The sequence below is a fragment of the Orcinus orca genome, chromosome 3, assembly GCF_937001465.1.
Source record: "Orcinus orca chromosome 3, mOrcOrc1.1, whole genome shotgun sequence".
NCBI classification, from domain to species: Eukaryota; Metazoa; Chordata; class Mammalia; order Artiodactyla; family Delphinidae; genus Orcinus; species Orcinus orca.
The window spans coordinates 98,888,425-99,032,603 of NC_064561.1; the positions used below are offsets into that span (position 1 = coordinate 98,888,425).

Genomic DNA, 144,179 nt, shown 5'->3' on the forward strand with positions numbered 1-144,179 from the left:
ATCGTATCTTGGGTCACAAATCAAGCCTTGGTAAATTTATGAAAATTGAAATCATATCAAGTACCTTTTCCGACCACAGTGCTACGAGACAAGGTATCAATTACAGGAAAAAAATCTATAAAAAATACAGACACATGGAGGCTAAACAATATGCTACTAAATAACCAAGAGAGCACTGAAGAAATCAAAGAAGAAATCAAAAAATACCTAGAAACAAATGACAATGAAAACACAATGACCCAAAACCTATGGGATGCAGCAAAAGCAGTTCTAAGAGGGAAGTTTATAGCAATAAAATCCTACCTCAGGAAACAAGAAACACCTCAAAAAAACAACCTAACATTACACCTAAAGCAATTAGAGAAAGAAGAACAAAAAAATCCCCAAAGTTAGCAGAAGGAAAGAAATAAAGATCAGGTCACAAATAAATGAAAAAGAAATGAAGGAAATGATAGCAAAGATCAATAAAACTAAAAGCTGGTTCTTTAAGAAAAACAAAACTGACAAACCATTAGCCAGATTAATCAAAAAAAAGAAAGAAGACTCAAATCAACAGAATTAGAAATGAAAAAGGAGAAGTAACAACTAACACTGAAGAAATGCAAAGGGTCATGAGAGATTACCAGAAGTAACTATATGCCAATAACATGGACAACCTGGAAGAAATGGACAAATTGTTAGAAAAGCACAACCTTCCGAGAATGAAGCAGGAAGAAATAGAAAATATAAACAGACCAATCAAAAGCACTGAAATTGAAACTGTGATTTAAAATTTCTAACAAACAAAACCCCAGGACCACACGGCTTCACAGGCTAATTCTATCAAACATTTAGACAACAGCTAACATCTATCCTTCTCAAACTCTTCCAAAATATAGCAGAGGGAGGAACATTCCCAAACTAATTCTACGAGGCCACCATCACCCTGATACCAAAACCAGACAAAGATGTCACCAAAAAATAAAACTACAGGCCAATATCTCTGATGAACATAAATGCAAAAATCCTCAATAAAATATTAGCAGACAGAATCCAACAACACATTAAAAGGATCATACACCATGATCAAGTAGGGTTTATCACAGGAATGCAAGGATTCTTCAATATATGCAAATCAATCAATGTAATACACCATATTAACAAGCTGAAAGATATAAACCATATTATCATCTCAGTAGATGCAGAGAAAGCTTTCAACAAAATTCACCACCCATTTATGATAAAAACTCTCCAGAAAGTAGGCATAGAGGGAACTTACCTCAACATAATAAAGGCCATATATGACAAACTCACAGCCAACGTCGTTCTCAATGGTGAAAAATTGAAACCATTTCCACTAAGATCAGGAAAAAGACACGGTTGCCCATTGTCACCACTATTATTCAACATAATTTTGGAAGTTTTAGCCACAGCAATCAGAGAAGAAAAAGAAATAAAGGGAATCCAAATCAGAAAAGAAGAAGTAAAACTGTCACTGTTTGCAGATGACATGATACTATACATAGAGAATCCTAAAGGTGCTACCAGAAAACTCCTAGAGCTAATTAATGAATTTGGTAAAGAAGCAGGATACAAAATTAATGCACAGAAATCCCCTGCATTCCTATACACTAATGATGAAAAATCTGAAAGAGAAATTAAGGAAACACTCCCATTTACCACTGCAACAAAAAGAATAAAATACCTAGGAATAAACCTACCTAAGGAGACAAAAGACCTGTATGCAGAAAACTATAAGACACTGATGAAAGAAATTAAAGATGATACAAACAGATGGAGAGATATACCATGTTCTTGGATTGGAAGAATCAACATTGTGAAAATGACTGTACTACCCAAAGCAATCTACAGATTCAATGTGATCCCTATCAAACTACCAATGACATTTTTCACAAAACTGGAACAAAAAATTTCACAATTTGTATGGAAACACAAAAGACCATGAGTAGCCAAAGCAATCTAGAGAAAGAAAAATGGAGCTGGAGGAATCAGGCTCCCTGTCTTCAGACTATAGTACAAAGATACAGCCATCAAAACAGTACGGTACTGGCACAAAAACAGAATAATAGATCAATGGAACAGCACAGAAAGCCCACAGATAAACCCACACACATATGGTCACCTTATCTTTGATAAATGATGCAAAAATATACAATGGAGAAAAGACAGCCTTTTCCATAAGTGGTGCTGGGAAAACTGGACAGCTACATGTAAAAGAATGAAATTAGAATAGTCCCTAACACCATACACAAAAATAAAATTAAATTGGATTAAAGACCTAAATGTAAGGCCAGACACTAGAAGACTTCTAGAGGAAAACATAGGCATAACACTCTATGGCATAAATCAAAGCAAGATCCTTTCTGACTCACCTCCTAGAGAAATGGAAATAAAAATAAACAAATGGGACCTAATGAAACTTAAAATCTTTTGCACAACAAAGGAAAACCTAAGCAAGACGAAAAGACAAACCTCAGAATGGGAGGAAATATTTGCAAACTAAGCAACTGACAAAGGATTAGTCTCCAAAATGTACAAGCAGCTCATGCAGCTCAATATCAAAAAAACAACCCAATCCAAACATAGGAAGAAGACCTAAATAGACATTTCTCCAAAGAAGATATACAGATTGCCAACAAACACAGGAAAAATGCTCAACATCACTAATTATCAGAGAAATGCTAATCAAAACTACAGTGAGGTATCACCTCACACCAGTCTGAATGGCCATCATCATAAAATCTACAAACAATAAATGCTAGAGAGGGTGTGCAGAAAAGAGAACCCTCTTGCACTGTTGGTGGGAATGTAAACTGATACAGCCACTGTGGAGAACAGTATGGAGGTTCCTTAAAAAACTAAAAATAGAACTACCATACGACCCAGCAATCACACTACTGGGCATATACCCTGAGAAAACCATAATTCAGAAAGAGTCATGTACCACAATGTTCATTGCAGGTCTATTTACAATAGCCAGGACGTGGAAGCAACCTAGGTGTCCATCGACAGTTAAATGGATAAAGAAGATGTGGCACATATATACAATGGAATATTACTCAGCCATAAAAAGAAACGAAAATGAGTTATTTGTAGTGAGGTGGATGGACCTAGTGTCTGTCATACAGAGTGAAGTCAGAAAGAGATAAATACCACATGCTAACACATATATGTGGAATCAAAAAAAAAAAAAAACTGGTTCTGAAGAACCTAGGGGCAGGACAGGAATAAAGACACAGACATAGAAAATGGACTTGAGGACATGGGGAGGGGGAAGAGTAAGTTGGGACGAAGTGAGAGAGTGGCATTGACATATATACTCTACCAAATGTAAAATAGATAGTAGTGTGAAGCAACCACATAGTACAGGGAGATCATCTCAGTGACCACCTAGAGGGGCAGGATAGGTAGGCTGGGAGGGAGATGCAAGAGAGAGGGGCTATGGGGATGTATGTATACGTATAGCTGATTCACTTTGTTATACAGCAGAAACTAACACAACATTGCAAAGCAATTAAACAATAAAGAGGTTAAAAAAAAAAGAAAAACAAATTTTTTACTTTTCCAATTATTTTTGCATCCCCAGTACCTCGACAAGTAAGAGTGAATAGCACATGAATGCCCTGTACCTAATTATGATGAAAATATATATTTTACTATGGGTCATACTAAAAATGTTTAAGAGACAAGCTTTCTGTCACCGTGCATGATGAAAACACTAGAGCACTGGCCCACCTGAAAGCTTTGTAAGGTATATTCATACACTATGGAGGCTCCAGATGAAGTTTACCAGGATGGAGCTGTCTGGTTTTAAAACCATACCATCTTATAAACTATGGAAGTAGTGATGTTTAACCCCCAAATATTCTGGGACAATGAGAGATATCTTTACAAAAATGAAGAGCTTTCAAGTGAAAGAACAAATATTTCAACAGTACTTGTACAAGAAGGCAAACTTTAAAGAATGTATATGTATTCTTCATATGAAAATAACAAAAATAGTAATGTTTACAAAAAATATTTCCAGTAGGGAAATAGCGTTCAGCACTTTCATTAGTGGATGGTGTCTTGATACCAACATTTTTAATTTTTATTTTATTTTATTTTTTGCGGTACACGGGCCTCTCACTGTTGTGGCCTCTCCCGTTGCGGATCACAGGCTCCGGACGCGCAGGCTCATCGGTCATGGCTCACGGGCCCTGCCGCTCCGCGGCATGTGGGATCTTCCCGGACTGGGGCACGAACCCATGTCCCCTGAATCGGCAGGAGGACTCTCAACCACTGTGCCACCAGGGAAGCCCGATATCGACATTTTTAAAGCAGATAAATTCCTCCATTTTCAAGGAAAGGACTCTAAGTTCTTTCCTGAGTCTATTTAATCTTTAGTTCAAATTTACTTTGTATAAAGATTATTTCCACATTAAAAAATAACCAAACAATTAGTAGGTTAGTGACTTGGTTGTGCTAGGAATTGTGTAGCTGGTACAGCAAGGGAATCCAGAAAACAACTGCATTATGGTATACCATATTACTGACATTAACCACTTTTGTTGTTTCTGAGAGATATGAAAATGGTCCAAATATCGCTTGTAATGACCATCTTTATAATGGAATATTACCTATTTTCTTTTAGAAAGAATCAATTACTCATCATGTGATAGCTAAAATTGAATTAGGTGTTCTTTTTAAATCCAATGCAAATTCTAACTGTATGGTCTGTGAAATAGCTGATTGTGAAATATTTTACAACTAAATACAAAGAATTTTGGGGGAAGGAGTCAGATTTATATTTTGTCATCACCATTTTTATATGGTCTACATTTTATTATTATCACTTTTTTCAAAAACAAACTTTTTTTAAAATTTTGAGAATTTACATTTTCTTTTCTTATAAAGGCAATATACAGTTCTGATAATTTAAAAATGGAAAACTAAAAAGGATAAAAATAAATTATTTACAATTTCAGTTCTTAAAGCACACCCATTGTTTACTTTCCAGTGTATATTCCTCAGTTATTTTTCATAAATGGATTTTATAAATTTGGGATTATATTATGATCAGTTTCTTATATTCTTTCCATTAATCTGGAAGATGATACTTACACAATATTTTTTAAATACTATTTTTGTACATTTATGAAATATGTACTATTATTTTTTGGTAGGGAAAGTCCCACATTATTTCTATTTGTTCCTAAATAGTCTTAGCTAATCTATCTCTTCCTTTTATCAGATGTAATCCTGCATATTTTTGACAAGTTACAAAAACAATCTAATTGGTAGTTTCTTGGAATGTCATGTCTGTAAACTGTGGAAGGAAAAAAGGCATCTTTATATTTTGCCACCTTTATATTTTGCCATATATATATTCTCATATATAGTATACATGAGAACATATATTATCATATATAAAACATGTTTTATAAAACATATAAAAATTAATCTCCTCCTGAAAATGACCTATATGTCCAATAGAATCCCTCTTATTGCACTCCTTGATCAGTTAATATGTCCATAAAATATGACAAGATTATATGTTATTTAAATTTTATTTTCCCTGAAGAGGAAAAGTAGAAGGAAGAAAAATAAAAGTGCTGTCCTAAGGGAAATACTTATATTTCCTAAATATTTTGAGGAATATGCTGCAACTTTTGGCTAAATCTAAATAAAACCCTTCAGGAATTTATCAATCTGTAAAATGGAAATGGTAAAAAGAGGATATAAAATTCATCATAGTCTGAAAATCAAATTGAGACAGATAGCTTTTATTTACAACTTTTACTGCTGTATAGTCCTCTAAATTCTATTTTATTATTATTATGATTTTTTTCCTAGTTAAAGTCATCTTTAGTGTGATGTAACATTCTTTAGGTTGGACATTATTGTACATGAAACACAAATGAATAATAGCAATATTATATTGTTCAACAAAAGGTGGCATTGGTAGTCTTGTGGTTTTCAAATATCAAGTTATAATGTCAGGAATACACAGAAGAGGACACTATTAAAAAGAAAAAGCTCATTACAGATGTGAAAAAAAAAAGCTGTTAAAACTATCCATAAATTAATTCTAGTACAGTCCAGGATTCTGAAAATGAGTAGCAATGTACCTTACTGAATTTAAATAGAACTGAAAAATCAAATAGTGTTCATGATAAGCAGAATTGCTTCAAAATGAAATTAGGATAAGGAATCTTGCTGGTTTAAAAAATTATCCATGAATTTTTAGATTTATATGCCATAAATGCTATCTATTGTGAGTTTAATCGAACTATGTATTAGTTGTCAACATCTCAAAATAGTTTTAGATAGACTCAACAAGGAAAATGAAGGACTGAGCAAGGGAGGACATTCAATTTCTCATTTTAACTTAGTTTACACCAGCAATTTCAAGAGAACAAATGATCAGGCATGCCTGGCATTTTTAGCAGGACAACATGTTACAGTAGAGGTGAGAAAGAGCTCAGAAGATGGTCTTGACTGACTAATGTGCTCAGAAACTTCTGTCTGCTTGAACAAACAGAAAAATACAGAAATCAATAATGCCAGCTGGACGATAACTCAATAGTGAGAAGAACCAGATACACTACATCTAAAAGAATGCATGCAACACTAATGAAAAGGAAAAAATTAAATACGCATAATTCTCAAAGACTAAGCTATGAGTAAATGTTTACTTAGTATGTCTCCTGTGCCAAGCACTGTTTTCAGAGCTGGAGGATATGGTAATAAATGAGGTAGACAAAATCCCTGTTCTCACAGAAATATTTTTGGGCAGGAATGGGGTTGTTGAAGTGTGGAGGGATTTGGGAGTAGAGACTATAGCTAATAAACTCCTAAATTATTACTTCAAAAGAACAACAACTGAAAAAGAACACGGTGATTTTACATAGTGGTAATTGGAGAAAGAAAACAAAATTGGATGGGAGCAAGAATAATTTGTTCTCAGGCTCAATGTTTTAGGAAATAAGAAAATTATAAATGATTTTGCAAGCATAGTCAATCTTGGCTTTAAGTACATGCAAATAATTAGGGGCTATATTGTGAGAGTAATGTAAGGTGGTAAAAGTGAATAGTGAACCGAGTCATAGAATATAAGCTGAACCTTTGCAGGTGGGTATTAAGCATATTATGAATCCTAGTTCCTACTCACTCTTTAGAATGTGTTCTCTAGAGGCAGGGGGATATGGAAAGAGAGACCCTAGAAGTTTTAATTCAGTAACAAAATTGGAATTTAATAATAAATGTTAAAATACTGGATTTAAAAAATTATTGATCAATGGCCTTTTTGGAATATTTTCAGTTTTAATACATCGACTTAAGTTTTCTTCTATATTATGATCTAGGCACTGAACCAAGATTCCTCAAAAATACAATGTTGTGAAGGCCTTTAGAGAATTTATAAATCAGTAGCAATGAATGCTAAAGATAAAACAAAGCAAATATCACAAGACAAATATATAGTATTGTAGGTATTTAAGTGAGTTGTGATATAGGGAATCTTTGTGATGTTTCACATTGATGAAGAATGGAATATGACTTCTAAAATATTTCTGATGTGTGTGATACATAGTCAAATAGGAAGCACACTAACATAGTCAAATAGGAAGCACACTAAAAGTTAAACATGAGCATTTAAACGATTAATAAAAATTAGTCATGCATGCTTAATACTGACATATGAACATGCACATGGGATAAAGTATATTTTGAATGTTTAGGATATATGATCAACTATAGGGTTTATTCTTTTCCTTATATGAAGAATTGATTATTAATGAGTGATTTACTTATCAAATAGATTTCAAAGATTTTGTTGAAAATATTTGATTACTGACCTTACATTATAGTATCTATAATTAAGAATAAGAAATAGCAATGTAAACTCTAGGGACTATTATATAACATGTTCCTGAAAATTTGCAAGATCAAATATTACACTAATGGGTTCTTGCTCAAGAGTACTCATAAAATAAAATAACAAATTTGTTCTCTTGTGAGGCAGTTTGAAAAATAGCTTTCATGACTATAAAGTCACTAACTGATTAATATGCTCATTCTTTTTATTTTTTCACCATCAGATCAGTGTCCACAATGTAAGACTTTTAAAACGCTTATATTAATAAAAATTATTTTATAAGTTATACTTGTATTTTATAAGTTATACTAAAAGTAAAGCATAAGCACAGACATTGTGGATGCCAATTAATAATACCTCTTAACTATTAATTATATGTCCTAATTATGCAATTTGCATGTACAGTACTTATACTAATTAGGTAATTAGAGTATATGCCTAGAACTGTGCTGCAATATAGTGAAAGACCTTAAAATATTTTAGATAGTAAAAAAAAAAAAAAGCACAGTCATCCAATCTTTTTCTAAATAAGGATAACGGTATCTTAAAAGAGAGATTAAATAATATGGTAACAACAAAGGTAATATTTGCAGTCAAATGCTCTACCCCTGAGCTATACCCCCAATAATATGGTAATAACAAAGGTAATATTTTTCCAAAGAATCTCTCTGGATTCAGATTCTGTGGAGATGGCCATAGAAAACAAAATATTAACTATACCTCCCATCATACACAATATAGGAATTCCAACATTCTCTGTAATATTATCAGGAATATTATCTCTGTAAAGATTATCAGTCCCTTTGCTGTATTCTCTTTGAAAACACATCATCAAAATTGTGATGGATAAGAAACTCAAAGTCAAGATGGCAGATAGTGGAGACATAATTTAAGAGCCTTACATTTCTGCAGACAAACAGTTAGTTACCAATATACCTCCTTTCTTCCACTAATTAAATCCCTGGAAAGTATACATAAGTTAATTTTCCTAGAACACTGAACAATGTTAAACATGATGACAGAGGAAGGTCCTGAAAGGTAGTCTCAAAATATCTAGGCAACTATTATCAACTGCTGCTGAAGTCATTAGGTGAACAGTTGATGGGGAACTTTATAACAGATAGACCAGGCTGAACAACTCCTGAATCTAATAATCATTTTTAAAGCACTAAAATTGAGACAACCACACCATGTATTACCTAATGTAACACAGTATAAACTACACACACTACAATAATGTATTATTGTGGGGGAGGGGGCCAGAGCAGGAACAAAAAAACACCTGAATCTAATTATCAGTTTATAGGCAATATGAAGAATAAAGGTTCACGTTAAACTATGCTATGAAGCTACAATTAGCCAAATCCAGAGTTTGGGAAATTCTAAGGAGTACACAATTAAGCAGCATCAACTATTACTTGACATGAAACAAAAAAATATAGATGGGGAACGGTTATAGAGTAAAAGAAATTCAAGACACAGAGCAACCAAATAAAACATGTGAACCTTATTTTGATCATGATTCTATCATCAATTGTAGAAAACACTTTTTTTTTTTTTTTTTTTCCCGGTACGCGGGCCTCTCACTGTTGTGGCCTCTCCCGTTGCAGAGCACAGGCTCCGGACGCGCAGGCTCAGCGGCCATGGCTCACGGGCCCAGCCGCTCGGCGGCATGTGGGATCTTCCCGGACCGGGGCACAAAACCACGTCCCCTGCATCGGCAGGCGGACTCTCAACCACTGCGCCACCAGGGAAGCCCCCAAAACACTTTATTTTTTTTGCTGTCCGCGGGCCTCTCACTGCTGCGGCGCCTCCCGCCGCGGAGCACAGGCTCCGGACGCGCAGGCCCAGCGGCCACGGGTCACGGGCCCAGCCGCTCCGCGGCACGCGAGATCCTCCCGGACCGGGGCACAAACCCGCGTCCCCTGCATCGGCAGGCGGACTCCCAACCACTGCGCCACCAGGGAAGCCCCCCCAAAACACTTGAGATAATGAGGAAACATTTGAAATTGACCAGGTACTAGCTTGTATTATACAATTATTGTTTTATAAGGTATTATTTTGTTTGGGTTATGTATAAACAACATGTCCTTACCTATTTAGATACACACAGAACTATTTATCTGTAGAGCAACGTTAAGTCTGAGATTTGCTTAAAAATAAAACTGAAGCAAACAAACATAGAAAAGTTTGGATATGTGTGCTCTGGGGGAAGGGAGATGGATATAATGGCAAAATATTGATAATTGTAATAGGTATAGGAGGCAGAAAAATGACCACCCCTATCCCCCAAAGAGGTCTAGATCTTTATCCCTGAAACCTGTGACTATCTTGTTAAATGGCAAGGGATAATCAAAGTTGCAGATGGAAGTTTGCTTATCAACTGACCTTGAGATGGGGGAACTATCCTGGAAGACCCAGCAACAGGGAGGAGTGGGGAGGAGATGGAGTGAGTCAGTGTATCATAAGGGTCCTTAGAAGTGTAAAAGGAAAGCAGAAGGGGGAGTACGAAGGAGATACCAACATGAGAAAGACTTGGCCTCATGTTGCTGGCTTTGAAGATAGAAATATGACACCCTGAAGCTTCAGTAGCCTCTTGGTACTTAAAGGACAAGAAAACAGATTCTCCCCTAGAGTCTCCAGGAAGGTAACATAGCCCTTATTTTTAATCCAATGAGATCCATTTCTGACTTCTGACCTCTAGAACTATTAAAATAATGACATATGCTGTTTTAAACCACCAGGTTTGTTATTATTATTATTATTTTTTTTTACAGCAGCAATAGAAAAATAAAGTCCTAGGTAATGGGTATGTTAGTTTCATTATTCTCCCTACTTTCGAGTTTATTTTAAACTTTCCACAGTAAAACTTTAAAAAAAAATTTTAAGATTCTGAGAATTTTCCATCACCAATTTTGTATTTAAAGTCCAATAGCTCAATAGCAAAAAGCTTAATTTATGGACATATGAAATCTAACAACACGACCAGTTATGAAGATGCCCTTTATATATAATCAGAGATGTCACAATGTAGTATAACTAGTTGAGTAACATGGCACTGTTAAAGAGTAGGGAAAAAAAGTGGGCAGTGTCTTCACGATAGATCTGTGGTCACATATTTAAAGGCAAATATACCATATGATGAGACCATCAATTCGTAGATCAGAGAAGATGGTACACTCTTTATGCCATTTTGTGTTGAATATTCATCATTAATTTTGGAATTTTTGGAAGTGAAGCATAGTTAAAACAAAAAATCCCTCTTGTAAACCCTACATTTTTAGACCAAAAAGTCAAAGGGTGATAATGTATTATTTTCTTAAACTGTAATTTATGTGCTAGCTTCGGCAGCACATATAGTAAAACTGGAACAATACAGAGATTAGCATGGCCCCTGCGCAAGGATGACATGCAAATTCGTGAAGCGTTCCATATTTTTGATAAATCTATTTGCAGGGCAGGAATAGAGACCCAGACACAGAGAATGGACACGGGAGTGGGTAGAGGGGTGTGCGATAAATTGGGAGATTGGGACTGCCCTATGTGCACTGCCATGTGTAAAGCAGATAGCTAGTGGAACCTGCTGTATAGCACAGGGAGCTCAGCTCCATGCTCTGTGATGACCTAAATGGGGGGGATGGAAGGGGGATGGGAGAGGTGGGGGGTGGAAAGAAGTTCCAAGGGGGAGGGGATATAGGTATACTTGTAGCTAATTCACTTCATTGTACAGCAGAAACTAACACAACATTGTACAGCAGCTATACCCCAATTTAAAAAAAAAGCTGTAATTTAATATTATAATTATTTGTTTAATAAAATTATATTCTCAGGAATATATATATATATATATATATTTTTTTTTTTTTTTTTTTTTTGCAGTACGCGGGCCTCTCACTGTTTTGGCCTCTCACGTTACGGAGCACAGGCTCCGGACGCGCAGGCTCAGCGGCCACGGCTCACGGGCCCAGCAGCTCCGCGGCCCGTGGGATCTTCCCGGACCAGCGAAGTCCCCTGCATTGGCAGGCGGACTGTCAACCACTGCGCCACCAGGGAAGCCCTCTCAAGAATATTTTTATGTCATTATGGTAGATTGTGACTTTTTTGAAGGGTAGTTTTTTTTCTATCGTCTGAAAAGCAATTCTCTATGTCCTCAGATACTTAATTTAATTAAAAAAAAAAGACTACTTCACAGTAGTGAAGAAAATGGAGATTCCTGAATGACATTTTCTCTTTAAAAGACATTTTACATTTTAAAGTAATAATGAAAGGTGATGTAGAAGAAAATGCTTTTCTCTAGGGTACATCAAATACGTATAAGCTTACCTAAAATGGTTCCAATTTCTCCACTGCAGCCACCGTAATTCAAGATTATCTGTGGTAAATTTAAACTGCTTGTTCAGCCTTAAAACAAATTTTAATTTACCTGAGGCTTCACACTAGACCTCGTTCACTTTAAGTCGGACCCACTTTGACCCCGACTCAGCCCAGTTTTTAAGTCGGATTCAGTCTGACTCCGGAAACGGGCGGGGTTTCTAAGTTGGACCCAGTCTGACCCCGGAAGCAGTCTGACTTTTTAGTCAGACCCGGTCAGACTCCGGTTGTTTCCGGACCCAGACCCGCCCGAAAAAGAAGCGCGCAATTAGAGTCTGAAAGCTCATAACGCAAAAGCTGCAGAGCTAAAATCTGGTATCTGAGAGTTATTTATCCACCAGCTCCGAGGCAGCGAGAAAGAGAGGAACTTAAGCGGCTTAAAGGTACCTCAGCCTGGTTGCTCATTGCTCCTGGGGACCCTCAGGGGCCTCCTTTGGTCCCTTCTTTTAAAACGAGAAGTGTTAAGAGATAAACGGAGGTATATTTTAAAATTTAAGAATTTTTTTGAACGAAAATCTATTTGACTCGGCATTGCCAAACCTGAAGTGGTTACTAGCACTCCAGCTGACAGGAGCTCCGAGAGCGACTTTTATAGAGAGAAGGTAGAAGCAAAATAAGAAAATTGTTGATTGGCTACAGCTTGTAGCCTCGTTGGCCTTTGGACTTGGTTTTTCCTTAGCGTTTTGATGTCTAACCTTGAGGCATTTACAGGCTTAATTTCGTTTTGGTTACAGTAGGCAGCCAAGGTATTAGAGCCACATCAGTGAATGGTCTCCCTGTTTAATTAATATAACAGAGCAAATTTAACATTAGTTCCCCATCACTGACTTTAAAGCAGGATTCAGATTTTGCTTTATGCAACTCTAGTCTAAATAAATTTATAGCGAACAGCAGAGGTAGAAGCCTTTTGAATTTCTGGACATAGGTGATAGTGGCTATATTTTATTTTTTGTTTTCTGAATTTGGTCATCTTTCAAGAAAGAAAAAATGAAAAAACACCAAAACACAGTACTTTTATTATAATTGTCTTATGTCATAATTGTGACTGTGAGTGAAATTGAAAAAAAATTATTTAAAATTTTACTCTTAACTAGCTCATTTTACAGGAATAGAAAATCCCACCAAATTAATAGAGGGCAAAGGATGAGATATATTTTTTAAACTGGTACTATTAATGTGTCAGTAATTCAATTTTTAATGAGAAATTCCATATATAAGCTCTGTATGGTAGCAGTCAAAATGATTCTAATGAAGTAAGCAATGATTCTTCTCAAAAAGTATAACTTACTCCTGACTCATACATATGAATCAGTTGTTATCTTTAATTTTATAATTGCTTTTACATAATAAAACAGTATCTTAATATCCATAATGAACACTCTCTGTGACTGTTGAGGGTGACTTTGATTCATATTCATATTTGAAAGTCTTTTGGAGTTATATCTACATATATGTTTCGAACAAACTGCTGTTTCACTGTTGGCCCCATGATGGAAAGGAATGAGACTCTCTTGTTCATCTTTTAAACTACAGAAAAACTAGGAATTCACAAAGTAAAATCTTGTTAACTTCTTGGTAACTTTTATAAATTGAGTGATCAGTTTAGGTATAACAGTTTTTCACCAAAATAGCTTTATAATAAAAGAAAAGGACTGATTCTCTTACGTTCATTAAAAGGAAAGAAAAAAACATGACTACAGCTGTCTAAGGAATATAATACATAAATGTAGAAACAGTTGTTAAATCACACAGTTACTATCTATATTTTTTCTTTGCTCTCTCTTTTACTTTCTATCTTATTTCTCTCGATATTGCTATATTTATGTCATAAATTTTTATTAATAGAAAAGACCACTGTTATGAATATTCTATTAATTCATTGAACACTACTTTTTTAGTAAATTATGCATTATATACATTTTACCATAGCATTAATTTTTAATTTTCTTCTTATTTTTATAAACTAAACTTTTAGTCTCTGTATGCCCAAATTGCTTCACCAAACCCTGACTGATAAAGACTAGGATATCTCCAAGTTTTCAGGAACAGGATGAATATAATGTCAAATACAAAATAATAATAACTATAATAAATATCTGTCATTATAAAATAATATGACAAATATATAAAATATATGACAGTATGTAAGTATATAAAATATTAACAGTGTATGTGCTTATTGCTTTAAGAAAAATTTAAAAATGCATCTATTCAGTCAAACATTATAAACATTTTAGGGCTTTTAAAAATACGTAGTTAACATTCTTTTATCCCATATCTTTTTACCACATTGTACAGTAGAAGAGGAATCATTTTGGAGAAGGATACAAACCTTTTTGAAATAATGAGTAAATATTCACCTAAGCCATCATAATGAGACTCCTCAGAAGAGAGGGTATATAAATGTTGGTGTCCTTAGTATATTATTTATAATCAAAACTGTTAGGGTGGATAATATCATCTAAGTAGAGAGATTAACCTGAAGAGAAATGATGATTTTGGATAAAGTTCTAAGGAATTCTCCCATGTGTGGTTAGGTAAAGGAGGAGGAGTCTTTAAGGAGACAGAGAAGGGAAACCTGTAGGGATAGGAAAAAAATTAGAAAATTGTGGTGTCATAAAAGTCAAGAAAAAAAACTCAAGAAGGTGGAAATCGAGCAGTAAGACCCAAAATTTACTCAACATTGAAGAAGTTATTGTCAACTACCTGGAAAATGGTACAAAACTGAAAACCATGAGGGTTGCAATCAAGTGGACAAAATAGGTACTAAAATAAGGAAATAATATTCTGATAAGTTGATATATTAAAATGTAGGGTGCCATTAAAATTGTCACAAGGATGAAATTTTATAAAATTTTTATGTTTAAAATTTTTAAATATTTAGAGAAGATCTAAATCTTCTCTTGAAATCATTCCTTGGGTTTGGTGACATGATGTTGATTGATTACATTCATGAAAATGGTTTCAGTAAAATGGTAGGATTTAACTTTCATAGGACAGGGATTGCAGAATGAAAGAATAAATGGGAGATAAGTGTGTAGAACTTATATAAAAAATTTGTGAAGAGAAGGAGAGAATTAAAAAATAGTATCATCAGTGGTCTGAAATTCCTAATAAGCTTGTAAAACATATAGTAAGGATAATAGATTGAGTATATTAAAAGATCATGATACTTGAGATGTCAGAATGAGTGGAGGAGGTGGTCCTCAGAGGCATAGAGATGATGGACTTGAGAATTGGTTATGAATTCTTGTGGAAAAAGAAATTATGGGAGATTGATTTAGGATCTTGGACAGAGACTATAGGCAAGTGCCAAAGTCTGAAGTGAATGTGTATGTGTGTCGAGGGGGGCGGGGGAAGGTATTGGATGGTAGTAGTGGTAATGCAAGAGATTAAAGATAAAACTTGAGCACATAAAAAACAAAAATACTTAGGGGCTTCCCTGGTGGTGCAGTGGTTGAGAGTCCGCCTGCCAATGCAGGGGACACGGGTTCGTGCCCCGGTCCGGGAAGATCCCACATGCCGCAGAGCGGCTGGGCCCGTGAGCCATGGCCGCTGAGCCTGCGCGTCCGGCCTGTGCTCCGCAATGGGAGAGGCCACAACAGTGAGAGGCCCGCATACGGCAAAAAAAAAAAACAAAAAAGAAAAAACAAAAAACTTTAGGTAAATATACTTTATTTATTCTCTTGTGATAGTAATATTTTCTAAGTCATTTGCTCTGTATGAGATTTGCCCTTCCTAAAGACAACAGGGCACAGTATTCCATTTTCTCCACAAATAAAAATAATTGCACAGAGATAACAGCCACCAGGAAGGCACATTATAGATCACACGGTGGTTAAAGATTATCTCTGATTCATTGTATGAGTAGTAGATACTTTTTGCTAAATTGGGTATTAGACAAAGCCAGAGTTAAGAGTAAATGCTTAGTTGGAAATATATTGCTTCTAAAAAATATGCTCATTTAATTTTTATCTCTATTTGAGAGGTGTTAGAAAAAGCAACAATTATTTAAAAAACCACCATGGTGTTACCTTTTTATCTCAAAATCATCCTAATTATGGTTCAGATATTGAGCAATATTCAGTGGCTGTCATCACTACACTTTGAGCACTAAGACTGCAGAAGGCAGATAAAAAGCTCATAGTCCTATTAGACACACTGTACAGTTTTATTGCAACATAAATACATTTTGTCATGTCTGATTTTTTAAAAATCTTTTTTTCTTCCCAAACTGACAACCATTAATACATTTTTAAATGAAGAAACATGTTGTACTATTTTATACTATCATTAATTTTTCAAAGAAATGCCAAAGAGTATAATATTGTACACATACATGGTTTACCAACCAGCTTAAAATATAAAGTGCACAACATATTGAAGCTCCTTTAAAACTCCCTAACTCATGTCCTTTCCTCTTCATTCCTCCTTCCGCAAAGGATGGTATTATTACATTTTCATATGTGTTCTCAAACTTTTAATACATATGTGTGTATCCACAAACATTTTACATTTTTGCATTGTAGATTTTAAAGTTAAATACTTTATAACAAATAGTTTTGTATAATTTGTTTTTTCAGTTCATTAGTTTATGACATTCATCTGTGTTGATAGTATAACTCAAGTTAATAATTTTCATTAATTATTAGTATTTTGTTATACAGTTTACCCTTGAACAATGCTAGGGTTGGGGCACTGACTCCCCACACAGTTGAAAATCTGCATATAACTTTTGACTCCCCCCCTACTGTGTTGTATTTATCGATACCCTAAGTTTACATCATCTGTTTACAAATGAATTGTCTATCAATACCTATATCAAATTGTCTTATATGATACAAAATCATATATATCTTATATGTATTATTAACAGACATCAAAAATGAAAAGATAATGTGAAAAAGAAATTCATATTTATTTACAGGTATAACGATTCATGCATTGATAACAAAGAAGAAGCAATATGCTTTCTTTATGGTCGCCTAGCCTATATGCTAATAAATAAATCATTGAACATGTTTATGCCATACAGTATTAGTCATATTCATAATACAGTCTTGGAAACATTGTTTCATTTCCTTAAAACAAAGTGCTTACTTGCGATGATAGGCTGGTATGTAGTTTCTCCAATTATGAGAGAGGAGCATATGCTACAGTAATATAATTCTTTGAAAACAAAACAAAACAGTAAGAAAACTAAGATATTATTAGTTTTATATTAAATATCACTTACTTTATGCCTGTGTAGGATAGGCTATCCTCTTCAGTACAAGTCTTGTATACAACGTTCTACACGATGAAAACTTAGGTAATGCTGTTGGTGATGATGCAGAGATGTCTGATACATTTTTTGCTGTACAGTTATTAGATCTTCATATAAAGACACACACACAACAGATAGGTTTATTAACTGTGTGGCATCATGATTATTTACTATTTATTATGTGGAAGTGGATCATCATAAAGATCTTTATTCCCATTGACTTCATGTTGAGTAGGCTAAGGAGATGGAGGAAGAAGATGGGTTGGTCTTGATGTCTCAGGGCTGGCAGAGGCAGAATTGCTGGAAAAGGTGGAAGGAGAGTCAGGAGAGGCAGACACACTCAGTGTAGCTTTATGGAAATACATTGTAATTTCTGTTTGAATTTTTTGGTTTTTTTCATTTGTCTAAAAATATTTCTATAGATACCTATTCCTCTTCCACTGTTTGCTTTACTTTTAGTGCCCATATCATAGACGGGTCCATGTTATAAAAGACGTCAAAAACAGTCTTGAAAAGTCAGAACCCTTCTGCAAGATTGTCTAATGTCAATTTGTTTCCTGGCACTGCTTCTTCTACATGTTCTTCCTCCTTGTCTGGCACTGGTTCAGAACACTCACCACCATCATGTTGTCTTCTGTTAATTTCTCTGTTGTGGTGTCTGTTAGCTTTTGAATTTCTCCAAGATCCTTCACCTCCCACCTTTTTTGCCGTGTCCACAATCTCTCATGATTTTCTTGATTGGCTTTTTCAGAATTCTGTGAAGCCTGCCCAACATCTAGACAGTTTTCTTTGATAGGAATTTATTGTTTGGGGCTTGATGGCTTCCACGGCTTTTACTATAACAACGATGGCATCTTCAATGTTGTAATCTTTCCAGACTTTCATGATGTTCTCTCTATTGGGATTTTTTTCCACAGCATTGACAGTCCTCTCCACAGAATGCTGTGTAATGAGCCTTAAATGTCCTTGTGACCCCCTGATCTAGAGGCTGAATTAGCAACGTTGTGTTTGGGGCAAGTAGACTACTTCAGTGTCCCTGGTGTTGACCTCATGGAGTTCTAGGTGGCCAGGGGCATTGTCCAATATCAAAAGAACTTTAAAAGGCAGTCCCTTACTGGCAAGGTACTTCCTGACTTCAGGGACAAAGTATCAATGGAACCAATCCAGGAAAAGTGTTCTCATTGTCCAGGCCTTCTTGTTGTACAACCAAAAGACTGGCAGCTGGTGTTTTTCTTTTCTCTTCAAGGCTCAGGGTTAGTAGCTTTATAGATAAAGGCAGTTCTGATCATAAACCCAATTGCATTTTCACAAAACAGTAGAGTTTGCCTGTTCCTTCCTGCCTTAAATCCTGGTGTTTGATTCTCCTCCTTACTAATAAATGTCCTTTGTGGCTTTTATTTTATTTTATTTTTCCAGATAGGGCACTTTTGTCTGCATTAAAAACTTGTTGAGGCAGATATTTTTTCTCCTCAATGATTTTGTTAATGTTGTCTGGAAACCTGTCTACTACCTCTTGGTTGGCAGAAACTGCTTCTCCTGTTATCTTGACATTTTTTTAAGCCAAACTTCTTTCTAAAATCATCAAACCATCCTTTGCTGGTTATCCATCTTTCGATCCCTCACCTTGCTTGTGTTTTAAGTTGCCATATAATGACTTCACTTTTTCTCGAATCATATTAGAGTCTATAGGTAGCCTGCACCCACAGAAAATCTGCACTCAATACAAGAGTAAAAGGTATTACACAAAAAAGTAGAAGGCTTTCGTGCCTGCTGGTGTACCTGCAGTGACTAGTTCACACATTTCCTTTCCTTTTACAATGGTCCTTATGCTGATTGTTTTTATCTTGAAATGGCAGGCAACTACAGCTGAAAACCTCAATCTTTAGTTCATTTCAAGCAAGTTAACTTTTTCTTGTAACATCATGACTTTTCTCCGCTTCTTAGGAGCACTTCCAGCATCACTAATGGCACTTTGTGTGGGTTCCGTGGTGTTATTCAGGATTTACTATATTGCACTAAACATGATGAAAAATACACAAGAATCTTGAGAGATCACTTTTTACTGCAATACACAGTTTACTGGAGAGGCGAACTGCTCACATGGAGATGCATCACACAGTGTTTTAAGCTGACACAGCACTTGAGTTCAGCCTAATAGCAACAGGTGATGCCTTCAAAATTATGACTGTAGTACAGTATGTACTACAGTTAATTTTATGCAGTTATGGTATAATACTGCATCTTTATATTTCTCTTGACTGTGAAAGGTGCTATGTATGGTCTGTAAGGATATGCATAAGTTTTGATAAATTTTAACTTTTATAAGGATATGCATAAGTTTTGATAAATTTTAACTTTTATAATAGATTTGTATATATTTTTTGGTAGTAAATGATAAGATAGACTAGTATCTACATATATTTTATTCATTCATGACATACCTAACTTTTTCTTAATTTTAAAAATACTTCTAGGCTACACAGTTTGTGAGTTTTTTCAAATTGTTACAAGCCTCTAAAAACTTTCCAATATATTTATTGAAAAAAATATGCATATACTTGGAACCACGAAGTTCAAACGTGTTATTCATGGATCAACTGTACTGTTCAACCATGATTCCATTATGAATTTTTCTAATGGACATTTGGGTTGTTTCCAATTTTTTCAGTTCTGTAAACAGTGTTGCCATAATATTATTATAGGTGCCTACTTCAGCACATCTGCAGATGTACCTGTTAAAAATATATAAAAGGAAAGAATTTCTGCATTGTGGAGAAGGTGCAATCATCTTTATTAAAACACCAACATGCCTATTTTTCTTTGGGCTGCTTGCTAATAATAACAATAATAATTTATTATAAATAATATAAATAGAATTTATGAATATAACATGCATTATTATAATATATATAAATATAAGATAAATATAAAATTATATAAAATATATTTTATTATATAAAAATAAGTGTCCATTGATAGATGAATAGAGAAAGATGTGTGTGTGTGTATATATGTGAATATATATGAATATTACTAAGCCATAAAAGGAATGAAATCTTGCCACTTGGAACAACATGAATGGACCTAGACGGTATAATGCTAAGTGAAATAACTCAGACAGAGAAAAATGAATACTGTGTGATTGATTTCACTGATATGTGGGATCTAAGAAAACAAAACAAATGAACAAACATAGCAAGAGAAAAAAACCAGACTCATAGATATTGAGAACAAACAGGCAGTAGCCAGAGCTGAGGGGGCTAGGGGGATTGGTGAAATAGGTGAGAAAAAATAAGAAGTACAAACTTCCAGTTACAAAACAAATGAGTCATAGGGATAAAATGTACAGCATGGGAAATAAATTGAAAGTATTACATAATAATATCATTATTAGTAGCAGCTTGTGGTTTTTTAATAAAGATATTCTGAATACCAAGCCTTTTCATGTATATAGCAAGATTCTTCTCCTAGTTTGTTGCTTGTTTCTCCTTATTTTTTTGTTTTTTATTTATAGAAACAGATTTTTTTCATTTTAACATGGTCATATTTATGTTCTTTTTGTTTTTGAGTCTTCTTTAAATATCCTTTGGAAACTAAAATTTAAAAAATTATACACAAATGTTATATTTTGCTTGATATATTTCAGCCTTGAATTTATCTGGAACTAATTTTGAATGGTCTAAAGAATTTGGTTTTTTATAGAGTAAACTAAGCACTTTTTTTTTTTTTCAAAAAGCTTGAACTACACCCCCTATCCTGATTGTCAAAACCATCTGTACTATATAGCAAATATTCTTTCCACTTTGAGCCAAATTCTAGGCTTTCTACTTTGATCATTTGGCATCTTTGTTTATCCTAGTGTAATACAACACTTTCCTAATAACTCAAATTCATTAATGTTTTGACATTGACTAAGGTAATAATTATGAACAAGACTATGGAGCTAAAATGTCCAGGTTCAAATTCAGTCTCTACCACTAGACAAATTATCTATTTTTGCCATGCCTCTGTTTGCTCAGCTACAAAATGGAAATTATATTACTTATATAATTGTCATGGTGATTAAACAATATTTTAAACATAAGCATTTAAAAATAATGTTGGCAGGTAGAAAGTACTATGTAAGTGTAAGCATTATCAATGTCTTTTTTTTTTTTTTTTTTTTTTTTTTTTTGCCATACGCGGGCCTCTCACTGATGCGGCCCCTCCCACTGCGGAGCACAGGCTCCGGACGCGCAGGCCCAGCGGCCATGGCTCACGGGCCCATCTGCTCCGCGGCGTGTGGGATCTTCCCGGACCGGGGCACGAACCCGTGACCCCTGCATCGGCAGGCGGACCCCCAACCACTGCACCACCAGGGAAGCCCAGTTCTTCTAGTATTTTAAATGATGTCAGTTTTACTTGAAGAAATAGTGGTGTTAGATAAATGTTGGTCTTTAGGGTAGGGTCTGGTAATATTATCTCTAATGTCTAAAACTATATGTCTACTTTTCATGCTTAAAATAAATGCTTTTATTTCCTTATGTGCACACCATCCATTATGAAGAAAAAAAACCTGGCAATTATTTATTTAGTTTGTTCAATGCATATAGTCAATTAAAGTAGCAAATTCTGTGGGGCTAGAATTATATGGCATTTCCTCATTTAAAAGAAAAATGACATTGTTACTGTATAAGCAAAAGTTATGGTCTGGTAACCAGAAACTCTCAATTCTCAGTCACTTGTGAGGACAAAGTAGATTGCATTTTAAATTTTTTATTTTCTAGTTGTTTCTCATGCAAAAACACATCCTGATCAGTAGAGCAACTCTATTCATAGAAACTTGAGAGTCACAAGTGGACCTAGGCTGATAGGGCAAACACAGTTTGGAATATAGTTTGTCACTTTGCCAGGTGAAAAATAAAGCTCAGGAGATTTGTACAACAAATTAAATATTTTGCCAAGAAGTGTTACAAATCATTTACACACACAATTTGTGGCCAGAACTCCTAAATTTACTCCATGCAACAATAAGGATCAAGGAAGTATACTATGTGCCTGAAAGGTTGAGCATTAGAAACAGTGAGCAACACTAAGCTTTGCCCACCTAAAATTACTACCTTTTCACTTCACATAACAGAGATAAAATCTTTAATAATGGATAAACTTTCTGGTTATTTTCTTTTATTTGTTAAAATTATATAAGCAATTGAAATTTTTCTGGTTAATTTTCCTTATTATGTGATCAAAAAAATTTTTTATTGGCTTTATCAACTTGGGATTTTTAATTTAGTATCAATACAAATAATGACCATCATCACTCACAAAAATTATGGTGCCTGTTTGAATGGCACAGTAACAGCACCACCATTAGATGTTACTGCTTCAAAGGTTAATATTTAAACTGAACAGACATCAATTTGATGATCATTTATTATTTTGCTATCAATATTTAGATGAGTTCTCCTTTTAAATACAGTTCACTGATTTTATTCCAGTTAAATATAACAACATCCAGCTCTTATCTACGCAAAATATGTAACTTGGGGGTCATGAAAAATATAAATATTAATAAGGGTATTCAACATCCTGAAGAACAATGGAGTCACACATGTACCTGCTAGAACTCATCTGAATCGTATGGAAATAAAAAATAATAATAATTTGGAGGTGATGATTCAGCATTGTTCTCAATGATAATGTGCCTCTGAGAATAAATACTATAAAATCTTAAGTAATCAATCCATATTTTAATGCCTTTGAAAGGAGAGTGGGGATTCTCCAAAGAGTTTCCAGATCACTGAGAAAGAAATGAATAACGTTGTTTGTGCAAGTGGTTGGGAGTTGGAAAATTAAATTGAAGGATTATATTTATTAGAAAGAGACCATTGAGAAACACTGACTATGAAGGATTTATAAGAATTGATATAACCCTCTACAATGTTGTATACATAAGACAATACATTCCATATTTTGTGGTAGTTTAACAGATGTAAAGCGTAATTTTGACAAAATGTCCCTCTTTACCATTTGATTACAGCTTAACGCATGAGGTGTAAATCTACTGTACAAAATATTTCATAGTATAAAATGCACGTGGAAGTCCTGTTAACAATCAGTACATTATTTGTCAGGTATACATGTGAGTCTGTTTTGCCTGTTTTCACTATTACTTTGTATTAATAATTTTGTCTTATGAAAAAAAATTAAATAAATTAAAAAAACTTTTAGAATAGTTTTAGGTTTACAGAAAATTTGCAAAGTTCCTGAATATCCCTCACCTGTCTTACATTGCCATGTTACATTTGTCAATGTAAAAAGTAAATGAAATTATTCTAAAAGACTAAAACTCATTTAAAGATTAAAGAACTACAGAGGTAACTATTTTAAAATATGAATAGAGAGATGAATTATATTACTAGAATCAAGTGTGCTTGAACAAATAAATATAAGCCAGCCAAGAATCACAATTATTTGGTGCTCCTTATAAAGCTTTTTATAATCTCTTCATCCAAGGTAATCAGAACATTTATATCTGACTTGAAAGGCAAAGACTGATGGGTATGCCAGGTTAAAGACACACAAGTCAGTTAAGGAGTGCTAGAAATTGATAAGATTTCTTTCATGAGGACTAACATTTTTCAATTCATTTATTCCTATTCTGATTAATTATGACACTATTTTGAGAGGATTCTGGCAGATTTATTGCTAATTAGTTTGGCTCATTCAAACTTGCTGCCTAGTACAGGATATAGTGACAGCCCTTATGTGGGGTTATATTTATTAGGAGAGTAAAATCAGTGGATTGGGTCCCTGTTTAAATAGATATTTTTAAGGAAAATTTCCTTCATCTAAACATGTATCCTCCTAATAATGAAAGACAATGTGAATTAAGAAAGGTAACTATTTTCATGTTGAGCTTTAACATTTTACATGAATAAAATATTTATCCATTCTTCTGATAGAAATTTTAAAAGCTGTACATTTGTATCTGTCAGTTATACTCTTAAAATTAGTTATACTCTATAAATTTTCATGTAGTATATTTTTAAGTAAAAACAACATTGAAACTTTAGTTTTGTTTTTTCAGAAAAATGGTAGAAAGAAAAATTTATATTAATATTTGCAGTTAAATCAGGAGAAAGATTTCCTTTATTGAAAGCGATTTTTGAAAAAAAAATGATCACGGTCTTTGTTCAGACCTGTGAGTGTCCTACCCCTGTAACAGCCTGGTCTCCCTGCCGTCAATACCACCCCATGCCAATCCATTTCCCCGTCCTATAAGTTTTATTGCTTTAAATCACTCATCTGATCATACCACATTCAGTAAAATAAATAAATAAATAATATTTTTAAATTAAAAAATTCATAGCATTCTAACTGCTGAAGAATGGGTTTTTACAGGGCCAAACAGTCTGGGACTCAGGTCTCTCTAGTTGAAAATTAGGGTCAGGTATGCCAATGTATTTGCAGTGCCCTTATTTTCTCATGCCTATTGCCCTTGCATTGGTGTCTTCTCAACTTGCAATATCTATCTGCTTACTCTTCATTTTTAAAGATTCTGTTAGTACCTCCTCTGTGAATTCTTCCCCAATTCCCCAGGAGCACCTTCTTGCCTCTTCACTTAGAGCTCAGTTTATTCCTGATTAATGTGCATGCTATTCTTTGGACACTGCTTGTTTAGTCATTCTTCTTTTACTTCAGAATGTGTAAGAAATTTTGCATTTTGCATTCCTCAAGTGAATAGCATAGTCCCTGCCAAAGAGTAAAACACTCAATAAATATTGATAGAGGAAAGAGTAGGAAAATGTATAGTGATTTTAATTGCAGTAAAGAAAATAAATGCCATCAAGAAATACCTAAATAATTTCATCTTGTTTATAGGGTAAGAAATATTTTTCCTCAGTTGTTAAATATGACAGATACTGATATGACATTATCCCTTAAAATTTTTTTTTTTTGCCTGCCAGAACATTGCAAGAGAAAAAGCCTTAGCTATGAGGCTTTGTTCATTTCCTCTTTTTCTCATTTTGGAGGAGTCAGTTAACAACTGGTGCCTACATGCCTAAGAACTGATGTTACCTGGACATCTAACATAATACTGTGCCTCTACGTACTAGAAAATACAAAGAAGCAAGAGGATTAACATTTATAACTTTTAAGTTATGAATTTCTAAATAACACTTTCTGAATCTAGTTATGTGAAATCCTTTTTTGAGCTTCTATTTTCTTCTCATTTCTCTATTGCTGAAAAATTCTGATTCTTCCCCCCCCCCAACCACTTTTAGAGAACAAGTAGTCTACTCTTTGAGAGTTAGAAGGATGGTTAGTGTCTCAACTTTGATAGAGAGTGTGACTTCACAAATGTAAATGTGCAGTAGAGAAAGAGATCCATCTTAAAAAGAATGTAGCTTTGACTGTTGGCATGTGGAGCTGACTGGAAGAAATTAGAAGAAAAATTAGACTCAGTCATTAAAGAGCCACAGCACCTTGGGTCAAAAGAGAAAGACTATGCAAAACTTAAAATGATATTTGAGTACCTAACATTCTACAAAGTAGAAGAAGCCTGAAGTGAGCATATTCTTCAATACTATCTTCAGATATGGCTCAAGAGAATAATGGAGAAGGAAGTAAATCCCAGAGGGCAGAACCAAGGGCCACAGAGCACAATAAGCTTTGGGGTTACCTTCAGGGAGTAAAAAAGGTGACTTAATCAAAGGATATTCTCTGTCTTCCAAATTTAGCATTGCTGTGGAATAGCAACCGTTTTCCGTCTCCAGTTCGTCTGCTATCTTGAAGGGGTTTTTTGTGTGTGTGATTAATTGGTACATACATACAATGAAATATTACTCAGAATCTAAAAGTTTGTGCTCTAAGTCTATGAATCTGTTTTGTAAATAAGTTCATTTGTATCATTTCTTTTTAGATTCTGCATGTAAGCAATATCATATGATATTCTCTTTCTGTCTGACTTACTTCACTCAGTATGACAATCTCTAGGTCTCTCCATATTTCTGCAAATGGCATTATTTCATTCTTTTTAATGGCTGAGTAATATACCATTGTATATATGTACCACAGCTTCTTTATCCATTCCTCTATTGATGGACATTTAGGTTGCTTCCATGTCTTGGCTATTGTAAACAGTGCTGGAATGAACATTGGGGTGCGTGCATCCTTTTGGATCATGTTTTTCTCCAGATATATGCCCAGGAGTGGGATTGCAGGACTATATGTTAGCTCAATTTTTAGTTTTTTTTTTTTTTTTTTTTTTTTGCGTTACGTGGGCCTCTCACTGTTGCGGCCTTTCCCGTTGCGGAGCACAGGCTCCGGACGCGCAGGCTCAGCGGCCATGGCTCACGGGCCCAGCCGCTCCGCCGCCTGTGGGATCTTCCTGGAGCGGGGCACGAATGTGTGTCCCCTACATTGGCAGGCAGACTCTCAACCACTGCACCACCAGGGAACCCCTATTTTTAGTTTTTTTAAGGAAACTTCATACTATTCTCCATAGTGGCTGTACCAATTTACATTCCCCCCAATAGTGTAGGAGGTTTCCCTTCTCTCCACACCCTCTCCAGCATTTATTGTTTGTGGATTTTTTGATTAAAAATCACATAGCTTTTAGTTCAACAATTCTAACAACTTATCATAAAGATATATATAAGCAAAATGACCTATATATAAGAATGTTCAATACAATATTTTTTGTAATAGTAAAAGAATGGAAACAATCTAAATGTCAGCAGGGAAAATAATGATGTATTTATGTAGACATTATAAAGGATTAGTCATTTTTTTCTGGAAATATACTCAAAATATATTGTTACGTTAAAAAAGAAAGTGAAGAATAGTGTGTACTTGCTGCCATACAGATCAAATTTGGAAATATATTTACCTGAATACATATGATGTATAGTTAGGGTGACCACATATTTTAGTTTGCCCCATATATTTCTGATTTTCACCTGTTGTCCTAGCATAATGAAAACTTGTACACCCTTTTACTCTCACAAAAGTCTCAGTTTGGTCGATAAACTATATGTGTGCCTTAAGTTTAGGTGGTATATGCCTAGAATATTATTTAAGTATGCACAAGAAATACAATTATGGCTGCCACCAGGATTGTTGTGGGTCTAGAATGGCAAAAACAATTTATATATAGTTTTTTGTAAGTGTATCGTAACCATGTGCATGGATTGTCAATTCATAAGAGTATAAAAATTTGAAATTGTTAAAATTTATTTCCATAAGATTTTTATAGAATGTGAAATTATTGTGAAATACAGGAAAAATGATTAAAATAGCAACACGAAATTATACTGTTCTGTGGAGAGAAAGAAGCAAATAGAATCATCATTAGAGAATATTTAAATGTACAGTGACCTAGAATTGCATTCTGCTGCTACAATGCCAAATTGTGGACCTAAGGCAGAGTATAATTTTCTCACTGACCTCTTGATGTTTTGCAAAAATAAAATGTGTGAGATAATTATAATGGCTCCCAGTAATTAAATAGACTCCTAATTTGTAAATAAATCTTGCATATTTTCAGTTCTCACCAGGATATAGTATCTATCTTAACACCATGGAAAAGCTCAGAAGACTTTTTTCCTCAAAATTCAATCTATTTTTTCTTCAGGCCAGAAGGCTATCATAAAATCAAGCATTGTAGGACAAGCTTCACTAATTATTTGTTAGAATATAAGCTTCTGGTATGGCAGCAGCTTTTTCTGGCTGGTTCACTGTGATAGTAGTGAACCATTAGCTATAATAGTGCCTGGCATATTATAAGGATACAATAACTACTTGTTGAATAAATGAATAAATGGATTAATTAAGAAAAATTACAATTTGACAGGTATTCCCATACTATAGTTTGGTATATAAATTGGCATAAACTTCTTTCAGGGTGAGGTATTTTAATAGCACAGAGTTAAAAGTATATTTTTTGAATGGGCAATTTTATTTCTAGAAATTTATCTTGGAAGATACTCATACAAAGCACTAGAATTCATACAACATATGTTATATGCTCAATGTGACATTACTGTAAATAGTAAAAATGTCATAAGTATTCATTTATTCATATTTAGGGGAATAAAGTCAATTATTTTCTATTCATAAATGGAATATAATGCAGGTATTGAAAATAAAGTAGATATATATGTACTGAGTTTGAATTGATTTATAAGAAAGAAAAGGCAGGGGAAGGAAGGAAGGGAGGAAGGAAGAAAGAAAGGGAAGGAGGGAGGAAACTACCCGCAAAGAATCCCCAGATTGGCAAGGTCAAATATGAAAACTTTTAGTCAGCAATGAAATCAATTAAATGAATATCTTTTATAAATATATTTTTTAAGTTAACTGTAAATTTTACCAAAAATTTCTATAATGTATAAATATGTATAGTATATATATATATATATATTTATTTGATCATGGTTTTATTTCCCTGTTACTAAGCTCTACAAAAGCTGGTATTCTGATTTTTGTGTTCATTTCTTTGCCACTTATTCCAATTCATTGTAGACACTCAACAATTATGTGGATTTTCTTTTTTTTTTTTTTTTTTGGTGATGTATATAAAGCTAAGCTATCAAGAGATATCTCAGAAATAAAGTCAAAGATCAGGTATGGAGTAATATCATATATTCTCTGTCATGTGAACTAGATATATTTAAAATAAGAAGGTTGGACAAGTTTCTGCTAATAAGTCTAGAGGCCCAGGGATCAATATTTTGCTGACAGTACTTTGAGCTCCTGCTGCTTTATTATGTACATATAGAAAGGCACAGGCAGGCTTCACTTCTTTTGTATTTTAATATTTCCTCTGGCAATCTAAGCAGGGTAGCCATCTCCATGCCCTTTGTGTTACATAATGCTGTTGACTAAAATCATTATGCAGATGTATGAGTCTGCAAAAATCAGTGTCTAACAGGCATCTCCTGTTCCCCGCCTCCTGCCTCATGAATGTAAAAGAACTTTGATTTGGTTGGACAATGCAACTCCTATTGTGCACACTGTGTGTAATTTTCTTTGTTTTGTCTCATTGTGTAGCCTTTGGTCAAGCAAAACTATCTTATTTAAACTGCTGATAGTCCACAGTATTTACTCTGTGGTAATGTAAGGCATGGTTTCATGCTGAATTTTCAAATTCAAATGACCATAACCCTAAACTTGGTAGAGACTGTGATTTTTATGACTGATTTTTTTTTTTTTCGGTGCGCGGGCCTCTCACTGTTGTGGCCTCTCCCGTTGCGGAGCACAGGCTCCGGATGCACAGGCTCAGCGGCCATGGCTCACGGGCCTAGCCACTCTGCGGCATGTGGGATCTTCCCGGACCGGGGCATGAACCCGTGTATCCTGCACTGGCAGGCAGACTCTCAACCACTGCGCCACCAGGGAAGCCCTATGACTGATTTTTAAAACAGTGTTTCTTCGGAAGAAAAGTAATCGCCACTATGGTTTTTGGTGATATTGATAAGTTAGTAAAGATCTTGGAGCAGTTTTAGAAATAAAATGTTATAGAGCTTTTATATGGGATTATTTGTGGAGACTCAACTTCACTTTACTGACATTTACATACAAACAGCATTTCCTGGTGTTCTGCTGTTAGAATAACACAGAAGGGAGAGTGACTCAGAGCCTGAAACCAACCAGAAAAATGAGAGCCCTGAGTCCTCATCCCACCTTCTGTGCCAGCACTGCCAGAAGGGCTTCGATGAGTTAACAAATGATAAATTTATGATTGGGTAAAAAGTGACCCACACTACATTTTTTTCTATTATTTTTGAAGCCTAAGAAAACCTATTTAATTGAACTATTCATTTAAAAAAATTTGAACTCTCTGAGTAAGAAGGAAACACAGACTATAATTTAAATATTCCTTGACCTCCTGCTTTCAAAGAGGTTAAAGCACACTAATATTAAGGTAAAAATCTATTTCCAAATAATTATAGTCCTTGGGCTTGTGAGAGGGTAATATATTGAAAGGCATTAACTATAATAGATATGTGATAACTGCCATTTGACTGACACTCAGGTACTACTTGAAGGACTTCTCCAAGGACGGAAGATTCTTTCTACCTCATAAAAACCTGGATGCCCCCAAAGGAGGAAAGAGTAAGTGTTCTTGAGAAGATATTTATTTGAATATGTTTTGAACAGGGAATTATAAGAGAAATAATTATACTATTAAAATCAAGTTCATATGATAAAAACAATAATATTTATAGGGCTTTTATAATTTGTCAGACATTTTAAACATATAAAAATTCCTTTAATTCTCCAAAGAACCATGTGATATAATTTTACAAATAAAGAGACTAGGGCCTAGAAAGGTTAAAAAATTCCCAAAGGTTCTACCTCTAGTAAATGGTAAGGCTAAGATTAAAATACAGGCAATTGGACTGAACATAGTAAGTTATAAAAACTAAAGACAAATTTCTACTGAAAGTATTTTTCTTTTAAAATTTGGAATGTCTAACTGATACGTGAGAATATTATTTGAGTTCCTATTTTACCTCTTTTTAAATAAGTTCTCTCAATTATAAGAGGTGTTTATCTTGGTGATTAGGTTTTATTAATGGCATACAGGTAAAAACAATTCCAAATTATCATATATTTTGACTCTTAAGAGTTATGCAATCATTAATAGAGAAGTACAAGAAGCCATTTGATAAACAGAGGCCTTTGTTCATAATATGTTGTACATACAATTTCTCTTAATTTGTCCTTGTGATTCATAAATAAATGAAACATTAGATGTAGGAAAGGCAGATTTTTATGTTTTATATTTAATAAAAACTATTTTAATTACTTAAGAAGAAATGTATCCTGACTGATATACTTAGCATAGTACTTACTATATAGAATTTGTTTAATGAATTTTTAAATTAATTAGTAAATCTAAGATTGCCTAGATATAAAAATCACTATATTGTGTTTAAAAGTAAAGCTATGCTTTGGGACATTATAAGCTGTGGACAACTAGTCCTGATGTATTTCATATGAGGTAAAATAAATATTTTCAAGAATTAATTTTTACTCTACATTATATTTTAAATTTAATCTATGACATTCTCATTTTGCATACTGATTTTATTTTACATTAACCAGTTATCTGTAACATGGAAATACCTTTGGACTAAGAGAAGCAAAAAGAGTTTGATTCAATCATATGCTTTATCATTTCAACAAATATGTGATAAAAAAGTACGTCTCAAAGTACAATGCTTACCTTTACTAATTCAAAGAATGTATTATTTAGAATATATATCCTAATGGAAGCTATTTGGAGAGAAATAAGTAGTATATATAGAAGGATAAATGAGACTTTTCAAAGGTTTATGGAAGGTAAAAATGATTTGTGAGATATTAATTCTGGGGAGACACAGACAAGGCAGACAGGTTTCTTGTCCTGAAGGAGTCCATTTTGTTAGAGGGTGACAATCAGTTAAAAGAAAAACAAAGTAGATTAAAATGACAAGATATTATGACAGTTATGAGAAAGGTAAGTGCCTTCTGTGGTAGGATAAAGAATGGCTCTGTGGACACGAGAAGATCTGTAAAATCAAAGCATCAAAAAGATAATGAGGTAGGATTTAATTGCTGGTACTTTCTTGTGTTTCTTTTGCATCTGCATAACATACTAAAGAATTTTTACAAGCTGCACGGTTATGAAAGAAAAAAAAAACAATGTGAATGTCTAATTGAAGGGGTTTTTAATAAGCTTTGATAATGGTGCTTAATTTCCACCTATATTTACTTGTTTCCTCCTGTAAGAGCCCATGAATTCCCAGTTAGGGCAATGTTTTAGAAACTCAATATATTATGTAATGGACTACAAAGCTATAAATAACATCATAAATAAAACCAATCTAATTATATCACAACAGAGGCTAAGAATCCATTTGTAACCTACCAAAAGATCCAGCTGAAGATACATATGTTTTCCTTAAAATAATGAAGTATAGAATGTGTGAATTTTATTTCACAAGCAAGCCTGAGGTTTTGTGTATGTCAAACTAGGGAGAGGCTATATGTTTTCTGTGAAAAAGAAAAAGGATTACTTTTAATAAAATTAGAAGCAGAAAAGTTTCAAGCTTATTTCAGTCATGAGTATGCCATAGCTAAATTAAAATCCACAGTTTTATATCTGGAATTCAAAAAGAGTGTTTCAAATTGGAGGAATTTCAGCTATTTGTTTAAACATGGATGTTAAATCACTCAGATTTTCTTGGATAACAAAACATAATGAAATATACAGATGTCAGTCTGAGAATTTGTAACTATGTCTGTCCTGTTAATAACGGGAATACTTGACCTGGATTCCACTGACATGGAAAAAGAAAAGAAGCAATGAAAACTAGATTCATTGCTTGCCTACACTTTATGTAAATATGATTCACATTACTCAGAGCTTCAAACTCCATTACAAAGGGAAACTAGGATTTGAAGCTTTCTTGTAAGCAGTAACACAGAGAGCAGGGTTATATCTGGAAGTAGTAACTTGTGTGTTTCCTGTGTATTTCTCTTCTCATCTTCCAGCATTTCATTCGAACCCTAAGCCCTTTTCATCCTCTCTTTCATCATACATAGAACTGACAAGTAAATACTTAGAGAAAGCATTGGTGTAAGTGATAAACTGAAAGATTCTACCATGTACTTAGAGAGCAAGTTTTTCTCCACCCAAAGATAATTTTAGGTCTGTGGTAAATGGGAGGGAAGGGGAACTGGTGGCATAGGGGAGATGCAGATTTAAAGGAAGGAATAGAGAAGCAAGAGCCATTGGCATGAAAAAGGACAGAAGTTCCAGAATGTTGTTGATTCCGGATCCTCATCTATTCACAGCCTCTGGACCACTTGCCAGCTAGTAGTTTGAACCATTAAGTTCATCTGAATATGAATAGGTGGTCTTGGGCATTCTGTACTGCAGTGGGACATGAGAAAAACATTTTCCCAGTCCCATTCTATGGCGGAATTGAATAAAACTAGTTTTATTTATTTATAGGATTTATTTATTTATAGGATTTCCCTATAAGTTAGCTCAGTGTTGGGCCCTCTGGAATTTAATACATACAGTTGAAATGACTTGTTAGTTCCAAATATGTGTGGCCTTTCATTTTACAAAATGTCATGTGTATTTTTTTTAATAGTTTAGTTTTCTAGATAGCCTGACGTAGTACAGTCCTCTAGATGTTCTCCTCAATCCAAAAAAAGGGGACAGTCTCTTTAAAAATAAAATTATTTTTTTCCTGTAAATAAAAATCAGCAAGGGATTCTTAGGTATTATTTTCATGGCATTCGCTATTGGTTTGTGACTTTCAGAATGTGAAGTATCAACTTTCAAAAAATCACATGAGAATACTACTTCAAAAGATGAGTTACTTGTTTTTCAGGTACTGTTACTGATATTCAAAACGGCAGTGTATTTATGTTCAGCTCTTCTCCAGAGTAATGATGCTTATACTATCCTTCAGGGAAGTTAAGTAGGAGAATTTGTAAGTTTTATAATTGACTCTAAATTTCACTTTTAGAAGAATTTTACACTCAGTCATGTTTTATTTAACATCTCAGAATGGCAAGTGGATGAGTATTCCTGTATCACCAAGGTATCAATGAAACATTAATTTATAGCAACATGCAGAGAGGTGGAAAAAAACCTTTGACAGACTTTAGGTAGTAGGAAGTGAAGAATAAATTTTACAAGAATTTAAATATCACACAGAATTTAGTTTGCAGTTATTATCCCAAGATAACTTCAGTATAGGAAAATAACTTTTCCAAGTCTTTCTCTATATAAGAAATCTGGTGTTATATATTGGTAAGATCCTCTGGAAACAATATGCTGCATGGCCCCAAATCAAAATAAATAATCACAGTCTCTGATTGGGTAATCTCACTTATGGAAATTTGATTTAAGGGAACAATTATCAACAATATAATGCTATACACTCGGAAAAGTTTGGTAAAACTTTAATTCATAAAATCATAAAATTAAAAAAGTGAAAATCTTATGTCTAAGGAGGTTTTAAAGGTTATAATACATCGGCTAAAAGGAATGTTATGTAGATATTAAAAATTATAAATATGAAGGAGAAATGAAAATTTTCATGCAAAAAGCACAGAATTAGACTTTTTAAAATTGGTATTTATAACATGTTACACAAAGTCAAAGTGATATAGAAAGAAAAAAATAGTTATTTGATTAGAGCCGGCAAAACTGTATAGAATGTGAATTGTATTGAATATATTGTACTGTGTTGAATCCATATGATTAGGGGTTGAAACAAGTTCATATCAATTTTACCCCTTGACGAAGTAAGTCTAGCGGTAGTGTTAGAATCACATTATTATTCATATCTTATTTTTTCAAAATTACTTTAATGTTTTTGTATTGTTATTGAAAATGTTATTTTATTTTTAAATAAGTAGGAATTATAAGTTAAATATAATATCAAACCATTATATAAATTAAATATTATAATATTTAACCATTACCTTTATCCTCTATCCATCTAAGAAAGAAAAATCACAATTTTATATATCTGGCTGAATTTTTTTTTTCTTAATTAGGCTAGGCATACAGTAGGAAACTGATAAAGATCTTGTTGACAAATGAAAATCGCTAGGAATTAAAATTAGCCTGCTTATGCTAATCAATACTTGGAAGACATTGAGGCATGCACATTCATTAGAAAATCATTACTGCACATAAAAGATGTATTTGAAGCCACACTAATGTAAAACTTTAAAAGATATGTTTAGTGCAAGTCTTAATAGGTGAAGAGTGATAAGGAAGGGGTCATTAGTGCAGTGTTTGTAAAGTGCGGTAAATGGACCATTGCAATTCTCTGTGTTCTCTCATGGTTTTCTGCAGATATAGCTGCTGCTGCTGTTTGTAGTGGCATGAGGAAGGGGAGAGAAGAAAAAATTTTCTTTATGTTTCCCAAATTGTAAATGTGAAATTTATATTCCATTCAGATTTTAATTCAATCTTGTTCTATTCTTAATCTCTACATTGTTAAGGTTTTCCCATGAACTACAGAATCACATTGTTGAGTTTGTCTCTATTATCAGCCTTTGAACAAGGCTCAGTGATTTTGGTCCAAGTGTTTCACATCATTTTCTTTTTATTGTTTATGTTTAATAATTTATCATATATCACCTTTTACTGCTATTACTCTAATTTAAGATATGAATCAATGGCTAAAAAATAGTTTATTTAAAGTGTGGGGATAAACAAAGTACTGTGAAAAGCACATTCAGAATGATGTATGTAGGAAGTGAGTGCACACATAGAAAGTGCAGACCATGTGCTGAGAAAACTCTAATTTCACAGAAGTGGCCATCAAAGGAAATTTTTAAAAATCGGAAGTTTAAGGCTGAATATTTTAAAACTGGATGTTACTGGACAATTTCATTGTGTCTTAAAAATGTATCTCAAAGAGTAACGTAAAACCACTAGAGATTTTTCATTATTTTCTGTGAAACACAAATGACTTCTCTGGAATGCAGTTGATATTTATACAACAAACATCAAATTTTTTTCTAGTGTATAGATTGACATATTCTATATTTGTAAGGAGGTCTTATTTTATTTATTTTTACAATTATTCCAAGTTATTGCTATTAATTGCTATCCAGGTTATTGCTATTAATTTTGTGATCATGCTTTTTATTGTACAAGTGATTGATTAGTCATTAAATATGAGGAAGAAAACAAATGTACAGAGGCTTCATGTACATTTTTATTCCTTAGAAGGAAAGGAGGTTTAAAAATCACATATTTGGCAGAAAAATATATAAAACCAATTTGAAGTTTGTTACAAATAATACACTCATAAAAATACAGAAGTAGCTATTAGAAAATATTTTTTTCATAAATGCAATATTGATAGTGTTATTAAATCAATGATATATAATGGGAAAAACATTTACTGTATATGAACCTATCATCTATTTATTTTAGATGATTATTATCAGTACACAGTATGTTTACACATGTATGTGCACACAAAGCATATCTATCATATATATACATATGCATGTTTATGTATATCTATATTTGAAGGAGAAGTGCTCTGCTTATTAATGAAATTATATGCATTATAAAGAAAAGGCTTCTCATTTTATAATCTATGCAGTAAATTGGAAGAGGATAAAAAATGAGAGAGTTGTATGAGTAGCAAGAAAGTGTTTAAGTGTATAGGTAGGAATTTTCAGTATTTTCAGTGATTTTGCCTAAGATAACTAAACCCAACCACCCATATCATCTGATAGTTATTACCCTATCAGTCAATTATTTGCCAATTCATGCTAAACTTCTCCAAAAATGGTGATATTTATTCTCCTTATTTTCTCACCTGATACTTATTTCTCCTCTACTCCAATTTGACTTCAAGCACAGTATTGCCTCTGAAATAATTCTTGATAATGGCCATGGGGGGCATGTTTAGCAAACAGGAAGAAGCTGCATTGGAATCTCTGATTAATTTAGTGATGAGTCAGAAAAACAGAGTGACTAGGAGCCCTTCAACTTATGCAACTGACTTTCATTTCCCCAAAAAATGCTTCCTAAGGAAGTCTTTTACTTTCATTTTGATGCCTTTCTGACTGCCAAGCCTGCTTTTTCTTTTTTTTTTTAACAGCTTTATTGGAGTATAATTGCTTTACAATGGTGTGTTAGTTTCTGCTTTATAACAAAGTGAATCAGTTATACATATACATATTTCCCATATCTCTTCCCTCTTGCGTCTCCCTCCCTCCCACCCTCTCTATCCCACCCCTCTAGGTGGTCACAAACCACCTAGCTGATCTCCCTGTGCTATGTGGCTGCTTCCCACTAGCTATCTATTTTATGTTTGGTAGTGTATATATGTCCATGCCACTCTCTCACTTTGTCACAGCTTACCCTTCCCTGCTTTTGATTCAGTATTTAAAGATAAAAGTATATTACCTTAATCATCAGACACAAATGAAGAATGAAAGCAAGGATTCCATTTCTTGTATTTTCCTTTCTAGAAGATCCAGGCAACTGCTAATCATTATGTTTCAAGGAAAGAAAGAAAGAAAGAAAGAAAGAGAGAGAGAGAGAAAGGGGGGGGGGAAGAAAAGAAAAGAGAGAGAGAAAGGAAAGAAAGAAAGGAGGGAGGGAAGAAAGAAAAAAGAAAGAAGAAGGAAGAAAGAAAAGAGAGAAAGAAAGAAAGAACGAAACGGGGGAAGGAAGGAAGGAAGAAAGAAAGAGGGAGGGAGGGAGGAAGAAGGAAGGAAGACGAAAAGGAAAAAAAAGGAAAAATAGGCCTAGTTTTATCTGGTTTATTATAACTATCTCTTGATTTGCATCTCATAGTTAACATAGATGTCAGGTAAAATCTGTTTGGCTTCATATATTATATTATGAACTATCCCTCCTTTATTGGTTAATTTAGAAATTCACTGAAATATCTACAAATGAGGCTGTATATCTCAGTGATAACAGTTCTAAACTGCATTTGGCACGTAATCTGCTTACTATCACTTCTTGGCATAGTAGTAATTCTTTAAAGTGACTTTAATTTCAGAAATGCTCTGTGGATTCTAAAATTTTAAAAGCACTGGCTACCACCAGCAGAATGGCTTTTGGATAAGTGCATAATTATAACCTTTCTAAGAACTAAATTAATTAGCTGCCCTGCTTTCCTAAGGAGAAAGCTTTGTACTTTGCACATAAGGATCCCTCATGTTGCCACCTTACAATCACACCCACTTCAACACCACCTTCTTCTTATCTCTAACCCTTGGCAACAACTAATATGTTCTCTCTAAAATTTTGTCTTTTTACAGTACTGTATTAAAGAATAATACAGTATGTATTATTAGAGATTGGCTATTTTCACTCAGCATAATTCCCCAGGGATTCATCTACTTTGTTGTTTATTTATTATTATTTTTGTTCAGTATTCAATGATCTGTATGAACCATGGTTTAACCATTCACATTTATTCACTATTCATTATTTGTATACAATAATTTCATCAGCAAATAATATGTCATTTTTCCTTTTTTATTATTATACTAATTATTTATTTTTGAATGCTTTAATGCATTCATTGGCCTGAACCTTCAGTATAATATTAGATAGAAGTCTTGAAAGCAAGTATTGTGTAGGTTTTTGGTAGATGCTATATATTATATCAAGGAAGTTCCTTTTTCTTCCTGATATGCAAAGAGGATTTCTTTTAAATCATGATTGCATGCTGAAATGTTTTTAATGCTTTCCTTCATCTATTGGGATGAACATATGATTTTTATCCCTTTTTTGGTTAATATCTTCAATTATGTCTTGCATTCCTGGAATAAGTGTCACTTAGTCATGATGTAATATACTTTTGATATTTCCCAGACTTGATTTTCTGTCTTGTTTTTAGAATTTTTACACTTACATTAATAAAGAGAATTTTGTCATCTTGTAAAGTTCTTATTATGATTATTATTAAGGATATGAAGTCTCATATAGTTGGAAAATATTCCCTCTTTCTTTATTCTCTGGAAAACTTTATGTGAGATTGGTGATATTTCTTCCTTGTATGTTTTGAAGAATTCATCTCCAAAATGATTTAAGCCTGCAGTTTTCTTTGTGTGAAGTTTTTAGTAATGGATTCAGTTTTAAAAGAGATGTAGTAGTATTTAGATCTTTTATTTTCTTTTGTGCCTTAAATATTATTGTTGTTATATTTGTTAATTATGCATATATTTAAAAATATAATGCATTGGTATTTCTGGTTTGTACTCTCAGTATGTGTTTATATGTATCATATTTTTACTCTTTTTAATTGTTCATCATTTCAACTTGTATATTCAAAAGGGGTCATTATTGGCCTTTGAAGTTCAATATAAATTTTAGAATTTGTTTTGCCCTCTCTTCTTCTCAAAAACACAAATTTGGCTGGAATTTTTATTGGAGCAGTGTTTACTCTAAAGATCAATTTGGGGGATAATTTACATAATATTCCATGAAATATTTATGTCTCCTTTAGTTTGCAATAGTTTTAGTTTTCCTTATACATCTTCTGTATACCATTTATATATTCCTTTCTATGTATTTGATATTATTGATGTTATTGTTCATGGAAATATTTTAAAATTTCATCTTCATTATGTTTCTGCTATTGTACAGGTATGCAAATACTGCACTTTAACCCTGTATAATCTGTTTACTCAGTAAATTCTCTTATGAATTTTAGTATTTTTTTGTATATTCTTTTGTTTTCTGCATATACACGTATGTGGTCTACAGTAGAAGCAGATAACTCACCCTTCCAGCATTGTGTTTCCTTAAGTCCCTCACCCAACTCTACAAGATTATGAACTACATTTTTTTTCTTTCAGGTTATTGCAGTTCATAGGTTTAGCAAGTATTTTACCACTACATAATGGTGGGTCACTCTGACTCTAGCGTTTTATAAGTTTATTCACTGTACAACACCCTGCCCTAAAGACACTGCTACATATTCAGGGTTCTGTTATGTGAATAACTTTCACCTATGTATCAATTTCTGTATTAGTCATCTATTGTCACCCTAATACTACATAGCACACACCATAAACATCTCAGCAGCATACCTTAATCAAGATTCCTTTAGGGCTTTTGGGTATGTGTATTGGCTGTGGAATTGGCTAGACTAATTTGAAATACTCCAAATATTCCAATCTCAGGCCCAAGGATATCGGCTACTTCGAATATGTTCTGATCTTGATTAGCGTCAAAAACTCCCCAAAAAGATAACAGAAACTTTCAAAATCTCTTAAGACATTGTCTTGAAACTGTCTCACTGTCACTTCTACCCTAATCCCACAGATCAAAGTAAGTTATATGGTCAAGAAAAACAGCAACAGGGATGTGAAGTATATATTCCCCCTGTTCCATACAGCTTCATGATTTGGAAAATGTCTTGAGGAGACTAGCTTTATGTTTGAGATTGGAAAGGTTTCCAAATTCTTTACTAAAGTCTTACAAAACCACCTAAATTTTGGCCTTTGTCTTTTTGCATATTGGCACTCCTAATGGGCAAAACACTGATTCTTAGCTTCCTGCCTATTCCTAGAATCAGTAGATACCCCCAGAGAAAAATCAGCTATAAACAGTCTGCTCCATGGTTCTCCTGGAATCTCATGTCTTCTAACTCTCATTGCTTCAGTAGCTCCCTGATGTCTTTTAACAGTTTGTATTTCTTAATCTATATTTTCTATTTTTGTTTTTTGGCAATAGCTACTCCCTCCCTTCTAGAATTGTTTTTTAAATAAATAAATATTCATGTTATAATTTAAACTCTTAGAAATCTGATATGCTTGCTTTCTAACCCTATAGATATCATCACCGTTTTGAGGTTTATTGGATCACTCCCATTCTTGTTATTAAGAGACAATTTTCCACAGCATCTCTGCATATCTTGTATAAGCTTTTGTTCCCTACTATCTTTTCAAGAAGGTTTCTATAATGAACAACCTTAGAAAATATAGATAATCCCCTTCCAGGGCATAGAACAGATTTATCTGCTGTCCAGTAATAAAAATAATGTCTCCTTCTGGGGAAAATGTTGGGTGGGTTTACTAGCTTCCCAAGATCTGAGTTTCTTAGCTGTGAGGGAGATTCATTGTGTGACTACTGTTCATCTCCATTGGAACTTTTGGGCTGGAGAAATCAAGGTGAACATGAATTTCAAGCTATCTGCTTGAGTATTGTGTCTTCTAGCATCCATGAAACTGTGACATGATAAATTGTTAACTTGTAGGAAGAGTAAAATCGCAAACCCCCTCACTGTTCTTGATATCAGTTTTACACTTTATTACATATGGATGTGTCTAATTTTTTGTGTATCTTAAAATTTAAATAAAGGATATCATTTCCAAGACAATATTGCCAGTTTGATGCATGTCTAGTTATATTTTCTTGTTGGTTAAACACACATTACCCTGATTAGAAATGGAGTGAAACAACTTTTTATATATTTAATGCTTTTATGATTAGTCATCTTTAAATTGCCTGTTTATATATATTTTGCCCATTTTCTTTCATTTTACTTTCCTTTTTTAAAGTTTATTTGTAGGAGTTAGTTTTTTGTCCATAGTATTAAAAACTACAAACTATCTTTGTCAGTAATATTTTCTACCAATATCATCTCCCAGCCAATATCTTGCAGTTAACTATTTTATGATTTCCTTTTAAAGAAATGTATGTATTGAATTTATCAATTGATTGATTTATCAAATTATAAATTATTATTTATCAGTTTTTAAAATTTATCAGCATATATCTATTTTATGGTTTGTGCCTTTTATATCTTATTTAAGCAACTTGTGCTTAATATGTTGTTTTATATTTTAATTTAAAATATTGAATATTTGATTTTTCAACTAATAATTTTTAAAAAGAAAATTTGTTTTATATAATTTCTTTTCATATTAGTAGTAATTGTGTAATTTTAATCTTTTATGTTTATATTTGGAAACAATATGAAAATTAAGGAATAAACAATTGAATAGTAAATATTTTTTAAACCACTGCTATTATGAAATAGGTCTCTATAATTATGTAGATTTCTTTCAGTGTTCTCTATTCTATTCAATCAGTCTGCCTCCACCAATATACAGCTTCTTAGCTTCTATGACTCTAAAATATGGCTTAATATCTTGTATATTTCTATGGTTAAATATTCCTCTTTTTCTGCTATACTAGCTTCTTCATAAATTTATTACCCACGCATGGCTCTATGATTTATTTTGATTTTTATGATCATCTTGCCAAGATATCAAACACTCTCAGAATCTTAATTAGAAACACATTATATATTTATACACAAAATACATATCTGTGTGTGTATATATATATATATATACACACACACATATATATGTAATAAGAGTAAGTTATTGTTAAAATAGTTCTTTCTTCCAGCTATGAACATGGCATATTGCTCTTTTATTATTTTTTAAGTGTTTAATTTCTTTTAATGAAAAAATCACTGTTATTAACTTGTATTCCTGGGGAATCATGAAGGATATTGTTAATATTTGTTTATCTCAAGTATAGCATTGGTTTTCAAATACATATATAAGTTTTTTAATACTTACATATGTCATTCATGCATTTTGTAATATGAAAGAACATACACAAATAGTTAAAGAGGCTGAGAGTGGCAGATAATTTGGTAACCATGATTTTTGTACGTACAAAATCAGTCATTTGAATCATTTGCTCTTTTATAATGGGCATGTGATGTTGCTTTCAGAAAAAAATAATAAAGATTACAGAGAGAAAAAGTTCTTGCAATAAATTCTTAGAATTTTTTCATTAATTTCTTACCCATGGAACCCTCTTGCACTGTTGGTGGGAATGTAAATTAATACAGCCATTATGGAGAACAGTATGGAGGTTCCTTATAAAACTAAAAAGAGAACTACCATATGACCCAGCAATACCACTACTGGGCATATACCCTGAGAAAACCATAATTCAAAAAGAGACATGTACCACAATGTTCATTGCAGGTGTATTTACAATAGCCCAGACATGGAAGCAGCCTAAGTGTCCATTGACAGATGAATGGATAAAGAAGATGTGGTACATACATACAATGGAATATTACTCAGCTATAAAAAGGAGCAAAATTGGGTCATTTGTAGTGAGGTGGATGGACCTAGAGTCTGTCACACAGAGTGAAGTAAGTCAGAAAGAGTAAAACAAATACCGTATGCTAACACATATATATGGAATCTAAAAAAAAAAAATGGTTCCGATGAAACTATGGGCACGACAGGAATAAAGACGCAGATGTAGAGAATGGACTTGAGGATATGGGGAGGGGGAAGGGTAAGCTGGGACGAAGTGAGAGAGTGACATGGACATATATACACTGCCAAATGTAAAATAGATAGCTCGTAGGAAGGAGCTGCATAGCACAGGGAGATCAGCTCGCTGCTTTATGACCACCTAGAGGGGTGGGAGAGGGAGGGTGGGAGAGAGGCCAAAGGGGGAGGGATATGGGGATATATGTATACATATAGCTGATTCACTTTGTTATACAGCAGAAACTAACACAACATTGTAAAGCAAGTAGACTGCAATAAAGATGTTAAAAAAAAAATTCTTACCCATGTTTTAAGTTTAGCCCAAGAACCTTATATTTTATTTGTTAATACCAAAAAATTTTTAAAATCAATTTCCTATTTGCCAATTACTAGTATACAAGTGGACTTTTAATTATGTGTACTGATTGTACATCCAAAACAATGGCTAAACTCTCTAATTTGTTCTAATACATTAAGAAAAAGTTCTGGAATTTTATATAGACAACCACATCACTGCAAATACAGAAACATGTGTTCCTTCTATTTTATCTATCTATCTATCTATCTAATCTAGTCATTGGCTAGAAGTTCAAATGTAATTTTTTCACTAAATTTGAACATCTTGTTTTCACAATGTCAAGTGAAACGCAATATCTATCTTTTTTTAAAACTGTTTATTTTTTTGGCTGCACTGGGTCTTAGTTGCTGTGTGCGGGCTTTCTCTAGTGTGGTGAACAGGGGCTACTGTTCGTTGTGGTGTGTGGGCTTCTCATTGTGGTGGCTTCTCTTGTGGAGCACGGGCTCTAGGCGCATGGGCTTCGGTAGTTTTGGCACGTGGGCTCAGTAGTTCTGGCTGGTGGGCTGTAGAGCACAGGTTCAGTAGTTGTGGCACATGGGCTTAGTTGCTCTGCAGGATGTGGTATCTTCCCAGACCAGGGCTCGAGCCCATGTCCCCTGCATTGGCAGACAGCTTTTTAACCACTGCACCACCAGGGAAGTACAATATATTTTTTAAAGAAATATATTTTCTGCAAGCTTTGTCTTGTAGATTGACTTGATTTCTCTAATGTAAGATATGGGCAATGTTTAATGTGTTTTCGTTTTGGATATATATTTAACTGAAAAAGAAATCTAGATTCTCTTGGCTTTTTCTCCCCTCCCTCAGCTTTCTCAGCATATTATCCCCCGTTTTCTGGAAATTATTATTATTGATGAAAAGTCTAGGATCATTCTCATTGCTTTTCCCTTTGTAGAAAATTTTTTGCTATTTTTTAGGTTTTGCTTTTTGTCTTTACATGTTCTGTCATTTTATCACTTAGTTGAAGGTCCATTGTGCCTCTTATCTAAAGACTCATATCTTTCTGCAACCCTGCAACTGTTTCAGCCATTATCACACTATATATTGTTTTTTCCACTTTTTTCTTTTCTTATGACCTCATTAGATGTACAATGGCCTGTCTTATTTTATATTCCATATCTTTTAACCTCTTTCATGTTTTCCATCACTTTAATTCTATGTTTACATTCTGTTTCCCTTAATTCTACCTTCCATATTTCAAACTCCAATAGCCTAATCTGTTATTTAATCTGTCATATGTTACATTGAATGATTATATTGAATTTTAGTTCTATTTGATTTTTCCCAAATATCCACATTTATTCTATGCTTATTTCCTGAGTCCCTAACTATCTTATGTGTTATTTTAAATATACATATTTCATATTTTTCAGATTATCTGAGGTTCTCTGGGTGCATTGGATTTATTTATTTTTACTGAAGTATAGTTGATTTATAATGTGTTAGTTTCAGGTGTAGAGCAAAGTGATTCAGTTATATATGTATAAATATTCTTTTATATATATATTCTTTTTCAGATTATTTTCCCTTATAGGTTATTACAAAATATTGAGTATAGTTCCTTGTTCTATACAGTATAGGTCCTTGTTGGTTATCTATTTTATATATGGTAGTGTGTATATGTTGATCCCAAACTCCTAATTTATCCCTCCCCCCCTTTCCCCTTTGGTAACCGTAAGTTTGTTTTCTATGTCTGTGGGTCTATTTCTGTTTTGTATATAAGTTCATTTGTATCTTTTTTTTTCATTTTTTCTTTACATTCCACATATAAGCAGTATCATATGACATTTGTCTTTCTTTGTCTAACTTAATTCACTTAGTATGATAATCTCTAGTTCCATCCATATTGCTGTAAATGGCATTATTTCATTCTTTTATGACTGAATATTTAATTGTATATATGTACCACATCTTCTTTATCCATTCCTCTGTCAGTGGACCTTTAGGTTGCTTCCATGTCTTGGCTATTGTAAATAGTGCTTCAATGAACATTGAGGTGTATGTATCTTTTCGAATTATGGTTTTCTCCAGATACATGCCCAGGGGTGGGATTGCAGGATCATATGGTAGCTCTATTTTTAGCTTTTTAAGGAACCTCCATACTGTTCTCCATAGTGGCTGTACCAATTTACATTTCCACCAACAGTGTAGGAGGGTTCCTCTTTCTCCACACCCTCTCCAGCATTTATTATGCGTAGACTTCTGATGATGGCCATTCTGACTGGTGTGAGTTGATACCTCATTGTAGTTTTGATTGCATTTCTCTAACAAATAGCGATGTTGAGCATTTTTCCATGTGCCTTTTAGCCATCTGTATGTCTTTGGAGAAATGCCTGTTGGGTGCATTGGATTTATAAACTCTCATGTAGAAATTTTCTCATGTAGAAAGTTTCCCCTTGTTCGTTTCATAATTTTTTATTGCAATACCATTTTCAGTGGTGGTATTTTTGTCTGTGGGATTTTGATGTGCTTCAGTTATGAAAGTGATCTTGCAGAGAAGGGTTTCTGACATTTCTTTGTTGGCCTACATGTGTCTATGAAACTGTTCAATTTTTGTGTTTATTTCTTTGTTTTTTGTTTTCTCACTTTCCAGATATTTAGAGTTCATAAACCACAACCTAGGGTGGCTCAGGCATGGGATTTAAATTTTTCAAAGATGGCTGTTTTTTCCTCCTTTCCCATAGATTTATCAGGCATCCATTTCATTTTGAGCTTTGTGCTGCATAGACACTTCCAATCTCCTTTCACCCACCCAGTGGTTGTGTTTTCTATTCTAGTGTGCTTGTCAGAATCCTAGCCTCAGCAGTTAGGACATATATCTGAGAACAGAATACCATGGACTGTCCCGATATCAATTTGAACTTAATTCTCTGCTTTAATTTCTCAAAACTTACTTGTTTATTTTCAAGTCTAGTTATATATATATATATATATATATATATATATATATTTTAATTGTGTATGGGTGCTAGTGTGATGTTGGGGTGGAAGGGGGAAAAGTACATAGCAGTTTAGTTTTTTATATTGCTAGAAGCCTCCAAAAGTGATTTTTGTATGCAAATCTCTAAATGTCTCATCTACTTGAACAATGCTTTTAAATATTTTAGTGATTATACTTGACTATTATAAATAATAGTCCACTAGAGTAAAGCATTTTGAGAGCAGAAACGAAGGCTCATTTAAATTTTACCCTAATTATATTTTAAACAAATGTATGGCTAAACAGTATTTGTTGAATTAAAATTTATATAGAATACATGTAGATTTGTTCTGAAATAAAGTGTCCTGAAGAAGGAATGTAGATAAAGAAATTTCCTAACATTCTCATAAAAACATTCTCTACGTCTGTCATAAGTTCCTACTTAATTAAAAGGACCTGAGATACTTTAAAATAAAAACATACCATAAGTGATTATTTGCAAATGTTGAATGTGCTTTTCTTCACTCTAGGTAACTGAATAAAATCTTTAAGATATTTAAGTTGGCAATGTCTCAAGTAAAACAGTGACTTTCAGTAAACCACTAAAATAGTTCTGGCTACTAGAGAAGTATATTTCCATTTATTATAAAGACAAGTTCTAACTTACCAATTTTAAATCAACTTTTTTTTTTTTTTTTTTTTTTGCGGTACGCGGGCCTCTCACTGTTGTGGCGTCTCCCATTGCGGTGCACAGGCTCCGGACGCGCAGGCTCAGCGGCCATGGCTCACGGGCCCAGGCGCTCCGCGGCATGTGGGATCTTCCCGGACCAGGGCACGAACCCGTGTCCTTTGCATCGGCAGGCGGACTCTCAACCACTGCGCCACCAGGGAAGCCCCAACAGTTTTTTTTTAAGAAAATATTTCACTCCTTCAATGGGATAGATACTGTTGAGTATATATTTTCAGGAGAGATTAAGGGAAATTTTGTTAATTGAAATGTTTTTCATTTTATTTCTTACATATGCTATCAGGTAGACTTTCCTTGCCTGAATTGCAATCAAGTAATAATTCATCAGATACCAGCAGTTTCCTTAGAGTGAGTAGCGATATAAAAAAGAAATAAGTTCTCATTTTGAAAGAGTTTGACCTTTTATTAAATATGTAAAGGCAAAGGGAGTTAAACACTCTTTAACATATTTCACAGGCCCCAGTTAAGAAAGGCTGTAATTATTATTACAGAACAAACTGAGTCAATTAGTCTTCTGGAACTTATGCTTTACCATCCTTAGCAACCTTCTCAGCCTACTGTTAAAAGCACTGAGCTGTGGATCTCTGTAACACTGTCAGCATTTGATTTAGTTTACAAAGAGAAATGAATTACAGCCATCTCCTAGAGAGTGAAATTGCATTGTAACGTGATGAAGTTGTCTGACTAGAAGGTAAATGAGAAGAAAAAAACTCAGACCTCTTAATATCTTCCACCATCTTCATAAATGTACTGATGAAAAGGAAGCAAGGGGACAAAAGACCTAATTATAAAAATATAGCTCTATTATCTGTGCTGGAAACCAAATCTCTTAAAGAAATTGCTTCCATGTATTTTATACAATTTGTACTACATACTACTTCATATCCTAAACGCATACATTTTAAAAAAGAATAAACATTTTAAGGAAGAAACCATGATTTATATATTTGAGTGAGCAGTATTAATTTTTAGCACTGGTTAAGGTGTGATTTTAAAATAATGTGGTTGTTTTTAAAGGCTTCACATGGAATCCATTCTAACTTCTCTATTATTCTCAACTAGCATAACTTAGTCAGTTATGATCAATAATTTATATCATGTTTTAATGTTTAAGCTAGTGGAGAAAATATTGCTTATTTTTATTACCACTGGAAACTAGTTAGCAACAGCTGTCTTCATTCAAAGACCAGCTATTCATTAAAGCAATAGTTCTCAGAAATTTGCATCACCTGGTGGGCTTGATAAACCAGAGATTGCTGGCCCCCAGTCCCAGAGTTTCTGATTCAGTAGATCTGAGGTAGAGAAAGAGAATTTTCATTTTTAACAAGTTCCCTGGTGATGTTCTTGCTGCTGGTCCTGGGATGACAATATGAGAACCACTGCTGTAAAGAATAATTGTTCTCATACTTACATCTGAAAAAGTTACCTTGGGAAGCCATGAAATATACAGATCCCTGTGTCTGCTGTCTAGACATTCAGATTCAATAGAATCCTAAATAGTTAGAACTACAGTTTAACTTCCTCAAAGTACTGAGGGGCCACCTAGTAGGTATATCCATTTAGTTATTTATTCAGCAAATATTTATCTAGTTTCAGCTATGTACCAAGTACCATTCCAGACCCCAGGGATGTTCATGGTAAACAGAACAAACATGATCCCTTACAGGCTGGCATGTTAGGCTGGGGTGGGCAAGGAGACAATCATGTATTGCTTGTAATAGCAAAATCTTGTAAACCCTACCTGTCCCTAAAATATTCATCTGTACACTAGAATATTAAGTAGCAGTCATTTATCTACACACACTGATGTGGAAAGATCAGGGCATATTTTTCAGTTGGAAAAAGCAAGTTCCAGATCAGCACATAAAGAATGGTACAATATGTATAAAATCAAAGTTAAAATAAAACTATGTATGTCTATGAATACATTGATATCCATTAAAAAAGTGTGAAAAACATAACAAACTAACAAGTGTAGGTATCGGTACTGAGAATACTGATTTTTTGTTTTTTATTATAAGCAAAATATTCATATGCTTTTATGAAATTAAAAAGTATTACAAAGTAGTGGGTAAGACAATAGAAAATTGGGCAAAGTGCTCTCCCTCATAAAAGAAAAACTAAAAATGACAATAAAATGATTAACTCTCAACATTAGTCATCAAGGAAATACACATTAAAATATCCCTAAATACTTATTTAGACATCGTATAGATGCAAGTAGGAAGAAAGTACAAGCTTTGCTTGCCTGATTCAAAAATGATTACATGGGCTTCCCTGGTGGCGCAGTGGTTGAGAGTCTGCCTGCCGATGCAGGGGACACGGGTTCATGCCCTAGTCCGGGAAGATCCCACATGCCGCGGAGAGCTGGGCCCGTGACCCATGGCCGGTGAGCCTGCGCATCCGGAGCTTGTGCTCCGCAACGGGAGAGGCCACAGCAGTGAGAGGCCCATGTACCACAAAAAAAAAAAAAAAGAAAAGATTACATAGGAAACGTCAGACCAGGATTTGCAACCAGATCTTAAACTGTCTGCTATACTCACTACATAGAAACAGACTCACAGAAACAGCCTCAACAAACCCATCACCTTCAGAGTCTGCATCTTGCTTCCTAAAGGATATTTCAGGGAATGCTTCTATGGAATTAGTCTCAAAACTAGTCCTTCACCTACCTTCTCCTTTCAACCATGACTTGCTCTCCTGTACTCCTACCATCTAGCTTTTGTAAAACATGACAGCTTGATGAGGAAATTTTTCCAACATGTAACTCTCACCAATGATTTCATCCCAATCCCTCTCCTCAAGTGTGCCATCTCTGATCATTTAGTAAAGAATTCTCTGTTTGACATGGCTTGTAGGAGGCAGTAAATGTAACTCATCTCTTGTTATTCCCCTTATATTGGAATCTAGTTATAATTAAGACACAGAGACAAGTATATAGAGATAGAAATACTGATAAATCTGATACAGATAATCAGAAAATTTTAGATCTGTGGCCAAAGATGCCTTGATAATATTTCATCCCAATATTAGATTTATGCTCCCAAACACTGCTGCAGCTGGAAAATTGAACTTAAAGCAACAAAGCTTGCTATAACGAATTTATTGCATGGCTAGAGAGAAGACCCTAATGCAACCTTCTGTGAATGGACCAGCCACCAGCAAGATAAGTCTCAATTAACTGAGTTGGCAGTCTCAGTGCCTTCTCTCAAATTTTCCAATCTTTAAAGATATTCTTCCCCAACTGAGGAGTTAATTAGGAAAGAAAAGCTACAAGAGATACCTTATAGCACAGCTTAGTGGTTCTCTAACTTCAGAGAGCATGAAAGTCACATGGAGAGCTTGTTAAAACACAGGCTGTTAGGTCCTCACACCAGAGTTTCTGATACGGCAGGTCTTGGGTGGAGCCTAAGTAATACTGCTGCAAGCTGGTTGGTCATCAAAGTTGAAGAACCACAGTAATAGTGCATTAGAATCATCTGGGAGATCTTTTAGAAAATACGGATGCTTCAGCTCTATCGAAACCAATTAAATCTGTCTCTGAAGGTGGGGCCCCATTCACTGGGGTTTGTAAATTCTTTCTAGGTGATTCTAATATTCAGCTTTTTCACGTCAACTTGAAGTAGTTGTGTTACATAGATACTTGAGGCCAGGAAAATTTAAGTTTTAATTTGTCTCTTAATTTTCTCTTAAATTTTAAATTCACATAACTTAGTCACTGGAGGCATATATTTCTGAATACTCAGAAGAGAAAACACAAGTTTGTAGCTATAGATTTTTTTTCTTTTTTTCATAGATATATATTTTTAAAGATTTTCCATATATAAGGATGTATATACTTTTTTGGCATTGCAAAATGCCAATAATAGTTTCCCTTATTTAAATAAGAATTGTTTCTCATTTTTATAAAGAAGATAAATTTACATTTATACTGATGTTTTGAGTATTCACTTTTTCTTTAAATATTAAAATTTTACCAGAAACCATAGAAAAGCACTGCTTTGAGGTACCTTTGTTAGGGGCATTTATATAAAATTCATGTAAACAAATTTAGCTTAAGATGATTGCTTTCATTTTGAAAAAAAGTAATTTTTCTCTTTTATTATGAAAAACATAATACACACTATATTAAGAGTAATAACAGAGAAGCAAACTCCTGAACAGCAGTCAATCAATTTAAGAATTAAGGCTTGCTTTCAAAGCTTCAAGGTGACCACCAATGAATCACATGGGAAGTAACTAATAACATAAATTTTGTATTTATCATCCCTTTGGTATTTTCATAGTACTATCACATTACTAAATAGTCTTCCAAATTGGATGTAAAAGCTGACATTCCCTACAGCAGTATATGATTATCCTCTTTGCTTGAAATCCTAACCAATCTTTGATATTGTGCAAGGAGTTGTAAGTCCTTAAACAGCCTAATTCTTATAGTGTGTGCTATAACTTAATAGAGGAATTTAACTTGATTCACAATTAAATTCATGGGACTTCCCTGGTGGCGCAGTGGTTAAGAATCCGCCTGCCAATGCAGGGGACACAGGTTTGAGCCCTGTTCCAGGAAGATCCTACATGCCATGGAGCCACTAAGCCTGTGTACCATGACTACTGAGCCTGTGCTCTAGAGCCCATGAGCCACAACTACTGAGCCCGCATTCCACAACTACTGAAGCCTACGTGCCTAGAGTGCAACAAGAGAAGCCACCGCAAAAAGAAGCCTGCGCACCGCAATGAAGAGTAGCCCCTGCTTGCCACAACTAGAGAAAGCCTGCATGCAGTAACAAAGACCCAACACAGCCATAAACAAATAAATAAATAAGTTCATATACTAAATAAAAGAACAAACCAGTAAATATAAAGAAAATTAATAACTAAAATTTCAAGGGATGGTTTATCTCAAGGGCCTTCAGAATGTGTCTGGTCTATTTGGTTTACCATGAATATCCTTCTTTATGATCCCTCCCACCCTTAGATTGCAACACAGATAGAAGTGGATCACTTGCTTGGTAACCAAATTGCAAAATCCTACCTACCCATAATTTAATACTTATATCAGTCTGAAACTGATTACAAGATGTTAAGAACATAAAGTCTATTAAACACCAATTTCTTGCAGCAGTTGGTCACTAATACCTCCTTCTTATTGATCTTATCAACATACACTGTATTATGTGGTTAGTTTCCCATGTATTTAGGGGATATTAGGATGCTGTATACCACTTGTAATAAAATCCAAATTGTGTAGTATGGCTTACACTACACCTTTATAACCACATTCTCTGTGTTTCAGCCTTGTTTTTTTCAATTTCTCAAACATACCATGTTTTTTTGCCTCTTAAATAGCACAGTATGTTCTTACTTTGTAAAGACACCCACCCTCTGAATTATAAATGGGTAAAAAAGTGCATAGTGGTGAATTTTCATTGATATTACCTGTTACATTTGTCATGCTTTGGACTTTACCCCCAGGGAACTGCATATTCCAGGTTCCTCTTATCAATGTCAAAACAGGATCCATGACATCTTTTTGGCACATCTTACATCTTCATAACCCAAAGCAGTCTCTTGCAAACTAAATGCATTTTATTTCTCTTGGTTTCCTTCTGTTTATTAAAGAATCGATGCTTTCCTTTACACAACTTTTTCCATAGTCTGGGTTTCATGTTGGAGTCCTATGCACATAATATTTTTACACCTTCTTGCCCCTTAATAATGATATTAAAAATCTTATATTTTATGCAGCTTACCAAATTTTATACCAATGCATTCATATTTTATCTTTTCAAACTTGAAAATAATAGTAGATCTTATCTTGTTATATGCTTACGTTTAATTTCTTTTCATGTTTCCATATTTCTGCTATATTATTTTCTGGCTTGTGTAAGATTAAATGATGAAATTCTCTTATAATACTAGTTACTTCTTATTAAGTGTTGGCACTGGGTTTGGTGTTCCACAGTTATGATCCCATGCATTCTTCACAACAACACTGTAAGCCAGAAATAATTATTCCCAATTAACACAGAAGGAAATTGACCTCAGAGAGGTTAAGTAATCTATTTAAGTTTGCTAATAAATAAACCTAGTGGGTCTGTTGATTCTAAACCAAGCTGCTAGCCACTAAATTCTGCATTTCAATCTTTTTAGACCATACCCACATCCACAAAATGTTATTGACACATTTTACTTATAGTTTTGCTTCTACCTGATATTTTCTAGAGTTTCTTTCTCTTTCTACCTCTCTCTCGTTATGATATATCCAACATAGAAACCAAACCACTATTCCTTTTTAAATTATATATTAATATGAGAAAAAGATACAGAGTCAGATGGGCAAATAGATGGACAGATGGAGAAGAACTCTGAGTTTGATCTGTTTGTTTTATGATACTGTAATTTTCATATTTTTTAATTGCTCAGACTTTGAAATTTTTAAAAAATAAAGTGAATAGATATAAGTGAAAGTTCATTAGGAGGTCTTTGTGTTATCCTAGGGGGCACCTACAATGTACCTACCTCTTACTGTTGGCCCAGTGGATTATCAGTTACATATTAAGTATAGATTTTGGCATTTCATACAAGGAAGTGATTGCTAGTAGTCTTTCCACTTTAGGGCTAGTGTTTGGGTCCAGCTTTAATGTCCAGCATCATAGAGTTATGATGAAGGTGTGTTCATGCTAGTCAGGCAGGGAGAATCTCAGTCTCAGTCTCTTTCTCTCTCTCTCTCTCTCTCCCCAACCTCCCTTATTCCTTTCCTCTCTCTGCCCTAGTTTTTGTTTTCTATCCTTGCAACTATATGCACTGCTAATTGGAGGGGTTATATACCTGGCTATCTAATTTAAAAGTGTATCAGTTATTTAGGAAGGTTTTTTTTTCCCCCTAAATTTGAGGGAGTTTTGTCTTGGTTTAGAGGACATTGAATAATGTAATAGAGTGTATCTTCACATTTAGTTTTACAGCAAAAACACACAAAAAATCTCTTACATTAAACTCTGGTAAAATGTGATTAGCTATTAAGGTTTATCCTTTTATCAGACTTTGCCTTATCCAAGAGAGTAAATCTGAAAGGGAAAAGATGATAGAAATTCTTGTTTAGAATCTCCTTCATACAAGAGGGATGCTTAAACTAAATTGTATGTTCTTATTATTCTTGAAACTGGTTGGCATTTGTTGTTCACATAAAATCCAATGCTTTTAAAAGCTCTCAGCAGGCTTTAAGATAACTACCATGGTCTGAGAGTTAACCAAGTTTGGCCACACCATGAGGCCATTTATATTTATAATTGGGAGATACATAGTTTATTTTTGAAGACTCTACCAGTATATACTCACCAGTAATGGTAAGTACTAAGCACCTTCACTGATCTTTATTTCCTTGTGAAATAAATCTCACGCTAGCATAGAGCCAGAAACTTAAGAGCCCTTGGGTAGATCTGTTTCCTCACTAGAGTCTCCATGTTAGGCTTAGACTTAATACAGCTTGGACTTTTAATGTTGTCTTCAGAACTGGTCTCTTTGTTACTAAATATATATGTGCAGTTAAAAAAATTAGAGAATACTATCTGGGGCAGACATCATAAGTTTGCTCACTTAGCACCCATTCCTGGTTTTACTTCAGTAGAAACCTGGTTTTGCTTCAGTAGAAACATAAAAATCCTTGTCTTCTCTGGCTGGTTTTACTTCAGTAGAAGTTTTTGCCTGGTTTTACTTCAGTAGAAACATAAAAATCCTTGTCTTCTCTGGCTCTCTTGAAGCTAGAATGACCAATGAGGTGTAATAAATTCTCATACCACAGCCTGTTCCACCTTCCTCCTGTATCTGCCCTGAATGCCAGCAAGGTGACTGGAGCTATAGAGCTATTGTGCTTACTAGTAACTTCCAGGGAAGGGCATAGGGAATAACAGATGTCTTGGCTCCACTGAAAACCAGACCAAACTCTTAACTACCTACCTTCAGACTACATATTACATATATATATATATATATATATATATATATAAAAATTAAGCATATTCTCTTAAGCCACTATAGGTGGTTTCCTGAAGTTTAAATTAATTTAAAATAAAAAAATCTAACAGCTAATATATCTAACATAATATGAACTAAGTGATACTGCTTACCTAGTTTATTAAATAATGAAAATACTAGGTCCTTAACCATGAAAGAAAATTGAAGCTAACAGTGAGAAAATTTTCTATAGTCCAGTTTTGAGGTGAGAAAGAAAATGTGGATTCTCAAACCATTTATTAAAAATAATCATTTTTTAAAAAAGTTTCTCTTTGTCAGTATTAATATGTTGGGCATTTGTTGGTTGGCTTCATATCATTTATCCCACCTCTTTTTCTTCCTAAGAGTACCTGAAATTTCCCACCTGTAATATTTGCAAAGGATGGATTATTTCACCTCCGTTTCTGGGGGTGCACTAAGATTGACTAAATCCAATTAACATGACCCATTTCCCGGACAAGGTAATTTTTCTAGATAAGTACATACGAAAATATCAGGGCAAGTAGTGTTGATACATCACAATTACCTGGCTTTGATTTGGCTGTTACGGAAACAGACTCTCTCTTACCTGCTGTATATGAACATGGGAGCATTTGGTAGAAGATGCTAGCAGCTAAATTGGGAATACAAAGACAGAGGGGCCATCACGGAATGGAGGCATGGTTAAGGAAAAAGATCTGAAAGGGAATGAACTGTGTCCTGGTTATATTGCTGGGACTCAAGATATCAGCCTATCTTGAAACTAGAACAATCCATACATTGCACAGTGAAGTGTTCAAAATTTCCTTTATTTTAAAAGTTTGAATGAGTTGAGTTTCTATTACTTGAAACAGAAAGACTCCTAAAATATACATTATCTGCTTGCTTTGTACAGTATCAAAATAAAGGGGATTATAATAGTTTTTGATATTTTGTCACTATTATAATATTGTGTCCTCTTTCTCACTCTCGCTTTCACTCTCTTTCTTTTGCTACATGTGGCTAAATGAAAGTCCATTCTGTTTTCTTGGCTAATTTTACAGTGTTGTATAGGGGGACAAGCAATAAAATGAGAACTACAATATTACTCTTTAAATTCACTGTCCTGTACATGTGTTTTTTAATCATTTGAGTCAAGAAATGTAGGGAGAGAAAACTTGATCCAGTTTATACTTGAAATTTGGATCAAGCATAGATCAAAATTACTTCAATCCTTGAACCATTCAGTAAACTCATCTAATAAATTCAGTTTACTTTAAAACTTCAAATGGGAGTTGAAGAAGATGGTTTCCAACTTTCTGACAGTAAGGCCTTGCCTTCCTCACTTCTTTGTACAGGCCTTTCATAGGCTGAGTCCTACATAGTCCCTGAGCCAAGATACAAAGTATTTGAGAACACCCCTCTGCTTTGAAGGTAAAGTGCAAAATTAGTCTTATTGTGGAAAGTCCAATATACATTGTGTGTAGGAATAGTCCAGGGCGTCTCTGTGAGCACTCTCACATAAACTCACTGGACTTGGCAGACTGGTAGTAGTTGTACATGACCAAGTTTTTGATCAGCACTGAATCTGGAGCATATGTTCTCAAAATCAGTTTACTTATCTGATCCCTGAGAATCTGTATTATTCTATGTGGTCACCCTCTCAGAGGCCAGGCTTTTGGTTCTCAAAATTTAGTGTGTGTGAGTATCACCCAGGAAGGCTTGTTGAAAATGCAGATTCATCCATGCCATCTTCCCCAGAAGTATCTGCTGAGGTGGTTGGAGAATCACAATTGAGAAATATTAGGATAGGCATCCCCAGTTTCCAGATACTAGCTATTTAAAGCTGGATAGACTACCTAAAACCTTTACACTTCAAACACACTTGATTTTAAGCTCTAATAATGCCTGAAGAATCTCATTTCTGCTGTAATATTTCCTTCAAATGAGATGTAATTGGGTAAAGATTCACAAGCAGAACACTTTCCTCTCAGAATAAAGCAAAGTGGACTGCCCTCTCTCTCATGCCATGGAAGCAACTCCTAAAGATGAGAAAAAGAAATATCCTATTTTATCTTCCTTAAGAAGCTCGAAGTCTGCTAAAGGAAGTAAGAAAAAGTTCAAGTGCCTATAATAAAATGAAGAAATTTATACACTGTAAGAAAGAAAATAGTGCTATGGCAGTTCAAAGATAATGGAAAGAATGTTCAACTTAAGGTTGTCTTACAAAATCAATGTTTTACGCAAATGCTTCTCTTTTGGTGGTCTTTTACTTGTTTTTTAATAGCTCTGCTCTAGGAGTCAGGTAATCAGCATGAGGTACCAGTGAGGTATCAATTGCCTAAGAGCAAATTTACAGAGTTTAACACTGTATACATTCTTGAGATCTGAATCTTACAGAAACTTAACATCTACTTCTTGAAAGTGTGGTTAATACTGTATGAATTCACCTTCAAAATTAGCACAACCAAGTGAAAAATATTGAAGAAAGTAATGAATTAGCCAAGGAATTTGTGAATGGTCTAATTCTTGTTTGGAGGAACAGTGGCAGAAGAAGGAAAGAAATGGAAACATTTTTGTAAAGTAAACTGAGATGGACAAATAGATAGGATGGACATGCCATATAACCACATAACTAATGGACCTTTGGACAATGATTCTAGTAATAGAGGTACCATTTAAAAATAAGATGATACAGCATTCTCAAACCGTAACAACCTCAAACTAAAATTGAATAGTCATGTTCAGAGCATTCAGAAGAGTGTATCTGTATGGAGAGAGAGACAGAGACAGAGACAGAGGGTGAGTTTGGTATAGTAATAATGGTCTTCTCAGATATACCAATATGATTGAAAACTTTTTGCCTGTAGTGTCATCTTTAAAATTGAAAAATGAAATTTTTAATTTTTCTGTATTGATCCACTTTTTACTGCTTAGCTTTTTAAATAGTTTGTCCTCTGACTCATTGCTTTATTCATTTATTAAATATTGTAATGCAGTTCACTAGACTCTGCCCTATATACAGGAGAATTTAAAATCACGGTACCAAGCTTTATAATAAATAGTGCTATATGTTATAGCAAAGCATTTGAAATACAGTATAATATTAATAGAAGTGGATATATAAATTAGAGTGGTAGCACAATAGAGGAAAAAAGACTGTAGAAAATGGGGAGATAGTAATCCAGCAAATAAAGACTTTGTAGAAGACATCTTAAGTGATTTCTAAGATTTGCCAAAATATATATGGAAATATAGTGATTCCATGTTCTTATACATTTCAAAATAATTACCATGATAAATCTAGTTATGACATGTCACCATGCAAAGGCATTACATAGTTATTGACTATATTCCCCACACTGTACATTTCATACACATGACTAATTTATTTTGCAACTGGAAATGTGTACCTCTTAATCTCCTGCACCTACTTCTTTCCTCCCCCACCCCTTCTCTTCTGGCAACCATCTGTTTGTTCTCTGTATCTATAACTCTGTTTCTGTTTTGTTATGTTTGGTTTTTTTTTATTTGTTTGCTTTTTAGATTCCACGTATAAGTGAAATCATACAGTATTTGTCATTTTCTGTCTGACTTATTTCACTTAGCATAATACCCTCTAGATCCATACATGTTGTTGGAGATAGCAAGGCTTTACTCTTTTTTATGGCTGAGTAATATTCCATTGTGTATAAATACCACATCTTCTTTATCCATTCATCCATCCAGTGGGCACTTAGGTTGCTTCTATATCTTGGCTGTTGTAAATAATGCTGCAACGAACATAGGAGTGCATATATCTTTTCTGATTAGACTTTTTATTTGCTATGGGTATATACTGGGGGTGGAATTTCTGGGTCATATGGTAGTTCTATTTTTAATTTTCTGAGGAATCTCCATTTGGTTTTTCAAAGTGGGTGTATCAATTTACATGCCCACCGACAGTGCACAGGTGTTCCCTTTTGTCCATATTCTCACCAACACTTGTTATTTGTTGTCTTTTTGATAAGTCATTCTGGCAGGTATGAGGTGATATCTCATTGTGGTTTTGATTTACCTTTCCCTGATGATTAGTGATGTTGAGCATCTTTTTATGTGCCTGTTGAGTACATTTATGCCTTTGTTCGAAAATGTCTATTCAGATCCTTTGCACATTTTTCAATCAGGTGGTTTGTTTTCTTTATTTCTTTTTCTTTCTTTCATTCTTTCTTTTTTTTTTTTTTTTTGATGTTGAATTGTATGAGTCCTTTTATATTTTGGATATTAACCCCTTATCAGTTATATCATTTGAAAATATCTTCCGCCATTCAGTAGGTGACCTTTTCATTTTGTTGATAGTTTCCTAACATAGTGTTGTCCATCAATCATACTTCAAAAACAAACAAACTTATAGAAAAAGAGATTAAATGTGTCGTTGCCAGAGGCATGGAAGTAGTGGTAATTGAATGAAAATAGTCAAAAGGAAGAAACTTCCAATTATAAGGTAAATAAGTACTAGGAACATAATGTACGACATGATAAATATAATTAAAATTGCTGTATGTTATATATGAAAATTGTTACAAAAGTAAATCCCAAGTTCTCATTTCAAGAAAAATTTTTCTATTTCTTTAGTTTTGTATCTATATGATATGATGGATGTTCACTAAACTTATGTGATAATCATTTCATGATGTATGTAAATCAAATCTTTATCCTGTACACCTTAAAAATAAATAGATTGTACATATCTTTCAAATATATATATATATAGATTGTACATATCTTTCAAATATATATATACACACACACACACACACACACACACACACACACACACACACACAAGAAGACCTAAAAGGAAAAAAATGTGTGGAAAGTAATCGTGTCATGAGAGATTGAGAGATATGTGGACTCAGTATAATAAAGGCAGAAAACCTGAAGTTAAATAAAACAGTATTTGTTCTTGAAGTTTCAAATTATTTGGTTATAATTGGTTAGGATGGTTTTATTTTCAATTATAGTAATTTTGTAGGCTTTGTTATAAATAGGAAATTTGACATATGTCAGTTTATAAATATTATATTGTGGGTCAATGTTGATTATTCTTTCAGAGGATGCTATTATTCAGAATGGATTATATAAACATTATATCTTAGTTATTAACATATGGTATAAAAATTTGATATAGCCTTTCAGTAGGAGAAATATATGACAGAGAGATAGAATGTCTAAAAAAGGGCACACAATGTCAGTTAAATCATAGTAGGTTTGTCCTTTCAAGGAAAAATATTTCTCTCATGACTCAGAGCACATTGTAGCACATTTCCTTCAAAGTCATAGAAGTCAGGGACATATTTCCATTAACAGACTTTATGTATTTTTTGACATTAGCTTTACAATTTTCTCAAAAATAATGCTAAATTTCTGTGAAATTTTAGCTGAATATCAGGTTTGAAATCAGAACTAAGTGAAGAAACTAAAGAATTGCCACAACTACTAATTACAGAATATATAAAATTTTCCTTACTTCAAATTGTAAGTTCGAGGTAAATATGATTTTATCTTTCATTGATTACATAGAGTAAATTAAAATATTGTGAAATGAATCACAAGGGCAGCTGATTTTCCTTTTGTCCAGTAGCATAAATGGTGTGATGTTTGTGAAGATGATTTCCCCAGATTCTAATGTGGGTATTGTTAAGATGTTTTCACTTGTATGTGAGAATTTTAACAACCATAATGTGACTTCCTCTTCATTGAGAGTTCAAAAATCTATCTTCTTGAACACCTTTAGATTGGAGAAAACAAAAAAAAGATTTCAAATAACAAACCTAACTTTGCACATCAAGTAAAGAGAAAAAGAAGAACAAGCAAAGCCTAGAGTTAGCAGAAGTAAGGAAATGACCAATATCAGAGCAGAAATAAATGAGACAGAGACCAGAAAACAATAGAAAAGATTAACAAAACTAAGAACTTAAAAAAAAAAAAAAGATAAAATTGATGCATCTTTAGCTAGACTAAGAAAACAAGAAAGAACTCACATAAATAAAGTCAGAAAATAAAGGGAAAATACTACAGTTTATACCACAGGAACACAAAGGATCATAAAAATTACCATGAACAATAATATGCCAACAAATTGGATAACTTAGGAGAAATTGGCAAATTCCTAGAATCATACAACTTACTAAGACTGAATCCTGAAGAAATAGAAAATCTGAAAAGACCAATAATGAGTAAGGAGATTGAATCAGTAATCAGAAACTTTCCATAAAGAAAAGCCCAACACTAGATGGCTTAATTGGTAAATTCTACAAAACATTTAAAGAAAAAACGCCAATCCTTCTCAAACTCTTCCAAAAAATACAGCAGAGAATGCTGCCAATCTAATTTTTTGAGGCCAGCATCTCCCTGATACCAAAGCCATATAAGGACACTAAGAGAAAAGAAAAGGCCAATATCCCTGAATAATGAATAATAGATTCAAAATTTCTCAGAAGACTACAATTCAGTAGAACTCTCAAAGAATCATATGCCATTATCAAGTGGTGTTTATCCTTAGTATGCAAGGATGATTCAACATATGCAAATCAATACATGTGTTATGCCATATTAGTAGAATATAATATAAAATTTATATGATCATTTCAATAGGTGCATAAAAAGCAGTTGAGAAAATTCAACATCTTTTCATATTTAAAAATCTCAACAGAGGTTTATAGAGGGAATGTACCTCAATATAATAAAGGTCATATATGACAAGCCCGCAGCTAACATCATACTCAAAGATAAAAGGTTGAAAGTTTTTCCTTTTAAATCAAAAACAAGACAAGGTTGCCCACTATCACCACCCCAACTAAGCATGTTGCTGGAAGTCCTAGCCAGAGCAGTTAAACAAAAGACATCAAAATCAGAAAGGCAGAAGTAAAGTTGTCTGTTTTCAGATGATATGATCTTATATATAAAAAACCATAAAGACGCCACTAAAACTGTTAGAGTTAATAAATGAATTCAGTATAGTTGTAGGATACAAAAATCAATATAAAGACATAAGTTGCACTTTTATACACTAACAATGAAATATCTGAAAAAGAAAACAATGCAATTTGCAATAGCATCAAAAGTAACAAAATAATTAGGAATAAATTTAACCAAAGAGGTGAAAGATCCATACACTGAAAAGTATAAGCCCTTGAAGACACAAAATAAATGGGAAGTTATTTGTGTTCTTGGATTAGAAGAATTAGTATTTTTTAAATGTCCATACTACCCAAAGTAATCTACAGATTCAGCATAAAATCTGTGAAAATTTCAATGGCATTTTTCACAGAAATAGAAAAAGCAATCCTAAAACTTGTATGGAACTATGATAGTCTCCAAACAGCCAAAGAAGTCCTGAGAGTAAAGAACAAAGCAGGAGGCATCACACTTCCTCATTTCAAATTATATTACAAAACTACATTAATCAAAAGATTATGATATTGACATAAAAATAGACACACAGACCAATGGAACAGAATCAAGAGTCCAGAAATAAATCCTCACATATACACTCAACTAACATTTGCCAAGAGAGCCAAGAATACTCAATGTGGAAAGAATAGTCTCTTCAATAAATGGTGTTGGGAAAACTGGATAATCATATGTGGAAGAAAAAAATTGGACCCCTATCTTATACCATTCACAAAAATTAACTTGGAATAGATTAAAGACTTAAACATAAGGCTCCAATCTGAAGAACTCTTGGAAGACTACCATGGGAAAAACCTTTCCATTGGTCTTGGCAACAATTTTTTTGGATATTACACCAAAAGCACAAGCACCAAAGGAAAAAATAAATGAGTGGGACTGAATCAAACTAAAAAAACTTGGCAAAGCAAAAGAACAATCAACAAAATGAAAAGGCAACCTATGGAATGAAGTAAAATACTTACAAAGCATCTATAAGGGGTTAACATCCAAAATACATAAGCAGCTCATGCAACCCAATAGCAAAAAAACAGTCTGATTAGAAAATGGGCTGAAGAGAATTTTCCAAAGAAGACATGTCAATAGCCAACAGGTACATGAAAAGATGCTTAATATCACTAATCATCAGAAACACAATGAGATATCATTTCACATCTGTTAAAATGACTATTTTTAAGAAAGACAAGTGCTCAAAAGTGAAGGTGAGGATGTGAAGAAAAGGGAGCCTTTGAGTGCTGTTGGTGGAATTGTAAATTGGTGCAGCCACTATGGAAAACAGTATGGAGGTTCCACAAAAAATTAAAAGTAGAACTACCATATAATCCACCAATCCCATTTCTGGATATATATCCAACGAAAATGAAATTAGAGTCTTGCAGAGATAGCTATACTCTCATATTCATTTCAGCATCATTCACAATAGCAAAGATATGGAAATAACCTAAGTGTTCATCAACGGGTAAATGGATAAAGATGTGTTTACGATGGAATATTATTCCTCCATGAGAAAGAAGGAAATCCTGCCATTTGTGATGACATGGATGGACCTTGAGGCCATTATGCTAAATGAAATAAGTCAGACAGAGAAGGACAAATACTGCATGATCTCACTTGTATGTGAAATCTAAAAAGCTGATTGACAGAAACAGCAAGTAGGCTGGTGGTTGCCAGGGGCTGGGAAATGGGGAAAACAGAAAGATGTTGCTAAAGGGTAAAACCTACTAGTTACAAGATGAATGAGTTCTGGAAATCTGTTGGCATGGCAACTATAGTTAAAAATACTGTATTACAAACTTGAAAGTTGCTAAGAGAAGAGACATGTTTTCACCAGACACACACACACACACATACACGTCATTATGTGAGGTGACAGAGCTGTTAAGTAACTGTATTTTGGTGATTTTTTTTGTTGTCGTTGCTTATTTATTTGTAATTGATTCTTCCTGCTTTTATAGATGTTAAGGGCATAGGTGGTGAGGATTAAACGAGATAATGTATTGTGTCAGTTTGGGACTGAGGTCAGCTTGAACATTTTACATCATATATGTATATCAAATCATCATGTTGTACACCTTAAACTTATGCAATGTTATATGTCAGTAATATCTCAATAAACGTGGAAGAAAAGAATATATTGTATATATCTTAACTTGGCATTTTATAAACATAGTTTCATGTACACATTGTAGAAGATACTTATAAAAATAAATATATTCTGTAAACATCGCCATGATATTAATATCTTTGTATGTTCTTTGAGTTCTTACAATTGTTTTTGCTCTGTCACTTTAACTTGCTTTGTCTCCCATATTCTCTATCTATGTTTACTTTGGTTAGTTGCATAGGCATTCTGTTTTGTGATGCAGTGTCCCCTATAGCCCTCTTTTTAAAGCAAATGTATCATTTTTCCTGTCTTTCAATATCCACATCAATATTTTTCAAATTTAAATGAAAATGCTTTTTACTTTAGAAACACATCTATTTAGACACTCTGATTCTAATTATGCACAAATGATTAGACATTTCTGTCAATATCGTAAAACCTTGAGCTATATTTTAATCAATAAATTAGTATTTTTACATCCATTTTCCAGAACTGATTATGTAGTCATTTTGTATATGCATGCATAACTCTTAAGATATATAAACACATGGCAAACTGGGTCATTGTTATTCATCGTATGCATTTACAAGAGACAGTTTTTTTTATCATTGACAATTATCTTAAACTTAACCTCATCATAGTCCCAAATGACTTAAAGTCATGTTAAAATAAACCTCTAAATATAATAGCAGAAAAACTTTCAAATTCTAAATAATTATTTAAAAATTATTTGGGTCTAAATCTAGCTAAATATTTGTATTTAAATAACTTAAAATTATGTAATTTAAATACTATATCACATAAAATACACTGAAATATGATTATAAAAATTATCAGATTCATTTCCTGGTATCTTTTTTTAAAAATTACTATTTTCCTACTATTTTAATAAACATCCAGAGGTTTTTCAGTTTTTATCCCAATCAAAATAGTACTTTTAAATACAACTGAAAAACAAATTAGAAATTCTACTATTCAACTAGTACAGAAATGCCAAGAATACCTAGATGAATTATTGTATTTATTTACTATGTTTAAAACTAAAACAAAAACTGATTTTTATCTTATAAAAGGATAGCAAATTTTGCTTAATAGTCAATTAGTGAAGAAATATTATTTCTTGCATTTCGAGTATTCTAGAGCTAAACATTCTATTCAACTTGTTTTCTAAAGGTAGTCCAAAAAGTTGAATATTTTAATTTTGACTAAAGCATTTCTACAGACTTCATTCTTCATGCACAGTTATTCTTCTGTTGTCCTGCAGTCATTTGAAATCACAAGGGCATAGTTCCTATAGCAAGTTAAATTCTGGTAGGACAATCAATACATTTTAGAGCTTATGCAAGATATTAATATACTATATTTTGTTATGCAAGATATTAATATACTATATTTTGAACACTGTCTGCAGCCATTCCTTAAAATGAACATAGAGGAGAATTTTGCCAGTATCTAAAGACTTATCTGTTAAAATGTCAAAAAATATATTTGAACCATCAATTTAATTGAAGATAAGTCTTAGCCTACTCTTTTCCCAAAACAGTGTGGGAGGGAGGGGGGTATAGGTTAAGAACTTATATTTAGTGCTAATGAAAGAATCCATTTTTGTTCTAAAAGCATCTTGACATCACTCTGAGATGCAGTTTCCTATCAGTTTTGCTTGAAAGAGGCTATGACTTTGCCTGAATAGAAAACCAAACCAAACCAAAGCATAATCATCTGAAACATAGGTTGTATCAAATAAATAAGTTTTAGACAAATTATAATTTTGGGGGCAGACTGCCTAGGCAAGCTAATTTCAACTTATACTTTTGACCAAACAAAACAATTATATAGGATATAAAATTACGAACATCATTTTAATTACTTTTCCAAAGTTAGAGAATTCCATACTGTTTATGAATTCAGACTATAATGGATCTTCATTTTCTTCTTTAAATTATAACCTTATATGTTGAATATGCTTCATTTTAAAAAAAAACCTCATGATCTCACCGTTCAAGATACTGGAGAAAAATAAAATTTAAGTTAATTTTACTTCTCCTACTTGTATTTACTTAGATGATATAGTTTAATTAGTAAAGGAAAGTCTGGTCAACAGGGGCAGGTAGTAAATATGTCTAATACAACTTTGAATGCATTTGGATATGAGGATGAGAATTGATGTAGCAAAGGAGGTCCTAGAAATATCTGCTGTTAATGTGACTGAAATTTACTCATATAAAGTATTATCACATTTTAGAGACAATACTGATAGAGATTGTTCCATTTTCCTCTTCATGTTTTTCTTGGATCTTGATCAGATAGTATCTCAATTCAAAGTGGAAGTATAATGACAATACAAATAAGATCCTCTTTTCCTTTTCACCATTGCATTACTTCCTTGTGATGTGTGATGTATAGTGTTGAGATTAACATAGTTAATGAGAGATGACAGAAGGCAATGAGATACCAAGTTTTGTAAATGCTAGATGTGAAAAGGAAATTCATACAAGTTGAATTCAAAAGAGGCATCTTTCATTTCAACTTTTGTTTATCCACTAGGAAAGCTACATCCACATATGTCAATAAGTATCCCTATTAGCTGTGTCTTAAAAGTGCATATAAAATATCACTGTATTTCAACAACTGTCGTCACCTGATATTTTTTTTAAGTCACCTAATTAATCTGTATGTCTATACAAGATTTTACTAACACTAATAATTTAGCATTTACATAGGTGCCTATTGGTATATATCACTTGGAGAAAATTTAGATTATTCCTTGCAATATTATTTATATGGCGCACAGTATCACTGGACCAATAAACTCATCTATTTTAATATTCTTTTTTTTTAACATCTTTATTGGCGTATAATTGCTTTACAATGGTGTGTTAGTTTCTACTGTATAACAAAGTGAATCAGCTATACATATACATATATCCCCATATCTCCTTCCTCTTGCGTCTCCCTCTAACCCTCGCTATCCCACCCCTCTAGGTGGTCACAAAGCACCGAGCTGATCTCCCTGTGCTATGTGGCTGCTTCCAACTAGCTATCTATTTTATATTTGGTAGTGTATATATGTCCATGCCACTCTCACTTCATCCCAGCTTACCCTTCCCCCTCCCCGTGTCCTCACGTCCATTCTCTACGTCTGTGTCTTTATTCCTGTTGAGCCCCTAGGTTCTTCAGAACCATTTTTTTTTAATGATTCCATATATATGTGTTAGTATATGGTATTTGTTTATTTGTTTTCTCTTTCTGACTTCATTCTGTATGACAGACTCAAAGTCCATCCACCTCACTACAAATAACTCAATTTCGTTTCTTTTTATGGCTAAGTAATATTACATTGTATATATGTGCCACATCTTCTTTATCCATTCATCTGTTGATGGACACTTAGGTGGCTTCCATGTCCTGGCTATTGTAAATAGAGCTGCAGTGAACATTGTGGTACATGAGTCTTTTTGAATTATGGTTTTCTCTGGGTATATACCCAGTAGTGGGATTGCTGGGTTATATGGTAGTTCTATTTTTAGTTTTTAAGGAACCTCCATACTGTTCTCCATAGTGGCTGTATCAATTTACTTTCCGACCAACAGTGCAAGAGGGTTCCCTTTTCTCCACACCCTCTCCAGCATTTATTGTTTGTAGACTTTTTTGATGATGGCCATTCTGACTGGTGTGAGATGATGCCTCATTGTAGTTTTGATTTGCATTTCTCTAATGATTAGTGATGTTGAGCATCCCTTCATGTGTTTGTTGACAATCTGTATATCTTCTTTGGAGAAATGTCTATTTAGGTCTTCTGCCCATTTTTGGATTGGGTTGTTTGTTTTTTTGATACTGAGCTGCATGAGCTGCTTGTAAATTTTGGAGATTAACCCTTTGTCAGTTGCTTCATTTGCAAATATTTTCCCCCATTCTGAGAGTTGTCTTTTTGTTATTATGTTTTCTTTGCTGTGCAAAAGCTTTTAAGTTTCATTATGTCCCATTAGTTTATTTTTGTTTTTACTTGCATTTCTCTAGGAGGTGGGTCAAAAAGGATCTTGCTGTGATTTATGTCAAAGAGTGGTCTTCCTATGTTTCCTCTAAGAATTTTATACTGTCTGGCCTTACATTTAGGTCTTTAATCCATTTTGAGTTTATTTATGTGTATGGTGTTAGGGAGTGTTCTAATTTCATTATTTTACATGTAGCTGTCCAGTTTTCCCAGCACCACTTATTGAAGTCTTTTCTCCATTGCATATTCTTGCCTCCTTTATCAAAAATAAGGTGAATATATATGTGTGGGTTTATCTCTGGGCTTTCTATCCTGTTCCATTGATCTATATTTCTGTTTTTGTGCCAGTACCATACTGTCTTGATGACTGTAGCTTTATAGTATAGTCTGAAGTCCGGGAGCCTGATTCCTCCATCTCAGTTTTTCTTTCTCAAGATTGCTTTGGCTACTTGGGGTCTTTTGTGTTTCCATACAAATTGCGAAATTTTTTGTTCTAGTTCAGTGACAAATGTCATTGGTAGTTTGATAGGGATTGCCTTGAATCTGTAGATTGCTTTGGGTAGTATAGTCATTTTCACAATGTTGATTCTTCCAATCCAAGAACATGGTATACCTCTCCATCTGTTTGTATCATCTTTAATTTCTTTCATCAGTGTCTTATAGTTTTATGCATACAGGTCTTTTGTCTCCTTAGGTAGGTTTATTCCTAGATATTTTATTCTTTTTTTGCAATGGTAAATGGGAGTGTTTCCTTAATTTCTCTTTCAGATTGTTCATCATTAATGTATAGGAATGCAAATGATTTCTGTACATTAATTTTGTATCCTGGTACTTTACCAAATTCATTGATTAGCTCTCGTAGTTTTCTGGTAGCATCTTTAGGATTCTCTTTGTATAGGATCTACAAACAGTGACAGCTTTACTTCTTCTCTTCCGATTTTGATTCCTTTTATTTCTTTTTCTTCTCTGATTTCTGTAGCTAGAACTTCCAAAACTAGGTTGAATAATAGTTGTGAGAGGGGACAACTTTGTCTTGTTCCTGATCTTAGAGGAAATGGTTTCAGTTTTTCACCACTGAGAATGATGTTGGCTATGGGTTTGTCATATATGACCTTTATTATGTTGAGGTAAGTTGCCTCTATGCCTACTTTCTGGAGGGTTTTTATCATAAATTGGTGTGGAATTTTGTCAAAAGCTTTTTCTGCATCTATTGAGATGATCGTATGGTTTTTCTTCTTCAGCTTGTTAATATGGTTTATCACATTGATTGATTTGCATATATTGAAGAATTCTTGCATTCCTGTGATAAACCCCCCTATTTCATGGTGTATGATCTTTCTAATGCTGTAGGATTCTGTTTGCTAGTATTTTGTTGAGGATTTTTACATCTGTGTTCATCAGTGATATTGGCCTGTAGTTTACTTTTTTTTGTGACATCTTTGTCTGGTTTTGGTATCAGGGTGATGGTGGCCTCATAGAATCAGTCTGGGAGTGTTCCTCCCCTGCTATATTTTGGAAGACTTTGAGAAGGATGGGTGTTAGCTCTTCTCTAAATGTTTGATAGAATTCACCTGTGAAGCCATCTGGTCCTGGGCTTTTGTTTGTTGGAAGGTTTTTAATCACAGTCTCAATTTCAGTGCTTGTGATTGGTCTGTTTATATTTTCTGTTTCTTCCTGGTTCAGTCTCAGAAGGTTGTACTTTTCTAAGAATTTGTCCATTTCTTCCAGGTTGTCCATTTTATTGGTGTGTAGTTGCTTTTAGTAAACGCTCATGATCCTTTGTATTCCTGTAGTGTCAGTTGTTACCTCTCCTTTTTTATTTGTAATTCTATTGATTTGAGTCTTCTCCCTTTTTTTCTTGATGAGTGTGGCTAATGGTTTATGAATTTTGTTTATCTTCCCCAAGAACCAGCTTTTAGTTTTATTGATCTTTACTATTGTTTCCTTCATTTCTTTTTCATTTATTTCTGATCTGATCTTTATGATTTCTTCCCTTCTGCTAACTTTGAGGTTTCTTTGTTCTTCTTTCTTAATTGCTTTAGGTGTAAGGTTAGGTTGTTTTTCTGAGATGTTTCTTGTTTCTTGAGGTAGGATTTTATTGCTGTAACCTTCCCTCTTAGAACTGCTTTTGCTGCATCCCATAGGTTTTGGGTTGTCGTGTTTTCATTGTCATTTGTTTCTAGGTATTTTTTTATTTCCTCTTTGATTTCTTCAGTGATCTCTTGGTTATGTAGCAGTGTATTGTTTAGCCTCTATGTGTTTGTATTTTTTACAGATTTTTTCCTGTAACTGATATCTAGTCTCATAGCATTGTGGTCAGAAAAGGTGCTTGATACGATTTCAATTTTCTTAAATTTCCCAAGGCTTGATTTTTGACCCAAGATATGATCTATCCTGGAAATATTTTAACATTTTTGGCACATTAAACAAATACTACTTTACTTGAGAGTATATTAAATTTATAAATTGGTCTAGAAAATATCTAAATAAAATGATACTTGCAATGCAGATCTGGTCTGAAAATAACTACATGTATCAGAAGATTTTAAAAAATGGTAGAAATTGGTTCAATGAAATAACCACAGTCAGTTGCCAAAGAATTAAATTAGTTTTCCCAAATATAAGTAGTGAATCAGATTGAGGCCACATTTGTTACAAGAATAGGAATTTGTGCAAGATCAGGATTTCAGAAAAAAAAAAAAAAGATATTTTAAATAGTAATTCTCTGTTCATTTTGACTCTTTGAAGGGTAGCAATGGAAAATAACTAAAACCTTAGATGAGGCGTTAGCTCTGGAGTTTCATTTGATCTAATTGATGGCTCAAGATAATATTTATAAAGCTCCCAACAAATGGTTTGGCTTACAGTAGGTCTTTAGTAAGAAATGGTTCCTTTACCTTCTGGGTTTAGGAGACAAAGTAGAAACAGAGCCATGTCAGCTGCAATTGTAAATCATAGGTCATGTTTCTACTGTTGTTTTTTTTTTTTGCGGTACGTGGGCCTCTCACTGTTGTGGTCTCTCCCGTTGCGGAGCACAGGCTCCGGACGCACAGGCTCAGCAGCCATGGCTCACGGGCCCAGCCGCTCCACGGCATGTGGGATCCTCCCGGATCCCCTGCACGAACCCGTATCCCCTGCATCAGCAGGCGGACTCCCAACCACTACGCCACCAGGGAAGCCCTCTACTGTTTTATAATAAGCTTATGAGGACAACAATAACTCTGTAAGTGTTTCCATATTATCTCATTAACTATTTGATGTGCTTTATAAAGTGAAATTTTGTGAAATAGCCAATTTTGCCTTGATTTGGTTGATAATTTACTTTGATTGAGATTGCATTGGATTTCTAGATAAATTTGAGGAAGAATTCATATCTTAATAAGGTTACATCGCTCCTCCATGATTATGGCATATCTGTTATATTCACATCATTAAAATTAATTCATTGTTCTTAATTCTAAAGATAAGCTGTATTACTTGAGTTCAATTTTTTGGTGCATTTTTACAAGTTGTGCAATTCCATGGCTCAGTTTATTTCTTCATGACAGAGACATATATTATAGTTATTGATTTTTTTAATCAAGAAAGGAAAATATTTAGATACAAAATAGATTTACATAAATAAAAATACCATTAGAGCAAAATCAATTAAAGTATGTGTTGATATTGCAATTTCAATTTCAGGAATTTATCCTAGAGAATGTAAAACTGAGGATCTTCATTTCAGTATTTTTCATATATTAGCAAAAAAAAAAAAGTACCTGGAGACCATCGATCATATTATTCAACATAAGAGAATGGTTTAATAGATTTCAATATATGTATAAACCAGAACATTATGTATTTGATAAAATGAATGATATAGATGTGAATGTACTGACAGGTCATATTGCAGGAAAAATGTAAATGTAAAATGATATCAATTCTTTGATTTCCTAAAAACTATAGGTATATGTCTACATCTATTCTCAAAATTGGTAATCTTTAACCACCTTCTGAAGTAAAGTATCTGAAGAAATATTTTACTCTTTAATTTGTACAACTATAAACTATTATTTTTCTGTTGAGAAGATATTTTGAACTTCTTTTTAAATGAAAACATGGAGAAATGAGTGGATAATTGTTAGTTGTTGGAGAACTTATAGGTGAATAAATTATATCATTGAGGTAAAAATCTCAAACAAGTGTAATTATGCCAGCTAAAAGAATGTGATTTTACTTTTGATATAATACAAATGCAAACAATGTGAATTTTCCTATTTCTTTACTAAAGGTAACTGATTTTTAAAATTGGACATAAAAATTTTTCTTTGAATATTAGCAGTCTTAAATTCTGTGACAAATAAAGTATTTGAAAATCTGTTAAGAACAATAGAAAATTTAAGGTTTTACCCTATTTACAAACTAACCGATTAGTCTGCCACATTTTGTTTTTTAAAGTATGCTCCACAGAAGGCACAAGACTCCTAGATAAGAGCAAAGGACTTAACATCACTGCAGTGTGAACATCACATTTTCATTGGTTCGCCTTGCACCTCAAGTCCTATGAGGCAATACAGAGGGGTCCTGATACATGCCTGCACTCAGGTTACATTATAGGACAGAAGCCCTGAGCTTAGGAAATCCAAATACTTTATAATAAGCAACAAGCATGGCTGTTTGCTCTGAAAGGAGACACACTTTTCCAAGTTTGTTTGCTGGATGTGCAGAAATGTGAAAGATCTGTTGAGAATGGTCTCCCAACGATAACCACCCCTTGTTTCTACATTATCCTGGGACTAAATTTTTTTCCATGACTATAACACCTTGTCAGGCAGTCTAATTAACCTGATGGATAGAGACTGGGACAAAATCCATTCAGTTGTCTCATTCAGTGGTAAGACTTCAAGCTGCAGCGGGGTACCAACATGCATTGTCTCAACCATGCCTACAAGTGTCCCATATTGAAATATTCCATAAACCATCGGGGTCTAACTTAAAATAGCTTGTGGCTTCCTCCATCTAACTGGCATTTCTGTATTGACCTATTCTCTTAGCTATGGCATTCATCCAGCTACAGCATGAGATATTAGTAATTGCACAGACTTCATTTTGTCCCCAAAGAGGGCACCTAAGGCATTTCTATCATCCACAACTACCCTTGGTTAATGAGCTGCATCTGAGTTGAATACCTCTCAGGGCTGAGGTGGCATCATTGATCTCTTTAGCTAAAATAATGGGCACATTTCATGATACCTTTTCAAATTGTACAACTTACACTGTAGAGACAACTGCCTGCACTGTATATACAGATAACAAGTCAGTCCCCTCCCAAAGGCATTCCCCTAAGTGACCAAGAGTTACCTAATTTAGGAGAGATCACCTCAGTTGTCTGAGGGCTATGTGTTCTACAGGTGGTGTTTCCTTAAGCAATTGCAGGTCTGTTACGACTACCATGAAGGGGCACATCACTGTTTCAGGGAGGGATGCAAGTTAATGCCTGGTTTCCACACAAGAAATACAGTTCTAGAGATGTACATTATGTCCCTGGAAAGTAATTGTTATTTAGAATTGTTGGAGTCTCCCAAATGGGACCTACATTGCGCAGAGGTCGCAGGATGGTGCCTCCAATACCTCCATTGTTCATGGTGCATCTCCCTTTCTGCTAGTAAGTCTTTGAATCCCCATGACTAATTGAGTCTACCCTTTGTTCTTAAGGAAATACCTAAGGGAAGTCATCCCAATCTTTTCTATGTCCCAACACCCAGGTGGTATTTTCCATGGTCTGGGGTGACATCCAATGGGATGCTTAGCCATGGTATACTACTTTTCTATTTTAGCCTAGCAAATCAGTTACAAACTTAGCATCTTAGCACAATACATGCTTATTATTTCATATGTATGTGAGAAGTCTGGGCACAGATTATCTGGGTTCTCTGACTCAGGCTCTTGATAGGCTGCAAGGCTATCTGGGTCTGTGGTCACATCAGAGGCCTAACTGGGAAAATGTCCACTTTCAGCCTGTTTCTGTTGTTAGCAGAGTTCATTTATTTGTGGCTGTACAACTGAGGTCCTCATTTTTTTATGACTATTGGCTAGGGACAGTTCCTTGCCATATGACACTCTGCATGGGCCCTCTCACATAATAGCTTACTTTGTTAAGCCAACAAAGTGATTTTCTCTCACCATGATAGCAAACCAGTCTTAATATATCAAGTAATGTAATCACAGGGGTGCTAGCCCATCACCATTGCCATATAACATAACTTAATCAAAGGAGAGACATCCCGTATTTTGCCATATATTATTGTTTAGAAGCTAGCCTCAGAACCTACTACATTCAAGGAGGAAGAAATTCACTAACATCAATGGGGAAGGATAGGAGATGCAAGAAGCCAATTTAGATTCTGCCTAACACAGGGGACTGCAGGAATGAGGGTGGGAAAAGAAAATCCAGGGTGTATTTTTATTCAAGACGAGGATTCCAGGGATGGATATGAAAACAAAAAGATCATGTTATTCTGTATTCTCCCATACTTTCAAGGGTCTAATGTGTTCCCTGTAAAAGTAGTGGGGTGATTGTTTCCCCTGCTCTGCAAAATTGTTTTGCCTTCAGGAGCTATACTGTAACTTTTATTCTAATCATATCCTCCTTGTAGCCAGAGCTTTCATCTAGAAGAGTCAGGAGCAAGAGACCTATCATGTCCTTTGCATAAGTCTCTGTGGGGGACTTGTCAAGAAATGTACTCAACTCATTACCTCTTTCATTGCCCTCTGATTGTTGCCACAAATGAGAAGATTTGAGTCCTTTCTGAGGACAACATTTGTATGACCAAAGAGGATTACTAAGGTGTTTAAACCGGGGAGAGATGATGGATGTAGAGTCAGAAAACTTTTTGAGCAATATTTGAGGAGGGAATTCCAATGTTCAACAATACCAAATGCCCATGTATCTTAGGTATTGTAAAAGGTCCATTTAAGGACCATCAACCCTTTGCTGAGTGGTTTTTGTAATAAAACTCATACCATTTTCAGACTGCAAACAATCTGGAAAGTCAAAAACATTATGCAAATTAATTTTAAGGGTGCTAGTGGTGTGGATAGCATCAGCTGATTGAGTTGGAAAATCAACACTGTAACCTGGAAAGTTGTAACATAGGGTTCCAGTCTATGATGATGGATGTATTGCTACACCTGGAATGATGATAGATCCGGACAGGCAACAATAGTTAGCAAAATCTTGTTAGTACAGTTTCAAACAACAGTTTGGTTTCAGTCATTCTCATCAGAGAGCAGGCCCTTATTGTGGGCAACAAATAGTGAATGTTTAGTTTTCTAGGGCTGTTATAACAAATTACCACAACTTGGTGGTTTCAAACAACAGAAGCGTATTCTCCCACAGATCTAGAGTCCAGAAGTCCAAAGTCAAGATGTCAACAGGACTGGCTCTTTCTGAAGTTTCAGAGGGAAACCGTTCCATACTCCAATACTAGCTTCTGGTGGCTGCCGGCAATTCTTGGTGTTTTGGGGCTTGTAAATGTATTACTTCAGTCTCTGCTGCCTGAGTCTTCACATGACCTTACTCTTTGGGTCTCTTATGTTTTGGTGTGTCTCAAATCTCTCACTCCTTTTTCTTATGAGGAAACAAATTATTAAATTTAGGGCCTACCCTAAATCCAGGATGATCTCGTCTCTAGAACCTTAACTTAATTACATCTGCAATGCAACTATTCTAAATAAAATAACATTCATAGATGCCAGGGGTTAGTATTTGGAATATCTTTATAGAGCCATATTTAACCCACTATAGTGACCCAGATGGTTCAATAAGAAGCCATGATTTGTATCTACAGTTTGTGGCCCCAAAGAGATTGCTTAACTTGCCAGTTTAGTCTTCAACTAGGGTTAGAGGGGGAAGGCGGGAACAAAGGGTACAGAAGGAGACAGTGACTGTGACTTACTAAGCAAGGCTTTGCATTTACTTTCATTTTCAAGCCACATTGTTTTTGGCTCAAAAACAAAAAAATGTTCTAATGTTTTCTTTCTACTCAAAGCTCTTGAATTGCAAGTTCCTCATCACAGACAATATTTGTTTTGGCTTTGGGACACCTTGGTTTCATTGTCATGGAGCTATTATGGCCTTTTAGGAAGGACCATGGAGCTTGCTTCCCCATTGTCATATTAATATCCTCTTCTCATTACTCCCTCTCCCTTCAGAGGAGAGTGAACAAAAAACAGGCACCATTTGGACAATTTGTTTTGATGCTGTCTTTCACTGCTCAGTCTCTAAATATTAATTCTTCTCCTGTTAAATAATGGGTAAGTCATTGGGATATACTTCCTCCTAGTTTCCCACTACTAGGGCAAGAACAGGCACTACCAGATCCCAGGGAGTCATCTTGTATTTCCTATCCCAGCCCAAGAGTCCTCATCCTTCCTCTTTCAGAAAGCCCTTTCTGTCAACATCACATTCTCATTGCCAAACTGTCAAGAACTATGAAAGGTCTGAGATCATATCCTACTTGCAAGCTAACAGGTGAGCCTGCCACGGTTTCATGGATGCTGACTGAGACTGCTAGACAGAAAGGACTTTATTTCTCACATCACAGCAAGTATTGTGAGAATTAGTACATTTTTGGCCAGCTGTACTTACCCCTAAGTTCCATGGGGTGATGCAGATGGGCTCAGACTGGTGGCCACACGTGTATAATTGTCCAAGTCACTGGGTTATAATGATAGTTTCATAACAGATACCCATCTTTTCTAGAGTGAAAAGAAGTGACTTTATTAAGACCACACATACATTATTGATCCACAGGGGGAAATAATTTTGATTTTTAATTAAATAATGTTTACGAGATATAGTATACAAATATTAACAAAAATGCTTCAGTTTTTAAGTTTATAGTCGCTATGGATTTTGCTGCATAAAGCTTAAAGTTTATAAATTTTAAAATTACCTAATTAGAAGTGAAAAACCAAACAAAACTAAAAGCACATATTTGATAATGTACCAATATACTAACTTAATGCTTCTTTCCTGAATAATGGTATTTTTAACCTCAGTAAAAATGTAAAATTGACTGAAACTCAACTGTAATGCTACCTCTTTGGCAGGTACTTATTTTGGTAGTAGGGCACATATTTCTTAAATTTTTCAATGCAAATGGATCAAGTAGGAAAACTTGCATTTAATATTTACTCATTGGATATGTGTAACGGGAGGCTGTTCAACACGAAGTCTTAAGAGAGAATGTTTGGATCAGGTAAAGATTGGACTAAATGAGCTCTTTTATATATATATATATGCATACAGTCAACTTTTTTGATTTTATGATTTTAGCAGGAACCTCTTAATGTTTATTTTATTGGTAAGGTCCTAGCTAAAAATGCAATAGTATCCAATTTTGAAAATCACCTCACATAATCTAGAACACATGGGACTCCAGTTAATGTGGGGGATATCCTTCCTAAAGTTTAAGTTTTAATAAATTAAATTTAAAGATAATAAAATTATAATACATAATCAGAGGAAACATGTATTTAATATACCAGTGATTAATTTTTTTGGAAATTTAATAGGTGAACATGAAACTCAGACCTATTTTTTTTAAACAGACTAAAATATTTCTACAGGGAATTTTTCTTGGTGTTCTCCCTCAAATTTCTTCTTTTCAAGTTTTGCATTTATCCCTCACCTTCCTAACAATGGATATATGTAATCTCAGATATGGTGTCATAACTTTTATTGTCAATATATAGACTACTTTATTATTTCAAATAAGTGTGTGCGTATTTTCAGTAATGAACTAAAGTTTGTATGCTCAGAGAGGGCATTTGTGAAGTGTGTATGCATACATGCACACACCCACACTCTCGTATTTCTTTTTGCAGTGTTGTGAATGCCTAGATATACTAGAAACAATGTAGGTTAATGGCAACAACAGTATTGTACCAGCACTGCCTGTCTTTCTGTTTTCAGAAAATTTATTTCTACCAAAGGTCATTCATTCTTTTAGTCATAGGATATTTTTGTTTTTATTTTAGTCAAAAACCATCTTGTTTTAGTACAATATCATTTTCTAAGATAATAGATGTTGTGTAGTTCTTCAGTTTTTTTGTTATTTGTTTTTACTCTTTCTACTAAATGGTAAAGCATAACTTTGTGGATCTTATGTGGATTTCTTCATTTGATGAGGTAATGTAATTTTTTGAGGTGTCAAACAGACAAATTTCATGACATTTGAGCACACAAATCATTTAGAAAACAATAGACCTTCCCTAGAAATACCTATGCTGCTGTCCATTTTTATCTTCAGGACTTTTTCCCCATTACTATGTGAATATCTTGGTTACCTGAACAACTGTTCTTACAAGTTTCTCACTCCAATTGTATAAAGTAGGCTGTGTGTTAAAGTGTAGGTCACAATGTTGGTGCTGTGAATATTTATAATATTTTGACATTTAGGAAGAAGATGCCTTTCTATACTGTTACCCCTAGCAGTGTTTTAGTTGATGTATTTCTAAAAATGGAGCAATTCATTTATACTATGTTACTTCAGACTTAATGGACACAAAACCTACCTTTCACAGGCATAAAATTCAGTTGTCTTATTTCTACTGCAAGAATTATGTTTAGAAGCTGTGGAGTCACAACATGCATTAATGTTTTCTGTTTCTATATTTATTTATCCCTGGGTAGCCACATTCACAGAACTGGCAGGGATATCAAGAAACTGCAGAATCTATATTAGAATGGCATCTTAAATATATGAAACAGTTTTTTCTTTGTTAGGATCTCCAGAAACAGAGAATCTCCAAATTATTTTGGAAATTTGCTTAAGTTTCACCAAATATAGTACCAAAAAATTCTTCTGATCTCACATAAATCTTCTATCTGTAGTTTAAATTTTACTTATATCATTTGAGAAAAATGGGGTTCTTGTCACCTTTCTTGTAATTGAACCAAGAAAGAACAACAGCAGTAATATTACCCATTGGTCTTCTCTTCATTTTTGATGATTGAAGCTGTCTTAAGTCCTTTTGCTATTCTTTCAGTTATAAAATTTGATATTTGATGAGAGTCAGGAATATTCCAAGGAAAATAAGTGGGTTACACAATTATTTTAAAGTCTTGCAGACATTAATATAAAGTTTGTGGATGTTGAATTTAACCAGTGTATGTTCATGCTTTCTAGTTCTTTTAAGGTCAAAGCTGTATTGCCAGGGCTTTTATATTTTTACTGAGGTAAAACTTATAAAATGTTAAAATTCATCCATCTTAAATGCACATGTAATGAATTTTGACAAGTTAATATGTCTGTATAACCAATACTCAATCAAGATAGCAAATATTACCATTACCACAGAAGTTCCCTCAGACCTAATTTCTGTCAACCCTTACCTATTAGGCAACCACTGTTTTGATTTTGAATACTGTAGATTAGTTTATCTGACTTCAAAATTAGTATAAATGGAATCATATAGCATTTCCTTTTTTTTTTAACTGTATAAACTGTTTTAGAGACTCATCCATGTTGTTGTGTATATCATTAGTTCATTCCTTTTTTTGCTGAATAGCATTCCATTGTGTGAGTATACTAGTTAATCCATTTTCCTATTGAAAGACATTGTGGTTCTTTAAAGTTTCTGGCTATTATAAATACTACTTCTATAAATATTTTTTAAAAGTCCTTTTGTGTACATATGTTTTCATTTCTCATGGGTAAATAACCACGAGTAAAATTGCTGGGTCACAGATGAGGTATATGTTTAACTTCATAAGGAAACACCAAACAATTCTCCCATGGTGGTTGTATTGTTTTACATTCTCATCAACAATGAACTGAAGTTCTAACTACTCCATATCCTCATTGATATTTGGTATTGTCAATTTTTATGATTTTAGACAATATTTAGAAATATTTTAGACATTTCTTTTTTTATATTTAATTTTTTTTGTTGTATAAAAGAAAATGATTTGCCACCCTGAGAGCATAACTTTCTCTTCAATTTTAAACTCTCTTTGTTTATTCAATTACCTTTATACTTCATATAAATTTTAGAATCAGCTTGTTAATTTCAACCCCCCCAAAATCCTGCTGGAATTTTTATTAAAACTGAGGTAAATCTATAGAACTGCTTGTGGACTATCTACATATTATAATACTGAGTGCTACATACTTCTACTTAAAAGCCATTAGCCTCGCTAAGCAAGATTTTTTTGTTTTAAGAAAGTTTTGTAATCGTTCATTAGATTTATTCTTAATAATTTTTTGATGACAGTGTAAAGGAGTTTTTTAAGCATTTTAAAAAAATGTTCTGCTAGTTTTTAAAATACAATTGACTTTTTACTGATCTTATGTCCTGAACATGCTAAATTCACATTTTTTAAAAAATTGCATATTTCATAGAATTTTGAAGGTAGACAGTAATGTCGTCTTCCAGTAAAACCAGTCATACTTTGTCCTTTCTGATATTTTTTTAAAATTTATTTTTCTTTATTAAATGATTTGGAATTCTAATAAAATATTGAGAAGTACTAAAAGTGAGCATTCTTGCCTTTTTGTGATCTAAGAGGCAAAATGCTCAATATTTCACCACTAAGAATAACGTCAGCTATAGATTTTTCTTAATGAGCTTTGACAGATGGAGGAAAGTCTATTCTATTCTTAGATTTTTGAGAGTTTTTAAAAATCATGAATGGGTATTGATTTTGGTAAAATGCTATTTATACTTTTTATAAATCTATTGAATTTCTTATTTATCATATGATTGATTACATAGTCTGCCCAATATTATAAAAAAGGGACCTACATAATCATTTTAAGCCTCAAACTCAATCTCCTTGGGTATAATTATTAATTATGACTAATATTCCTGCAAAATTCTTAATCACATTTTAATCTATTTTCTGTTTGAACGCTAAAAATCTCTTTGATTACTAATAGGAGAGTGAATAATTGGAGTCCTGAAGAATAATAATGGCATTTAAGGGTAAATATCAGCAGTGATCCCAAATAACTTATTTTTTTAGGTGAGGGAATTGTTATTGTATCAATACACGACTTTCAGTTTCTAAGACAATATTTGAATACAGTTTTCTAATTAAAATATTAATTACATTCTACATGAAAACTTTATATTTTTCCTTTCACAAAATAGCACCTCGATGTGATTTTGTTTGTTTGTTTTTTGCCATGTCACAATCACCATTCACTAATATGTTATTTTTGCTCTATCTAAAGTACCACACTTTGCAATACAATCATGGGAAATGGTAAGGAGTATTCTTTTAAAAGAACACTCTAGCCCATTTACTATGTATTGCAAAAGACCTATGAGCATTCATAAAATCAATAAAACACAGGAGAAAACATTTGCAAGTTATGAATCTGATATTAATGTCCAAATACATAGAGAACTCATACAACTCTATAGCAAAAGGCCAAACAATTTGATTAAAAAATGTGCAGAAGGGGCTTCCCTGGTAGCGCAGTGGTTGAGAGTCCGCCTGCCGATGCAGGGGACACGGGTTTGTGCCTCAGTCAGGGAAGATCCCACATGCCGCGGAGCGGCTGGTCCCATGAGCCATGGCCGCTGAGCCTGCGCTTCTGGAGCCTGTGCCCCACAACGGGAGAGACCACAACAGAGAGAGGCCTGCGTACCACCAAAAAAAAAAAAAAAATGTGCAGAGGAGCTGAATAGACATTTGTCCAAAGAGGACATACAAATGACCAACAGGTATATGAATAGGTATTTAACATCACTGATCATTAAGGATATATAAATATATATATATATATATATATATAAACATAAAATGAAATTTTTCAGTCATAAAAAAAGGAAATCCTGGGCTTCTGGTGGCACAGCGGTTGAAAGTCCGCCTGCCAATGCAGGGGACACGGGTTCGTGCCCTGGTCTGGGAAGATCCCACATGCTGCGGAGCAGCTGGGCCCGTGAGCCATGGCTGCTGAGCCTGCACGTCTGGAGCCTGTGCTCCGCAATGGGAGAGGCCACAACAGTGAGAGGCCCGCGTACCAAAAAAAAAAAAAAAGGAAATCCTGCCATTTGTGACACACCAGTGGACCTTGAGGCCATTATGCTAAATGAAATAAGTCAGACTTATTACTGTATGATCTCACTGTATGTGGAATCTAAACAAAACAAAAGGGAAGAATCCAAATTCTTAGAAAGAGAGAAAAGACTGATCGTTTCCAGAAATGGGGGTTAAGGAGCAGGGGAATGGGTGAAGGTGGTCAAAAGGTACAAACTTCCACTTATAAGGTAAATAAGTCCTGTGGATGTAATGCACAGCATGGTGACTATACTTAATAATACTTTATTGTATATTTGAAAGTTGCTAAGAGTAGATCTTAAAAGAGTTCTCACCACAAGGAAAAAAATTGTAATTAGGTGAAGTGATGATGTTAAGTAAACTTGTAGTAATCATTTCACAATATATACATATATTAAGTTATTATGCTGTACACCTTAAATGAGTACAATATGTCAATTATACTCAATAAAACTAGAAAATATTAAAAATCCTCATAACACTTGAGGAGTATTTTCAAAAAGGAAAGGTTTTACAGTGTGTGCTTCTGAGTAATCTCTTGATTTTCCATAACTTTAATTGGAATAGTGAATTATTTTTTAAGATTTTCATTCTTAAAAATATTTATGTAGCTGTCTGTATACTTTCAGATGGTGTTGTGCACTGGAAACATTGTCTTACAACAAGATGATTAGCCTTAGTACAAAATGGTTAGCTAAGATTTAAAGCTCTGTCATGCTTATAAAGTTAATCTTGTACAATCTACCATAGTTTCATTTTTAAAAAATCATATATATAACTCTTTCAGGTGTGTGGTAAAAAGCAAACAGCCAGATCTTGGAATGAAGTACTTTGAATCATCATTATATATGTTCTTTTTCTTTTTCTTTTATACTTTGGGCCTGAGACTGTCTTCCTTTGCCAGTTTGATCAGATATGTTGTGATGCGACAGGTGGCTACCCTGCCTTCCTGTGTTCTATCTGAATTGAAATAAGTGATACTTAGGTACCCGTTGGCTCATCAAGCCCCATATATCTTGGTTGTCAGTTTGAAATGTAGAATGACAGTCATTTTAGAGAGTCATCACTTCCCTGATCTAGTGACTCCGATGCAATCACAATTTCAGTCACAGCTAAACCAGCTTATTGTTGTCACCATACACTTAAGCAGTTTAGTGTTTGTCATTCATAGCCACTCCAGGGAACTGCAGAAATTGTTTCATGATAATTAGTAGTTCTTTGCAGATAAAATTGTTTATTAAACTCTTTTTGGTCAATTCATGAATAATCTTACATTTTTGAAATGTTTCTGTACTGGTTCAATTTTACTATAAAGAAGAAAATCTACTTCTCAGTAATATATGAGGGCAGTGAGGTTGGAAGGCAAAAGAATAAAACTGTATTTTTTTCAAGTTTTCTCTTATGTTTTTTTCTGTAGTGATATCTGATTCTTATTATTGTAATATTGTTGGAAATTTCATTTATGATCTAATTATATGGTGTCTTAGAATTATGTTTCCTGAAGTGTACCCAAGAAATGTCCAGATATCATCTGAAAAGTACATAAGCTTTGCAAATAAAGACAGACCATATATAAGTTCTAAATAATTTGTTAACATTTTTTACTTGGAAAATAATTGTCTACCAATGACCCACAGTAGCAAATCCCTACCTCATTTCTTAAGTAATTGTTTTTCTCTCAAAAAAGGATCATGTCGTAAAATTTAGGGCAGTGGAGATGTATCAGAATATCTCAAATATTGGGTGTGATATAATGTCTTAATAAAATTCAGAGTGATATTGAGTTTGCATTTCTCATGGACTGATCTAAAATTTCACTCTGAGTAGCTGAATAGGAAGTTAAAACTGAATTGAACTGAGAAAATACAATAATCACTACCTGCAACTAAAACCCAAATCTGTGGGGGAGTTTCTGTGATATGCAATACAATATTTGGGAAGACTCTGCAAAGGATATACAAAAAAATATCCATACATAGTTTTTCCTCATTTATTTAAAACATCTTTTTTGGAGTATAATTGCTTTACAATGTTGTGTTACTTTCTGCTGTATAACAAAGTGAATCAGCTATATGTACACATATATCCCCATATCCGTCCCTCTTTCACCTCCCTCCCACCCTCCCTATCCCACCCCTCTAGGTGGTCATAAGGCAGCAAGCTGATCTCCTGTGCTATGCAGCTGCTTCCCACGAGCTATCTATTTTATGTTTGGTAGTGTATATTTGTCAATGCTACTCTCTCACTTAGTCCCAGCTTGCCCTTCCCCCTCCCTGTGTCCTCAAGTCCATTCTCTACGTCTGCATCTTTATTCCTGTCCTGCCCCTATGTTCTTCAGAACCTTTTTTTTTAGATTCCATACATATGTGTTAGCATACGGTATTTGTTTTTCTCTTTCTGACTTACTTGACTCTGTATGACAGTCTCTAGGTCCATTTTCCTCATTTTATGTATATATAGAAATACCTGATATAAGTGAGAACTTCAATATAGCATAAGAGAAGTGATTACAATATGTATTAAACCATGTTTATAATGAATTACTTTAAAATATGAATAATCAGGGCTTCCCTGGTGGCGCAGTGGTTGAGAGTCCGCCTGCCGATGCAGGGGACACAGGTTCGTGCCCCAGTCCGGGAAGATCCCACATTCTGCAGAGCGGCTGGGCCCGTGAGCCATGGCCGCTGAGCCTGTGCGTCCGGAGCCTGTGCTCTGCAAATGGGAGAGGCCACAACAGTGAGAGGCCCGCGTACCGCCAAAAAAAAAAAAAAAAAAAGAATGATCTTTCTTAAGAAACCAGTCTTATTTGTTTATGGAATTTGTTAACTAGTTTATATTTAAAATATAAAAACAGACTCCCTCTTGTGAGAGCACCAGAATCACAACTAACTGCTGAACAATCATCGAAAGGAAGACACTGGAACTCACCAAAAAAGATACCCCACATCCAAAGACAAAGGAGAAGCCACACTGAGACAGTAGGAGTGGCACAATCACAATAAAATCCAATCCCATAACTGCTGGGTGAGTGACTCACAAACTGGAGAAGACTTATACCATAGAAGCCCACCCATTGGAGTGAAGGTTCTGAGCCCCACGTCAGGCTTCCCAACCTGGGGGTCTGGCAATGGGAGGAGGAATTCCTAGAGAATCAGATTTTGAAGGCTAGCGGGATTTGATTGCAGGACTTTGACAGGACTGGGAGAAACAGAGACTCCACACTTGGAGGGCACACACAAAGAAGTGTGCACATCGGGACCCAAAGGAAGGAGCAGTGACACCATAGGAGACTGAAACAGACCTACCTGCTAGTGTTAGAGGGTCCCCTGCAGAGGTGGGGGTGGCTGTGCCTCACCATGAGGACAAGGACACTGACAGCAGAAGTTCTGGGAAGTACTCCTTGGCATGAGCCCTCCCAGAGTCCGCCATTAGTCCCACCAAAGAACGTGGGTAGGCCCCACTATAGCGTCACCTCAGGCCAAACAACCAACATATATACAGTGGAATATTACTCAGCCATAAAAAGGAACTAAATTGAGTCATTTGTGGAGATGTGGATGGATCTAGAGACTGTCATACAGAGTGAAGTAAGTCAGAAAGAGAAAAACAAATATCGTATATTAAGGCTATGTGGAGCCTAGTAAAATGGTACAGATGAACCAGTTTGCTGGGCAGAAACTGAGACACAGATGTATAGAACAAACGTATGGACACCAAGGGGGGAAAGTGGTGGTAGTGGGGGGGGGTGTGATGAATTGGGAGGTTGGCATTGACATATATGCACTAATATGTATAAAATGGATAATAAGAACCTGCTGTTTAAAAAAATAAATAAAATTCAAAAAAAAGAAAAAATATATAAAAACATGTCTATTGGATATGCTATTAAGATCAGTTTGAATGTACTGAATGGTTATGTGTTAACTCCACAGTAGAGAAGAGACCGTTAATTTAGGCATGGGAAAAAATCATTTAGGAGAATAAAAAGTTAAAATTAAAGCGATTTTTTTTAACTTGTAAAGAAGAAGCTAACTGGGAAACTTGAATGAATTTCCTTGGAGTCATGGAGACAACCCCTACCCCAAGTAGAAAGCACAGGAAGTTTTCCATGCCCAGTGGACTCTTTTTTCCAAATGCTTTTTTGTTTCCTGCTAATTAATCTTTTACAATGAGTTCTTAGTGGTGTTCCAAAAGTCATGCATGATGTGACTTCTTTAACCAGGTACTATTACGGTGTGATTGTTAACTTCTTAGAGTTCTGATGATGATAGTTATTTCTTTTGAAGTTTATATGAATATCAATTCTAAATTGTGCAGTTACAAGGTGAAAATTTTTTAACAATTTTAAAAATTTTAACATGCAATTCTGCAATCTTAACTTTTGTAATAAATCAAGCTAGTAATTTGACTACTATCCCATTTGTCCCTCTAGTCATCTATACCATTTTTCTCCACTAGAATACAACTGCTTCCCCCCCTGAGAATATCCAAATTTATGTCCTCCTTGATTTTTTTAACCAACACTTGAGCTCTAAGATAGTGAAATACAAAACGCCACATGTTAACAGCTGGGTGTGTGAGTTCATTGCATATCTGCTGAAATCACTGAGTTAGATTTGGTGATTTCTTGCAAGCACATCTAGAGCAATTTCCCGACACAGAAGCATTCAGTTACAAATCTAAATATAATCAAACACCTAAGTAAAACCAAATTCTGAAGATGTAATTTAGCATGATGTCCATCTTAATAAAAGAGGGAAGCTTGGAGGTGAAATTTTGTTGTTCCATTTTATTTTCACTAAATTATTGCCATTTTCCATTGTTGAAGCCAATGTTCACTTTAAGTTTATACCAGGAGTTTACATTATCATGAACATTTGACAATTTGTAATTGAATGCTTACAGGCTAAAGAGGTTCTGCTCTTTCATTTGATGGATTGTGTCATGCCAGAGTCTGGCAGTGCATTTTATTTGACCTTTCTCCTTAACTCCATTCATCTTAAACCCCTTGTCACATGAGTGACGGGCCATCGTGATGTGATGGAACACAAAACTTCAAAAAGATGCATCACCTTGTCAGATAATTGCAGATCAAAAATCTTTTTAAAAAAATGTTTAGTGAGTTGGAGGACAACGTAGGCTAAATTAGATTATAATGTTAAAGAGTAGAAGAGTAAACTTTGGAGATCAAAGATTACTGTTGGAATGTCTCTAATAATACTTACAAATGAAAAATCAGAATGATTTGTAGGATCTTTCCTATAAATCAGGAGAAGTGACAAGACACAAAATTTTCCTAAAAAGGTTATTAGTGAGAGAAAATAATTTAACTAGATGTGTGTGCATAAACACACACACACACACACACACATATACACACACACACCCTAGTTAAACTTTGGGCATTTATTTAAAAAAAAACCAAACTATCTTTATAGGGAGATACACAAACTTTGTTCATTTTGGGCCCATGATACTGTTAGGAACTTGATACAACTGAAGATGGGCAGTTTTGTATTCCTTGAGCAGAAATCATCTATCTTCTCACAGAACAAACATGATTGAGGTGAAGAAAGGGGTAGATTTCCTTATCTTTTGTAGGCCATTCATCTCACACCCAAGACTTTTTATTACAAAGTCCTGAAAGATTCTCTGCTTCGTGTGTTTATACCAATACACAGAGGCCACTCATATCGTAAATCAGTGAACTAGTTTCTTATTTTGGCAGGATCAGCAGTGATTTAGTGGTGGAATATGAGCACAGAGTAAAGATATTGACCTGACACATTTTTATCCCTTCTCATGTGAGTATATTTTTTCTGTCCGTGGAAGAACAGAAAAATAAGAGAAACAAAATAATCAAGTTAGAAATACTATTGCCCAGGAACAGAAATGGAGAGAAGTAGAGACCTGAGTCCTCTTTAACAAGATACTGGAATTTGGTAATATTGTTTATCTATTATAAGAGTATACAACTATACAAACACATATATATACATATAGATACACACATATATTGGAATTAATATTTTCTTTGTTCATGTATTTAGTCATTCTAAGTCACATATTGTGTATTTTTTGAATAATAAAGCAATCATCAAAGACAACACAAAAAGACTTAACATCTCCAAAGTTTAACATATATGAATTAAATATATATATATATTTATATATGGATATACATAAGTACTCTGGAACAACTAATATATTTATATTTTTCCCTATTATTGTATGATCTGTTTAATTTAGGTCATAAATTTTGTCCAATTCTCTCTTCTTCATAAGGTTGTAAAACCACTGTTATCCAAAGTAAATTAATACAGCAAATTGATACAGCAAATTATTAATACAGTAAATTAATTTCTATTAATATATAAAACAGTATGGAGGTTCCTCAAAAAATGAAACACAACACTACCATATGATTCAACAATTCCATTTCTGGGTATATATCCGAAGGAAACGACATAACTTTTTTTTTTTTTTTGCGGTACGCGGGCCTCTCACTGTTGTGGCCTCTCCCGTTGTGGAGCACAGGCTCCGGACGCGCAGGCTCAGCGGCCACGGCCCACGGGCCCAGCCGCTCTGCGGCATGTGGGATCCTCCCGGACCGGGGCACAAACCCGCGTCCCCTGCATCGGCAGGTGGACTCTCAACCACTGAGCCGCCAGGGAAGCCGACATCACTATCTTGAAGAGATATCTGCATCCCATTTTTGTTGCAACATTACTCACAATAGCTGGGGCATGGGAACAACCTAACTGTCCATGGATGGATGAATAAAGAAAATGGTATATATACACAATGGAATATTTTCAGCCATAAAAAAGAAGGAAATCCTGCCATTTGTGATAACATGGATGAAACTGGAGGACGTTATGCTTAGTAAATAACCCAGACACATAAAGACATATATACTTTATGGTTTCACTTATATGTGGAATCTAAAAAAGTCAAACTCATAGAACCAGAGCACCATGGTGTTGCCATGGCCTGGGGGATGAAGAAATAGGAAGTTATGATCAAATGGAACAAACTTTCAGTTACAAGATGAATAAATTCTGGGGACCTAATGCACAGTATGGTGATTATAGGTAATAATACTTAATTGTATACTTGAAATTTGGCAAGACAGTAGTAGATCTTAAGTTTTTTCACCATGAAAAGAAATGGTAACTATGTGAGATGATGATATGTTAACTTGATTGTGGTAATCATTTCACAAATATTAAATCATCACATTATACACCTTAGTGTCACATTGTACAACCTAAATATAAACAATTTTTATTGGTCAATTATAACTCAAAAAAGCTGAAAAAATCCAAAGTGGTATAAAAGAATGTTTTCTGGCAGTTGATATTAGGACACATTGTGCCCTGTCTTTATAATTTCCCTTTCCTTTGCTATTACCTTTTCTTTTTTCAAACAATGTTTCTTGGCATAAATGAATGCCAACAAGAAATGATATTTGATTCAGTTATTATTGTAGGATTTGTGCACCACCTGCAAAATATTTTATATAGTATCTTTATACTCTTTCTGTTGCCTTTCAAACTTAAGTGAAATGATATAAATGTTACATATATTTAATGGTGATAATTTTTGCTCTAAATTCTGAAAGATAAAATTTTCTACCTTAGTAAGGATTTACTTGCCATGAACATCATTTTTCACTACTACAGTAGATTTGGAAGAGATTAAATTTTAAAATGACCTGCATTGGCAGGCAGATTCTTAACTACTGCACCACCACGGAAGTCCCTATATGTATATTTTCTGTCCTGCTAATTTCTTTCATTCCCATATTCCATATCTTCTCTGTTTATCAACAGTATGTAATTAAAAAACTTCTTCTTCATTCACTGTTTCTCTTTTTTTAAAATTTTCTTTAACATGTTAAGTTCTTTTCCCCATGACAAGTTTTGAACATATTCTAAACTGTTTTCTCCTGCTGATAAATCTCAGCTTAAATACCACTGTCTCTAAAAAACATTCCATGACTACCCTGCTCTACCTAAAATAGTACTAAAATCTCCATGTTATTCTTTCTCAAAATCATTTTGTGTGTATGGGTGTGTGTGTGTTTATTCTCTTACGCTTTAGATTGTAAACTCTGTTAAGGGCTCATAGAGTGTGATTAACACATATGATCTATCTACTAATAAATGAATCATGGAATAAATGGATTGATCTGAGATGTAATATGGTCAGGGTTTTGCATTAAAATATATATGATTAATTTCTAATATTTGTTATAATGTGTTATTTTTAAAAGACTACTATTAGTACAAGTCCTTATGTCCAGAATCATGCCTATCATTGCCATTATAACTCTGAAGTCACTGGAGTAAAATATTGTTCTAAGCATTTAAATGCTACAATTTGTTTATTAATTTATCACATAACCGAGGGAGGTAGACCTTTAATGATGTACTTACCTGCCCAAATTGAAACTTATAATTATAGATCTCACTAAATCCCTTAATATAGTATATGTGTAATGCATTCACATTTTATATAGCAATTAGACCATAAAATTAATAGGAAAAATGTTATACCTAAGAGCATAAGTCTGGGATTTTATTCTATGACAGAGTCCGAAATCCAGATACATAACTCAGTGGTTGGCTTTGGATATTACCCCATTTAAATTTTTTGGACTTGATCTACTTTTTGTCTTCAATCTTATTTGGATCATTATTTTATAATTCTAGATCACTTTTGCATTGATGCTGATTATTCCCAGGTTACCTATACAGCCATTACTTTTGCATTTAAAATTGACTAATTCTACAAGACAAAGGACAACAGTCTTCTATTGTTTAACACTGAAAAAATTTTCATTCAAATTAACTACTAAATATATTTTTAAAAAACAGGATTATGAAATGTTTGGAGTAACTGAAGAATTAGTGAATGTACTTTCTGATACCTTGATTTTACAAAGAAACTTTTTAGATCAATTTTAATATGCCCAATATTAAAGTTTTCAAATTTTACTTTTTATTTCTATATTCTGTATTGTTTCAGGAAAGATGTAAGAAAGATAAGTTTTAAAAAACACTTTCAATGAAGTCCAAATTTGAATTATTTCTGTGCTCTCTGAATATCCACAGATATCTTACTGGATTAAATGAGAATGCCACGTGGAACAGTAAAACAGGGTGGGTTAGTCTGCTAGGGCTGCCATAACAAAATATCACAGACTGGATGACTTAAACAACAGAAATGCATTTTCTCATAGCCCTGGAGACTGGAAGTCCAAGATCAGTGTTCTGGTGAAAACTTTCTTCTTGGCTTGCAGATGGCCATCTTCTCACTGTGTCCTCACATGGCCTTTCTGTGAGCATTTACTCATGGTGTCACATCCTTTTTGTTTAAAGACACCAGTCCTATTGGTGTCCTTTATGACCTTGTTTAACCTTAATTACCTCCTTAAAGGTCCTGTCTCCAAATATAGGTACATGGATGTAAGGGCTTCAACACATGGTTTAGGGAGGAATACAATTCAGTCTACTATACTCGTATTCAAAATATTGACAAACTCATTTTTCATTATTGTTAAAAATAATAAGTGACCGACAACTTATACTAAGCAAACAAGAAGGAAATTTATTCTGATCTTTTCTAATGAAAACTAAAATTGATTAAATAATACAACTATAACTAATTGAGGAAAGACAACATAATTATTTCATACACGCATACACAAACACACACACTATGTACATATTTAGGAAACATCGTATTTGCAATTCAGATTCAATTTTCCTGCCTCAGTGTTGGATCTAGAATTTCTCTGTAGGTGAGGGTAAGTAAAAATCTTCTGGCCAAAAGTATCTATGTGGTGAATGTGCATGGGAGTGTGTATCTATGTAGAATTGTGCTTGATGAAGAAGTAGTCTAAGGAGTTCACCTTAAAGCTTGGATTTCCTAGCAAGCACACTGATTTTGCTTAAATTTTGTTTATTGGGAGGGAGACTGAGTGTGACTGAACCATCTAAAATATCTTAGTGCTTCTCCTGATAAAGACTGTCAGCGCATACAGTACTTTTCTCGGTCTTAGCAAAACTTTAAACATCTGTGGAGACCAGAAACTATAGAATGTTCTGAAATACTCCAGAACTACTTGGGGGCAAGGTGGGGGGAGGAAAACTTAAATTACATTAAAAAAATGAAGGTATTATCACATAAAGTGCTCTATGTCTGTTTCTCTCAATAGATAGATCAATAGAGATTGTGTGTGTGCACGCTCTCTGCTCTCACAGCACTGATATGTTCAATCTGTACTATCAATTTTGCAGTAGATGATTGTTCTCAAACTATTAGCTTTGAACTCCAGAGCTGTCCTCAGCATATGATGATCGAAGCTTCTAAGATTCTTATCTTGCCTTCTTGACAAAATTTTAATTATTTGCTAAACAGTCCCAGGATGTGCTATACAAGATAAGCCATGGTGTATACCTAATTAAAGTTATGAAAAATGCTACAATGCCTACTTAGAAAAGAATAATTTAATGCCAAAATAATAATATAGATAAAAATATAAGTGATATAAAAACAGAAAGTGAAGCATACACACACATATGCAGATACACACATACACACACATTTTGGGAGTGTGTGTGGCTGTTTGATTATGCCTTGTCTCTAAAAGTTCATTGAACTCAGATTGCTCAAACTAGGAAAGAAAACCAAGAAATCCTAAGACCAAAATAAATTCTTTCTCTGTGTGTTTTTAAATGTACATACCTTTTCATAAGAATCTGTTCTTCTTCACACACCCTGGTCTGTCATAAGAATTTTTTTCTTGGAAAGTCTACTCTCTTTTCTAATGTTTGACATGTCCATATTTAATATAGCTAAAACTGGCTTTTTAAAATCCCCTCACATAAAATGTACTTCGTGTTAATCTACCTCTTCTCAAGTATCTTTTATTAAACATAAAACTTAATCTTTCCTACTTTCTTCTAAGTTACCTTCCGCTTTTGAAATTCTGTAAGCATAGGAGTTTACATTGGGTCAAGCTATTTGGAGAGTTGAAAATGGTTAGTTATGAATTCAGCATGACCTTTTGAGCTGGATGACACTCTTTTAAGTTGGAAGCTATGTTAAAGAATCCCAATTTTTTTCATCACTAAAATGGGTATGAGTGCGTTAACCATTGTTTTGGGGGAGATCAGCCTATGGAAAGCACAATATATGACAAATAAACACTCAATACATATTAGACAATATTGCCTTGAAAATATACAATTTTATTTGTTTTCAAAAAATTTGCAATGCTACATATAAATTCTTTCATGATTTTTCATGAAATCTGAATCCTATGAGGTAGAAGGGGGAGAAGTTTTTGTATATTCTTTGAATTAAAAGAAGTAATACCAGAATATTAATGCCAAATATTTTGTGTATCAGATTAAAATAGAAAAGGAAACTTGTAAACTATTTTGTTGGATTAGTGTGACCTGGTAGGATGGGGGTGGGGCAGAAGTGGGGGAAAGGAATAAGCAAAAAAGTAATGCAGATTTTTAATAAAATAGTGATGTATTGCAGCAGCAGTAATGCAACTGTATATATATATATATTTTTTAAGTGGTCCAAATAGTTCCATTACCACTGTGAATAAACCATTCACCATTGTGGTTAGAAAAAGTTTATTTTAGCAATTTCCATACTTAAGGGCTTTCACTAAACAATGATTCTATGGTGGTGACTTTTTGGTGTGTCTAATTGTTCACAAAACTTAGCCTGAAACTGGCATTTCATGTCATTAAGAAACAAGTATTCAAAATATATTTATAATAATAATATAATAATAAAAGATTTACAAGGCTAGTTATTTAAGAAAAATAGTAACATTAAAATGTTAACTTTGTATACACACATGTTAAAATATTGTGGTTAAACATACCAAAAAAATGTCTAAAAATATCATAAAGCATATTGATTGGAAATTACCTTTGCTGTCACAGATTTCTTTTTTAACAATCAGTTTATATCAAGTTTGTTTCAACATTCCTAATGAAGGCAAATGGCACTAGCAAAAGTTAAGAATTTGTCTGATGTTTTCTAAAATATTTAAATATTAGTTAGCATTGCCAAGAAGTAATTGCCCTTTGTACACATTTTATAGATGTGCAACATTACCAAAGAACCCTGGCTTTTAAATATATATATATTTGAGGCAGAAAGGAAAGATTCTCATTGTAAGGTCATCTGGAGAGTAGTGCTACCCTCAGGACAGCCTGAGTTTTAGCTGGACTCTGAGAATATTTACAAAAACTGATGAAATTTCATCATTACAGTTCTCTGTGATTGAAGCCAACATATCAAATAAACCTATATTGAACTTTGTGCTGAGGTTATGAGCATGATACAGAGATAATTTGGAATAGGGTAGGAGTATTGTGTTTTGGTCATAATGAGTTTTTGGTCAAAAGAATGTGTGTGTATAAAATAATGGGACTGATTTTTCTTTCTAGTCTCATAAAACTTTTAAAGCTGCTTATAAAATTAAGATAAAAGTTTCCAATATTTTAAAAATAGTCAACCTAACACCATATACAAAAATAAACTCAAAATGGATTAAAGACCTAAATGTAAGGCCAGACATTATCAAACTCTGAGAGGAAAACTTAGGCAGAACACTCTATGACATAAATCACAGCAAGATCCTTTTTGACCCACCTCCTAGAGAAATGGAAATAAAAACAAAAATAAACAAATGGGACCTAATGAAACACAAAAGCTTTTGCACAGCAAAGGAAACGATAAACAAGACTAAAAGACAACCCTCAGAATGGGAGAAAATATTTGCAAATGAAGCAACTGACAAAGGATTAATCTCCAAAATTTACAAGCAGCTCATGCAGCTCAATATCAAAGAAACAAACAACCCAATCCAGAAATGGGCAGAAGAACTAAATAGACATTTCTCCAAAGAAGATATACAGATTGCCAACAAACACATGAAAGAATGCTCAACATCATTAATCATTAGAGAAATGCAAATCAAAACTACAATGAGATATCATCTCACACTGGTCAGAATGGCCATCATCAAAAAAATCTACAAACAGTAAATGCTGGAGAGGGTGTGGAGAAAAGGGAACCCTCTTGTTGGTGGGAATGTAAATTGGTACAGCCACTATGGAGAACAGTATGGAGGTTCCTTAAAAAACTACAAATAGAACTACCATATGACCCAGCAATCCCACTACTGGGCATATACCCTGAGAAAACCATAATTCAAAAAGAGTCATGTCACAATGTTCATTGCAGCTCTATTTGCAATAGGCAGGACATGGAAGCAACCTAAGTGTCCATCAACAGATGAAGGGATAAAGAAGATGTGGCACATATATACAATGGAATATTACTCAGCCATAAAAAGAAACAAAATTGAGTTTTTTGTAATGAGGTGGATGGACCTAGAGTCTGTCATACAGAGTGAAGTAAATCAGAAGGAGAAAAGCAAATACCATATGCTAACACATATATATGGAATCTTAAAAAAAAAAATGCTCATGAAGAACCTTGGGGCAAGATGGGAATAAGGACACAGACCTACTAGAGAATGGACTTGAGGATATGGGGAGGGAGCAGGGTAAGCTTGGACAAAGTGAGAGAGTGGCATGGACATATATACACTACCAAACGTAAAATAGATAGCTAGTGGGAAGCAGCTGCATAGCACAGGGAGATCAGCTCGATTCTTTGTGACCACCTAGAGGGGTGGGATAGGGAGGGTGAGAGGGAGGGAGACGCAAGAGGGAAGAGATATGGGGACATATGTATATGTATAACTGATTCACTTTGTTATAAAGCAGAAACACACCATTGTAAAGCAATTTTACTCCAATAAAGATGTTAAAAATAAATAAAAAAATAAAAATAGTCAACGTGATGAAGTAAGCATACATCTACTGTTGACAGCTTTGCAGAGGGCAGTATATAATTGTCATTTTTGATACGCTAATTGGAAAATTAGATTTAATAATGTATAGCCATTTTGTAAACAAAGATATAAGTTAAAATTTTGTCAGTACTATCTTAAATCTTTATACCAATTCTTTATACCAACATATTTAATATTACATGATTTCTTATGGGCAAGAGTTATTAATCATTTTCTATTGAAATGAAAAGGTAACTCAGTCTAGTTACATGTCTCTAGATCATTGAAACATGACAGAAAATATGATTTTCTGTTTTCAGCTAAATGCTTCTGCAAAAATATTTTTTATCGGTAACTATATTTAATCAATCCTTTTATTTTAAGAATAATGAGATTTGTTATTAGTCTTCTCTGGGGAAACAAGTGAGTAGCTTTCAAGCAAATAAGTGAATTATCTGTAAAATTGTCATTGACAAAAAAACCCCTATATTTTATGCACATAAGTAATGAAGGATAAAAATGAAATTGAAAAAGATCTCATATAAGATTATTTTAAAAGTCTGTGCTTGGTCATTGTCTACTCTAAGACCCTTATAATAGAATCATAAATATTTAAACTGTTTGACATTAAATTCTTTTTTTCTTGTTTATTTGATGAAGTTAAGTTAGCTCTATCTATTCCTTTAAGCAGTGAGAGTTTTCTGCAAAACAGTTGCAGCATACCTGAATCTTCTTCAACCTTCAGAACCTTCTACATTTTCTGAATGAAAGATGTATATAAATGGTATTGGCATTCATAATACTTGTTAGAGAAAATCACTTCCATGTCCAACTTTCTAAATCAGATCATCTTTCTAATTCCAAATTTCAGACATATTTCTTATTGATCATTCTGACATTCATCTTTTCCTCACTTCCTGACACAGATATGATCCTCAGTAATCTAGTTTTATTTAAGATCCCAATCCCAATTGTCCCCAGTCTTATCAGGGTCCATAATATTTTAAGGTAAATTTCTCATTTATATCTGAAAAACTGCTTGTTCAGTATTTTCAAATGTTTATCATTGCCTGACTAGAGCAGCATATTGATTAAAGGAAGCAAACCATCACTTTGACAACAGGAAACACAGAAAAAAAAAAACTTTGAAATGCATATTAATGGCATAGGAGATTTCTAAAGACTACATTTAAAGGAACAAGAGGAGTCAGGAAGTGAGTTAATATTTTCTGTTTACTTGGAAATGTTATCAGAGAGAAAAGTAAAAATACTTTTTAGGATTCAGGAATTGGAACTGGAATATAATGGGATATAAACAGGTAATAGAGTTCTTCATGATTAAGATTAAAACAAAAACAAAAAAACCTGAAAGGAAAAATCCATACAAGTCTTATAGAAGAAAAAAGAATAAGGTTTTATTGACTTGTGATGATGGTAACATAAGGGTAATATATTCTAACATGGATAGATCTTGACCACAAGACACATAATAAAACAACTCATGTTTATTAAGCTTACTTAAGACCGTAGTTCTAAGGGCTTTTCTTACATTAATTCACTTAGTAGTCATAAAAGATCTGTGAGGTAAGAGCTAATAGTTTTCCATTTTTATAGATAATAAAACTAATAACATTTCTAAGATCAACGAATCAGTAAATGACAGACCCAGAACTTGAACGTGGCAAGATGGAGTCAAGGTAGCTCTCTTAATCATTATGCAACTGTATTTCCCTTTGATTGAGAAAGAGACAAACGTGTAACCTGGGAAAATCAATGAAGAACGGCAAAGCTATAATTAAATGGTGCAGAGTATTCTACGGCAACTCAGAAAAGGATATCCATCTACACGATCTCAGAACTTACTTTTGAAATTAAGTAAACTTAAAATAAGTGAAAAAAATAATGCAATGGATAGAAGGGAGTAATTGGACTTAAGGTGTTCTAAAGTTCTAAAATTATCTTCGGAGTATAAAAGAAAAACTTAACACATTTTGTTTTAAATCATCTTTGAATATAATGTTATTATCTACACAATAATCTCTTGAGAATTCATTAAAAGAATAATAAAAAATAGCAAAGTAATTATAGTTACTTCAAACATATGGATACCAAGTGGCCAATAAACATCTGAAGATCTATTCAACTTCAGTAGTCACCAAGGAAATGTAATTCTATTGCTAGATACATACCTGAAAAAAAATGTATTTCTCGCTGTGTTTATGTGTCTGTGTGTGTCACCAAAAACACACTTATAAGGATAGCAAAACTCTTCCAATAGCCTAAACTGGAAGTAAGCCAAATGTTCATCTACACTGGGGTAAATAAATGCACTGTGGTGTAATCATACAAAGAAATTATATACAAAAATGAGAGTGAACAATTTGAAACTGCATGAGTCTCACAAATATAATGATGAGTGAAAGAAGTCAGAAACAATGTATGCTGCACAATTTCATTTACATACAGCTCAAATAAAGTAAAAATTAATCTCTGGTGTTAGAAGTCAGGGTAGTAGTTATTTTGTGAGTGGAAACAGTGATGAAAATGGTTTTGCACATAGACTGTGGGGTATGGTTAAAACTTTGTTTCTTGATCTTTGTGCTGGTTACACAACTGTTCCATCTGTGAAAAGCCATTAAACTGTGTACTTGTGAATTGTTATTTATATGAATGTATTTTGTGAATGTTTTATTTCAATTAAATATTTCCATAAAATTAAATTTTATAGATGGAATTAGATATAGCAGAATGTATTCCCGATGTTTTTCCCGATGGCAAAACATGAAATGATATTTAAAAGGACGTTGTTTATATTTAGTAATACTGTCAACAGGAGATAGTCAATTATCTGTATCAGTTTTATGTGTGTGTATACACACACACACATATACACACACACATTATATACATATATACATCTTTATATATATGAATCTTCAATTCTTTATTTATATGATAGAATTTAAGAGTTCACATTTTAGCATTATGATTATGGGTTGGGAAAGAAAATGAACCTCATAACCAAGCCTGGGCAGTGGTGCTAAAACTTTTTGAAAGCTGTGTACATATTTCTTAAATGTTTCATTACAAAAATTGTGTTCATCTAATTGATTGTGAGAGAACAAAACACATTTTTAGCCTTAAATGTTCAAAGCAAATAGCACATACTGCCTTCAAGTAGTAGTGCTGAAATTAAAAATAAATTTCCATCTCATCTTCAGGACAGTGAGTCTCACAAAAAGGCCATTTTTCCCTAGTAATATTTACATATTTTATTTTCAGAATAAAAACTCAGAATAAAAATGCAATTTGATTTCTAATGTTTTAAATTGATCCTTAAGCACTAATAATGAGTATGAAAAAAATAGTTACCTTTAGTATGTATTTATTTGCTACATAGGAATAAGTCTTTGTATGTAAAAAATAAAATGAATGAGTAATAAGGAAGCTTCCTGGAATAGGGCATAGTTTCTAAATTCTTTACCTGTATGTAGCACACTTAAACGCAACACTATTTTGAGAATCAGCACGGTTTTAGTTTTCCAAGAATTTTTGCTGTCACCAGAAATTCTATGACAGTTCTCGGGAACTAAAGTGTATGAATTTGAAAAGCTCCATTCTGTTACCTGAGAATTAAAAGGTACAGATATTGGTTAAAGGAAGGAATTGTACCGTAATTCTATAAGCTCTCCTCTCTGATTTTCCCTTCTTATGCTCCCTATGAACTATATTAACCAAAAGGAAACTGTGGACCATCTTTTTGTTAGTATTGCCAACTAGAAATATGAAATAAATAAATGATATATAATTTTATTATCATATAATTATTTTGTAAAAAATAAATAATTAGTGATTAAAATCATATATGAAGCAATTCTTCCAAGGATAGGGGAAACATATTGATAAACATGGCTAAGGTAGACAGAATAATGGCCTTCCAAAGATGAACTTGTGAGTATGTTGCAGTACATGAAAAAGGAAGGTAATCTTCTGGATGGCATTAAGGTTGCTAAACTGCCAGACAGGGTAATTATCCTGGACTGTCTGGAGGGGCGGGGGTAGAATGTAATCACAAGAGTCCTTGAAACTGCCAAAGAGAGGGAGAAGAAGAGAATCAGAGAATAGGCCCTCCAGAAGGGAATACGGCCCTGCCAACACCTTGATTTTAGCTCAGTGAGAACTGTGCTGAACTTCTAACCTACAGAAATATAAGATAATACATTTCTGTTGTTTTAAGTTACTAAATTTGTGGTAATTTGTTATATCAGCAATAAAAAACTAATACAATTCTTATGAGCTGTATTTTCCAAGCAGCAAAACAGGGATGCTGTTACAGTCAACTAAAACTGCATGGGCATGGACTAGGCACCAAAACAAGTGTTCACAGATTGTATAATTCTGGGTAAGGAGTCTCAAACTTATTCCAGTTTATAAAATATAAAACATGCTTCCACCATTACACTTCTGTTGGAAAGCAAAAGAATATGCTTCATTGTGCACTGTGGGGGAACTGGCAGAGCAAAGATTGGTTCCAACCAGAGCTCCTAATGCTGTAACTGAGGCCTGAAAAGCACCTGCTTACACATCATCTGCTTTAGTACCTCTGTCTCTGGTTATTGGGCAATGTTTCAAATGTATATTTTGTGCCAATCCAAAGCAGTTCTATCCACATTCCCTGCAGATCAAGGTCTAGGAGCAGAAGGTCATTGTGAACTAGCAATAGCTTAGAGGCATTTTAATGAGAGATAGAAGGAAAAAGATTGAGCTACGGAATATGGTTTGAGATGCAATTAGTCCCTGCTATTGCAAATGTAAATGAAGACTCAAGTAAAGGAAAAAGTTAAATTCCCCTTTTGTTGATGCCTATGGTTGTGTTCTCTCAGGATACAAATAAACAGAGAAAAAGAGTCTATCAGAGTCAAGTATGTCGGAAAACAGCTTAAGTTCACTCCTGCCAAAGTTGGCATCAGATTGAGCTGTCTCTGGTACTCAATTGCTAACAGCTGAAATGTAAACCACAGAGAGAGTAACTTCACACAGAGATACTAAATCTGTAAAAATTGTTCATTCATAAATTGGCAAGAAGTAGATGGAGGAGACAGAGTATATAGACTGAAATTCCAATGTGGGAGTAAATAATTACTGAAATATAATTTTAATGAAAAAATGTATAGATTTGTTCCCAAGTTCTACATTACAAGATATAAAAAAAGAAGAAAGAGATTAGGTTCATTCACATGGAGTGTATGGATCACTTTGAAACAAGGAGTATTAATTTTGCTACTAGAAACCAGAGTATGTCGTGGTCACTGGATTAATTGGATCCTTACAAAATAGATCAGGTTGTGTAGTCTTAGTGATTTTTTTCCTCCTCTTTTGCTGTCAAACTAGTGATGCAGAGGTTGACCGTTTTGGATAAAATATCAGAATGGATTCTCTGTATCTGAATTTTTCCAGGTTCAAAACACTAGGGAAGTGAAAGTGACATGTATGTATTTTATAACTTATTTTCACTGTCTCCGATTATTTCAGATTGAATGGAGTTATGGAAATATGGGACCTTCTGACATCTCATGACTGATGAACTATAGCTCTGATTTTTATGATGATTGATTTTATTTTTCAATTGTTTTGATTTCTGAAAATTTAAGCACCCACTTAGCGTGAGATTGATAATGGTTATTTGTCATGTAGAAAATCTGACTTAGATTTATGGAACTGCTTGACATATTTCCGACCTGTTTGTACATGTGAATCCCTATTATTTTATTCATATATGAATTTGAAATAAAACAAGAATATCTGCTATTAGATTAGCTTGAGAAGGGCAAGTTCTTATTATTGGCACCACCGATTTTGGTGACAGAAAAGTACTGTAGTTTATCACCTTATTCCCAGAAGAATGTGTGAGTGCGTGTGTGTGTGTATTTTTTTTTCTCCCCTTCAAAATAAGCCCTTCCAGCAATATCACATTAATTCAGGAATGACTGTTCTGTGGGTATGAACCACTATCAGATGCTGAAATGTTTTCAAATAGTCATTGCATGTAATAAAAAGAAAGAAGAGTTTATTCTTGGACCCAGCTGGCCAGCAAGCATTTATCTGGGATACTTATACATGTTAGTGTGAGTTCATCAAATCTAAAAGATTTTTCCCTTTCAGTTGAAATAATCATAGAAGTTTTGAGTTGGAGTTGACCTAAGACATAACCTTGCTTACCCACCTAAAGTAGAAATTATCAATGTCAGTATCTCTGGCAAGTGGTCATCCATTATATGTTTCAGATACTACAAGTGATAAGAAATTCAGTGTTTGAATCAGGTCATTTTATTGTTGAATAGACCAATTTTCTAAAAATATTCTCCTGTATGGTGAGGAATCTGCATCTTCTTAATACATACCCATTGATTCTTTATCTGGCCCCTATAGCTCTAAGAATATTGCAGCTGCTACCATCTTCCTCTCACCTTTGTCTCAGGTTCTATTACCCTTAATCCTAACATTGCTCTTTAGAAATGTTCTCCAGGGCTGTTGTGTATGTTGTTCACCATGTTTTGGATACATGCTGATTTTTCAACAGAGTCTTAAAACTTTGGCTTGAGAAGATTACTGGGTTTCTCCGGTGTAGACTTCAGAGACAGATATTGGCTTTCTGTCTTTTGAATACTATTATTCTGCTGAAGACCATGTTTTTTTTTGTTTTTTTGTTTTTGTAATGTCTTTATTGCAGTATAATAGCTTTACAATAGTGTGTTAGTTTCTGCTTTATAACAAAGTGAATCAGTTATACATAAACATATGTTCCCATATCTCTTCCCTCTTGCATCTCCCTCCCTCCCACCCTCCCTATCCCACCCCTTTAGGTAGTCACAAAGCACCGAGCTGATCTCCCTATGAAATGGGGCTGCTTCCCACTAGCTATCGATTTTACATTTGGTAGTGTATATATGTCCATGCCACTCTCTCACTTTGTCCCAGCTTACCCTTCCCCCTCCCAGTATCCTCAAGTCCATTCTCTAGTAGGTCTGTGTCTTTATTCCCATCTTGCCCCTAGGTTCTTCATGACCATTTTTTTTTTCGATTACCTATATATGCGTTAGCATATGGTATATGTTTTTCTCTTTCTGACTTACTTCACTTTGTCTGACAAATTCTAGGTCCATCCACCTAGATGGCTGAGTAATATTCCATTGTATATATGTGCCACATCTTCTTTGTCCATTCATTTGTCAGTGGACACTTAGGTTTCTTCTATGTCCTGGCTATTGTAAATAGAGCTGCAATGAATTTGAAGTACATGACTCTTTTTGAATTATGGTTTTCTCAGGGTATAGTAGTGGGCACAGTAGTGGGATTGCTGGGTCGTATGGTAGTTCTGTTTTTAGTTTTTTAAGGAACCTCCATACTGTTCTTCATAGTGGCTGTATCAATTTACATTCCCACCAACAGTGCAGGAGGGTTCCCTTTTCTCCACACCCTCTCCAGCATTTATAGTTGGTAGATTTTTTGATGATGGCCATTCTGACTGGTGTGAGGTGATACCTCATTGTAGTTTTGATTTGCATTTCTCTAATAATTAGTGTTGTTGAGCATCCTTTCATGTCTTTGTTGGCAATCTGTATATCTTCTTTGGAGAAATGTCTATGTAGGTCTTTTTCCTATTTTTGCATTGGGTTCTTTTATTTATTTTTTTTATATTGAGCAGCATGAGCTGGTTGTAAATTTTGGAGATTAATCCTTTGTCAGTTGCTTCATTTGCAAATATTTTCTCCCATTCTGAGGGTTGTCTTTTAGTCTTGTTTATGGTTTCCTTTGCTGTGCAAAAGCTTTTGTGTTTCATTAGGTCCCATTTGTTTATTTTTGTTTTTATTTCCATTTCTCTAGGAGGTGGGTCGAAAAGGATCTTGCTGGGATTTAAGTCATAGAGTGTTCTGCCTATGTTTTCCTCTAAGGGTTTTATAGTGTGTGGCCTTACATTTAGGTCTTTAATTCATTTTGAGTTTATTTTTGTGTATGGTGTTAGGGAGTATTCTAATTTCATACTTTTACAGGTAACTCTCCAGTTTCCCCAGCAGCACTTATGGAAAAGGCTGTCTTTCTCCATTGTATATTCTTGCCTCCTGTATCAAAAATAAGGTGAACATATGTGTGTGGGTTTATCTCTGGGCTTTCTATCCTGTTCCATTGATCTATATGTCTGTTTTTGTGCCTGTACCATACTGTCTTGATGACTGTAGCTTTGTAGTATTATCTGAAGTCAGGGAGCCTGATTCCTCCAGCTCCATTTTTCTTTCTCAAGATTGCTTTGGCTATTTGGGGTCTTTTGTGTTTCCATACAAATTGTGAAATTTTTTGTTCTAGTTCTGTGAAAAATGCCATTGGTAGTTTGATAGGGATTGCACTGAATCTGTGGATTGCTTTGAGTAGTATAGTCATTTTCACAATGTTGATTCTTCCAATCCAAGAACATGGTATATCTCTCCATCTGTTTGTATCATCTTTAATTTCTTTCATCAGTGTCTTATAGTTTTCTGCATACAGGTCTTTTGTCTCCATAGGTAGGTTTATTCGTAGGTTTTTTATTCTTTTTGTTGCAATGGTAAATGGGAGTGTTCCCTTAATTTCTCTTTCAGATTTTTCATCATTAGTGTATAGGAATGCAAGAGATTTCTGTGCATTAATGTTGTATCCTGCTGTTTTGCCAAATTCGTTGATTAGCTCTAGTAGTTTTCTGGTAGCATCTTTAGGATTCTCTCTGTACAGTATCATGTCATCTGCAAACAGTGATAGCTTTACGTCTTCTTTTCAGGTTTGGAATCTCTTTATTTTTTTTCTCCTCTCTGATTGCTGTGGCTAAAACTTCCAGAACAATGTTGAATAATAGTGGTGAGAGTGGGCAACCTTGTCCTGTTCCTGATCTTAGGTGAAATGGTTTCAGATTTTTACCATTGAAGAGGATGTTGGCTGTGGGTTTGTCATATATGGCCTTTATTATGTTGAGGAAAGTTCCCTCAATGCCTACTTTCCACAGGGTTTTTATCATAACTGGGTGTTGAATTTTGTGAAAAGCTTTTTCTGCATCTATTGAGATGATCATATGGTTTTTCTCCTTCAATTTGTTAATATGGTGTATCCCATTGATTGATTTGCATATATTGAAGAATCCTTGAATTCCTGGGATAAACCCCACTTGATCATGGTGTATGATCCTTTTAATGTGCTGTTAGATTCTGTTTGCTAGTATTTTGTTGAGGATTTTTACATCTATGTTCATCAGTGATATTGGCCTGTAGTTTTCCATCTTTGTCACATCTTTGTCTGGTTTTGGTATCAGGGTGATGATAGCCTCATAGAATGAGTTCGGGAGTGTTCCTCTCTCTGCGATATTCTGGAAGAGTTTGAGAAGGATAGGTGTTAGGTCTTATCTAAATGATAGAATTCACCTGTGAAGCCATCTGGTCCTTGGTTTTTGTTTGTTGGAAGATTTTAAATCACAGTCTCAATTTCAGTGCTTGTGATTGGTCTGTTTATATTTTCTGTTTCTTCCTGGTTCAGCCTCAGAAGGTTGTGCTTTTCTAAGGAATTGTCCATTTCTTCCAGGTTGTCCATTTTATTGGCATATGGTTACTTGTAGTAATCTCTCATGATCCTTGTATTTCTGCAGTGTCATTGTTAGCTCTCCTTTTTCATTTCTAATTGTATTGATTTGAGTCTTCTCCCTTTTATTCTTGATGAGTCTGGCTAATGGTTTATCAATTTTGTTTATCTTCTCAAAGACCCAGCTTTTAATTTTATTCATCTTTGCTATTGTTTCCTTCATTTATTTTTCATTTATTTCTGATCTGATCTTTATGATTTCTTTCCTTCTGCTAACTTTGAGGTTTTTCGGTTCTTATTTTTCTAATTGCATTAGGTGTAAAGTTAGGTTGTTTATTTGAGATGTTTCTTGTTTCTTAAGGTAAGATTGTACTGCTATAAACTACCCTCTTAGAACTTCTGCTGCATCCATAGGTTTTGGGTTGTCGTGTTTTCATTGTCATTTTTTTCTAGGTATATTTTGATTTCCTCTTTGATTTCTTCAGTGATCTCTTGTTTATTAAGTAGTGTATTGTTTAGCCTCCAAGTGTTTGTAATTTTTACAGATTTTTTTCCTGTAATCGATATCCAGTCTTAGAGCATTCTGTTTGGAAAAGATACTTGATACGATTTCAATTTTCTTAAATTTCCCAAGGCTTGATTTGTGACCCCAAGATATGATCTATCCTGGAGAATGTTCCATGAGCACTTGAGAAGAAAGTGTATTTTGTTGTTTTTGGATGGAATGTCCTATAAATATCAATGAAGTCCATCTTGTTTAATGTGTCATTTAAAGCTTGTATTTCCTTATTTATTTTCATTTTGGATGATCTGTCCATTTGTGAAAGTGGGGTGTTAAATTCCCCTACCATGATTGTGTTACTGTCGATTTCCCATTTTATGGCTGTTTGCATTTGCCTTATGTATTGAGGTGTTCCTATGTCAGGTGCATAAATAACTACAATTTTTATATCTCCTTGGATTGATCCCTTGATCATTATGTAGGGTCCTTCTTTGTCTTTTGTAATAGTCTTTATTTTAAATTCTATTTTGTTTGATATGAGAATTGCTACTCCAGCTTTCTTTTGATTTCCATTTGCATGGAATATCTTTTTCCATCCCCTCACTTTCAGTCTGGATGTGTTCCTAGGTCTGAAGTGAGCCTCTTGTAGACAGCATATATACAGTCTTGTTTTTGTATCGATTCAGCCAGTCTATGCCTTTTGGTTGAAGCATTTAATCCATTTACCTTTTAGGTAATTATCGATATGTATGTTCCTATTACCATTTTCTTAATTGTTTTGGGTTTGTTATTTGTAGGTCTTTTCTTTCTCTTGTGTTTCCTGCCTAGAGTAGTTCCTTTAGCATTTGTTGTAAAGCTGGTTTGGTGGTGCTGAATTCTCTTAGGTTGTGCTTGTTTGTAAAAGTTTTAATTTCCCCATCAAATCTGAATGAGATCCTTGCTGGGTAGAGTAATCTTGGTTGTAGATTTTTCTCCTTCATCACTTTAAATATGTCCTGCCAGTCCCTTCTAGCTTGCAGAGTTTCTGCTGAAAGATCCGCTCTTACCCTTATGGGGATTCCCTTGTATGTTATTTGCTATTTTTCCCTTGCTGCTTTTAATATTTTTTTTGTATTTAATTTTTGATAGTTTGATTAATATGTGTCTTGGCATATTTCTCCTTGGAGTTACCTGTATGGGACTCTCTGTGCTTTCTGGACTTGATTAACTATTTCCTTTCCCATATTAGGGAAGTTTTCAATTATAATCTCTTCATATATTTTCTCAGTCCCTTTCTTTTTCTCTTCTTCTTCTGGGACCCCTATAATTCAAATGTTGGTGCATTTAACCTAGAGGTCTCTGAGAGTGTCCTCAATTCTTTTCATTCTTTTTTCTTTATTCTGCTCTGCAGTAGTTATTTCCACTATTTTATCTTCCAGGTCACTTATCTGTTCTTCTACCTCAGTTATTCTCCTGTTGATTCCTTCTAGAGAATTTTTAATTTCATTTATTGTGTTGTTCATCATTGTTTGTTTCCTCTTTAGTTGTTCTACGTCCTTGTTAGACGTTTCTTGTATTTTCTCCATTCTATTTCCAAGATTTTGGATCCTCTTTACTCTCATTACTCTGAATGCTTTTTCAGGTAGACTGCCTATTTCCTCTTCATTTGGACCAGTGGGTTTTTACCTTGGTCCTTCATCTGTTGTGTGTTTCTCTGTCTTCTTATTTTGCTTAACTTACTGTATTTGGTGTCTCCTTTTTGCAGGCTGCAGGTTCGTATTTCCCATTGTTTTTGTTGTCTGCCTCCAGTGGCTAAGGATCATTCAGTGGGTTGTGTAGGCTTCTTGGTGGAGGGGACTGTTGCATGTGTTCTAGTGGATGAGGTTGGATCTTTTCTTTCTGGTGGGCAGGCCCGTGTCTGGTGGTGTGTTTTGGGGTGTCTGTGACCTTATTATTATTTTAGGCAGGCTTTCTGCTAATGGATGGTGTTGTGTGTCTGTTTTTCTAGTTGTTTGGCATAGGGTGTCCAGCACTGGAGACTGCTGGTCATTGAGTGGAGCTGTGTCTTGGTGTTGAGATGGAGATCTCTGGGAGATTTTCACCATTTGATATTATGTGGAGCTGGGAGGTCTCTGGTGGACCAATGTCCTGAACCTGGTTCTCCCACCTCAGAGGCACAGGCCTGACATACTGCCAGAGCACCAAGACCCTGTCATCTACATGGAAAAAGAGAAAAAGGAAAAAAAAATATATATATATATATATATCATTGCTCCCAAAGTCCATCACCTCAATTTGGGATGATTCGTTGTCTATTCAGGTATTCCACAAATGCAGGTACATCAAGTTGATTGTGGAGATTTAATCAGCTGCTCCTGAGGCTGCTGGGTGAGATTTCCCTTTCTCTTCTTTGTCGCACAGCTCCTGGGGTTCAGCTTTGGATTTGGCCCCGCCTCTGCATGTAGGTCGCATAAGGGCGTCTGTTCTTCACTCACGCAGGACGGGGTTAAAGTAGCAGCTGATTAGGGGTCTGTGACTCACTCAGGCCGGGGGGAGGGAGGGGTACGGATCTGGGGCGATCCTGCAGCGGCAGAGGCCGGCGTGATGTTGCAATAGCCTGAGGTGCGCCGTGTGTTCTCCCAGTGAAGTTGTCCCTGGATCACGGGACCCTGGCAGTGGCCAGCCGCCCAGGCTCCCGGGAGGGGAGGTATGGATAGTGACCTGTGCTTGCACACAGGCTTCTTGGTGGCGGCAGCAGCAGCCTTAGCGTCTCATGCCTGTCTCTGGGGTCCACGCTGATAGCCGCGGCTCGCGCCCATCTCAGGAGCTTGTTTAGGCAGTGCTCTGAGTCCCTTCTCCTCGCTGTGAAACAAAGAGGCAAGAAAAAGTCTCTTGCCTCTTCGGCAGTTCCAGACTTTTTCCCGGACACACTTCTGGCTAGCTGTGGCGCACTACTCCCCTCCAGGCTGTGTTCAAGCAGTCAACCCCAGTCCTGTCCCTGGGATCTGACCTCCGAAGCCGGAGCCTCAGCTCCCAGCCCCTGCCCGCCCCAGCGGGTGAGCAGACAAGCCTCTCGGGCCGGTGAGTGCTGGTTGGCACCGATCCTCTGTGCGGGAATCTCTCCGCTTTGTCCTCTGCACCCCTGTTGTTGCCCTCTCCTCTGTGGCTTCAAAGCCTTCCCACCTGCCACCCGCCGTCTTCGCCAGTGAAGGGGCTTCTACTGTGTGGAAACCTTTCCTCCTTCACAGCTCCTTCCCACTGGTGCAGGTCCCGTCCCTATTCTTTTGTCTCTGTTTTTTCTTTTCTCTTTTGCCCTACCCAGGTACGTGGGGAGTTTGTTGCGTTTTGGGAGGTCTGAGGTCTTCTGCCAGCATTCACTAGGTGTTCTCTAGGAGTTGTTCCACATGGAGATGTATTTTTCATGTATTTTGGGGGAGGAAGGTGATATCCACTCTTACTCTTCCGCCATCTTGAAGGTCTCCTGAAGACCATGTTTTGTATTATTATTTAAATAGTCTTGTTTTCTTGGGACTCAAAATAGACTTTGGGTTTATTTCATTTAATTTTGTCTGAATTATTATTCAATCATGCTACCCTCTGACTCCTGAATCCTCCCTCCCTGTCACCACACCCACACACAGACACACACACATTATTTGCAGTTGATTTTTTAAACACGAATGCAACACTTCACATTTTCCTATGTCAGGGCATATTACTGCACTATTTTAGAAATTGTTTTATGCAATGTGGTGGTAGTTATTCCTGTAGCATAGTATAATCTTTTCAAGACTGGCTTCTGAGTCTTCACCCAAGTCATCTATTAAAAAAAGAAAAGTTTTACAAGAATAAGTCCAAAGACTGGTTTCTGTGGCATATTTTGAGAAGTCTCTTTCCATTAATCATCATACTTAATATAGTATTTCTTTAACATGATATGAAATTCTTTTGATACTTGAATAACAATTTCTTGAAACAATACATAGTATCAATAAAATTTCTGGGTATTTTCTCATTATACATGTTCTGACTCAAGCATGTTCATACATGTTCAATTTCTTTTAATACATGTTTGTTTCACCAATTTTAGTTTGAAGGAAATTTTATGCCCTGGAATACATCAGCATTATATTAGTTATTCTTACTGTTTAGGGATAATCTCCTTCATTATCTCTCAGCATGTTGAGTAATCATCAACTTATTCTCTACTCTAGATTTCCTAAAGCTGTTAATTTTGGTTAGCAGCATTTTCTAAAAATTTATCTTTGGTGATGGACACTTCTTCCATCTTTTGCACATAGTATTTTCAAATATTGGCTTTCTGCCAGACATATTATTTTCATTCTAGGTGTCTCTTCAGAGTAAAAACATACAAATCTTTAGAAACAGGGAAGTTATAATAAGTAACTAGTTGTTGCCCCATTGCCAATTTTGTAGCCTATTTCAGAAGTCCACAAATACTACCCACCGTCTTATATAACCATAACAGGTATGGCCATAAAGTTGGTGCTGTGTCATTTAATTTGCAAACTCAACTATAGATTTATAATTTAAGTTTTCTGGATATTTATTCAGTTGTATATGTTTTTCTTGTCCAATTTTTCTATTAAATCTGTTTGTAATTAAAGGTGTATACATTTTATTAGAAATAATGCAATCAAGAGACCAATTTTAGTATGTGGGAGAACCAGTAAAGTCAATTAAAAGTCTAAATGAATACACATGAGGACAAGGCGCAATAGGCAAATCAATGGCTTCACAAAGATTTTTGTGTTTAACATTTTCAGGTAATGGGGTATCTTCTGATTTTATAGGAATGTCTCCCTCAGCAACATTTCTGTTTCTTTATTAAAAGTACAAGTTCTTAAAGTAGATTTTTTTGGCAGGAAAGGACTGTAGAGACTTAGTATTTGACTCTTGTTAAACTCTGGAGAATACAGAGATTCAAATATTGCTACTACTTTCTTCATGAGCCCTAAAATATACCTAGATATACATACAAAAAACAAAGCAAAGCAGTATAGCTACAGTTGAATTTATATGTAGTAAGAACAATGCTATAACAGTTCTGAAGAATATGATATTTGGATGTTACAAACAAGGAGTTATTTGTGTAACTGTTATGGACTAAATAGTGTTCTCTCAAAAATAGCACATTGAAGCCCTAACCCCCAATATGACTGTGCTTGGAGATAGTGCCTCTAGGGAGGTAATTAAGGTTTAATAAGGTCATAAGACTGAGAACCTAATCCACTGAGGCTTGTGTCCTTATGGAAAAAAAAAAGAGGTTATCAAATTGTTCTCTCTGCACTCACCGAGAAAAGTACATATGAAGACACTATGAGAAGGCTCCCTTGCAAGAACAGGGGAGAGACTTCACCAGTAACCAGCCTTGCTGGCACCTTGATCATGGACTTCTAAACTCCAGAATTGTGAGAAAATAAGTTTCTGTTGTTTGAGTAATACAGTATATGGTATTTTGTTACAGCAGCCTGAGCAGACTAATATAGTAGGTAAGTATTTTAGTACCAATTTATTGGAAGAAGGCATTCAGATAATATGCATTTTCCTTTTTATTTATTATTAGCATATTTGCAATATAACAATCAAAATAACTTTTACTTAATTGATATTCAACAAGTAATCCATGTGTGTGTATCTTGATTTCTCTCTTCCCTTACAGAATGATTTAAATTGATGCGTGGACTTGCTTGTTCTCAGGTTCAGATAAAATTGAAAGTATTTTTGGACCCATAAAGACATGAATAAATTGAAGGTTGTCATAAATTGGTTAAAAAAAAAAAAAGCTTGGTGATGATCTGTAACTCCAAAACTCCTTCAAAGTGGCTGCAACTATTTTTTCTTTAATATTTTCTATTGCTATGAAGCTTGAGAAGTTAAGACTCTATCAGAGTTAACCAGAGAGGAAAATACTGAGAAGTCAGAAATATTAAAGAAAATTTTGAAAGTTAAAGAAAAAATATTCAAGAAAAATCTATGAAATTTATCTTACTTTAAGATACAGAAGATTGCATAATTACAGTCTTCTCAATCTTGGGGTCAAATTGGGTTGCAAAATAAAATATATTAATATTAGGGAAGAAGATGGTAAAAAATAAGTGGCCTCCTTCATAAACAATAGAGTTTTAAATAAAACATAGTGGGAGGAAATCTGTGCTTATAATATCATTAATGTGACAAAATTTTTCTTTCCCTTAATTATGTTGTATAGACAGTGATGAACAGAAAGGGGGACAGGCAAAATGGCAATATGTGTGGTAATAACCCAGTAACTCTTTGAGCCTGAAGAGATCTTCACCACCACATGTTATAGTAGATATAACTGATGAGCAGCACCATCCCCAACCCACTGCATCTCCTGCTTCTGCTGACTCAATGCACTGGGTTTGACTATGGCACACTCTGTGACAGCATACCTCTCTACCACACGAGTCAAGTGGAACTCCTAGTCTTCATTCAAATAAAGCTATTCGTGACTATTTCATTTGTAAATCACTTATGATTTTTGTACCTATGATATAACATGTATGTGAAGCTGATGAGTTCATTATAATATATACAAATGAGAATTGAACTGGTTAAAAATGGCATCTGAGAATTCAGAGTGGCATACATATACCCAAAGACTTTGAAAAACATTTTACGTGTATTTTTGCATGTAATCCTCAGGAACTAGGTTTTTCACCAGTTTACAAATAGAAACACTGAGGGAGAGAATGGGTTAGTTACTAGGCAAACCTCACATTTAGGTCAACCTTAAGTCCTAGAGCTTATCCATCACACTAGACTGATTTGGAGAGGGGGCAGATGTTAAATATGATGAATACATAAAACTTGTTTAATTAAAATTAGCCAGACCTTCTGCAGAAATTGTATGTTTCTGCTGTCTAACAAACCCCAGCTTCTAGTAGCTGGGGTTAATGAATAGGCTGTGTGTGGGTACTTCCACAGTTAGAATGTGATATGAGAATAAATACTATAAGGAGTAATGATCATGATGAGACATATTGAGAACTTCGGGAAGAAGTGACCTGAGTTTATGAATTCAACCAGTTAGATAAATATAAGGCATATACTGAGGTTTATAGTATGGCTTTGGCTTCTCTGTGATACTTAAAAATGTCCTCGTTCAAGTACACTCTTTGGAAATATATACCAAGAACCCAAATGCAAAGCACATACCAAAAACAAAACAAAATAAAACAAAATAGAACCTTGGGATACCAAAGGAAATTTACAGAGGACATTATTATTACTATTATTACTGTTATTTATGTCAGGTCTCTTTTTTGTGGCTGTTCGTTTGTTTTAAAGATAAAATATTGTCATCTGGGGAAAAAATGAGCATACGTTTAATTTAAACCCTATTCAAATCCATGCATATATAAAATAGTGAAAACAGGGTTTCACCTCTACTTATTTCCCGCTACAGAAAATAATTACAAAACTAATAAAACAAAAGTTTGTAAGGTAATTGGAAGGAAGTGAACAGTATAAATTCATTACACTCCAAACTAACATTATACAGCAGTGTTACATTAGGTAAGATATGTGTAAAAACATTGTTATAACAAAATAAAAGAATCTGAATATAAGTCTAGACAATAGATGGAGTAGAAAATACTTATATGGATTATATCTCAATTTTGGCTTCATGAGGTATAACATGTCTGGGTCAGAGGACAGTGACTTACCTCCCCAAACCTCAAATATCTGAGAAAACATGGTTTAAGAGCAGGAGTGAGAATCTGCTGCCACAGAGCTGAAGAAAATGAGAGGATGCTTGTTGTCCTTCATATCAATGACAACAGGTCTCTGGTAAGAGAGAAGAGTGGATTATGAAGTCTAGGAATCCTACTCTTCACATGAGATTGGGCTACTCTCGACCTTCCTACTCTGGTTCAAGCTGTAATTCTTTTTGTAGCCCTCTTTCTTCCTCCCTCAGTTAATCCTGTTCTCTTCTTTTCTCATCAATATTATCCTAAGTCCCTGCTAGGGACTTTTCCAAGTCTTGAAAATATGTTAATGAATTAGATTCCTAAAGAACTCTGATTCTAGTGGAAATGAAATAAAAGATAATAGGACGGGGAAATCACACATTTATGGAAAATTTATTTTACATGCCTCATTTTGTCTCATCATCACAACAATGAGATTGGTTCTGTCCAACATATGTGGAACCTGGGACTCATAGTTTTTAGAAAGTTGTCAAAGGATTGGAGATAAGTAAAAAAATTATCTTTGAAATCAGAAAATAAATGCATCAGCAACTTTAATAGTGTGCAGATGTTACTAATGAGGTGTAGAAGAAAGGCACTCAGTGAATTTAGGTATGTCTTTTGGGGATTGGGAGAACTGAGTAGTCACAAAAGGCTTGGTGGAGAAGAAGATGGGGACTTATATTTAAAGAGTAGCAGATTTAAATTGATGGATAATATGGGGAATGGTTATCTGGGCACAGCAAGCTATATTTGCAAACGTATGGTACTATGGGAAAGTATGGGATATTTGGTGAACCATAATTTGTGAAGTATAACTATCACAGGATACATGGTAGGAATGGTAGTCACAGAGTTTGAATAGAATGCAGGAACAAGATGAAGAAAAATCTAGTAACATATGGTACTAAATTTAAACTTTATACTTAAGGCAGTGGTAATCCACATAGAGATTTTTAGCAGAGTAGTTGCACAGATTGCACTTCTAAATTTACTGAGAGATAATGAGGAATGGAGAAAAATAGTGTAGGAGAGAAATGATGATACATACTCAAGCAGTGGTAGTGTGAATGGTGGCAGCACTTTGAGAGATAATCCGGAGTAACTAAATTTGTGCCCAGAACAGCCCCTTTTACAGTAATAGAAAAATGCCCCTTATAAAACCATGTTTGGTGATTGGTCTCTACATTTATATGTCCCATACATATATGTATTTAATGAGTAAGAGGGAATTTGTCTATCATAGCAGCACATTGCTTTTAGAATAACATACATTTTCAAAGATTCTGCTAGTAATGCAAAGCATATTAATGCATTACCTGAATGTATTGCTGATTGTATGTGCACCACACTTCCACTTATATTCTGCATACGTCCCACAGGAATCATGGGCTTCATACTGCACAGGCAAAAATGTTCTCTAAATAGACTTCAATGACATTAATTGTATTTTATTTGCATAGTAACTCTGTTACAAATCAGTTTTTAAAAGATTAATCTTATTTAATTAAAGCAAATCTAAAGTAAAAAATAGTTATAAATCATTTACTAGGATATGTTTTTGCCATCATTTAAGAGAAAATTAATTTAACATTCTTAAAATATAATACCACAACCAAACACCACTCCCTATTTCTATTTTGGTTGCATGGACGTCCTCAGTTATTAAAAGAAATTGCTATGTACATTAAATACAAATTTTATCATTAGTTGCATGAAGTTTTTCAGCCCCTGAAAGGGATCCTGGCTGAAATCTGCTTATTATAACATTATATCAATATGCTTCTTCATATTGCAAAGTGAGGTAGAAACTTACAGGTGCTTTAGTTTAAGAATATATTTCATCCTACTCATTTATTTTCTCTTCTCCTTGGTATTAGTTTGTTTTTTTTTTAATAAATTTATTTATATTTATTTTTGGCTGCGTTGGGTCCTCTATGCTGCGCGGCTTTCTCTAGTTGCAGCGAGTGGGGACTACTCTTTGTTGCGCTGTGTGGGCTTCTCATTGCGGTGGCTTCTCTTGTTTTGGAGCACAGGCTCTAGGCACGTGGGCTTCAGTAGTTGTGGCACACAGGCTTAGTTGCTCCGTGGCGTGTGGGATCTTCCCGGACCAGGGCTCGGACCCGTGTCCCCTGCATTGGCAGGCGGATTCTTAACCACTGCACCACCAGGGAAATCCCAGTATTAGTTTCTTAAGTGCAAAATATCATTTCATTGCATCATTGTATTTTTGAATGTTATTTTCATCAATTTCCCTCATATTATTTTCTTCAATACCCTTCAAATATGATTTTTAAAGCAAAAGTCTGTGCTCTTCTAAGCCTTTTATTCTTTGATCTGCCTTCTAAAATTTATTGTTTTGTTTCTCTATGCTATAAACATGCTCAAAACAATCTATCTGTTCTTCTAGTATTTGAATCACTGCCTATTCTTTTTTGACATGCACTTCTAATTTAAAGTCCTTGTATTTTCTTTCAATATCATTGCATCACTTGCCTTTTGCCATTTTGGAATTCAGTATACAAAAGGTCCTCTCTATTCCATTTTCATCTATACTTCAGGCCAAGTATGTTCATAATACAGTACATTTCTCTTCCTTTAAAACAAGTAGTCAAACCTATAAAATAGGCCTTATTCTTGTCTTCCCACACCAAAGTTATTGCAGTTTTCTCTTCTAAGTTTTTTTTTTTTAAAGCTAAGAAATACTGAGCCCAGATATAAAGGTCATGTAGCACAGTGTACACAGATACTCAATAACTGTGTTTCTTGAGTTACACAATATAGAAAGGTGGGGACTGTGAGAAATTTTGACTGAGATCTATAAAGCATGAGCATTATGGACAGGCAAAAGTACAGTTTTTCTCTTTCCTCTTCTGCCAGTGAATAAACTTAGCAATGTACTTTATCATGGTAATCAATACAAATTTTTGCTGAAGATCTTTGATGAGCAGAGTGCTGTTCCATATCCTTGTAGATGTAAAGAGTTATAAAACACAGGTCCTGCTTTTAAGTATCTTTAATTTAGATGAAGAGTTAATAATTATATGATGCATAAAACATACTTTTTGGATCCAAAAAAAAAAATGAAGGAATTTCACTTACCATAAAGAACAGATTGATTGGAAGTTAAAATTTCTGATGAGTTCATGCGATGCTTTCACTTGTTTTGTCCTGTTTCTTACTCCTTTTTAGGGAAAATCTTCAGGCTTAGCCATACCCAGACTGGGCAGTAATGTTGTAATGTAGAGAAAGGATATCTCCCTAAATACATGCATGCACACACGCACACACATTAAGTACAACTACAATGTCTTTAAATAAACTCACAGTAACATTTTCTCTGATCAGCAGGAGTAGTTCCATGCAGATAAATAAATTATAAACAATTCTATGAAAAAGAATAAATAGCATTAAAGCACTTCTGTTTATATGAGCATAAGTTGACATCATCTATCTTTACATAGAGTAAATGTGAAATGAATCATAAAATAAAATTAAAGTAACATCTTCATAATACAAAATGCATTCATAAAATATTTTAAAGGGGTTTACTATAAAAATTAAACTATGAAATGGACTAAAATTGTTGGTAGTTATTTAGAGTATTGATAAATATTTAGAAATTAACTTGAAAAATGTGTAGTAATTCACACTCTTCATATATAAAAGTTTTACAAATCATTAAAGAGAATGAACATGTTATAGCATTAAACGAAAGAATCAGGAACTCAGTTCTTTAGTAATATCAAATGTTTATATGTTTTTAATTCTCTCTAGCTATCTAAGTACATGTATCCATCATTTAGCTATATATTCATCCATATATATGCATCTGAATATACGGCTCTATAGTAATTTCTGAAGAAATGTATAGTTCATATTTTCTCTATTTTTTTCATGTGCTTTCTAAACTCTACAAACACGACATTGGCATTATTATAACAATCAGAAAAAGAGAGTTTTGTGTATAAATTTCCATAGCCTTATAGAAAACTATTTGTGCCAAAATATTTCTAGAGATGTATTATGGAGTAATGCTCTGTGAGCCTTTTATTTCTGTAACCCCTTCCTAAGGAATCAGTGAGAGACATATCAAAAGTTATTCAGGTCATGGGCAGCCCCTCTGCACATGGTCCCCAGCTGCCATCTTGGATTGCAGTGTCTTTTGCCCCACTTCTGCACATGGCCCACCTGAGCTGAGGTGTTGGTGGCAGCCATTACACACTAGGAGCTCCATTGGAAGAGCTGGGTGCGAGGCCTCAGCATGTGGCCCCCTGTGAGCAAGAGAAACATGACTAAAAACAAAGGGAAAAAAAAGCCATCTCAGAGCTGTGACTATTTTCAAGGCTGCTGTTTTTCTCTGTGGAACACTACCTTTGGGGCAAAACAAGGAGGAAGCAGGTGATTCTAATGGGCAGCACAGAAGGAGAGCCACTACAGGCCAGCTTCTACAACCCTGGAGGCACTTCGGCCGTGTGGCTGACGGGTCGTGGTGCTCTGGCCAGGTGTCAGGCCTGAGCCTCTGAGGTGGGAGAGCTGAGTGAAGGACATTGGACCACCAGAGACCTCCCAGCCCCACGTAATATCAATCAGCAAGAGCTCTCTCAGAGATCTCCGTGTCAACACTAGACCCAGCTCCACTCAACAACAAGCAGGCTCCAGTGCTGGACAACCTATGCCAAACAACTAGTAAGACAGGAACACAACCCCAACCATCATCAGAGAGGCTGCCTAAAATCATACTAAGTTCACAGACACCGCAAAACACACTACCAGATGCAGTCCTGCCCACCAGAGAGACAAGATCCAGCCTCATCCACCAGAACACAGGCACCGGTCCCCTCATGAGGAAGGCTACACAACCCACTGAACCAACCTTACCCACTGGGGGCAGACACCAAAAACAATGGAAACTATGAACCTGTAGCCTGTGAATAGGAGATGCCAAGCACAGTAAGTTAAGCAAAATGAGAAGACAGAGAAATACACAGCAGATGAAGGAGCACAGTAAAAACCCACCAGACCAAACAAATGAAGAGGAAATAGTCAGTCGACCTGAAAAAGAATTCAGAGTAATGAGAGTAAAGATTATCCAAAATCTTGGAAATAGAATGGAGAAAATACAAGAAATATTTCACAAGGAGCTAGAGCAACTAAAGAGGAAACAAACAATGATGAACAACACAATAAATGAAATGAAAAATACTCTAGATGGGATCAATAGCAGAATAACTGAGGCAGAAGAACGGACAAGTGACCTGGAAGATAAAATAGTGGAAATAACTACTGCAGAGCAGAATAAAGAAAAAAGAATGAAAAGATTTAAGGACATTCTCAGAGACCTCTAGGACAACATTAAACACACCAACATTCAATTGTAGATGTCCCAGAAGAAGAAGAGAAAAAGAAAGGGACTGAGAAAATATTTGAAGAGATTATAGTTGAAAACTTCCCTAATATGGGAAAGGAAATAGTCAATCAAGTCCAGGAAGTGCAGAGAGGCCCATACCGATAAATCCAAAGAGAAACATGCCAACACATATTAATCAAACTATCAAAAATTAAATACAAAAAAAATATTAAAGCAGCAAGGGAAAAATAACAAATAACATACAAGGGAATTCCCGTAAGGGTAACAGCTGATCTTTCAGCAGAAACTCTGCAAGCCAGAAAGGAGTGGCAGGACATTTAAAGTGATGAAAGGGAAAAACCTACAACCAAGATTATTCTACCCAGCAAGTATCTCATTCAGATTTGACGGGGAAATTAAAACCATCACCAACAAGCAAAAGCTAAGAGAATTCAGCACCACTACACCAGCTTTACAACAAATGCTAAAGGACTACTCTAGACAGGAAAAACAAGAGAAGGAAAAGACCTACAATAACAAACCCAAAACAATTAAGAAAATGGTAATAGGAACATACATATTGATAATTACCTTAAATGTAAATGGATTAAATGCTCAAACCAAAAGGCATAGACTGGCTGAATTGATACAAAAATAAAATCCTTATATATGCTGTCTACAAGAGACCCACTTCAAACCTAGGGACACATACTCACTGAAAGTGAGGGGATGGAATAGATATTCCATGCAAATGGAAATCAAAAGAAAGCTGGAGTAGGAATTCTCATATCAGATAAATAGACTTTAAGATAAAAACTATTACAAGGGACAAAGAAGGACACTACATAATGATCAAGGATCAATCAAAGAAGAAGATATAACAATTGTAAGTATTTATGCACCCAACATAGGAGCACCTCAATACATAAGGCAAATGCTAACAGCTATAAAAAGGGAAATCACTTTCACCAATGGATATATCAACCAAAATGAAAAAAAACTAAGGAAACATAAGTCTTAAATGATACATTAAACAAGATGGACTTAATTGATATTTATAGACATTCCAACCAAAAACAAGAATACAGTTTCTTCTCAAGTACACACAGAACATTCTCCAGGATAGATCACATCTTGGGTCACAAATCAAGCTTTGGTAAATTTAAGAAAATTGATATCATGTTAACTATCTTTTCCAACCACAATGCTAAGAGACTAGATATCAATTACAGGAAAAAATCTGTAAAAAATACAAACACATGGAAGCTAAACAATATACTACTAAAAAACCAAGCAATCAATGATGAAATCAAAGAGGAAATCAGAAAATACCTAGAAAAAATTACAATTACAATTACACCAGCCCAGAACCTATGGGATGCAGCAAAAGAAGTTCTAAGAGGGAAGTTTATAGCAATATAATCCTATCTCAAGAAATAAGAAAAATCTCAAATAAGCAACCTAACCTTACACCTAAAGCAATTAGAGAAAGAAAAACAAAAAATGCCCAAAGTTAGCAGAAGGAAAGAAAACATAAAGATCAGATCAGAAGTAAATGAAAATGATGTGAAGGAAATGATAGCAAAGATCAATAAAACTAAAAGCTGGTTCTTTGAGAAGACAAACAATATTGATAAACCATTAGCCAGACTCATCAAGAAAAAAAGAGAAAAGCCTCAAGTCAATAGAATTAGAAATGAAAAAGGAGAAGTAATAACTGACACTGAAGAAATACAAAGGATCATGAGAGATTACTACAGGCAACTATATGCCAAAAAAATGGACAACCTGGAAGAAATGGACAATTTCTTAGAAAAGCACAACCTTCTGAAACGGAACCAGGAAGAAATAGAAATTATAAACAGACCAATCACAAGCACTGAAATTGAAACTGTGATTAAAACTCTTCCAACAAACTAAAGCCCAGGCCCAGATGGCTTCACAGGCGAATTCTATCAAACATTTAGAGAAGAACTAACACCTATCCTTCTCAAACTCTTCCAAAATATAGCAGAGGGAGGAACACTCCCAAACTCATTCTACAAGGCCACCTTCACCCTGGTACCAAAACCAGACAAAGATATTCCGAAAAAAGAAAAGTAAAGACCAATATCACTGATGAACATAGATGCAACAATCCTTAACAAAATACTAGCAAACAGAATCTAACAGCACATTAAAAGGATCATACACCATGATCAAGTGGGGTTTATCTCAAGAATGCAAGGATTCTTCTATATTTGCAAATCAATCAGTGTGATACACCATATTAACTGACTGAAGGATAAAAACAATATGATCATCTCAATAGATGCAGAAAAAGATTTCAACAAAACTCAACACCCATTTATGATAAAAACCCTCCAGAAAGTAGGCTAGAGTGAACTTACCTGAATATAATTAAGGCCATATATGACAACCTACAGCCAACATTGTTCTGAATGGTGAAAAACTGAAACCGTTTCCACTAAGATCAGAAACAAGACAAGGTTGCCCACTCTCACTACTATTATTCAGCATAGTTTTGGAAGTTTTAGCTGCATCAATGAGGCAAGAAAAAGAAATAAAAGCAATCGAGATCAGAAAAGAAGCAAAATTGTCACTGTTTGTAGATGACATGCTACTATACATAGAGAATCCTAAAGATGCCACCAGAAAACTACTAGAGCTAATCAATGAATTTGGAGAAGTAGCAGGATGCAAAATTAATGCACAGAAATATCCTGAATTCCTATACACTAATGATGAAAAATCTGAAAGAGAAATTAAGGAAACACTCCCATTTACCATTGCAACAAAAAGAATAAAATACCTAGGAATAAACCTACCTAAGGAGACAAAAGACCTGTATGCAGAAAACTATAAGACAGTGATGGAAGAAATTAAAGATGATACAAACAGATGGAGAGGTATACCACGTCATGGATTGGTAGAATCAACATTGTGAAAATAAGTATACTACCCAGAGCAATCTACAGGTTCAATGCAATCCCTATTAAGCTACCAATGGCCTTTTTCACAGAAGTCGAAGAAAAACTTTCACAATTTGTATGGAAACACAAAAGACCCTGAGTAGCCAAAGCAATTTTGAGAAAGAAGAACGGCGCTGGAGGAATCAGGCTCCCTGTCTTCAGACTATACTACAAAGCTACAGTCATCAAGACAGTATGGTACTGGACCAAAAACAGACATATAGATCAATGGAATAGGATAGAAAGCCCAGAGATAAACCCATGCATACATGGTCACCTTATCTTCAATAAAGGAGGCAAGAATATACAATGGAGAAAAAACAGCCTGTTCAATAAGTGGTGGTGTGCAAACTGGCCAGCTACATGTAAAAGAATGAAATTAGAACACTCCCTAACACTATACACAAAAATAAACTCAAAATGGATTAAAGACCTAAATGTAAGGCCAGACACTATCAAACTCTTAGAGGAAAACATAGGCCAAACACTCTATATCATAAATCACAGCAAGATCCTTTTTGACCCACCTTGTAGAGAAATGGAAATAAAAACAAAAATAAAGAAATGTGACCTAAGGAAACTTGAAATCTTTTGCACAGCAAAGGAAAACATAAAGAAGATGAAAAGACAGCCCTCAGAATGGGAGAAAATATTTGCAAATGAAGCAACTGACAAAGGATAAATCTCCAAAATTTACAAGCAGCTCATGCAGCTCAGTATCAAAAAAACAAATAACCCAATCCAAAACTGGGCAGAAGACCTAAATAGACATTTCTCCAAAGAAGATATACAGATTGCCAACAAACACATGAAAGAATGCTCAACATCATTAATCATTAGAGAAATGCAAATCAAAACTACATTGAGGTATCACCTCATACCAGTTAGAATGGCCATCATCGAAAAATCTAGAAACAATAAATGCTGAAGAGGGTGTGGAGAAAAGGGAACCCTCTTGCACTGTTGGTGGGAATGTAAATTGATACAGCCACTATGGAGAACAGTATGGAGGTTCCTTAAAAACTAAAAATAGGGGGCTTCCCTGGTGGCGCAGTGGTTGAGAGTCCACCTGCCAATGCAGGGGACACGGGTTCGTGCCCCAGTCCGGGAGGATCCCACATGCTGCGGAGCGGCTGGGCCCATGAGCCATGGCTGCTGGGCCTGCATGTCCGGAGCCTTTGCTCCGCAGCGGGAGAGGCCACAACAGTAAGCGGCTTACGTACCGCAAAAAAAAGAAAAAAGAAACTTAAAAAAAAAAAAAAACTAAATATAGAACTACCATATGACCCAGCAATCCCATTACTGGGCATATACCCTGAGAAAACCATAATTCAAAAAGAGTCATGTACCACAATGTTCATTGCAGCTCTATTTACAATAGCCAGGACATGGAAGCAACCTAAGTGTCCATCAACAGATGAATGGATATAGAAAATGTGGCACATATATGCAATGGAATATTACTCAGCCATAAAAAGAAACGAAATTGAGTTTTTTGTAGTGAGGTGGATGGACCTAGAGTCTGTCATACAGAGTGAAGTAAGTCAGAAAGAGAAAAACAAATACCGTATGCTAACAGATATATATGGAATCTAAAAAAAAAACAAAACTGGTTCTGAAGAACCTAGGGGCCGGACAGGAATAAAGACGTATACGTAGAGAATGGACTTGAGGACACGGGGAGTTGGCAGGGTAAGCTGGGACAAAGTGAGATAGTGGCATGGACATATATACACTACCAAATGTAAAACAGCTAGTTGGAAGCTGCTGCATAGCACAGGAAGATCAGCTCAGTGCTTTGTGACCACCTAGAGGGGCGGGATAGGGAGGCTGGGAGGGAGATGCAAGAGGGAGCAGATATGGGGATATATGTATACGTATAGCTGAATTACTTTGTTATACAGCAGCAAACTAACACAACAATGTAAAGCAATTATACTCCAGTAAAGATGTTTAAAAAATTGTCCCTTAAAAAAACAGTTATTCATTCAAGTAAGTTAATATCAGCATTACTTATAAACATTTGGAAAGAATCTAAATCCAAAGAATTGGAAAATACTTAAGTATTGTTTGAGATAATCATGAGGTAGAATATTATGCAACCAGTTACATCATATTGGGAATTAATATTTAATGACTTGGGAGCAAGTTTATAACATGAGTTAATAAATACAAACACTATATCCAATATAATATAGTGACTTATACAGACATACTTTTAGGTACACATGGGTTTTATATGTTCATAGAATAGTACTAAAATTAAGTACATTAATATAGGAATTCTTCCAGTAGGATTTTAATTTTCTTTATGATGTTTTATATGTTAAAATATACCACCATGAAATCATATTGCTACTCCAATCAGATAAAAAGATAAATGGTACAAAAAGTGGGGCTAGGTGTCAATCTCTTTATTAGGTTTTATAGTAATGGATATAAAAAAGAGATAGGGTATTTTTCACATTGGGCCTGACATATAATTATGGAAATAATACAGAAAAGAATAGAAAAATGGAAAATGTAGTTAGTCCTCTGTGGGTTTGTGAATTTCTTAACTACTAGAAAACACAGTAAGCAGGCTTCTGTGGTTAGAAGATAGATTCATAATTTAGGAATGAGGAGGTTGGAAACTACTCAGAACTCATCTGACTTCCAGCAGGAGTAGATGAGCACTGATACTGTATTGTTGTGTAGCTAAAAAGTAGCTTGGAGGAAGTTATCCTGAGTAATTTCCACATGCTGTGTTTATGTTGTGGCCTGCCAGAGAGTTTTTCTGTTAGTACTGTCATGAGTCTTGAGTGCCAGCAGGCTCCCTGGCCTGATGCATGTTCCAAGATGCCATATTCACGGATTAGACACACAGGGTACATATCGAGTTTTGGTGAGCATCTCACTAACTCTGCATCTCAACCTTATATAACTACCAAGGGGTTCAGGAGGGAAAGAAAATAAGCCCTGTTTGTTTCCCTAAATACCCAAAAGAACTTATGCTGACATATTCTTAAATAATTTCCTGGTTTTTATAGTACAGTTTTGAGATTTAACAAAAGTCAGTGGACAGGAAAAGACAGGAAGTTAAGGATCCGTATATTTTCCCCACTTTTCCCAAGTAACAACAGATTCAATCTGGCTCTAATATTATTGTATATTTGGGTGAGAAATCACTGTGTAATTCAAATAATCCTTAAAATTCTAAAAATCTGAGATGAAATCTAGTTTTCTGATTTCTAGCTACATGACATTATTTATCTTAACATGTCAAGTTATTTAACACTTCAACTTCAGTTTCCTTTTCTGTAAAACAAGGGTATAAAATCTACTTTATAGGTTTGATGTGGGCTTTGAATGAGATTATTATTTTGGAAATGCAATGCAAAACGTAAACATAACATTACTAGTTCTCTGTTGCCCTTTCTTTTTTAATAAGACCTGTGGTCAGTGTAATTAGGGAACTTTGTGTCAGATGTATCTGATCAGTTCCTAGATCAGCCACTTACTAACTGAGCTCTTCTAACCTGTTTCAATTTTTTTCATTTGTAGTATAGAATATTATAATATAAATCGTAGCAGGGTTGAAAATATTGAAGTGAGAATAAGGGACATTTTAGGCTCTGTCATTTATTTGCCCGTAATTATCACAACTGTCCCTAAAAAGTTTGTGTTATCAGAGACAGAAAACAAATTTCACACAGTCACACAAAGGTAAAAGGCAGTATTCAACAGCAAGTCTTTCTAGCATCAAAGTCCCTTTCTGTTTTTTCACACTGCCACCTATTGTTGAGGCACCTAGAAGCCACCCCAATTTGTGCCTCTCGGTAACTTCATTGCTATGGGTAAGTTTCTCTGGACTTCTCTGTCCTCATCTGTAAAATAAGAAGCTGTATTAAATCATTATTTGCAATCTGGATTCATTTGAGGTCATGGGTTTCTCCAAGCTTCTCAGAAACAACTTTGTGGGAAACTGAGGCAAACTGGAAAGTTCTACCTCTTCAACTACCTCAAAAAGACCAGATTTTCTATTATATTTTTAAATTTTCTTGTCTACATATTTAAGATTTCATTTGGGCAAAATCCTCCATTGTTAAAAACAAGCTTGAAAACCACAATATTAGATATTCTCTAAGGATCTATTCATTCTAAAGTATTTAATTCTAATTAAATATATTTAAGGGCCTGGATTAGTCATAAGGTCAGAATAAACAATGGATAAGTCAGCAAATGAATATTTAGCCTTAGAAATATTTCCCTGGAACATGTGCTGAATATGAGTAGATGAATAAAGCAAATTTTGGGACAATTTCTTACATTGCTATTTATGATAAAATTAAGTTCTTTGGTCAAAAAAATAAAAATGAAGATTAAACTATCTGAGTATGTCTATGAGAGTAACAGACAGCTTATTCAGTGACTATATTAATAAATATATTAGCCAGAAGAAGGGTCAGAATAAACAAGTACAAAACAGATGTTCCAGGAGTACATACAAACCAAGAGAAATGGGATAGAGCCTTAAGAAGCATAATCAAATGTTCACCAAAACCAGTCCTGATCACTCAAGGACAGATGTCTGATGTAGCCAGAAGGGCAGGAGTACATCTCTAGAGACCTTGAGAGTTAGAGCTAGAATTTGAAGGCTGTAAGCAAAGATACGGATATTTCATCGCATCTTCTGGTTCATTCACTCATTCAGTGATTCACTCAACATACATTTATTAAGGATGATATAGAAAGTGAGTAACTGGTGGAAAAGTTTTTGAATAGTCAAATTGACTTTCTGAGACTATAACTTACAATATGAAAGTAATGGTTCTCAGGAAAGGACAGAATTCACCTAAAATAGATTAATGTTTGGAGAAAGATTCAATAACATAATGAGAGAAATTTAAAACAACACTGGTATGTATGAAGCAGGGAGAGGAGGGCATGTCTAGTAAATCAATAAAACCAGATGCCATGGGGAAGAAGCTATGTTATTCTTTTATTCTGTCCATCTCCACTACTAATACCATAGGCATATTCTCTACCCTGGAGTTTTAAAATTGCCCTTTTAACTGGCCTCTATGCTTCTATTCAATCCATGACCGTTCCTTGCCCACAAAGCAACCATAATACTCTTTTTAAAACCAAACAGATTATATCTTGCCCCTGCTGTAAATCTCCAATGACATATTATACTACATAGTACATACTATACTACAAAGATCCTCTACAAATAGGCCCTGCTCTCTCCATCCTCACCTTGTGCCACTGTCCCCTGTCCATCAGTACTGACCCAAGGGCTTTTGTTGATTTCTCAAACACCTCAGATCAATCCAACCTTAAGATTTTTGTACCAGCTATTCCAACTGAGTTGAATTCTATTTCCTGTGATCCTTCTATGGAAAGTTCATTCTATGGAGAATTTATTCTAACCTAAGCTTACTTATAATTCTCTCAGAATGTATTGCTGACCATCAAATCTTAACTAATCCCTCAGACACTTAGTGTTTAATCACTCTAGCTTTATGCTGGATCTGTGAAATTATAGTTTGTATCTCTCATTCAATCACTATATTCACTATGTCTAGTTGTTACTTGGTACATATTAGGTTCTCTCTCTCTCTCTCCCTCCCTCTCTCTCTCTCTCTCTCTCTCTCTCTCTCTCTCTCTCTCTCTATATATATATATATATATATATATAAAACATAAAAGTCAATTGTGAAGTGTCAGAAACAATACCTGTGGTTTAAGATTGCTATTACAGGTTCATAGAATATGCAAGATAAGCAATGCTTATCTAAAATTTTCATGTGAACTATGTTACCTTACAATTGTTACCGAGACTGGGTGAGAGAGTGCTTTATCTGAGAAACATCAATGAAAGGACATTTCACATTAGTTAGAGATCTAATACAGAATTAAGGAAAGGGGAAAAAATGTAATGCATTTACATTACATTGATTACATTGTAATCATATTAGATACATTTTCATTTAGTCATCAAAACAACCCTGGAATATTTTCAAATATTTGTATCCCTGTTTATCAAATACTGGAACTGAGACTCAAAGAAAACAAGGGACAAAACTAATGACATATAGTTAATGATAGAGGTATTATATAATTCATGTTCATCTAATTCAAAATGAATTTCCATCAAACCAGATTAGAAATATCTTTGTAAGTGTATTTAAAAAAAACAAACCTCTTCCTTAAAATCAGGATCTTAATTAGAAGCCCAGTATGTAAAGGGGCTTTTCCTATGGCTTCCATGCAGAGCTGAATTTCCCCTTCTGAGCTGCTCACATGTTTCCTTTGTATATTTTCATATGTTCATGCAGCTTTAATCAAATCTTAAAGGCTTAGATGTCAGTCTGTCTTCTAAAAGTCATTCTGCCTCTATGGTCTCTGTAGGTTCTATATTGATTAATTGGCTTCTCCCAAATTTACTTAGAGGAAGAGCATAGGGACAAGGATATTGTTGAGAAGAGATTTGTTTCGTAGCTGTATTTGCTCATGCTCAGTTGGAATACTTTTAGGTGATCTGATGGAAGTGGTGCTACATGCCTACTGATTAATTTTGTAGTTAACTTCCAGTTAACATTATAAATGTAAAGTAATTACAACCTCCACATGTGGATCAAATAGTCACATACATACATACATATATGAATACATACATGCATGCATGCACCAATAGTCCATTCTCCTTTCCCCAATTTATGTTCCCCAATTATTACCATAATTTATTTTTTTGAAATTGCCACTTACTGAATCAAATAGAAAATTGGAGAGTAAGGAATATTTCCCTCCTGTAACAATCAAGAGGAATGCAGGCTGCAGAGAAGCACATGACATGGGTGTAGAGAAGCACCTGTCATGCACAAAGTTTGGGTGTAGTTGCCCCTTTATTCCCTGACTAGGGAAATTAAGACATTGGAACCTAGCACTAACCTGAAAGGTTGTACTGGTAAGAGAATGACAGCTCATGTAGAGGGTCATGTGCCAGGCTGAGTTGAATGTCCCTGCTATCATGGTGCAAAGTTTTGCCTCTTCACAGCTATTCTCCTTCTTGTTCACAGACCTTCCAGGCCTCATAATTTTCTGGCCATTTGCTAGCCATGGAGCACCATTTATGTCACAGGCATAAATCTCAAGGATATACCTTTTCCTTGCCTCTACCTAGGGTTTATATTTTTCCCAATTAAACCCTCCAAATCCCCCCCAAATTATCTGATTATAACACTTTTCCCAAAAAGCAGCTACCTGCGTAACTTTCTAACAACAGCACAAGCATCTAGAAAATGTAGAGCTGTCTCTTACATCTTAATGATAACTTATCTCTCAACTGTGACCAATGGGAATTTCTGGTTCTTCTCTCACTTAAGTGTTGGGAAAAACATACTTACTGGAGAGATACCACAGGGCCCTTTTCCTTTAATAAATTTTTTGTAGTCCTATATAGTTAATTCTAATGCTAAATCCTACCCATCCCTAAATTCCTTCCTCAGGAGCTGGACAGGGATGCCATCTTTCATCTGGAGCTTCATGATTCTGCTTCAAGGATAGGTCACCAAAGTGCTCACCCTACACACAGAGCAGCATTTCATTATTTCAGTGCTATTTCTCCCAGGCACTCCAGAATATCTGGAAGTGAGATTCATACCTAGCAATTTTGCCTTCCCTACTGTTGATAAGACTATATATTGGTGCCGTTAATTCTTACACATGGACATTTTTTTTCACGGTCCTTCCAATTATAAATGGCAAAAGCAGTGATCATCCTTGTACCATAGTCATTTTTAAATACCGTTATACTATACTATTTTACTTTTAAAAATATTTTTAATATTTTATTATACTCTTAACACATTTTATTACACCATACCATTTTGCCTGTACTTTTTCATCTATTTTCTATCTCATGCATTGTACTGGAAGGTCATTCAGAGAAAGAACAGTTTTTACATTGAACATTGTATATTGATATATCCTAAACACCTTGAATATTTCTGAGCCTCTAGTTTTTCCTCAGAGATTAAAAAAATAATGATTTTTTAAATGAATGGAAGGAGCATATACTGATGTTTAGACAACAGTGAATAATAACAATGGCTGACTAGATAGAAACTTATCCTTAAGTTCTACTGCACACTGAGAGAAGATCCTGAGCATGTTGCTTTCCTCACTCAGCACAGAGCAGTGATTGCTTTGCCATTGTGATTCCAAACAAATTTCAAGAATTCAAGACTGTGTTGTAATAGCGGGTATTGATATAGGCATGTAGCAAAAATTGTTTCTGTTGGTAGCACTGACCCTCCTTTCTACGAAATAGGGTATAGTTTTCATTGTTTACCAGTTGTTCTTTTTAGTAGGTTCTTCCTTTTGTGTTCCTTAGATTTGGCTAATGCACCATTATCCAGAAGTTAGAGGAAAACCACACCTGGCTATAGCTTGGGAAGTCATGCCTGGATATTTCATATAGATAGGAGATAATAGCTGTTATTTATAAAATGCTTCCTCTGCCCAGAACTAGGAGATTTTGTTTATATGATAAAACACTTTTACTGGTACAGAGACTGAGGGCGAGGGAAGTTAAATAGTATCCAAAGTAGGAAGTTAAATTGTATACAAAGTAGCACAACTGAGACCACGTGAGCTCTCATAGACAGAATAATTAAAAGCTGCAGTTCAAATTCATGTCATTTTCATTTTTTCATAAATTTATCGTTATTAATTTTAGACACTTTAGTTAATCATAAATGTATAAATAAATTCTGTGAATTCTATAATACTCAAAGCTCAATACTATGCATTTCCCACATTTGTTTTCCATCCAAAGAAGATTTCCTTGACGGATTCTTTGCTACTTTAGTGTTTAAATATTCTTTTTTTACTTGGCTTCCAGTCTGCCCATATACTTTTTTTGTTGAAATATAGTTGATTTACAATATTATATTTATTTTAGGGGTACAGCATAGTGATTCAGTATTTTTACGTATTATACTCCCTTAAATGTTATTACAAGATAATGGCTATAATTCCCTATGCTATGCAATATATCTTTATTGCTTATCTATTTTATACATAGTAGTTTGTATCTCTTAATCTCATACCCATAACTTGCCCCTTCACCCTTCCGTCTCCCCTCTGGTAACCACTAGTTTGTTTTCTATATCTGTGAGTCTGTTTCTGTTTTGCTATATACATTTGTTTGTATTTTTTTTGGATTTCACACATAAGTGATATCATACAGTGGTTTTCTTACTCTGTCTGACTTATTTCACTAGGCATAATATTGTCTAGGTCCATCCATGTTGCTGCAAAGGCAGAATTTCATTCTTTTTTATGGCTAAGTAATATTCCATTGTATGTATATACCACATCTTCTTTATCCATTCCTCTGTTGATGGACATTTGGATTACTTCTATATCTTGGCTATTGTAAATAGTGTTGCTATGAACATTGGAATGCATGTCTTTTCAAATTAGTGTTTTCATTTTTTTCTGGATATATACCCAGGAGTAGAATGCTGGATCATATGGTAGTTCTATTTTTAATTTTTTTAGGAACCTCCATACTGTTGTCCATAGTGCTGCACCAGTTTAGTTTCCTACCAACAGTGTACAAGGGTTCTCTTTTCTCCACATCCTCTCCAATGTTTGTTATTTGTAGACTTTTTAATGATAGCCATTCTGTCAGGTGTGAGCTGATATCTCACCATTGCTTTGATAAATATTCCTCATTAAGATGGAGGAAATTGTTGTCATCTTAATCATATTGCCTCAAGACTTCAAAAAGCATCTAGAAAGGTATCAGATTGCATGTGTAGAGAGTGATAGTGGATAAACCACACAGATCACTCAGACTTTTATCTAAAGAAGTAACCACCAATTTGGAGAGTACCATGCTGTTACTAATAATGAATAACAATTATTAAATCATAGGGCATGCAAAGATTATAATCAACATTATAAAAAACATTCAAAAGTCAACTGGATAGAAAGATTTCATTTTAGTATTGAGTTTTGCTTCTCTGTTTTTCAGTAGAGTCCTCTTTCTAAACCATTGCAGGATGCAAAACAAGATGTCTATTTAACAACTCATATGCTGTGTTTTGCATGTTCAAATATAAGTTTTCTGGATATTGTATAGTTGCTATGCCACAGGCTTAACAATAAAAATTTAGTACTGGAAAAAAGTACAAATAGAAAGAGTAAAATTGTCTGTCTTTTCAGAGTATACTAAATTGTTCTTAAGGTAGCTTTCAGACTCTGATGCACTATTTATTTTTAGTCAAGATTATTGAACCATTTAGTAATGAATCCAGTATGTAAGCATACCGATATAGATCAGTATTTCCCAAAGTTCTTTGACCATGAATCAGCTTTATGGTCTAGTAGTTTGAGAAAATACCAGAAGTCCATGAGATGTAACATATACTAGGATTAAAAAGGTGACAAAATATAGCTCTGTAAATAAATTAACTGGAGAAATTATAAAAAATATGGTCATATGCTTTTTATTATATAAGAAAAAGATAAATAAGAGAATAATATCGACTTTGTATTAAATATTATATATTATCCCTTTGTACAATTTAACAAATTTATACTGAAATTGCGTGAGATAAATGATATCATCAGATAGATCAGAGGTCAGCAAATGTTTTCTGAGATGGGCCAGATAGTAAATATAATAAACTCTGGGAGCTATGCAAGTCGCTATCATAACTACTCAACTCTGCCATGTAGGGCAAAAGTAGCCACACACAATATGGAAGCAAATGGGTGTAGCTGGATTCTGATAAAATTGCATTTTCAAAAGCAGAAAACAGGCCTTATTTGGCCCAAGGACCATAGCTGGCCAATTCATGGACCTAGATTATTAACTAGGTTGTAGATGATGCAATGGTTAAATACTATATGGTGTCCATACATCAGTGCAAGGAAACAACAAGCAGAGCATTTGTTCAACAAGGAACTAATGGTGCATTCTTTGATATGGTGTATATTTTCTTAAAGGCAGATTAAATACGTAAAAGTTAGAATAATTTTATAGGTATATATGATATTTTACCTGTGACTTAAAATATATTTTAGCTAAAAATAATTATATAGCAATTTACTTCTTTTTTTCTTTCTCCCTCCTTCCCTCCCCCTCCCTCCCCCTCCCTCCCGTCCTTCTTTCCTCCTTTCTTTTTCCTTTATTTGCATTTATTTTCTTTACTTTCAGTTATTTTTCTTTTTAAAACCTTTTATTAGCATCTTGCAGAATGAAATTATTTTCCAAATACAGTTTAGGAAATTCTTCTGGAGATGAATCAGGACAATAGTGCATCTTGTTTTATATAATCATAGATGCGTCTTTTTCTTTTCAGTGGCTGTATTCTACAGATAAATATCTGAATTCCCCATTTGCCATTGCTGACATAAATTATTTCTTAATATATTGGTCAATGTAGCATACTAGTAGAAATAACTCAGTCCTGATATAGAAAACTAAAGTTCTTCAAAAATGTGATATTAAAAAAATTAAAAGATTCAGTTAGTAAAAACAGCAGTTTCTTACAACCACTAAATAACTACTATCCTTGATCATTTTCTATGTTCTATATGTTCAAAGAAGTTTGGAAAATTTGCCTCTACCGTGTTCTGACACAATACTGGAGTGTAGTCTTGAGCAATCCCAAACTGATTCAACATGTTTGTGATTTGGTGTTATTTGAAGTCCTTTCCTCACCTAGGATTTATCAGTAACAGAACAGCAGCAAGGCAAAAACCCCTTTAGGTGAATCTCCTGTATTTTTACCATTCGGTAAATGAAGCTATTTAGGTTAAGATGTTGGGAAATGGAATACAGGAAACCTCCAGAAACTGGACAGAAAGAAAGAAAACAAAGCAAACAAAACAACTCCATAATAGTCCTTTCATCACCCAGGAAACCAATCTTTCTTCATGACAAAATACCATAGCATCAAATTAGACTTCTTTTTTATTTGGTTTATAAAGGAATTGATCAAAGAATTATGAGTCATCTACTCAGTTGTGATGTTTTAACAAAGCAGGGAGACAAATAGAGAACATGTAGTACGGTTATAGCAAACCTAGAAATGCAATCTTTTCCAATGCTTTGTTACTCAAAAAAAGCTCGAAACCATCTAGAGCCGAATTATTTCTTCATTAGACAGAAAATAAAACACTACGAACTTCTGAAGCAAGGAGGTTCATAAAATTAGTTAGTAAACAAGTGAGTAAAATAAGTGATTGACCTAAGTGCCAATTTGGGCCTATATTTTGCTTTAATTTAGCACCTTTTCTTTTTCTTTTATATTTACTGGATTATTACTATATTGTATATCTATCTATCTCTCTATCTATCTTAGATACACACATATATATATACATATGCATCTATATATGTGTATGTGTATATATATATATATATATATATATATATGTATCCTTTAAAAAATAAAAATAATGTGTTTCTTGAATCACTTCTGGAAAGTGATTTTCCCCAGAGTTCTTCTCCTTCTGAATTATGGATATTTTTAATTCCAATAATCATTCAAGCTGGAAAACTTTAAATCTACTCCTCTTCAAATTCTGTCCTATCCCAACCAATGATACATGGAGCTCTTTCAATGATAGCTCTTATTTTTATTGATCAAAACTTTTTTCTTTCATCCTAACTCTATCTGACTCATTCAGGCTCTCATTATTCCTGTTCTGAACCACTTGCAGCAGCCTCTCAATTCTGTCTTCTAACTCTGGTTTACCCTCATTTCACTGCAAACAAACATACACAGCTCCAAAGTCATGTTACAATACAGATCTCAACAGGTTAAACCTTTACTTTAATCTTTAATGTATCTTCAACTCCTTTAGGCAGAAGTCCAAACTGTAGTCACTGTTATACACACAGTGTGTTATTTTATGTTGCTAAGGCTTTTGCAGGCTCTCTGCTGGGTCTACCAGGTTCCAAAATCTCTCCTTTCTTCAAACTCTCGACATCTTTTCCAGGGAAGTACCTACTCATCATAAGGCAAGCAGCCAGAAAGTTACCTTTTGGATGTAATTGTACAAGACATGCATTAAGCAATTCCCACTTCTATACGTATACAAATAAAACAATACAATATAGTGTTGTCCCAAGAAGGTTATTATATTAGCTCATCAAGGAAAAGACTAATACTTTATTCATGCCTCAATGCCCAAGACAGTTCACTGTCTGCATTAAGGGATCTTGACTGTAGGTATGTATGTAAAAATGAACCATCCACTGGAGACAGCTGCAAATTTATTCTTTTATCCCAATTTCAGGAGCTGAAGAGTAACAAAGTAGACACTAACTTTGGTGTCAGACAGCTGTAGGTTTTATACCTGGATCTATCTCTAATTTTGTGATCTTGGTCAAACTACTTAGACTAGGTTTCATTTCCTAATCCATGTACAGGGGATAATAGTACTTACAGATTTGGGTTTCAGACTTATTTGTTACTGCCTAATGAGTAATAGCAGTTGTTGCTATTGTTACTGTTATTAACTGGATTTCAAAAATTTCTTATGTATAAACATTTGACTACCTTGATATAATTCCCTTCCCCCAAATCTCTATTCAATATCACCCTAAGAGAAGTTCATCAATAACTTAAAGATAATTTTTGTGCATTTATTGTGTTAAGACCTTCATTTTATATTAGAAGTTCATAAATGACAACTAGATTTAGAACTTAGATCTAAATTTCTTTACTCTTTCAACTGCTTGGGTCTGAAGATATATATTTCTTATAGAGAGTTTAAAGTTTTGAAATTCTCTCATATATAGAAGAATCATTTTAAAAACTCTCCAACTTTGTACTTAGATCATACAGATGCTTTTTAACATTAATTTGAATAGTTCTTTATGTGTTAATTATTTGTGTGTCCAATGACATAGAAAACCTAAAAGAAGAATTATACCTTATATACATTAAAACAATCTCCTAATTAATAGGTAGAAAAAGGAATGACAAATGAAGTTCTAACAAGAATTTTCTGGTATACATGTAACATTTTCTTGTATACCTAAAAGAATTTGAATCTATTGTTGGCTACCAATATTTTTCTATTATTCCCTAATTATTTATGTTTAAAGCTTCTGCTTGATGGTATTTCCCTTTAAGTATAGTCTCATGATTGTTCTTATTTCTTTTTTTTATTTTAACATCTTCATTGGAGTATAATTGCTTTACAATGGTATGTTAGTTTCAGCTTCACAACAAAATGAATCAGTTATATATATACATATGTTCCCATATCTCTTCCCGCTTGTGTCTCCCTCCCTCCCACCCTCCCTATCCCACCCCTCCAGGCAGTCACAAAGCACCCAGCTGATCTCCCTGTGCTATGCGGCTGCTTCCCACTAGCTATCTACCTTACGTTTGGTAGTGTATATATGTCCATGCCTCTCTCTCGCTTTGTCACCGTTTACCCTTCCCCCTCCCCATAGCCTCAAGTCCATTCTCTAGTAAGTCTGTGTCTTTATTCCTGTTTCACCCCTAGGTTTTTCATGACATTTTTTTTTCTTAAATTCCATATATATGTGTTAGCATACAGTATTTGTCTCTCTCTTTCTGACTTACTTCACTCTGTATGACAGACTCTAGGTCTATCCACCTCATTACAAATAGCTCAATTTCGTTTCTTTTTATGGCTGAGTAATATTCCATTGTATATATGTGCCACATCTTCTTTATCCATTCATCCGATGATGGACACTTAGGTTGTTTCCGTCTCTGGGCTGTTGTAAATAGAGCTGCAATGAACATTTTGGTACATGACTCTTTTTGAATTATGGTTTTCTCAGGGTATATGCCCAGTACTGGGATTGCTGGGTCATATGGTAGTTCTATTTGTAGTTTTTTAAGGAACCTCCATACTGTTCTCCACAGTGGCTGTATCAATTTACATTCCCACCAACAGTGTAAGAGGGTTCCCTTTTCTCCACACCCTCTCCAGCATTTACTGTTTCTAGATTTTTTGATGATGGCCATTCTGACTGGTGTGAGATGATATCTCATTGTAGTTTTGATTTGCATTTCTCTAATGATTAGTGATGTTGAGCATTCTTTCATGTGTTTGTTGGCACTCTGTATATCTTCTTTGGAGAAATGTCTATTTAGGTCTTCTGCCCATTTTTGGATTGGGTTGTTTGTTTTTTTGTTATTAAGCTGCATGAGCTGCTTATAAATTTTGGAGATTAATCCTTTGTCAGTTGCTTCATTTGCAAATATTTTCTCCCATTCTGAGGGTTGTCTTTTGGTCTTCTTTATGGTTTCCTTTGCTGCGCAAAAGCTTTTAAGTTTCATTAGGTCCCATTTGTTTACTTTTGTTTTTATTTCCATTTCTCTAGGAGGTGGGTCAAAAAGGACCTTGCTGTGATTTATGTCATAGAGTGTCCTGCCTATGTTTTCCTCTAAGAGTTTGACAGTTTCTGGCCTTATATTTAGGTCTTTAATCCATTTTGAGCTTATTTTTGTGTATGGTGTTAGGGAGTGATCTAATCTCATACTTTTACATGTACCTGTCCAGTTTGCCCAGCACCACTTATTGAAGAGGCTTTCCTTTCTCTACTGTACATTCCTGCCTGCTTTGTCAAAGATAAGGTGACCATATGTGCGTGGGTTTATCTCTGGGCTTTCTATCTGGCATTCCTATACACTAAGGATATACTCTGGCATTCCTATACACTAAGGATGAAAAATCTGAAAGTGAAATCAAGAAAACACTCCCATTTACCATTGCAACAAAAAGAATAAAATATCTAGGAATAAACCTACCTAAGGAGACAAAAGACCTGTATGTAGAAAATTATAAGACACTGATGAAAGAAATTAAAGATGATACAAATAGATGGAGAGATATACCATGTTCTTGGATTGGAAGAATCAACATTGTGTAAATGACTGTACTACCCAAAGCAATCTACAGATTCAATGCAATCCCTATCAAACTACCACTGGCATTTTTCACAGAACTAGAACAAAAAATTTCACAATTTGTATGGAAACACAAAAGACCCCGAATAGCCAAAGCAATCTTGAGAACGAAAAACGGAGCTGGAGGAATCAGGCTTCCTGACTTCAGACTATACTACAAAGCTACAGTAATGAAGACAGAATGGTACTGGCACAAAAACAGAAATATTGATCAATGGAACAGGATAGAAAGCCCAGAGATAAACCCACGCACAGATTGTTCTTATTTATAATTGTGATTATGAATAATTATTTTTCAGAGCTACAAGCTGCAATTTTACTACTACATAGAATATTTAGCATAAGAGCTATTAAGATAGTGTATAGTGTGTCTCAACTGAATTGCTTGAGAAAAGTCACAGAATTTTGTACACAAAAGCAAATAATTAATAAAAGAATATTTCACAAGAAATAGAAATTTTATTAGTGCTTTATCTATTTACTTCCTTAGTATTTTAAATATAAATTGAAAAAAACTCTAAAAAATGAATCTGAATATAATAAATATAATTCATAATTAAAACTGATGTTTGTAGTCGATGTGTGCCAAAGGGTAACCAAAAACATTTGTTGATTCCATACAATTAAAGTCCATTCATGATCTTCAAAAAAATCCCAATTAATTACTAAGTATCCCTTTCACAATATAAAAAACTTGATAGGGCTTTTCTGTATTTGTCTTTTATTTCTTTCCTAAAATATTTATTGTGACTTCGTATAGAAATATCCTATGACCAGGAAAAGCATAACGTTTTTATATGAATAAAATTAATCTTTGGTCTACAAGTAAAAAGTACATGAAATGGAGAAAGGACAATATTTCTAAATAATTGCAAAAATCATCTTAATAAGCAGCTTAAATCATTTTTATACTTATTGTCCAGCTAAAGCCTCTTCTTTCCTTAAGAGTAACATAAATACTTGTTTGATAAAAAGTATGCATTTAGTGACCATTATATTTAAATTTATATAATTTGAAAACCCCACATGGTTTTCAAGGTTGAATAATCATAAAATAGATCTAAATTCTTACTTAAAAATAATATGAAGTGTGATTCAGTTATTGTACTGTTTCATTTTTCAACACTTTCTTCTCTAGTAGGCTACCATAGCATCTAGGTTTTCATCATTAATAATATGCGTTTTTTCTACTACACTGTTTTATTGGAGACATTACATATGACATTAATGAGTAGAAAGGGTACTGAAAAGAATGTTGATAGCTTTAAACTCTAACAGAAGTTAAATTTATTTGCTCCTTGCTTCAGTTTTTTGCAGTATAACTGTCTAATAACATTATATAATTCACTTGTCAATCAAAGTTTACCTTTGTATTAGCAATATGAAATTCACTTTGAATTGCATCCTTATATATTAATGTTAATGTACTATCAGTAAAATTCTTACTAAATTTTAAAAAGATTATAATAGTAGTTCAATAAAGTGAGAAATTATTCCATAGCATTCCAGTAGGCAATATCATTGACATATTTAAAGTGGTGATACCTTTAGCATTGCGTTCATTTTTAAGAAATTATATTTTCCAACCATTGTTTAAGGTAAACAGTTGAACAAGCTACAAACATAAAAGATGTCTTCTAAAAAGTGGTTTTATATATGCAGTTTATTAAAAAAATAAAATGATCTTTAATATAGATTAATTGCATTACCCAGGCCAAATGATATTTTCTCTCAAGGACAAGAGCTTAGTTATGGAGTCCAAGGTTCATTTTGTTAGCTAAATGAAAATAAATTGGTGACAACTTAGAGTTAGCATCTAAGAACTCATAGAGGATTACTCTAACTTGAGAAGATTAAAAGTTCTTTAAAGAAAGAGACCTCTCTCAAAAATTCAATCCTGGCACCATTTCTGCCAATCATACCTGTAAATCATTAGACACACAGACACATACATATTTGGTGTTCAGCCAGCATGCTCCCTTATTACTTCTGATCTGTCTTGTATTCATTCTGTTTGCTTTGTGCTTATAGCTTTCTAATCATTAAATGATTTTGCCTAGTATTTGTGTTTATACATACACATATATATGTGTGTCTGAAATAAAGATCACATATTGTGAAAATCTTTCTGAGAATATGGTTAATAATAAATGAGTATTGAAACTCAAATTCTTTCTAAAGTGATATCTATTAGAATGCAATTCTATATAAAAGGAAGTAATATAAATGTAATAAAAATTACTCTTAAACAGGCTGAAAGAACATCTTGAGTAAAGACAGAATCTATGTGGGCTGGGGAGAAGAGTCTGGAGAATATGGTATATACAGAAAACTTACTGAGTCATTGGCATATGGTGAATGTAAAGAGAAATATTTGGAGGTAACACTAGAGATCTCTAAATGTCAACTAAAGAGAAAAGTCTGTCTCTGAGAGGCAATGAGAATCATTGAAGATGACTGAGCAGAGGATAGGTATAATCAGATTTATGATTTAGGAAGATTTACATCATCCACACCCATAAAGGGTTTAAGTAGAACTTAGAGGTAGGAGACCACATTGTTCTCATTTGGCCTCAGTGTTCGTGAAGAAAAAATACGAATAAATTGAGCTCATTTATTCTAATTCCACAGATATGAGTTAGAAAAGTATTTTTCATTCTTGAACACAAATATTCTTTTCTCTGACAGCATGAATTTACATTTTCTTTGATATATATATGTGAAGAAGGTTGGAATAGTATATTCTAAAAATATGCTTAATTAATAGAATTTAACTTACTCATCTATGAATCTTTTTACCTTACTCTCCATTAGACGAGTTGGATAGATATAAACAGGAAAGAAAGCAAAATTAGTCATTCTTTTCAAATCTAGGATATTGGAATCAGGGTATAGTTGAGTATAAAGGTACATTTTGCTGCTGAAACCAAATAGTTGTTGGTGCCTGGAGATTTCACATTGTGGAAAATGCTATAATTTTTGAATTCAGTAATAAAATATATCAAGAGAAAAATTAGTATCTCAAAATATGCTAAGGAATTGCAGACTGTTCTCCCCAAAGAAAGCAAGTGATGTGACAATAAGTTCTTTCTGAAGCAAGAGAAAACTTAAAGGAAAATGTGCTAATTATCTTTGTCTGGGAATTTCATCAAAGAATTGGCATGTGGGGGTTTGTTGTTAACATAATTCATTGCTCGTGTCCATGCTGTGCTTGAATTTTCTTCAGTTTCACTCTAATTATTGCTTAAGTAATTATGGTCAGCTATTTTAATCGCTTTGAACCCAAGGAAGAAAAAAATGTAATAGTAGTTGTTTAATAATATCTTCTGGTAATATAAGAAACAACATAGCAAGAAAAGTTTTAATCATAAAGTGCAATCACAGCCCCACTGTCTTCCACTGTGTGTGCTCTCTTGTACCTAACTGGTATTGATGTAATCTATAATAGAAGAGCCAACTCCTCCTGGCACACTATTCTTTAACTATGTACTTCCATCCCATAAATCTAAAAGCTTTTGAAAAATTTTTTTTAATTTATTTTTTGGCTGCCTTGGGTCTGTTGCTGCCTGCAGGCTTTCACTAGTTGTGGTGAGCGGGGGCTGTTCTTCGTTGCAGTGCTTGGGCTTCTCGTGGCGGTGGCTTCTCTTGTTGCAGAGCACGGGCCATAGGTGCGGGCTTCAGCAGTTGTGGCACGTGGGCTCAGTAGTTGTGGCTTGTGGGCTCTAGAGTGCAGGCTCAGTAATTGTGGCACACAGGCTCAGCTGCTCTGCCGCATGTGGGATCTTCCCGGACCTGGGCTTGAACCCATGTCCCCTGCACGGGTAGGCAGATTCTTAACCACTGTGTCACCAGGGAGAGCCCAAGCTTTTGAAATTTGATTTTCAATCTTTCTTAGCTTCTTTAAATCTCTCAAATAGAATTTATTATTTCATAGACCTCTGATTAATATTGAGTCATTATAAAGCATTATAGGAGTAATGCTCTTCTGAATTGTGATTCAGATCTTATACAAAGAAAACACCTTCATTGCATTTTTAAAAATTAGAATATCTCACAATTTTTTAATTTATTATTTTTAAGGGAATTTATAGATTTTTAGAAAGTCGCCTCTAAGTTGTTTGAAAGAATAACTATAGAAGGTTTGCAATGAACTATGCAAATATGAAGAGCCACTTTTAAAACTGACTTATAAGAAGGATCAAAACAAGCTCGACTTGAGAAAAACAAGCAAAATCTACTTATTGCGTGATCAGAAACAGTCAGTGCCCAAGTATCGAAGAGAAAGTTTGTTAGTCCTGCACATCATCTTCCATAAAGACTAAGAAATATAAGTAGTAATTCCACGATCCTGTGATTACTTAAGAACAAATGGAAGGTCCTATGTATGAACTGGGAAAATATCTGAGTCATGGGGAGAAATAAATTAAAAAGGTTTTCATTTAAAGGAACCTCAATAAAAATGCAAAAATAAAAGATAATATGCCTCTTTTTACATGGAATTTTAAAAGATTAATGTAGAAACAACCACAGCAGCCATAGTCTCAGAGAAGTCACCTTTTTTTCTAGTCATAAGACAACTATATAGCCGTATGTTCTATTCCATTATAAAAGTAGTAGTTAAATCTGGCCACACATTAGACATGCCTAGATTTTTAAATATCCAAGTCTGTGCCTCACCTATGGAGATTCTGATGTAATTGTTTTGGAATGGGGCTCAGAGACTGGCAAGTTTTCAGTGGCAACCCACATGATTCTAATTTGCAGAAAGGGTTGGGAATCACTGCATTAAGTGGAGGGAATGGTGATCCTGTTAGTTTATTCCATGCTGGGCATTGTGTAAACTCTTTACTTACATAAACTTATTTAATCCTTCCAGCAATCCTACATTGCAGAAATCACTCCCCTCATTTTGCTGATGGAACAAGTAGAAAAATTAAATAAATTGCCAAAAACAATACAGTTTATAAATGTTGAAACAAAGACTCAAACTAAGGCTATATGAATTCAAATCCCACACTCATAGCACCTTTACTATCTAGTTTCTGCATCTAGGTTGTAATGATAGAGCAGTCCTGGTTTATTTCCTCTGCCCCTTCTGGACCAAAGGTGTCACATGTCATGACTTAAGGGGATTGTCTCCACTTCAGAAATAGGTAAAATGTGGAAAACCTAGAGAAGAATGTAGAAACCTTTTGCCTCCAACAGTGTCTGATACATAGACATGTTTTGTGAATTGCAGAATGTATTTAATATTTTTCTTTAAATTATTAAAAGTATAAATATTGGAAATTTTCCTTTAAAAATGAGAGTACAGATTCCACTTTAAAAGTTGTAAAATCTGTACAATTCTGGACCTAAACAGATGAAGGTCTTTAGCTATAAATAGGTTGTGCTTTCTCCTACTCACCATAGTTCCTGCAGATGCCTGTTGTCTCATATGCCAGTGTTTCTCATAGATTAATAATGTTCATGCATTTAACCTGGGGGTCTCATCAAAATGCAGATTTTGACTTAGCATTACTGGAATGAGGGCAGAGATTCAGCATTTCCAGCAAGTTTTTAGGTTATGCTGATGTTCCTGGTATTCTGACGACAACTTAAGTATCAAGGTTGTATACCACCTGTCATATTTACTTATATTACTTGACTTTAATCAATCAATTAATTTTGTGTCTCCCACTATGGCTATCTTTATGTAGTCTCACATTAACTAATTCACTCATGCTTTATTGGATAAAAATAAAAGCATGCGTTTCTAATTTTTTTTCCTTC

The 144,179-nt window shown here is 34.4% G+C and overlaps 1 long non-coding RNA gene and 1 other non-coding gene across 2 annotated transcripts; both read left to right on the forward strand.

The window, feature by feature from the left end:
* Window positions 1–11,193: 11,193 nt before the first annotated feature.
* On the forward strand, window positions 11,194–11,297 carry LOC117200577 (U6 spliceosomal RNA). Its single transcript, XR_004482172.1, has one exon. It is a non-coding gene; the product is annotated as a U6 spliceosomal RNA (small nuclear RNA).
* A 1,171-nt stretch (window positions 11,298–12,468) lies between these two features.
* On the forward strand, window positions 12,469–71,472 carry LOC125963888 (uncharacterized). Its single transcript, XR_007476315.1, has 4 exons — window positions 12,469–12,612; window positions 30,514–30,593; window positions 33,801–33,871; window positions 71,380–71,472. It is a non-coding gene; the product is annotated as an uncharacterized LOC125963888 (long non-coding RNA).
* Window positions 71,473–144,179: the final 72,707 nt, after the last annotated feature.